This window comes from Silurus meridionalis, chromosome 7, assembly GCF_014805685.1.
Source record: "Silurus meridionalis isolate SWU-2019-XX chromosome 7, ASM1480568v1, whole genome shotgun sequence".
Classification (NCBI taxonomy): Eukaryota; Metazoa; Chordata; class Actinopteri; order Siluriformes; family Siluridae; genus Silurus; species Silurus meridionalis.
Window position 1 is genome coordinate 9,690,622 of NC_060890.1, and position 144,179 is coordinate 9,834,800.

General features: G+C 37.7%; 10 protein-coding genes and 1 non-coding gene across 24 annotated transcripts in view; 3 read left to right on the top strand and 8 right to left on the bottom strand.

Annotated features, from left to right (window-relative positions):
- Window positions 1-4,781: 4,781 nt before the first annotated feature.
- Window positions 4,782-13,262, bottom strand: vps25 (vacuolar protein sorting 25 homolog). Its single transcript, XM_046854418.1, has 6 exons — window positions 13,106-13,262; window positions 10,971-11,116; window positions 9,175-9,228; window positions 8,963-9,051; window positions 7,705-7,780; window positions 4,782-5,768 (listed from the first exon to the last, which is right to left on the bottom strand). The coding sequence occupies exons 1-6, from the start codon at window positions 13,150-13,152 to the stop codon at window positions 5,656-5,658; spliced, it is 525 nt and encodes a 174-aa protein (XP_046710374.1). The 5' UTR covers window positions 13,153-13,262; the 3' UTR covers window positions 4,782-5,655.
- Window positions 13,263-13,815: 553 nt separating this feature from the next.
- Window positions 13,816-18,971, top strand: pagr1 (PAXIP1 associated glutamate-rich protein 1). Of its 7 annotated transcripts, none has more exons than XM_046854411.1 (5): window positions 13,816-14,188; window positions 14,839-15,020; window positions 16,540-16,867; window positions 18,031-18,116; window positions 18,523-18,971. In XM_046854411.1, exons 1-5 carry the CDS (start codon window positions 14,139-14,141, stop codon window positions 18,756-18,758), a joined length of 882 nt encoding a protein of 293 aa, XP_046710367.1. In that variant the 5' UTR covers window positions 13,816-14,138; the 3' UTR covers window positions 18,759-18,971. The 7 variants fall into 7 exon arrangements, with proteins under 7 accessions (XP_046710367.1, XP_046710368.1, XP_046710370.1 ...); XM_046854412.1 differs by having other exon boundaries at window positions 13,819-14,172; window positions 14,865-15,020; XM_046854414.1 differs by having other exon boundaries at window positions 13,820-14,188; window positions 14,865-15,020.
- A 4,495-nt stretch (window positions 18,972-23,466) lies between these two features.
- On the bottom strand, window positions 23,467-35,153 carry tlcd3bb (TLC domain containing 3Bb). Its single transcript, XM_046852910.1, has 7 exons — window positions 34,899-35,153; window positions 29,615-29,814; window positions 29,409-29,492; window positions 28,801-29,023; window positions 28,164-28,259; window positions 25,279-25,388; window positions 23,467-25,085 (listed from the first exon to the last, which is right to left on the bottom strand). Exons 2-7 carry the CDS (start codon window positions 29,737-29,739, stop codon window positions 24,815-24,817), a joined length of 909 nt encoding a protein of 302 aa, XP_046708866.1. The 5' UTR covers window positions 29,740-29,814; window positions 34,899-35,153; the 3' UTR covers window positions 23,467-24,814.
- A 2,058-nt stretch (window positions 35,154-37,211) lies between these two features.
- Window positions 37,212-45,935, bottom strand: mazb (MYC-associated zinc finger protein b (purine-binding transcription factor)). 2 transcript variants are annotated; one of them, XM_046854884.1, is made up of 7 exons: window positions 45,427-45,935; window positions 45,117-45,267; window positions 42,938-43,275; window positions 41,938-42,191; window positions 41,764-41,827; window positions 40,823-40,994; window positions 37,212-40,454 (listed from the first exon to the last, which is right to left on the bottom strand). In XM_046854884.1, exons 1-7 carry the CDS (start codon window positions 45,457-45,459, stop codon window positions 40,120-40,122), a joined length of 1,347 nt encoding a protein of 448 aa, XP_046710840.1. In that variant the 5' UTR covers window positions 45,460-45,935; the 3' UTR covers window positions 37,212-40,119. The 2 variants fall into 2 exon arrangements, with proteins under 2 accessions (XP_046710840.1, XP_046710839.1); XM_046854883.1 differs by having other exon boundaries at window positions 41,938-42,194; window positions 45,427-45,933.
- Window positions 45,638-79,211, bottom strand: taok2b (TAO kinase 2b). 4 transcript variants are annotated; one of them, XM_046854881.1, is made up of 19 exons: window positions 78,741-79,211; window positions 74,059-74,199; window positions 73,899-73,970; window positions 73,469-73,570; window positions 71,668-71,713; window positions 68,522-68,618; window positions 67,587-67,700; window positions 66,657-66,748; window positions 65,793-65,886; window positions 65,514-65,595; window positions 62,972-63,139; window positions 61,904-62,110; window positions 60,268-60,672; window positions 59,933-60,061; window positions 59,121-59,324; window positions 57,143-57,382; window positions 52,845-53,057; window positions 50,932-51,114; window positions 45,638-49,645 (listed from the first exon to the last, which is right to left on the bottom strand). In XM_046854881.1, the coding sequence occupies exons 2-19, from the start codon at window positions 74,188-74,190 to the stop codon at window positions 48,860-48,862; spliced, it is 3,366 nt and encodes a 1,121-aa protein (XP_046710837.1). In that variant the 5' UTR covers window positions 74,191-74,199; window positions 78,741-79,211; the 3' UTR covers window positions 45,638-48,859. The 4 variants fall into 4 exon arrangements, with proteins under 4 accessions (XP_046710837.1, XP_046710836.1, XP_046710835.1 ...); XM_046854880.1 differs by having other exon boundaries at window positions 52,836-53,057; XM_046854879.1 differs by lacking the exons at window positions 45,638-49,645; window positions 50,932-51,114; window positions 52,845-53,057 and having other exon boundaries at window positions 53,442-57,382; window positions 78,741-78,826; window positions 78,948-79,211.
- Window positions 79,212-90,796: 11,585 nt separating this feature from the next.
- On the top strand, window positions 90,797-112,052 carry LOC124389187. 2 transcript variants are annotated; one of them, XR_006926526.1, is made up of 3 exons: window positions 90,797-90,923; window positions 91,062-92,273; window positions 111,928-112,052. XR_006926526.1 is itself a non-coding variant. In XM_046854498.1 (2 exons), the coding sequence occupies exons 1-2, from the start codon at window positions 90,920-90,922 to the stop codon at window positions 91,595-91,597; spliced, it is 540 nt and encodes a 179-aa protein (XP_046710454.1). In that variant the 5' UTR covers window positions 90,797-90,919; the 3' UTR covers window positions 91,598-93,740. The 2 variants fall into 2 exon arrangements, 1 of the variants encoding a protein (XP_046710454.1); XM_046854498.1 differs by lacking the exon at window positions 111,928-112,052 and having other exon boundaries at window positions 91,062-93,740.
- On the bottom strand, window positions 111,043-113,550 carry LOC124389186 (solute carrier family 2, facilitated glucose transporter member 11-like). Its single transcript, XM_046854497.1, has one exon. It carries the CDS (start codon window positions 113,318-113,320, stop codon window positions 111,824-111,826), a length of 1,497 nt encoding a protein of 498 aa, XP_046710453.1. The 5' UTR covers window positions 113,321-113,550; the 3' UTR covers window positions 111,043-111,823.
- Window positions 113,551-113,642: 92 nt separating this feature from the next.
- trnal-aag lies at window positions 113,643-113,724 on the bottom strand. Its single transcript has one exon. It is a non-coding gene; the product is annotated as a tRNA-Leu (tRNA).
- A 1,903-nt stretch (window positions 113,725-115,627) lies between these two features.
- Window positions 115,628-117,208, bottom strand: LOC124389031 (cytochrome c oxidase assembly protein COX19). Its single transcript, XM_046854229.1, has 3 exons — window positions 117,002-117,208; window positions 116,711-116,822; window positions 115,628-115,803 (listed from the first exon to the last, which is right to left on the bottom strand). The coding sequence occupies exons 1-3, from the start codon at window positions 117,081-117,083 to the stop codon at window positions 115,716-115,718; spliced, it is 282 nt and encodes a 93-aa protein (XP_046710185.1). The 5' UTR covers window positions 117,084-117,208; the 3' UTR covers window positions 115,628-115,715.
- A 1,638-nt stretch (window positions 117,209-118,846) lies between these two features.
- On the bottom strand, window positions 118,847-120,118 carry LOC124388830 (dickkopf-related protein 3-like). Its single transcript, XM_046853894.1, has 4 exons — window positions 119,806-120,118; window positions 119,362-119,536; window positions 119,021-119,222; window positions 118,847-118,907 (listed from the first exon to the last, which is right to left on the bottom strand). The coding sequence occupies exons 1-4, from the start codon at window positions 119,980-119,982 to the stop codon at window positions 118,847-118,849; spliced, it is 615 nt and encodes a 204-aa protein (XP_046709850.1). The 5' UTR covers window positions 119,983-120,118.
- Window positions 120,119-129,074: 8,956 nt separating this feature from the next.
- Window positions 129,075-144,179, top strand: part of plxdc1 (plexin domain containing 1) — a 21,395-nt gene continuing 6,290 nt past the window's right edge. The window contains exons 1-7 of one of the 3 annotated variants that reach the window (XM_046854435.1): window positions 129,075-129,569; window positions 138,987-139,132; window positions 142,295-142,438; window positions 142,688-142,757; window positions 143,326-143,448; window positions 143,528-143,646; window positions 144,061-144,160. In XM_046854435.1, the coding sequence (XP_046710391.1) occupies window positions 129,494-129,569; window positions 138,987-139,132; window positions 142,295-142,438; window positions 142,688-142,757; window positions 143,326-143,448; window positions 143,528-143,646; window positions 144,061-144,160 (778 nt within the window). In that variant the 5' untranslated portion in view covers window positions 129,075-129,493. Of the gene's footprint in view, window positions 129,570-130,024; window positions 130,173-138,986; window positions 139,133-142,294; window positions 142,439-142,687; window positions 142,758-143,325; window positions 143,449-143,527; window positions 143,647-144,060; window positions 144,161-144,179 lie in introns of those variants that run through there. The other 2 variants (XM_046854436.1, XM_046854437.1) reach the window with 2 other exon arrangements.

Sequence of the window (144,179 nt, forward strand, 5' to 3'; positions counted from 1 at the left end):
TTTTTTTACCAGCTTCCGGCATCATTTCACAGTACTGTACATATAGCCTACTCTACTTATGACCACATCGTGTTACGACCGGTCTGTCGGTCCCAGTCGTGGTCGTAAGTCGACGACTACCTATATATTGCAGCCATTTGGTAAATTCATTTAAGTTCATTTTTCTTCCTGATTAATGTACACATAGCACCCCATATTGACAGAAAAACACAGAATTGTTGACATTGTTGCAGATTTATTAAAAAAGACAAACTGAAATATCACATGGTCCTAAGTATTCAGACCCTTTGCTCAGTATTTAGTAGAAGCACCCTTTTGATCTAATACAGCCATGAGTCTTTTTGGGAAAGATGCAACAAGTTTTTCACACCTGGATTTGGGGATCCTCTGCCATTCCTACTTGCAGATCCTCTCCAGTTCTGTCAGGTTGGATGGCAAACGTTGGTGGACAGCCATTTTTAGGTCTCTCCAGAGATGCTCAATTGGGTTTAAGTCAGTTCTCTGGCTGGGCCATTCAAGAACAGTCTCGGAGTTATTGTGAAGCCACGCCTTCGTTATTTTAGCTGTGTGCTTAGGGTCATTGTCTTGTTGGAAGGTAAACCTTCGGCGCAGTCTGAGGTCCAGAGCACTCTGGAGAAGGTTTGCGTCCAGGATATTCCTGTACTTGGCCGCATTCATCTTTCCCTTGATTGCAACCAGTCGTCCTGTCCCTGCAGCTGAAAAACACCCCCACAGCATGATGCTGCCACCACCATGCTTCACTGTTGGGACTGTATTGGACAGTTGATGAGCAGTGCCTGGTTTTCTCCACACATACCGCTTAGAATTAAGGCCAAAAAGTTCTATTTTGGTCTCGTCAGACCAGAGAATCTTATTTCTCACCATCTCAGAGTCCTTCAGGTGTTTTTTTAGCAAACTCCATGCAGGCTTTCATGTGTCTTGCACTGAGGAGAGGCTTCCGTCGGGCCACTCTGCCATAAAGCCCAGACTGGTGGAGGGCTGCAATGATGGTTGACTTTCTACAACTTTCTCCCATCTCCCGACTGCATATCTGGAGCTCAGCCACAGTGATCTTTGGGTTCTTCTTTACCTCTCTCACCAAGGCTCTTCTCCCCCGATAGCTCAGTTTGGCCAGACGGCCAGCTCTAGCAAGGCTTCTGGTCGTCTCAAATGTCTTCCATTTAAAGATTATGGAGGCCACTGTGCTCTTAGGAACCTTAAGTGCAGCAGAATTTTTTTTGTAACCTCGGCCAGATCTGTGCCTTGCCACAATTCTGTCTCTAAATTCTTCAGGCAGTTCCTTTGACCTCATGATTCTCATTTGCTCTGATATGCATTGTGATCTGTAAGGTCTTATATAGACAGGTGTGTGGCTTTCAGTTTAATCAAACAAAGTTGGAATCAAATGAAGGTGTAGAACCATCCAGGTGTAGAACCAACCACCATAATCAGAAGAAATGGATAGCACCTGAGTTAAATATATGAGTGTCACAGCAAAGGGTCTGAATACTTAGGACCATGTCATATTTCAGTTTTTCTTTTTTAATAAATCTGCAAAAATGTCAACAATTCTGTGTTTTTCTGTCAATATGGGGTGCTATGTGTACATTAATGAGGAAAAGAAATGAACTTAAATGATTTTAGCAAATGGCTGCAATATAACAAAGAGTGAACAATTAAGGGGGTCTGAATACTTTACGTACCCACTGAATAAAATGTTCTTTGCTGAAACTGAGTCTCTGTTGAAGCCTTTAAGCAAGACCCTTAACTGTCACCTGCTCATAATTCTCTAAAATATTCTGCCTAAAAATAATGTGAAACCACAAAATGTGCTACTATTTGCTAGGTGTAATTTGCTATTCGAAGCCCAAGATTAAAAATATACATTTAAATATGTTTTTGTTTGACCCTAAGATAAAACATTTCTAAAAGCCTTGAGCATTATACACAATGTGGACAAAAGTACAACTGAGGATAGATTTGGATTGTAATTAATATAAACACTTCGATACAATAGCTGAGGACAGCAGTTTGCATGAACAGTTCTTCATTTAAACATCCATTACTGAACAGCACTCCTCAACAAAGATAAAACTATGAATGGACATTCGGTGCCACCCAGACGAGGATGGGTTTCCATCTGAGTCTGGTCTCTCTCATAGGTTCTTCCGCTTACCATCACAGGGAGATTCCTAGATAGATGTTACCACTGGCTTTCTATTTTAAAAAACTTGTAGATGAACTTATATAGATGTGTGCAAAATGAAATACCAAACCTATTGAAGCTAATTTTAAGCTACTGTGTCAAAATCCTTGTCTACTTACCCTGTTATTTAATTTCCTGCTGGATTCCCCATCACTTTTAACCGTTTTAACAGTGTATTTCAGAGCAGCACTGCATTCTGATAAGATTCTTTAAAAATCAGCTTCCTTGGATTAACTTCCTATTCATGCTGCAAGAAACAATTTGTGACATTGTTAATGCAGAAACTACAAAATCAGTAGTCTGTTGCAGCATGAAACTGCATTGCCCTGATGTTTTTACAGCATTAACTGTACTGCTCTACTTCTGCAAATGATTTTTTTGTGGTTTCATTGTATGTTCATTAATAATTACAAACAGTGAAAGAGGGTCTAACACAAATAAAGCACCACGTGATTCTTGTGTTGGACTCAAAAAAGCAGTTGATTTAGACACAGAAACGCCACAACTTGTGCAACGTCATTATAGTTCAAATAATTAATTTACTTAGATTTAAAGTTAGATTAACTTGTTGTTACCATCAGCAACAACAAGCAAATGGCTAATTTGTGAAGTTCCATAGGTTCTTAAATGGTGCCCTAATTTGCTCTAAAATGTCTGTTATAAAAGTATTAAAAATAAATAAAATATGAATAATATTTTAGTTTATGGTGCATCAGTGGTGTTAAGATAGTAGTATATAGGAGTGTTAAGTGCAGGTTTGTGCTGTATTACATCTTAATCTACAACAGAGGGCGCAACCACGTAACGTTTAATCACTCAGAATGCGACACTACAGTTATGTGCAATTTACAGTTGTGTGCAATTTGTTTTTAAATGATCTTGACAACCTTCTTCTTTTTTTGGCTTCATTTATTAATGGTCGCCACAGCGGATCATCCATCTCCATACCCCCCTGTCCTTTACATCTGCCCCTTTCACTACTACCTGCATGTCTACCCTCACCACATCCATGAACCTCTTTGGTCTTCCTCTTTTCCTCCTTCTTGGTGGCTCCATCCTCAACATTCTCCTACCAATATACCCCATGTCCCTCCTCTGCACATGTCCAAACCATCTCCAAAACGTCCCACATGCGCTGTCCCTCTAATAAGCTCATTTCTAATCCTGTCCATCCTCATCACTCCCAACAAAAACCTCAACATCTTCAGCTCTGCTACCTCCAGCTCCACCTCCTGTCTATTGCCACTGTCTCTAAACCATACAACAGGTCTCACCACAGTCCTATAAACTTTCCCTTTCACTCTTGCAGATAATCTTCTATCACAAATCACTCCTATCATTCTTCTCCACCCACTCCACCCTGCCTGCACTCGTTTCTTCACTTATTTAACACACCCTCCATTACTTTCCACTGTTGACCCCAGGTACCTGAACTCCTCCAACTTTTCTTCCTGCAACTGCACCACTCCACTGCCCTCCCTCTCATTTACACACATGTACTCTGTCTAAGTCCTACTGACTTTCATTCCCCTTCTCTCCAGCATGTACCTCCACCTCTCCAGGCTCTTCTCAACCTGCTCCCTACTCTCACCACAAACAATATCATCCACAAACATCATAGTCCATGGAGACTAGTGTCTGACCTTGTCCATCAACCGGTCCATCACCACTGGCACATCACATCACATGATACTGGCACCACCATACTTCTGTTGATGATAATGTCTTGTTTTGAGAATTATATCCCAAGGGATCCCCTGGGTCTCATCACACCATAATATATTTTGCCAAATGATTTGAATAAGGGTTCAGTCTAGCTACCCTACCTCAAGTGTAAAGCATACAAGAGATTGTCATTTTATGTAGGGAGTGCAAGCCTATACAACATTGTTTTTCTGTCTCGCTCAAAACATCTCTTTAAAGTTCTTACTAGAATTTTTGTGGTTGGCTGTTATATCATATTAAAGCTGAAAAAATATCTGACATGATTTACAGTGTATGCTTTTTTTTTAACATTACATATGCTTTAAAAGCGGTTGATTCAAGTGTGCACACGGAAAAGTGCAACTCACTCGCAGCAACGTCTATAATTTACAGCACAGCAAAATCCAGACTCACAAGCTGTTGGTATGCACATTAACCCAATGCTAGACATCAGGAATGATTCGATTTTTAAACAATCTTGTATGACTCAACTTGTCACTTGTTCATTTTTATGCCATTGGAATTGACATCAACCAGCTGTTCTCCCAAATTTTCATTCATTTTTGGTCATTTTTACACAGTTTTTATTTTTCACATTGGGCAGCCCCAAACCTAACCTAGAGAAAACACCAATACAGTGGAACAATAGAAAAAATCTCTCAACCCCAGGAAAAGGAAAATATTTTAGACATAAAAAAAAAAAATAATTCTCTCAGTCTGAGAAACCCAGTAGGGCACTCTTGTAATAATATATAATTTGCAAAAAAATAAAATAAAACCAGAAAAAAAACCCAGTATATTTCATGATTTACAGACTGATCTCATCAAGATTTGTCTTTGCTTTTGATGATCAAACAAAAAAACACACGAGAAAAGAAAACCCCTCTTATTTATTTGTACAGTATAATCATGGTATAAAAGGTGGCTGGAGACACAAACAAGAAGAATAGTGCTACTGGAAAGTTTCAGCAACCAGACTGCCAGAAGTGGCATACGGTCAATTGGTATCCTCATGTGCCTTGGAAGGGAAGCATCAGGTTGACTCCCGGTTAGAATTTCAGGTTTTGTGATATCACACACGAGATATTCAAGTAAGATGAGAATCTGCCAGAATTTACAGCAAAAAATAAGTATGTATAATTATATATATATATATATATATATATATATATATATATATATATATATATATATATATATATATATATATATATATATATATATATAATTTTTTTTTGTGTGTATTTTGAATAGTGTAATTATTTTGTGCTGTAAATTCTGGCAGGCTCTCATTCTACTTGAATTCCTCTCCCAATGCACATACATACATACATACATACATACATACATACATGCGCATTGGCAGAGAAATCCTACATCAAACTCACTGAAGGCATGCAAGTCATCTCTACTTTGTCAGATGTAACAATCACCAATTCAGAATGGGTCCAGCAAAATAATTATGAATGTACTTAAGTTTATCTACACAGTTATGACTTTCAATGCAACAGTTAAGTAATGGAGTGCTATGATGCTTTTGGGCTGCTTTTTTCAGTCACACCTTAAGACTTTTTTTTTTTTCTGTTTTTTTTAAGGATTCTGCATTTGAAAATCCTACTTAATCTGTGTCAGGAAATCCAAACCCTAAAGCCCTTCCACCAGAGCGCCTAGCCCAGTAGATCAAAAAAGTTCAGACAGGGCTTAAAACATCTGAACACTGTCCGGAAAAAATGTGATTTGGTAAATCAGAAGAATTTGACTCCTTTCCCATCATCCATCGTGATGACCTCTGCTTTGCCTTCAGTCTGCAGGGCCTGTAATGCACGCAGCAGCATGCACTCCTCCAGTCCGTGGAACTCTGGGAAACGAAGTGCACCGTTAATCACTTTCATGTCCTACAGTACATGATCTTTAAGCATTATTGATTTTAAAAAAGAGTCCAATTCATATTTATTAGATTTGTATAGCTTCATTGTGCTTTATAAAAGACATGCAAAGGTTTTAGTTATTATCTCAATACAACTGATGAATTCTCAATTCTAATGAGACATATTGTTCAGAATTTTTAAAAACACAAGCTCTGACAAAACTCCCAAATGAAAGGCAAATCACATAGTGAATATTAATGGACACATTCTCATTCTAATGCTTTGGTTATAAAGTAACTTACACAAGAACCAGTATCATCATTGCTCCGAATAAATTAGAAAAAAAAAAAAGGCTCTGCTGCTCCTTGTTAAAATAAGCTTTGTGTAACTTAGTAAGATCAGATGGTTAATGAACAACGCTCACAAGGACCATCCCTATGTACAGTACATTCCATCCTAATCACTACGATCTGTAAAAAACTGTACCTGCTGCAGCCCTGCCCATCCCACCAACTGAACATTCACACATTCCGGTAAGAAATAACACTTACATTGATAAAAAAATCCACACTAACCATCACCCTCTGATTTATTTTTATCCACGTGCTTCCTACTGCCGAGCTGTTACTTTTTTTTTTTTTTTTTTTTTTTTAAGTAATTCATTAAATGATCCTCATAGCTCTGTCTCTGTCACTACTGTGCTGAACTTCCACTCCAGCAAATTCGAATTTGCAAGATTTTATCATTTGTAATGTAAATGCTCTATAACAAGAGTCCTGGGGAAGTCAAGCCCTAAGTACCAACAAATCTTATCTCTTTAAAGTCATTGCAATTGGATGAAATTAGGCTGTACTTCCTGCATTGGGAAAAAAAGCAAGAGAAAAAACCCTGATTTTACTTTAACCCTGTCTCACAGTACTCCGGTGTTTCGTTTTGCCAGGAGCAACAGAAATCAACTGATTAAACATTCAATCAGTATGAATTAATGAATTATTTCATTGCACCAATTCTGATATGAGATTAGTCAAAGTACTGTTGGGTTTATGTATCTAAAGTATGACTGGTGTTTAGTGGATGGTATGCAGGCTTATGGGAAAGAAGTGGGCTGTGAGCCCCCTGCTGGGCAAACAGAAATAAAACAGATCAAAAAAAGGTAGACTCTGACTTACAATGGAGATGCGTACAGATGAGCGCAGAGTAACTTAATAATATTGTATGTTGAGACATGGCCTAGCCTACCCAAGAGTCTTAAAATATGGTGATCAGTATGGGGCAGTATTCTGTAATTGGTTAATAATTTAACAAATACAGTACATAATTTGGCAAAACGGAGCAATTTACACGAAACTATAGTGTATATATGTATGTATCAGCGGACGCCTGGGCAAGTGCCGGTTTCGTGAGTGGGAGGCAGAGGCAGACACACTCTCTTTCAGTGTCCTGGGATGCAAATAATAAAGAGAGAGACAAAAAAATTGGCTTTGAAACATGAAAACACAGAAAAAATACGAGCTCTGACTGAGACAACTGAACTCTGTTGACCGCTGTAAAGCATCTCACAAGATGCGTACATCCAGACAGCATCGGATCGTATCGTACTACACACTGCTACACTGAACATTTTTTTACAATTTTGTCGTTATCACTATAGTCATCGTAAGATCGAAAAAAAGGTCAAACCATCATATCTTGGGGACTACCTGTATTAAAGACCAAGCTTTTTAGATAGTAATGCCACAAGAAAACATCCTACATTTAATCCTAGTCAGCTAGTTACAAAAATATATTCTTGAAATTCTTGAAATAAATTTTTTAAAATCTTAAAATGTGCCCACTTTCATAAAACCTATTCATCACAACTGGCAGGAATTCCATTATTTTGTTAAAAAAATAAATAAAAATAAAAATCACAAACCTCATACATACCTTCAGTTTCTGTGTCATCGCCATTAGAAAGCTCATAAAGTGTAAACACGGAGTTGACCATGCCATTTTTAGACACCTAAAAGCAATAAAAAGGAAGCCCATACAAATTGTCAGTGCGTACATAATAATCATACAACATGGTATCACAGCACATCGCAGAACATCCTCATCTGAATATCATTTTTTTTTAAACCAACAGCACAAAGAGTAAATCAGCGTCTCTATGATTTAAAAAGTAAAGTTGCCTCATTCCAAAATGACTGTGCAGCTTGGAAAAAATGTTTTTTTATATTTTCAAAATACACACACTATTAACAGTTTAATACTAAACTTTCCTCACATATTTTCTTCCATAAAGGAATAATTCTAGATGAAAACTAAAACACATTCTTTTGCCAAAAGTCTTTGGAAACCTGAACATTAGTTTTCTTGCAAACTGTTGCCACATATTTGATTCGTGGAACTTATTTGAATTGTGTACAACATCTTTGGATGCTGTAGATTATGGTTTAAAGTCTTGATTTGCAGAGGTTGTTGAAGAATAAGTGTCCCACACCATGACCTGGACTCCATTAAACAGCTTTGGAATAAACTGGAACAATGGCCAAACTCCAGACCTTCTCACCTGCCCCCACTAATGCTCTTGCAGACGAATGATCACAAATCCCCACAGCCATGCTCCAAAGAATTTATTGGTTAGTGATGATTTAGCAGTTAAGATGTTGGACTTCTGATCAGAACCCTGATCAATTTATATTATATATATATATATATATATATATATATATATATATATATATATATATATATATATATATATATATATATATATATATATAAAAGCTTAGAGATGACTAAATCGTCTGTAATGGTTAGATGTCCACAAGGGAAAGTAGTTATTATACATGAGATTATATATACTATAAAATACTTTAGCATTTCATAAAAATAAAAAAACTTCATATTGTACAGTTTATTGGAACGGTGTATTTAAAACCTGTTACTTTAAAATCCAATGTTAATGTGCAGAGGCACAAACATCAAATTAAAGCAGCAGAGGAAAAAAGAAATGACCATAAAATTCTCACATATGATGGCAGATCGATAAATCCATGCTAATACCTTAAAAAGATCTGCAGTACATTGTCCTCTTATTTTCAGGTGTCTCGCTGTAGTAAGCAGTCAGAATCCTAAAATATCTAAAAGCTAAACCGTGAATGTGATTCTGAATGTTGTGTGTAAACACTGGAAACCTCACCCATTGATAAATCAGCTTCCCCCATTCCTCAGGTCTTCGCCACATGATTAAACTGCGTGCTTTGTTTTTGTCCATCCATTCCAGGTTCCCTGTGGTCAGAAGCAACAGTGACGGTGCTGTTTTTTTTTTTGTTCTTTGGGACGTTGTTGATGTTAGAAAGTGTTTAGAGGAAATATATATCAGGCTGGGGATTACTGGCACATTAGGCTCACCTTTTTTCCTCAGTTCCTCAAAAACGACTTGTATGGCCTCGACGGAAAGTTTTCCTGAACAACTGAAGTCAAAGTGAATATGCAGAAAGGTTTCAGAAAGCATTTATACAGAGAGAATTCATCTCCATTTTCAAATGTTAGGGGGTTCACAATAAACCATTACTTAATCAATTTATGATTAATGTGTCATTGTAAAAGTTTATTTACACAAGTGAAAGATATACAGTGGAACCCGGTTATGTCGATGTCCTAGGGGGTCGCCAAAAACCATCGAGGTAACCGATGATCGAGATAAACGAAAATGAAAATGGCAGCAATATATTAACGTGCTTAAAATTTCTTTATGTACATGATGTGCGTTAATAAATGAGAATGTGCATGCACGTGTTTTTGAAGGGTTTTTTTACACAACAGCGTTGCCGCGATTTGTTTGATGAAGGCATGCTATAAAAATACATACAGTACATGTTTATCTGTCAGGAATCCACCTGCCACGCCCCCTTCGGCCCCCTTCAGCGTGTCAGGTGTTTTCTCGGCCGCTTTCTCTAAAGCGCCCGGCTTCAATCGCGCACATATGGTGCTCGTTTATCATCATCATCACCAGCTCCTATTTAAACTTCCACACTCTCACTGTCCATTATTGTTGGTATATGTTGGTTCACGTCGGTCGTTGTTATCGCTCATGCGTATCCCGGTACGTGCCTTCCCACCGGCACTCTCTCAACGGCTGCGCTTTTCTTCACAAAGCCGCGCCGCGCCGCGCCCCTACTAACAGTACGAACACTAGCACTAACTAACAGCAGAGATTCACCAGTATACAACACCTGTAGCATCTGTAAGGCTTGATTTTCCGCCACTTCCGCGAGTTCTTCTGCGGCTGCACCGAGATAACCGACGTTAAATGGCAAATTTTTCCCCCATTGTGCTCGAGATATTAGGGTTCGGCGACATAAAAAAAGTAGACATAACCGATAAAAAATGCTTAGAAAAAGCGAAAATTTGGCGGTTCCACTTCGAAAACGTCGACTTAATAGGGTTGTCAAGGTAACCGAGGGCGAGATAACCGGGTTCCATTGTAATTTGTTTGTCAGTGCTGACTCCTGGTGTAAGAATGAAAAACCACTACACTGGCATTTTGTATGATTTCTAAAAAAGATTATTGGCTTTGCTAACAGTGACCACAATTTATTAAATTTTTCATTTAATATTAAATGTATCTTCCTCCCTTTAAGAGCCCAGGCTCTCTCACTTACATCACAGTGGCTGGTCATATGATTTGAGTCACATGAGCAGCAATATGCATTTCGGAAGACTTTATTCGTCTCAGTGGAAGAATGCACTTCTCACCCTACACAATTGGTAGCTATCAGGGACTATTTTGCTGGAGGTTTGTGGACACCTGACCAACACTCTCATATGTGATTAGTGAACATTAAAATCAGGATTTATCCCTCTCTTTGCCGGAACAATAACCTCCACTGTTCTGGGAAGGATTAGTGTTCATACAGCCACGAGTGCATTAGTGAGATTAGTTAGATGAATGTCAGCTGAGGAGGTCTGGGGTGCAGTGGGTGTTTCAGTCCATCCTAAAGATCTTCAAAAAGGTTGATGCTGGAACTCTGTGTGGGAAGCACGAGTTCTTGACATTGGCAAACCATGTTTTCGTTTTTGACAAATTGCGATTCTGGAACGTGTTCAGAGCCATAGGTTCCAGCTAATGAAAGGAAATCCATATAATTGTGTGCAAAATGTTTGGGTATATTGCTCAGGGGTTGAGGTTGAGTAAGAAAGGATACTTTCGATCTTCTTGTTGTTGAACATGGGGCTCTCCTGCACCTCCAGCACGTCCACAGTGTAGAGCTTCCGATGGCGGCAGTATGAGAGCACCAGCGAGCACCAGGCCGCAAGCTGCTTCTGCCTGGTTTCAGCATTGGGCTGCAGTCTAAGAAACATCACACAGAAAGTATACATTTATGGTTTGTTTAGTGGATTATACAGCTCTGTTTGAATTACAGATTTGCTGATTCTCCTGTCAGTAATCATCATGTAGTTCTGATTCGCTCTGTACATTTTGAAAATTCTAAATCATCAGTGGGGGGCCATTGGTGTCCTGAATCAATCAACCTCTTAATACCATCATTATGACTCCACGACTATAGAAACCCTCAATATTATACAAAAACACAGTTTAACTGAGTGCTGCATTAGAATCAAGTATCTCATACAGTAAGAAGAAAGGCCATTACTAAAGTAAGAAACCCAATTGACACAATTTAACAAGTTTCCTTTCAGTAGCCACAGCTACTATAAGCCACATACATCATCTCTAGAAGAAGCATCAATATTAATTCATATATATAAATAACTCCGGATTTCAGAGCGTTTTTTTTCTGCGCATTATAGTTTTTTGGGGGATTTTATATTAAGGCAAATAGATTGTTTTTTGTGCAAATTCTACAGGAAAGAACTTTTTCTTTTGTCCATCTTGTAAATGTTCTTGTACATGAACCTGCGACCAAATTTTAAACAATTTCTTCTCTTCTGTCAGCCATTGTGGGATAAAAAAAAAAAAGCTATCAAATCCACACAAATATATTTGCACTTCTGCAGTTTGCTTGAGATGCGGTTTGCAAGCTCTGACTAGTGCGATCCAATCAAAGCACCATTCAATCAAAGGTTGATGCTATTGGACGCCTGCTAGAGGGCCTTGAACTCTGATTGATGAAATGAAATAACGGCTTCAATCTCATGCATTTTACGCTACAAGGTGTCTGCAGTACTGATTTATGAAGGACTTATGGCAGATTTTGACCCCGGCAAAACATCATGCGACAGATGAAATCTGATTGAAAGGAAACTCCACTGTATACAGACACTCCTTGCAGCAGTGCATCTGAGAGAAATGCTAAGAAATGAAGAGAATGTGCAAAATCGCGGTTTTTACGTCAGTCTAGCGATCTGAATTCTTTCTTGTACTATGTACATCTTCAAGAATTTTTCTTGAGAGGAGAAAATCCTGACAATTCCAGATATTGCGGAAGAAAGACATTTGTTCAAGTATTCTGAAATGAAGCAATGGTTCTGATTCTCAAATCCTCAAAGAGTTCTTTGCCATGAGGTGCCATGTTGAACATCCAGTGGTCAGTATGAGAGAATTGTACTCAAAGCACCAAATGTTGTGTGTGGCTTTGCATGGTTACACGACATACAGCTGTTATCACTTAGGGTGCACTCACTTTTGTTTCCAGTTATTTAGACAATAATGGCTGTATGTTGAGTTATTTTCAGAGGACAGTAAATCTGTACTGCTATACAATATGATATACTAAAATGGTTGCTGAAATGTGAGGGTTGTGATACTGTGAAACTGTTTGTGTGTGCGCCAAGAGTCTTTATTTGCACTTGTTAGTTTGCTCTTCTGGTAGATGCTCTACTACATTTCGTTGCTATTGACCTGCACTATGCAGTGAAAGTTCTCCACTATCCACTAATTCACTCAGCCCCTGAAGCTTATCCAATTTGTAATCATACAGGGGTTGAGCCACATCTGGCTACTACACTTCACTTCAAAAGCTCATATATCCACTGAGACACATCTGTAGAACATCCCAGTGTTCTGACAAGTTACACATTATATCATGCTAACGCTCCCTCACTCACTTCCGTAGCCCTGACCAAGCACTCGGGCTCAATCCCAAATAACCCATTCTTACACATGTAGTGCACTACACTTCAGCGTGCCAAGTCTTCAATTCACACTTGTCCGAGTGCACCTACATAGGGCGTAGGCTGCTGATTGACACTCGGCCTGATAAAGAAACTATCAAGTCTCCTCTCTGTTATAACAAATCATTCACTCGTGCTACAAAGCCACGTGTATTTTTGAATCTGCAGCTATTTTCAGGGTTATTCACCGGCTTCGTGTACTTACGTGAAAAACGGGGGGAAATTGTACTGCCAAGGCCACTCAAAACTCATCTCCAATCCAAACTGGGTCCACTTCAAGTCCAACTAAACACCGACAAACTGGTATTATTTCTTACCCACCTGTATTCCTATTAAAAAACGCCCCTAGAAATTAGATTGATTAGACACTGTCCAATCAACAAACTGCTTTTCTGAGCTGTTCCTGTGACTGGATGTTTTCAGCCAATCGCAGCAGACAAAACACTTACTGGGTGGGAAAAAAAGATGGGGTCGGGGTTTAAATACTTCCGGTATGACAAAAAGTGGGAATCGTGTGTCAACGTAAAAGGCCGCGCAGAATTGATTAAAACGCTATATATATATATATATATATATTATTATTTATATAACTATAACAGCTATAACAAAATATATTTTGGACAAATTATGCTGTTTATTTAGCTGTCCATATATATATATATATATATATATATATATATATATATATATATATATATATATATATATATATATATATATATATAATTACACATACTTATTTCGTAAATTTACAGCAATTTGTATTTATTTGTGTTTTCAAACCTTGGTTTTGGAGCATCTTTTGCTCGACACATTTCAGTTTAAACCCTGATTATTGTTTTGTTTTTTGTTTAGTTTTTTTTAGTTAATTGAAAGTACAATTCTGCTGCCATGTCGGTCCTCCCAACAGCAGACGGCGCTGAGGTCACGTGATCGCCTCCTTTGATGACGCAGACGGCGGGAGTTCAGCAGACAAGTAAACATTCAGTCCATCATTAATGAGCAGGAACAATGAGAAGCGGTTCTGATAAAGCTCTTACTCTGTGAACTTTCTGCGCGATCCTGATCACCGGAACACGCAGGGAGATCTGGATGTGAACTCGGTACGGTGATTACACACTGTGCACTTCCACACTGAGGGGTAGGGTTTCTTTCATGTCTCCTGATTCAGCTGTGAAGCGGATGTAGCAAAGTGAATTCTTCACCAGGGATCTTCTGCAAACATCTCCAGTCTGTTAATGGTAGAGGATGATACAGCGTCAGATCACCTGAGTAATTTATTTTCAAAGTATAACGCTTTCTGGTTGTACACAGTAGTAGTGTGTGTGTGTGTGTGTGTGTGTGTGTGTGTGTGTGTGTGTGTGTGTGTGTGTGTGTGTATGTGTGTATGTGAGTGTATGTGAGCCTGTGTGAGCCTGTGTGTGAGCCTGTGTGTAAGAATAACTGAGAGTGTGTATGAGTGTTTATGTGAGTCTGTGAGAGTGTGTTTGAGAGAGACAGATATAAGCATTGCCTGCATTGGGATATGTTGACCCTGTTCCATCCTGCCCTGCCCTGTCCTGTCCTGTCCTGTCCTGTCCCACCTCGTCCCATCCTTTACTGTCCTTTCCTGTCCTGTCTCACCTCGTCCCATCCTGTACTGTCCTTTCCTGACCTGTACCAACTCGTCCCATCCTGTACTGTCCTTTCCTGTCCTGTCCCAACTTGTCCGATCCTGTACTGTCCTTTCCTGTCCTGTCCCAACTTGTCCGATCCTGTACTGTCCTTTCCTGTCCTGTCCCAACTCATCCCATCCTGTACTGTCCTTTCCTGACCTGTCCCAACTTGTCCGATCCTGTACTCTCCTTTCCTGTGTTGTCCTGTCCTGTCCCAACTCGTACCATCCTGTCCTGTCCCAACTCATACTATCCTGTACTGTCCTTTCCTGTCCTGTCCCAGCCCGTCTCATCCTGTCCTGTCCACAGGTGTGATGCAGGCAGTGGAGGAAGCGGAGTCCTCGCTCTCAGACAGAGTGGAGGTGATGGCTGTAAAGGATCAAGAGGACAAATCCACAGAAGGGGACACACACAAAGTTAATGAAGAGGCAGCTAAAACCGAGGACGCGACAGAGGACGTAAAGGGTATGAAAACAACATTTGAATTAATTCTACAGCACAAGGTCCAGTGTGGACACCTGTCCCCAGATGGACACAAACGAATACAGGATTCATGAAATCCTGTAAATTTAAAGAAACATTTTTTTTATTCCATTTGTGCTGACACACACATTCCAATGAAACTTAACCAACGTAAAACCTCGACTTGTCTGACTTCAATTGATATGATGATGCAGTGTTGCACTTAGATTAGATTAGATTAGATTCGATTCGATTCAACGTTCAACGTATCTGTAGGTATTTTAGGAGTGCAAAGGTGCAATATATCTTACAAATAATACAATATAAGGTGCAAATATTAAGATCAACCCAGAAGGGAATTATTTGAAAAGTGACCATAACAGTGCAAAAGGCAACATGAGGAAGAATAAAATAAAACAATAAAAATGTGTGCAACAGTAAAAGGCAGTAACAGTAAGAGGCATGATGGAAAACAAGTATGCAGTATGGAGACATAATGTACAGTGCAATCTTTTTATTTTTTTTATTATTTTTTATTTTTTTGACTGCGTTGGATGTAGAGATCAGTGTTTATTTATAGAGTTCAGTAGGCAGACGGCTGAGGGGAAGAACCCGTCCGTGGGTCTGCTGGTGTGACAGTAAAGGCTCTTACACCGTCTGCCAGATGGGAGGAGCGTAAACAGTTCATGGGCAAATTTAGTGGAAATTTAGAGTGTGGTTGTGGAAATTTGTGCTCATTCATCCACAAGGGTGATAATAAAGTCATGATGTAGGTGAGGTCAGGAGGCCTGGGGGTGCAGTCAGCATTCCAAATGATCCCGAAGGTGTTCAATAGGGATGAGGTCTTTCTGTTTCTAAGACAGGCCACTCGAGAGCTTTTACTCTCTGCTAAGGTGTCCCAATACTTTTGTCCATATAGCGTATATACGTTATTGTACAGTATTGAACTAAAGTAAGTGTGTGACTTGGTGCATCCGGTTGTGTTGCAGCCTCACAGATTCACGATCCTCAGGTTGATCCTGTCCATGTGTCCCTTTGTTTCATGTGGGTTCTTTGATTTCTTCTAACTTTCCAAAAAAACATGCCAGTGTATGGGCTCACTGTGTGAAGGATTGTGTGTGATGGTGAAGGATTCCCTGTGATGGAATCCATCCTATCCAGGATGGTTCTCAATCTCCTTCCCAGTTGTCCCACTGATACGTTTTGACCGATTTTTTTTTTTTTTTTTTACCGATTGACATGAAAGATTTGACGTGCTGTTTGTAGGATTTCAGTTGCCACATGCATGAAAAGTGCATTTAATACTAAAAACAAATTCTGTGTTTTCTTTTATCTCCGCACTCTCAAATGTTTACACCATTCATTTAATACTTAAAGTGCTCGATATTTCCTATAATCCTGTAAGCAACCTGGTGAATTGAGACCTGAATCTCAGACAGGTGACATGTAGATTGTCCTGATTGTCAAAACCAATCATGGCCAAAGGCCTCAGGATTCATTTTATATTCTCCATTTCTCTCAGATGAGGAGAAAGACAAAGAGTTTATGGAAACAGACAACCAGAAAGAGGGAACAAAGGAGGATAAAGACATGACCAATGGAGGCAAGAGCCAGCAGGAGGTAGACGATTGGGAAATCACATACAGCGATGAGGAGCTGCAGGACCCTAAAAACTGGATGCCTCCGCCTGAGGAGATCAAGCGCCTGTATGAGCTGCTGGCTAAAGGAGAAATGCTGGAGCTGAAGTGGATCCCTCTGCCTCGAAGACCTCCAACTCCACCACGCACTCCTTCTCCTGAGAGAGATGGAGAGGACTCGGACTCGGACAAACAGGAGGAGAGTGAGCGCAGGTGGGTGACCGTTTATGATGATGATATTCGGTAATTGTGTGTTTACCAGTCGTAATAGTTAATATTCTGTATCAGTGACCAGAATGTTCTAGAGATATAAATATATATTCCGCAAAAATGTCAGTATAATTTGATTAAGATATGGTTTTACAATTTTACATAAAGTAAGCAAGGTATAATAATGTGAGGCAGAATTGTATTTCTCTTTACTTACATTAGAATTAATAGCACATGATTAGACCTGATTGTAACCTGTGCAAACTTCCACTTTGTTTTCTATTGTTTCTTTTAGTCTCTATATCAATCTAAAATCTTTTTACAATTTAGATGGCTGTCCATTTCATGCATGAAAGCACTCAGAATAGTTTTTTCATACAACTGTAATAATACCATATTAATAAATACCATATCACAACACCAGCAATAAAGCAGTATTACATAATTATTTATTATAAATAATTATTTATTTAAATGTAACAAATTTATTATAAATTGATTTACAAAGATTTGTATTTGAAATAGTCTTTTGTATTAAAAAAATACAAATATTTACACAAAAAAAAAAGATTATGTATATGGTAATAAATGTAAAATTTCTCACAAATGTCATTAATCTATATATTTTGTGTGCATATATTTTTTTTATATTTGTGATTTATATACAATATCAATATTGTATTGTCATATAACCCAGGCCTAAGTGACGTGTGAAAATCTCTTAACATTGGAGTTAATTGCAAGCGGCACTATTGAAACTTAATGCCATAATCTCACGGTTAAACACGGTGTTAAACATTCTTTAGCCAGATTACACCATTTAATACTTTTAGTTTTTAGACTTTTTAGTTTTATCAAGTGCACAAATGCAGCAGGCTGAATAGAGTCATGAGACTCGTGTGACTAATTCTGCATTATTCCAGCACACTGTGTAAATTTAGATTAAAAGACTGTCTGAGTTGTTAAGTCATTGAAAACACCAATAAAAGAAAATAAAGTTGAGTAATAAACAATAGTAAAACACTAAAATAAAGGCATGTTTAAGTACACATTACTCATTATGCTTATAGCTTTTTTTTAGGTGTTTTTTCTACAGTCAATCTGCTTGATAAAGAGATATCAAAATTCATATTAATATAAAGACCGGGGTTGTTTTCTGTTTTTAGGCCTCCTTCACCCACTGAGTTCGATTTTGATGAAGAACAAACAATGACTCCCAAGAACGCTTTCCTTAGCCGGCGCAGAACACCAGGTATGAGTTATACTGCAATATCTAATGTGCACTGTATTGTTGCCGTTGTAAGTAACAGAATAAAGAAAGGAGTATAAAGTCTATATACATAAGCAAAACGTGATCGTTGATTTGGTATATGAGGACTAAAAGCTTCAGGAGTCAATTCGTAGGTGAACAGAACCTCGGGTCGCATTCACACCAGCTACTGTTGAGTATTTTTCTATAACTGTACTCATCAGGAGTTTCTTGCTTGCTCATTACAGCTCTCTAATCCTCCTGTTGTGACAGAATTCACATTGGCTTTGCCAGTTTTCTGCATTTCTACAAGGAAATTATTAGAAGAGTGATTGTAAGTGTGTGGTTAGTGACATTGGATCATTTACTCTCTTCTTTTTTTTATTTATTTATTTTTTATTTTTTTTAGGCTCCTCCACTCGTTCCACAGTGAAGCGAACAGCTCAGCTGGACAAAGTGCTCTCAGATATGAAGCGTCACCAAAAGCTTGAGGAGCAGATCCTCAGGACGGGTCGCGACCTTTTTAAAAGCGAAAAGTCCAAACAGGAGCGCTCGTCTCCCAGCAGTCAGCGGGACAGAGACAAGGAGAGAGAGCGAGACAGCGATCCCAGCACCATCTTCAGCCCCCGACAAAGGAGATACTGAAGGAATGGGGACACGTTTGGGTTACACACCGATTTCGGGCCTATGATCCACTTCATTTTTAAGAACAGATGATAAAATGCTTCTTTGTTTATTTTGAGCATGTTTGAGTTGTTTCTTTTTTACAATCAAGTTTAGACATGTGTGATTTGAGTGACTGTGTTAACGTGACATGTATGCAAGAGTTCTCGGGTTGAATAAATGTATGATGTTGGATGACAGTCTTTTGATTTGTAGAGAAGATGTATGAAGGAATAAATAGCTTTTTGTAAACAACAAAAAAAATCCTGACCCATAGAGGGGACCAGTGCAACTTTCTGCTAAAACTTACACTTTTACAGTGGCAGTAATTATGTTCAAATCATAGATCAGTCTGAAAGCCATGAGCACTGATCATTAATATTATCTCTTCACTAGCAGTCAAATGTCTGGACACACTAGAGATAATAGTTTTTACATAAGGATCTAAATAAATACATAGCAAGGCAGAAAGACAGACCAACAGACAAGACAAATATGTGTCCTGTGATGGATATTTGAACTGGGAATAGGAATGTCTTCATGATGTATCCAATCGTGTTAAAATATTACAGGACGATAATTTTTTTTTTATTTGATTGAATATCCAAATTGAATTTACTCCAGCTCTGATAGAAGGGTTTATAGTAGGGCTGCAACAACTAATCTATTAAATCAATAATAATCGATAATGAAATTTGATGTCAATAAATGTCGTTATCGACTGTTCAGTGTTGGACTGCTCAGGTTTCGGGTTATCAACAGGCAGCAGGAAAAGTGTGCGTCCAAGTCATGGATGAAGACGAAACATCAGCACGGTGAGCAAAAACTGTATACTCCTCATCATGTGCCCATGGTATAGTTTAATGTAGTGCTATTGTGTAAACTGTTTGCTAACTTCGGGACAGTCGTGCTGGATTTGTTCTGGCGTGACCCTCGAGCATCAGGTTTAAGATTAAAGATAGTTAAACTCAATATGTGGCTTTTGCATTTTATAAAGTACACTCATACATAAATACCCAGAATTAAAGGTTTTATTTATTTATAATAAACAAAACATCTAATTAAGAAACGTTTATTTATGAATTTTTATCCAATTGGTCGATTAATCGCTCAACCCGTCGATTATAGTTTTTAATCGTCAGGTTGATCGATTATTGAAATAGCCTTTAGTTGCAGCCCTAGTTTATAGCATCATGTAAACCAATTCGCAGACAGAAGTCAATGCTATTAGCTCTTGTTTGTTTGTTTTGTCTTTGCTATCTACATTCACCGGCCACTTCATTAGGTACACCTGTCCAACTGCTCGTTAACGCAAATTTCTAATCAGCCAGTCACATGGCAGCAACTAAATGCATTTAGGCATGTAGACATGGTCAAGACGATCTGCTGCAGTTCAAACCGAGCGTCAGAATGGGGAAGAAAGGTGATTTAAATGACTTTGAACGTGGCATGGTTGTTGGTGCCAGACGGGCTGGTCTGAGTATTTCAGAAACTGCTGATCTACTGGGATTTTCACGTACAACCATCTCTAGGGTTTACAGAGAATGGTCCGAAAAAGAGAAAATATCCAGTGAGCGGCAGTTCTGTGGGCGCAAATGCCTTGTTGATGCCAGAGGTCAGAGGAGAATGGCCAGACTGGTTCGAGCTGATAGAAAGGCAACAGTAACTCAAATAACCACTCGTTACAACCGAGGTATGCAGAAGAGCATCTCTGAATGCACAACACGTCGAACCTTGAGGCGGATGGGCTACAGCAGCAGAAGACCACACCGGGTGCCACTCCTGACAGCTAAGAACAGGAAACTGAGGCTACAATTCGCACAGGCTCACCAAAATTGGACAATAGAAGATTGGAAAAAAAACGTTGCCTGGTCTGATGAGTCTCGATTTCTGCTTTGACATTTGGATGGTAGGGTCAGAATTTTTGCGTCAACAACATGAAAGCATGGATCCATCCTGCCTTGTATCAACGATTCAGGCTCGTGGTGGTGGTGTAATGGTGTGGGGGAAATTTTCTTGGCACACTTTGGGCCCATTAGTACCAATTGAGCATCGTGTCAACGCCACAGCCTACCTGAGTATTGTTGCTGACCATGTCCATCCCTTTATGACCACAGTGTACCCATATTCTGATGGCTACTTCCAGCAGGATAACACGCCATGTCATAAAGCGCGAATCATCTCAGACTGGTTTCTTGAACATGACAATGAGTTCACTGTACTCAAATGGCCTCCACGGTCATCAGATCTCAATCCAATAGAGCACCTTTGGGATGTGGTGGAACGGGAGATTCGCATCATGGATGTGCAGCCGACAATTCTGCAGCAACTGTGTGATGCTATCATGTCAATATGGACCAAAATCTCTGAGGAATGTTTTCAGTACCTTGTTAAATCTATGCCACAAAGGATTGAGGCAGTTCTGAAGGCAAAAGGGGGTCCAACCCGGTACTAGTAAGGTGTACCTAATAAAGTGGCCGGTGAGTGTATATTAATATATTATACTGTATTAATCGCCATTTGTAGCAACACAGGCACCACATTTCGTTTGTCATGTAAGAACACGGTGTTCTATTAGAAAACCACTCATTTCCTTCCTTAGTGGTTGGTTTTGTTTTCGTTTTATGAAGGAAGTTACAGTGGTTTTCTACTTTTAGCTGCTCCCCGTTAGGGGTCGCCACAGTGGATCATCTGTCTCCAGTGGATCATCTGTCTCCATACTCTGTCCTCTACATCTGCCTCTTTCAAACCAACTACCTGCATGTCTTCCCTTACCACATCCATAAACCTCCTCCTTGGTCTTCCTCTTTTCCTTCTTCCTGGTGGCTCAATCCTCAGCATTCTCCTATCGATATAGCCCATGTCCCTCCTCTGCACATGTCCAAACCATCTCAATCGGGCTTCTCTCACTTTGTCCCCAAAACGTCCTACATGCGCTGTCCCTCTAATAAACTCGTTTCTAATCCTGTCCATCCTCGTCACTCCCAACGAAAAGCTCAACATCTTCAGCTCTGCTACCTCCAGCTCCACCTTCTGTCTTTTACTCAATGCCACTGTCTCTAATCAATACAACATCGCAGGTCTCACCACAGTCCTATAAACTTTCCCTTTCACTCTTGCTGATACTCTCCTATCACAAATCACTTCTGCCACTCTTCTCCACCCACTCCACCCTGCCTGCACTCTTTTCTTCACTTATGTAACACACTCTCCATTACTATGCACTGTTAACCTCAGGTACTTAAACTCATTCACCCTCACCACCTCTTCCCTCAGCCTGGCTTCCACTACTCTTTCCCATAACTTCATTGACTGATCAACTTAATTCCCCTGTAGTTACTGCAGGTCTGCACATCTATCTTGTTCTTAAACACTGCTACCAGCACACTCCTTCTCCATTCCTCAGGCATCCTCTCACCTTCCAAAATCCTGTTAAACAATCTGGTTTAAAACTACACTGCCATCTCTCCTAAACATCTTCATGCTTCTACCGGTCATCTGGTCCAACCGACTTTCCACTTTTCATCCTCTGAATAGCTGTTCTTATGTCCTCCTTACTAATCCTATCTACTTCCTGGTTCACCATCTCCACATCATCCAACCTTCTCTCTCTCATTTTCCTCGTTCATCAGCTGCTCAAAATACTCGCTTCATCTTCTCAACACACTCTCCTCACTAGTCAACACATTTCCATCTCCATCCTTTATTGCTCTAACTTGCAGCACATCCTTCCCAGCTCGGTCCCTCTGCCTGACCAATCTGTACAAATCCTTTTCTCCTTCCTTAGTGTCCAACTTCTCATACAGCTCCTCATATGCCTTTTCCCTTGCTTTTGCCACAACCCTCTTCACTTGCTGCTACATTTTTTTGTACGTTTTGATTTATTTACAAAAATATTTATTACCATATCCTCATTACCAATCACTGTACGACAGCAGTTAGAGATCACGACCTAAGAAACATATACAGGTCAACTGTCTGTAGACAAAAACCTCTCAAATACAGGTTTAAAAAGGCCTCTCACTTCGGTGTGTGCAGGACTCCTTTTAATAATCCCACTTGTGCCCACTTCAGAACTCTGACCACTTATTAGTTTTCCAACATACCTGCAAAATTACCTGCCAAACTGATTGTATTTACCACAGTATAGATGAATAAATAAAACATTTAAACTACTGTTACCCTGACTGGAATAATGCAGTTTATGAATGAATGAATGAATGAATAAATGAATGAATGAATGGATGGATGGATGGATGGATGCATGGATGAACTAATTAATGAATGAATGGGGTAAATGCATTATGTGGAACAAGAACTCGTTATGCTCACATGTTAATAAATGTGGTCTTGCTTTTTTTGTTTGGTCCTGTGGCATCCTAGTCCCAATGCACACCTCTACAATCGTTCTATGTGATAGCTTTTTTATGGGGCAGCTTTTAGAGGCGTTAAATGCTATAGGCTCTCGGTTCCACAATTAAACTATACAGATTTTCAAGAAGTAAATGACAGATATTTGTTTTTAAAAAGTAAGAACACACTATTGACATTATTACACAAGTTCACATAAAAAAAAAAAAAAAAAAAACAGAAGTCTGAAAAATGTATGCTTTCTCAAAAGCGTTCCAACACAGAGCTGATCGTTAACTCATAGCATAAGCGGCATACTGAAAACTCTATCTACCACAAGTGGGTTTCCTGTATGTAGTTTATTCATTCCACAAACTGAAAAGCAAGACAGCAGTTGCAAGCATTTCAGGTTTGCTTTAGGGTCATATGGCAACTTTAATAATTTAGGAATTCAATACAGGCTATGAGTTCCAACATACATTTTCATAACCAGTATGATAAGGAAACATAAATCCCAGACTGGGTGGATAAAACACAAACACATTAAATAAACGTAAAAAATCAATAAATAAATTGGAATTTACAACAAACAAAATGCCACCAAAGACTAAGCATAAATAAAAATGTTAAGAGAATATTTTCCCTTTCGACTTCTCCCCTGTCCCCCCGTACATTTTGTATTACTCTTATAACAAAAATGCAACAATAAACAAAAATGTCTCAAAATACCAGAAAGGATAAGGCAGCAATATATTTGATCATTTCACTTATAAATTCAAGTTGTCTATTTTATCTTTTTATATACAAGTAGTATATAGATAGATAGATAGATTATATAGATAAATACAGTTAATAGTGCTGGTTAAGACCTACCTGAATGTTCTGCCTTAAAGTCAATGTATACACTTCCATTAGGCCTTAGGGCAAAACTTCTGGGCAGCATCTCACCTTTTCTTTTATGCTTTAGTTATTAAGCTTAGCCAGGCTGTCTAAAAACAAGGAACTAGCATGTACAAAATAATACATTCCAGAATTTTCTACAGAGCTTGAAAAAGCTCAATAGTGTTCAATACATTTGCAGATCCATGTTTAATCTTAGTTTTAAATGAGATCTTACTAATGAAACCAATTTAGGTTTTATTGCCAGGTAGATTTCAGACAAACTGAACTTTTCTGAATAAAAAATATTTGCATTCTGATTTGGATTTCTTCCATTAAAATTTCAGTTACATCTATTCATTATTAAATGTATTATTTCTTGCACAATGCCAACACATGCCTATCTAATCAGTTATTATAACCCACTGAGTGTCAGAATAATGCATAATAATGGCACATATTGCCTTAGTTGTTCTAACATGTGCATTTGACATAGGCTTGCCTATTGTGCAAATACAACTGTAAAGTTCATTCCAGTCTTTTTTTTTTGTGAGCACAGCTCTTGTATTTCTACTAAAGCAGTTCTATATGCAGTACGTGAGTCTTGGAGCTAGAAAGAGTGCTGTACTGCTATAGTACAACTATTCTGTTACACTTCCTGTGTATGCAGATTCAACATCACTACTTTTCTTTTTTTTTATCTTTGTCTTCACAGTTAATTCATTCAGGCTCATTAATGTGGCCCATTTAGCCTCAGACTCATACACACGCATACACACGTACATGTATTCTTTAGCTCAGTGTCTTTATTAGTGGATCTTGGTGGGGGACGGATCTAGAGTGGCCACCCGACCGCTGTAGCCATTGACTGGGTGAGAAGAAGATGCGTGTCCAACCGGGAGGTGTTTAGATGAAGATTTGGGGTTTTGGGAACGTGAAGAGCCGCCAGTAAATAAGCGCAGAGCTCCACGACAGATAAGGGAGAACCAGTAAAGCTGCGGTGCCATGAGCAGAGCAGCACCTAAGTTACACTGCCACGGCACAGCAAAAGGGACTTGGTAAAGAGGAATTGATGCGTACCTGAAAAAGGCAAAGATGGAAAGATTTCACATGAACAGAAGTCATTAGTAAATGCAATGCAAAAAAGAGTTTATGTTTTGTGTGGGTTTTTTCTTTTCTTTTCTTTTTTAAATTTGAAGAAGGCAAGATAGTGAGATAACAAGAGAGCGAAGGAGAGAAAAATAGCCAGAACCCCGAAAATAAAGACACATACCTGCCGTAAACATAGTAGAGGTAAGGGAAGAGAAGAACTCGACAGGTGAAGAAAGTGACCAGCATGAGAGCCCCATTCACTTTGTGAAGTAGCGTGTGCTGCTGCTTGTACTGAGAGAAAGAGCAAATGATAGAGAAAAAACACAAGTGTGTAATCTGGGAAGAAGTCTGAATTAAATATATTGGGGGGGGTTAGAGGTGAAAGAGGCAGAGTGTAAGAACAATGATGAATAAGAAGTTTTTCTGGGCCCCAAATGCAATATTCATATACAATGACATATGTACTGTATGGGGTTGGCATTTTGCATTTAGACAAAAATGAAAGGAAAACACGTGATAGTGATTTACATAAAGTAACAGAATGAACAGAATGGTGCGAAAAACTAAAATCATTTCATGAGTAGCAGTTCTGCAGGCACTTACACCGTGTTGAAGAGAAATTCCCGAATTTTTTAAGCTGACAGGAAGGCCACAGCAGCATAAATATCAACTGTTTACAACTATACTGTATTCTATACATAGAATGGACTAGAATAACAGAAGAGGAAATGATTCTAATGCTGCAGTGGGCACAGATCACTAAAACGGGGCAATTGAAAATTGGTAAAATCATTTGGTCTGAACAGCATTAATCCCTGGTTTCAGCCTGTCTGGTGGCAACATTCCAAGCTGATAGAGGTGGTTAAATTGTGTGAGGAATAGGTCTTTTTATACCACAAAGCAGTGTTGGTTCAAACTGGTTCCATGAAATCTATGTTTTAGATCTGAGCAGTGGTCTCCAACCTTTATTGCCCCATGGACTGGCCTTTAAGGTGTGGCGGATAAATTCAACAAAATAAAATGATACGACCGGCAAAAAAACTGGTATATTCTAAATATAATAAAAAACATGAATCCACTGTGTTGTTTTTTGTTCATTTTGCTATCTTTGGGTTTTAATTTAGTGGGTTTAAATTTTTAAATATATTATGTGTTAGCAGCCGGAGCAGCCCTTTTAAGAAGGTAGTGGATGAAGGTAAGACATGTGACCGAGGCAAGAATCTTCACATGCATCAAGAGTGAGTCATAGACAGATGAGGCAGAGAGAATCCGGTAATTTTCCAAAATAAAACATTGTTCAGAATCAGATAAAGAATAAAACGTAAATAATGTAAGTTATGTATTCTTTCTGTGCGGCCGGTACCAATTGACCCACGGACTGGTCCCGGTCTGCGGCCCGGGGGTTGGGGACCACTGATATAGAGCATCCTATGGGATGTAATAAATTCACAGTTTGGAAGTGTAGCTAACTAACCAGCAGCAATTATGTAAGGCAGTTGTGTCAGTATAGCCCATAATCTCAAATAAAGTTTTCTTGTGGAATCTTTGCCATGAAAAATTGAGGCTGTTCTGAGAGTCAAGGTGAGTCCTGCTTTTTATCAATATGAGTTTTTCCAATAAAGTGAATGTTTCTAGTATAAGTCATACATGTAAAAGAATATTTTATAAAAAAAAAATTATTAAAATATTAGGGTTAGGGTTTTCTATGTCTTTATTTCATTCTATTTTATATTTAAAGAAAATGCATCACATAGTACACATAGCCAAACTAGAAATAACTCCAAAAATGATTTATGTAGCATAGAGCTGACCCACCACATTTATTTAATACTGTGTCCTCTGCATGCTCTTGAGAACACATTTAGCCCTGTTACATATAGGCACAGACTGTTAGCCATGTGCCTGCTACATGAAAGGTTAGTGTTAAAGTTTGTCAACTTACAATTATATACTAAGCTGTAAGATGCTTTGAGGCAAAAGCAGTAGACTAGAACATTTTTGCATACTTCCTCAAACAAAAATAGCCAGTCCTACTCAAATTGTACCACAGTACATGTAAATGTGTCCTTTTGCATGCGCCATAGCTCAACGATCTCTAGAGAATACACAAGGTCTTTTAACTCAGGGTTTGGAAACTGACATGTGTTCTATTTTTCTTTTGCCCTGGCATACAAATACCCAGAGATGGCAGGTGTTTTGTAAAATAGGGGAAGCACAGGTGTGTTATTGAAGTGCATATTGCTGCATATTATGTTTTATTTGTTTCATCTGTAAAGGTTCATCTGTGAAGTTCATCTGTTTTATCTGTGTCATTTCTATGCAAAATCCACTCGCCCACACGTTCACTGATTCAGTGTGAAGCCGTGCGTCTGAGTGGGATACAAAATGACGTATCCATGGATTCAGGCTGTTTGTCCAATGACCATTCTAATTTGCTGAAAATGCAAACCTAATGCACTTGAATCTGCCATATGAACCGAATAAAGAGCTGTCAATGGAGTTCTTTAGGCACCATGCAGTTCACTGAAAACAGTTTATGGTAAAACAATTATTTGTAATTCTTTGATTTGTTTCAAAATATTGGATTGTATGAATTAATAATATCAATAGATTAAAAAAAATATATATATAATGTAAACATTTCATTACTGCATTGAAGAAAAAAAAAAAAGATGGAAGCCAGACATCCTGTGTAGTCTTAAACAAATTACGTATTTGTGCAGAAACGTAATACTTCTAGAATCAGATAATTGCCTCATGGCCCACATACCCATGCTATACACTTATACCAATTTCAGTTAGATAGTGCTTTTACACATTGACATTATTATAAAAAAAAGAAATTTTTTAAGATGTATATAAAAATTTAGATTAATGAGTAAAGCAGAGAATAAAAAAATCCCTAAGGGAAAAGGAACTGGTAAGGCATAAATACATATGCATTAATGTACAGTGTGATCACTGCATGCTCAATATTGCATGTATTGTTGTTTAAGACTAAGGGGGATAGTGATGAATAAGGATTAAAAAGGCCAGAGGGATGGACCAGATCAATAATGAATGTACCTGAATAAGGATTTTGCCTAGGCAGACAGAGGGAGTGCTGAGCTCAGCTAAGAACATGACGCCCTGGAAGTAATCACCCTTCCCCTGCCTCCAGAACTGAGAAAGGAAAATCAACATCCCACTGTTAGCACACAGAATGACAACAACTTAATAGTAATTCGTTATATGATAATAATTTCCTTAGATCTAATGCTGCACTTTGTATTGCACTTGTATAAATGACACATACGCCTACATATCTCACAGCTGGAAAACAACTAGACTGCCAAAAAAGGGGGAAAAAACAGCTATTGTCTATATGACTACCTAGCAGTCAGGGCTCTCCCTTTTTATTTCTAACCTAACAAAACATGTTTTTATTAAAAGATGATCAAGACCCCACTTTGAGACCCATGAGCCAACATGTATAGCATACTAAATCAATAATCAGCAGATCATTGGTCTGAATAGGAATCATTTAATGCAAGAAAGATAATGTTTAATAAGCACATGTTTACTTAAAAAAAAATTGTGAAGGGAGAAAACACAGGACTGCTCTATGATCTAACACTGAATTCATCTAGATCAAAAATAAAGACCTAGATTTTTCTTTATCCAGATAACTATACAAACAAAAAACATGCATGACGACGGTTACCACTGAGACGGGGAAGCACACGATGACCATGACGACATGATGCAAGACCATAAGGAACTCTCTGCGGAGGTAGCTACTCAGAGCCACAGACTTGGGTTTGGGCCCGTTATCCACCTCATGACCTTTGACCTGGAACTTGTGCCAGTAGCACAGGAACATGGCGTATATATCGTAAACGAAGTAGGGCACGGCAAACAGGATGTATGAAGTGGTCAGCCAGTGCCTGAAATAAAATTTTCTTTAAACCACATGGTTCTCGCAGTTCAAAAGAGCCACTGCTCTATTAAACAGATGGTACTTTGTCTGAGAAAAAGGCTTCATTTTAATTGTATGATTTAAATGTAAATTAATAGAATTTCTGTCAAAACATATAAAATACATTCAACATGGTGGCTGATCAAAACAATTGATATCGTTCTCTTTTTTTGAACATGCTACGAGCTGGATCACTAATGCTCTTCTCAGGAACTATTTCCTCAGAGTGACCTAATAAAATACATCCGCAAACAAGCGCTAATTGCACTGGGACTTGGGGCCATCAAATCACATGGCTCATCCTCATTATCATCTAACTATATACTTACATAACTAATATACTAAAAACTTACTGATCCTTGATGATGTCATCACAGGAAGTTGAGATGATATAACCAGCGGAGGAGGCCATGACAGCTTGAACGGAAGACACCAACCTGGTGTATGTTTTTGTATGTTAGTGTGTTAAAATGGTTTTATTTTCTAACCTGTACAATCCTGTACAAATCAAAACCCATTCAAATCATTGCCCCTTCTAAAGCAGAACTGCGTACTTTACCTGGCAGACACCAAGACGGCATCCCCCTCGCTCCATCTCAAGCAGGGCAGCCGTTTCAAACACTGCTTGGACAAGAGAAAAAGCCCTGGAAAAAACACAGAGCCTGCAGCCAAGATGGATAACATGATTGTTGGTGGGTGAGGTCAGCGTTCACAATGCTCTCGAATGGTTTTAGAGTGTCTGCTGTCCTTCCCTCCTCTCTGAAAGAAAAGATATCATCAAATTAAATATCGATCCAGCTTTGGATTTTCTACCATGATACTTATATATAAGTATAGAAGGACCCAGACATTTGAGCCCACTGCCAACAGCTGTAGTAGCTTAGCGGTAATAGCATTGAACTTTGGATCCAAAGGTCATGAGGTCAAATCCCGGCCATACAAAGCTGAACCACATAGCTGCTCAGTCGTATGAATGAGATGAATCTAAGTTACTCTGGATGAAGGCGTCTGTCAAAAAAGAATCAATGTAGATGTTTTATCAAAATAAATTGTTGTAAAAAAATGTTCTTATTGACTTGAAGCAATGTCAATAACATGTCTATAAAGCAGTATAAGTGAAGTAAAAGGCATGCAGAATCCTACTGAATCAATATCACATATTGATATGTAATATTACTATGTGATATGTGATTTGACTAGCGGAGATAGGCATTGATTTTATTTAAATATATGGTGTAACGAAAAAGTGTGTGGACAAAATATTACTGCCAAATGCATCACTGAATTACTAAGATAAACATTAAAAAGGGATTTAAAACAAACGATGTATAAACAATTATCCATTTTGGTCAACGCTATTAAACAGCTCCAATGGGCTAAAACTTTTGAACTGATTACTGCATGTAGAAACATCACCATATGAATAGCTGAGTGGCTCATATGGTGCTATCTGTGGCACTTTCACACGTAAGACTGCCACATGTGATTATTATTATTTTTTTTGCCAAGCACTGCATTAATGTTACGTATAATTGATTTGATTAATTGTGATTTTTAGGGTTTATCTAGGCTACTGTTTTCACATGAATAAAAGGCTTTTCATTTGCAGTAGATGAATAAACTAAATAATGAATGCCTAAATGTAACTCTAGTCTTTAGTGCTTACACACATTTTATTTTTACTATAAATGTAAATGTGCTTTTAATTTAGAGGTAATGTCTGTTCAAATTTGTACAGTAAGTGTAAATTGACCCAAACGTTCCTATAAGACCATTTCAAGGGTGTAAACAATAACAAAAGTGTTGACAGGATACTGCGCATGTCTGGTCTTAAAGCATTTCCTGTGGTGCCATTTTTAAAGCATAGCGCTGTCAAAACAAAACGACTGTAACACATATTTTTTTTTAAAGTTTAGCTAAAACAGAACATTTATGATTTTTATAAAAGCGTGAAATTACGTGACTCCTCACATCAGACACTAAGGCAACACCTTTTCACTCAGAACATTAAATGTTTACCTGAAGTACCATATCCAGAGATAATAAAAGTACCATATCCAGAGATGTTTTATAATCTGATTGAGACAGAGGGCGTCTACACGAGAGAAGCAGTCAAGATTAATAGTAGTCTGGATGCCTACAATTACTTCCTTAGCGAAAGGATTTCAAACATTTACCCATACAATGTGGACGATGTTTATCTTGTGTTTGATGAGGTTCACAGGTTGTTAAAAACCTCCTCTGTTTGGTTCTTTGCTTTGATAACCGTTGAGGTTATCAAATTCTGTATTTCTGTATTTCTGTAATTCTGTATGTCTATGCTTATAATAAATCACGGGATTTGGAATCGTGGGATTTGTGTGGGATTTGTGCAGGATTTGTGAGAGTGTAGAGAGGGAGAGGGATTAGACGTTTAATCCTAGGTGGATAATGTATCACCTCCTGATGTCCAATAAACCAAGTGTTGTGATCTCCCGAGCTCCTTGTCAGTGTCTGAACTGCAGTGGTGAGAAACCGATCAGCAGAACAAACCAAGGAACCAGGAACGCGTGCACGCGAGGGGTAAAACGGCAGAGATAGCGTATAACGCCACGTGTGTCACAGCATTAATTTTAGGTTCAGTCATAATGTATTGCATACATATTTATTTCATAAGTTTTTGAAATCTTTGTGGTTAAATTAGGTGACGTGTGTAACCATGTTGCTGTGATCCTTGTTGCAGTGAAACAGTGTATGAGATATGACGCCGTTTTAGTGCCACGTAAAAAAAAATTTAAATCCTAAGATTACGAGAATTAAGTCATAGCAGCACCGGCTGAAGCACTGGCTAGCGATGAGTCGTCATAATGCTACAACTTTATTCTCAAAGAGCTACGACTTTATTCTCATAGAACCACGACTTTATTCTCATAGAGCTACGACTTTATTCTTGTAGAGCTACGCCTTTATTCAGGTGGAGCTATGACTTTATTCTAGTAGAGCTACGACTTTATTCTAGTAGAGCTACGACTTTATTCTTGTAGAGCTACGACTTTATTCTTGTAGAGCTACAACTTTATTCTAGTAGAGCTACGACTTTATTCAGGTAGAGCTATGACTTTATTCTAGTAGAGCTACGACTTTATTCTTGTAGAGCTACAATTTTATTCTTTTAGAGCTATGACTTTATTCTAGCGAGCTACAACTTTATTCAGGTAGAGCTACGACTTTATTCTAGTAGAGCTACGACTTTATTCAGGTAGAGCTACGACTTTATTCAGGTAGAGCTACGACTTTATTCTAGTAGAGCTACGACTTTATTCAGGTAGAGCTATGACTTTATTCTAGTAGAGCTACGACTTAATTCTTGTAGAGCTACGATTTTGTTCTCTTAGAGCTACTACTTTATTCTAGTAGAGCTACGACTTTATTCTTGTAGAGCTACGACTTTATTCTTGTAGAGCTACGACTTTATTCTCATAGAGCTACTACTTTATTCTCGTAGAGCTAAGACTTTATTCTCATAGAGCTACGACTTTATTCTACTAGAGCTACGACCTTATTCTCGTAGAGCTACTACTTTATTCTCGTAGAGCTACTACTTTAGTCTCATAGAGCTACAACTTTATTCCTGTGGAGCTACGACTTTATTCCTGTGGAGCTACGACTTTATTCTGGTAAAGCTACGACTTTATTCTCGTAGTGCTTGTATTATTATTTTTTTTATTCTCATAGTGCTACGAGTTTATTCTGTTAATCTTTTTAGATTTTCTTGCCAATTAAATGCCGTTATATGCCGAATGCACCATCTCTGACATCTGAGCCCTGTGTGTGGTCACTAATAAATAAGAAGTTGCATGCAATACAGTGCTGGCTAAGGTGTCTTTTTTTATCTAATTTATATTAAATTATAATTAATTGTGTTGTTGTAATAAGAGCTGCTAGTTAGTATCCAGTTGTCACTGCTATAATCCAAGCGTCACTTTGTAAACCTAAACACTTTCATTTCCGTCAGCAAGTTAGTTCCTGGTCTGAAAGAACATGAACAACATGGTGCTAGTTTTAATTTTGGCATTTTAGATCGCAAGTATAAATAATCTGTAACAATAATCACTGTGTATAAACTAACCAGAAGCATCCAAGGACCAAAGAGGAAATGGTCTATAAAGGTCTTGTCCAGTGTTGGAACTAGTAAAACATTTCTATAGAAGGATTTATGTAACAATGGTGAAATATTGGCATAAATGTTCACTAGTAATGTTCACCTCCTCCTGTTGTCATGCAAGGACAGAAAACTGGTGGAATCCCAGGAGATCTGCTAACTATTTTATAGAATGGTTTTATTTGATTAAAATCTGTAGATCAAAGACCTAGAGATAATCCAGATTATGGAATGCAGGTAGAAATCATAGTAGAACATTTCTGTTAGGAGGAAATTACAGTCCAAATGATACTACGATGTAAAAAGAAAGTGATGTATGTGTTTTCCCTATTATTTTAAGTGGAAAGGGGGTGTTGGTTTAGTGTAAATAGAAATGCCACTTTTCCACTGAATTTGCACAATTACCATGGCCATAAGAAGTCAAAAAAAGTATATTACAGAAGCAGCATGCATGGAAAACAATATATTTACAAAATGTGGCACTTTGGAAAATCCATAGATCAAGGTTAAACCTGAACAATAGCTGTGACAGTGTTATGTGTAGCAATAAAACAAAAAAGTGCTGCTTGTTTACTAAATGACACAGTGGAGCATTAAGTCGCTTTGCTGCCTCACGGCTCCAATGTCCCAGGTTCAGTCCTGAGCACAGTTAGTGCTTGTGTGCAGTTTCTCTGCATGGTGTCTTCTTTGGTTTTCTAGCACTTGACATGCCAATAGATAAATTAACCCTGTGTATGAGTGTATGTATGATGCCTCATGATGAACTGACATCACAACCAAGAGTGTATTCCTGCCTCATGCTCAGTAAAAGGCTCTGTGTTCTCCATGACCCTGATAAACTGAAGATAATTAGTCCAGATGAACGATTGATTGCTTATTGAAACGCGTACCTTTACAAGGAATGTCTGTTCTTATGGATTACACTTTATTGGTATTAAAAACTGGCACCAGAATCCATTTTAGGATTGTTTCCCATCACCGGTCAGAATGGAGTCGAGCAAGTTTGCTGGGACAGACCATCCCATAACACCACACATCCTGCTCATAAAACCCTGAAACAGCACACTCAGCACTTCTGACCATCAACACGTCTGCATTATAGTATAGGGTTATATGCTTTCACAGTAACGATGCGTATATTGCCAAAACATTCAACTCATACCCTAGTACCGCAACTGCTCTGAAATAATGCGCAGTGCGCTATATGCAGGTCAAAAACAGATTTTAGAGATAAGATTAAAAAAAAAAAAAAGAAAGAAAGAAAGGAGGAAACACGGCTGGTCAGCTCGTCTGCGTGCGTCACTGAGCCGCACCGGAGCTCGTTACAGTATAAAAACGTGAACGGGTGATGATGATAATGATGATATCTGATGATGCTAGTCTCCTCATATGACGCGTTGGTGAGGCTCATTTGTTTACACCTCAAAGTACGGCTTCAGGAATCATTACAGGACCAAAGACAAATGTGAAATGACCTGGATTATAACCGTGTGCACCGGACGCACTGGATGGCTGATGAATGTCACACACGCGCACGCACGCGAACACACACAAATAACAGTGTCGATTCCTAAACAAGAATGACATTCACGTGAAATTAGCCAGACCCCGTATTCCGCACCATTCAGCATGCAGTGGGTTTTTTGTGGATTTAAAGATGAGCAGACAGTAAAAAAAAAAACCAAAAAAAACCACAGCCTACGTTTGCGGTGTTTCAGTCAGCAGTCTGTAGAAATCCGCATCCCGGCAAAACCCAGCGGCGAAGTCCGGCCGAGACACACCGCGCAGTTTACCGACATGGTGTCCTCCCCGTGGGTCCTCCTTGCTGCTTTGTGGACGGTGCGTGAGATGCTGGTGGTGCGAGACGCTTCAGGATGCGAGCTGATGCTGCTCTACTCGCTCTCTCTCTCTCTTTCTCTCTCACACACACACACACACACACACTCTCTCGCTCTCTCTCTCTCACACACACACACACACACACACTCACACTCTCTCTCTCTCTCAAACACACACTCACACTCTCTCTCTCTCACACACACACACACACACACACACACACTTCCTCTCCGGCTCCTGTGGTTTGCCCCATCCGCACTTCAAATCGTGCCCTTTAAATCTGCCCATTTACTCTATCAGACGGTGCTGGCGCTTTTATTTTCTTGGAGCTCTGATACTTTTGGGGTCATGCTCTAAAAGAGTGTTTTTGCTGACTAGACTGGAGCCAGATGGAGCTAAATAAAGACTTAATCCTGCTGTGGTGATGCTGCTACATTATTGATCAGGATGCACAGTGGGACAGGATGAGCTGATCAGTAACCCTAGTGGTGTAGGCCTACTATTCACTATGTACTGATGAAGACTATAGTCTACAGGACATGACGAACCTAGAAAGAGCACTATACAACCCATCCATACAATATAATACTGTAAAAAAAAAAGTAGGAGTTAAGGGCCTTGCTCAAGGGCCCAATAAATGACTGCAGTGCTGTCAGCAATCCAAAAGTGATACATCAGTAATTAAGATTTTGCACTTCTGATCAGAATGTTCAAATCTGAGTACTGCTAACCTGCCCTGGGCCCTTGAGCAAGGCCCTTAACCCTTAACTGCAAAACAGTTGTATAAATAAATAAATAAAAATTATATAATTATTTATAAATTATAAATAATTACAGATAAATGTAAGACGCTTTGGATAAGGGCATCTGCCAAATGCCATGCATGCAAATGGAAATTTTCAAAGGTTTAATTCAGTTTAGAAAGAAGAGTGTTTTAAATCAAGGATGTTTATTTTCATCTGCAAAAGGCTTGGCAGCTGAATTATATCCAATCAAGCAGAAGTCACACCTGTTTCCTCCTGTTTAATTAGATTTATTTTTTACGTAGACTCTCAGGTGTGATTTCCGCTCGGTTGAAATGGAAAACTACCCCCACAACCCCTCTGGACAGGACCGAACAGTTTTTGTTAGAAACAATGCCATTCCTTTCTAATTGCATGCATGTTTTTCACCTGGGTCTTATAATACAGCTTATACTACTAATACTTCTAGTTCATATATCCACTTCAAATCTACACACCAACTAGTTCTCAAAATCTTTTGACAAAAAGTGTCTTCAGAATCTAAATATGGTAAAAATGCAAAATGTATGCAAATATTGTATTAAAAGATATTAAATGTATAGGAAATTAACAAGAGTATATTTAAAATTATAGGTGCTGCAAAAAAAAGTTATGTGCAAAATGCACCTGGTTGGTTGTGAAGTTGAAGGTGAAGAAACTTCTTAAAAGTCTCCAGAACCTACACTATATAGACAAAAGTGTGTGTATGTGGTTCTTTCCCAAACTGTTACCACAAAGTTGGAGGCACACAATCGTATATGATGTCTTTAGATGTTGTAGCATTAACTTTTTCCATCACTTAAACTCGGAGACCCAAACCTGTTCCAGCATGACAATGCCTCTGTGCACAAAGCCATCTCCATCCAGATATGCTTTAAATGGGTTGAAATAGATGTGGCCTGCTGTAGAAGTCTGACCTCATTAAAACCCTATTAAAAACCTTGGAGATGAATTGGAATGCTGTCTGCACACCAGGCTTCCTCACCCTTCATCAGTACCTGAGATGTGGGCATTATACAACAATTGGGGAATACATTTGAAATGTGAAAAAACACAAACAAATATGTAGTATACCTTAAATATCTGAAACATCTCTGGTAAACACAGTAAACAACAAATTTTGCCTTAAATCTTGTACACCATATTGTATAGCTGCAAGCCTTTGGCTATTGCCTGGTAGCCACAAAAACAATTTATTAACAGAGGATTGTAATATTGATCCATATTGTGAGAAACCACAGCCCCCACTAAAGCCAGAACTCAAGTAAAAATGAATCAATTCTCATTATCACTTGTAAGAGAAATCAGTCTAAAGGGTTTTGAAAAACATCACTCATACCCATGCATGAAAAATTCCTAATTAGAACAGAAAAGGGACACGTTCCAGCCAAAGATTTATTACTTGCCTTTCTTTTTAATAGTCAAAATTACAAAATAATAACATGATCTACATAATCTACAAAATAATGACAATATTTATGATCATGGTAAGCATCAACATAATTCTTTTTTTTTTCTTCTTTTTTGCTCTAACAATTGCTAATAGGCATGCATACTGTTGAGAAATATAAAAATATAAATATAAATACATCCCATTAATATTTCGTACTGAATCCAAGCCTACAATTTAAAATACCTTTAGAATCAATGAAAACAGGGTAGAGTGGTACAATAAGGCATTGAGATGCAGTGCCAGAACTCTACTGATTCCTATAGGAGAGGTATTTAGCTTAGTGCTAAATGAAGATTAACCTAAACGTGATTCAGAGCTTAATAAACAATTACTGATAAAAATAAAACAAAATAAAAATCCAATTACAAAAGAAAATTTAAGTTAGTGAATGACCACATAATGTACAGTACCAACATTAGACTGCTCAAACTACTCACCCCAGTACAAAAATCTTTTTTTTTTTGTTTTTGTATTTTTACTTTTCTTTTTTTCAAAATCTCAACAGATGGACTATATACTCATTTCTGGCTAATAAATTCAGTTGTTTGATTAAGCCCTTCCTTTAAACACTTGCTTCACACACTGAAAAAAATGCAGCATGAATAATAATCATGACCAAAATATTATTTTTCTCAGTCCTCTTAGAAACAAAAAGTTGCATTCATTTCATAAGCTTTTTTTTTTTGCTTGCAGGAGAAAAAAAAAATATATCAAGCATCAGTAAGTTCCTCGTTATGCATCTTCTAATTTGCTTGGAATATTATAACGATGTAGTGTCCTCTTTAACTGAGTCAATCAAGCATTCACCATTATTTCTTTTAAATAACAAGGCTGCTTTAGCCAAGATTTCCCTCACTAACCGATCCACATTAACGTTTTAAGGTGCACAATGATCCTGAATACGACTCTTGCTTTTTATTTGACACATTTCACCAAAACATTAATGCTCTAGACAGTTATCACACACACACACACACATTTTCCGAAAGCATTGCCTTTAAGGTTTACTGTGAGGTGCTCCATTTAAGGAGTTAAGAAGACAAGAATTGTCAAACGTCTCCGCGCATTTGTCTTCCCTGCATCGCTTCAGTTTATTTGACCTCTTTCTCTTCTATCAACCCTTTTTTATGGATTAGAGAGTGAGTAAAAAGGTGTGGGAGAAAGAGCAGAATATGAAATACAGTAGAAAGTCACAATCACAGTATCGTTGTATCCTGCAGCAGTAAGAGTGAAATGGACTTTGAGAAGAAAAAGGACAGAGATCCAGCCAGTGCAATCGTACTTGGTGCTGAAATGAAGTGTCTTAATTGCTCTCATGCCACTTTGAGGTCACCATGAACTTCTCAGGCACCGCTGATCATGTTGCAATAATACACTGATGATCTACATCGTGCTGTGGAGACTTGTATAAGTAGTGTTCATGCGTATCGAGTTTCCTTTCTTATTTGCTACAGTGGCTGTGTAATTGTTGAGTATATATATGTGTGTGTGTGTGTGTGTGTGTCTGCTCAGCTAGCGGTGTAATAGCTCTTTTCACAGTATTTGCTCAAAAATGTGGATTGGTATGTTAAAGAGAGATGTGAGAGAGAGTGTTAAAGTATATACCAGGGCTATTCATCATGGAGGGAAAGTCAACAGCCCAATGGTTTTAAAAAAAAGAGTGCTACAATATATATTTTTAATAGTAGGACAATAAAACAACACAAGAGATCTATTTCACTATTATACATTAATCAATAGAACCCTCTTTTTATTTTGTGATGGAACAAATATCTGCAGGATAAAAGCCATACCTTTATGACACAACACATGGGCTATATTTTTTTATTAGTCCATCAGGATTTTAGTTTTTGCCAATGAGACAATGTGACGAAAAGATTGAAAGTCACAATGACAGCACAACATGGTGATTAAAATTGTGGAGGTCACTGTGTTGTAGCTTATGTAGGAAATCTTGAAAAGTTCTTTAGCTTGATGTTTGCCATCGCACTTGCTCTTTCCAAACACCCAACTTCCAAAAAACATGGAAGATGAAAGTGGCAGTGCTTTTATCACTTGGAGGTTCAAAATAAAAAAAAATAAAACAAACATCAGATCAATGCATAATATCTATAGTAGCTAAACAATGCATACAGTCACCGAAATTTGGAGAATCGTGTGTGCGACTTGTCTGGATAAATCAGAATCACCTACACTGGTGCTTTTACCCAAAATAAACACTAATGCACTGTTTTCCCGTCTCAGTAACCAAATCATATACATTAGAGAGGAGTTTATCCTTACAAAAAAAAATGGCCGAGTATAATATTTGCACCAATCAGCAAAGCTCTTCAAATCTACTTCTTCAAGTCACTTCAGCTCTGGAAGACACAAATGTTTACTCAATCCCTTTCGTACACTCTTTTATTGTATGATTTCATTTGAACGCTCCATTTTCTGAACTCTATTAAAATGTGGGACCAGATATTTCGGTCAATTCAGAATCCCTTCTTGTTTATTTAACGCATATATGCCTCTTTGAAGAGGGGCTTCCTCATTGCTTAATATAAGAAAACCAAGATCATTTTTAGTTGCTGGTTTCAGAGCCCAGACACACATTTTCTCCAAAGTTTTATTGATTACTATCAGAATGTAAAGAGAGTTTAGCTTGAAAAAAATCAATTACCATGAGTTCATTAGAGAATCATAAGCAAGCTGGATTCTTTCAAATTAAAACTGAATAGTCCTGGTATATACCAATCTTATAAACATGTCTTATGCAGGTATGTACAGAGGTCCAGTTTGGTATCTGGGCGTGCAGGTGTGTGCGGTGTTATGTGGATGAAGATGTGTGTTACAGGCATGCAGTACTAGCTCTGGGGCTCCTGTGCGATGCAGGAACAGTCGGTGACCAGCAGGTCCACCATGGTGTTGGCGCTCACGTAGACAGCAGGTGCTGGTGCCATGTTGCTACTGCTGCTGCTGCTGCTCAGCACCACCGTGCCATCGGGTGCACCCTCTCCACTGCTGCTGCCTGGAGGATTGTGGGTACCCATGTGGCCCTGCAGCTGCGTGAGGGTCTTGCAGTGCACGCCACACAAATGGCACACTAGAACAGAACCGCTCGAACCAAAGCCGCTTTCCTTCCACTCCTGACCGTGGTGCTTCTGAGCATGTATGCGTAGGTATGTGAGCGTCGTAAAACCTAACAAACAGAGCGTGTTTATGTGTGTGGTAGTTAAACGCCCTAAAAATGTAATCCACATTTGTTAAATTCATATTTAAATAATTGCAAGTACCTTATTTTTTTTTTAACCGCAAACTTCCAAAAATATATATATATATATTTTTTTTTTGCTAGAACCACAGTCCCGGTTTCTCAAATGGTCAAGACAAAACGGGTCCAGCACATGATCTACATTACATATGGTTCTGAAATATTTTCTACTGCTAATTCTTGTTATATCTCGTGTACTTGCGGGAAGGTACGTCAATATCATTTTTTGTGGTCCACCTTTAAAGAATGGCTCGTTGAAAATTACTGTATATTAGAGAAGAGATCATAATACTCACTTCTGTTACACAAGTGGCAGGCATGGTGTTGTGACTGGTTGTGCACCCTCATGTGATCAGTGATGTAAGCGGCTGAGAGCAGTTTGCCGCAGATGTGGCATGGAACCTTCTCCTCATGCCGGATCATGTGAGCACGCAGTCGATCTTTTGTGGCAAAACTCGATTCACATGTCTGGAAAAAAAAAAACGACGAAAAAAAGATTCATTCACACGTGTAAAAATAAACATCAATCCCAAGAGAGCAGCAAAAGGTGAAAATAGTCATCGTCATGAGTGGCAATAACAATCACAATAACAAGCTCCTCATGCAATTAGCTTGCAGTGCAAAGTAAAGAAAGTAAAGAATAAATGATAAAACACTTAAGATGTGCTGCTATAAAAAAAAATCTATTCTGGGTGGTAAAAGGCTGCAAAACACCACCGTAACTTTCATTATTTCCCTCATACAGCATGTCCCAAAGCATTTTATTTCTGTTATACTACACTAATTTGCAACAAATAATACAAATTAATAAAAATAAATAAACACACTGTTTTATTCACCTAGTTGTTTATATTTAACTATAACCTGTTTATTGTTGCTGTTTATTGTTATTGTTGAGACAAATTACTTCCAGCTATCACTTACATTATCAGCCAACACTGGAGACTCCAAAAACACTACATAAAAGTTTCCTTACAGAAGACTTTCCAATCTCAATACACATTTTAATGTTTTATATGGAGCACCTGCTACACATTTCCTGTACAAGTTCTTACTATCGAATACAAAACTAACTAGAACATGCTCACTAATATTACAATATCAATCATAACAATATAAATCAGCACCTTCTTACAAATCAGAATTAAGAAATCAACTTTTTTAAAGCAAAATAAACCCTGGGGTTTCTATTTGATGATTTAAACCAGAGCACTTCGTTAACAAATGTGCACCATACCGGACATTTGAAGGGTCGTTCTGTAGAATGAACTTGTCTGACGTGGCTGTTCAGGTGGTCAGGGCTGCAAAAAAAAAAAGAAGAAAGGGTCAAATTTAAGCTCTAACTGTCATAGAAACAACTTAGAAGCTACAAATCCTGAAGGATTATGTTGCAGAATTGTGCGTTTCATACCGAGAAAAGGCCTTGGCACAGTGCGGGCACACATAGGGCTTTTCGACGCCACCCTGGTGTGAGCGCACATGGTGGCTCATTCGGTCTTTCCTCTTAAATCGCTGCTGGCACACAGGACAGGAGAAGGGCTTCTCATCCGAGTGTGAGAGCCGGTGGCGGTTCAGGTGGTACACATCCCTGAAGGCCTTCCCACAAGTCTCGCAAGCATGGTTCTTACGAACCACGTTAGCATTCGGTGTTGGGTTTACCGGCCTCTGCTTAACACACGAAAATAAAAAGTGCAGACACGTCAAAGACCTTTAGAAGGCGATAATATATTATTTTATTTTTAATTCTACATACATGTATTAATGTTTACGTATCTGTAAACCTGACATTTAACTAGCAGCTGGGCCAAAAGTTATTCAGCACATTCTGACCAATCAGAAGTGAGAGTTCTGCACTTTAACCCAAAGCATAGGGTCACAGGCTTCCTCTCTCCTTCCATTCAACCCAAATTCAATGAGACTCTGCCTCTTAGTCATTAGTGCTCAAAAGAAAGCTAGAGTACCTTCTGAAATATGGCTTCTGCTCCCCAACCCTGAGTCGGACACAGAATATGAACACGGTGCTGAGGAGTGACATATGAAGCTGCAAGGACTGTGAGGAATTACAGAGCAGTATGTTCGTTCTGCAGTATATAAACAATAAGCTCCTTAGTGAAATTCAGTTGAGGGCAAATTGACTTGAGGCAAATTTAAACCTAAGATTTCACTTGAGGATCTGCATTTATGTGTTTGCAGATCTACATCGATGATGCAACCAAAGTTCAAAGGACACCAAAATAAATGTTTTTTACTTTCGAGTAACATTGAAGATTCAAATTTACCAAAATTCAGTAGAATTATTATTTAGAATTCAGTAGAATTTGTATGTAGAATTTCAATTAGTGTGAATTAATTAGATCTTGATAACATCAATGACAGAAAATAATGCCATCCAGCTTAAGCACACAACTCACCTGTACCGGCTCTCCGGTTGGCATGACAATGGCTGTTGGAGGAGGAAGGGGTGTGACGGTGCTGGTCATGGCTAAATCACTGGTGTCGTGAGTGAGCAGCGGCTGCTGTGGAGGTGGAGCAGGAAGCCCTGAAGTGGGTGGGACAATACTAAGGTGTAGGAGGGTCATAGGCTCGGTGGCCTCTTTAGAGGCACCTTCACGGTTCTGGGAGGACCCTCCTTTTAGACGCACACCTGTGTGAACAGACTGGTGTCGCCGCAGGTTGTAGCTATTTTTGAATTGCTTGTTGCAGATGGCACAAATATGAGCAGCACGTCCTGGGCGAGCCGGTGGCTTTTCTGGAAAACGAGAAAGAGCATGTGCGTTTTAAGGTGTTATAATGTGTGTAGCATTGAGTTCATTTAAATCTAATCTTGATGTATTTTAGTCTTCTGTGTGGTTTTTCTATGCAGGTGACATCACAGTAATCACTCCTGAGTGTGAACCAAAATAACCAGTATAAAAGCATCTGAATGAGAAGGTGTTTGTATGCATAAAAGTTCAATCGAGACAGTCACCAAGCATGCAGTGCGTTTCTGATTGTGTGCAGCATTGCAGAGAGCAATCTGGAGCAAAGGAAAAAGGTGTAGAGCTACAGAAATATGGTGTGATGAATATTTCATTCAACAAATGAATCAATAGCATACAGTAAATGCAACACTAAATAATTTGAAAATATGTTTAATCATTTTTAAGTGCCGGCTCTGCGATTTCTCTTCCCAGGTGATTTCTATGCGCACTTAGTAAGAGTATGAATATAATTTTCCAAATAAGAAACAAAAGTATATTTTGAAACCTTCTCCAGAGCTAGTGGTTTTGAGATGTTTAATTATGTACCTATTAATGTTAAACACAATTAAATTGGGTGAAGCTTAGTCAGTGTTGAAAAGAGAGAATAGCTGTTTTTTTTTTTTTTATAAAAAGCAATATAATTATAAGTTTCTCCATGACAGCTTATTTATTTTTATTTTGCTTCTATTCAGAATATAAGAATTTAGTTAAACTTACGATAAGATAAAATAAGATAAACCTTTATTCATCCCACAGTGGGAAAATATCTCTCTTTTATATATATATATATATATATATATATATATATATATATATATATATATATATATATATATATATATTTTTTTTTTACCTCAACTATTCAATAGATTTAGCAGACATTTTGACAGAAATAACAAAGTGAAGATGATGAGAGATCAAACTGACAGCTTTTTAAAACTTACAGCAATTAAAAAGCATAACAACAGGGGGCAAAAGTGAGCATCATGTTCTGTCCCTTTCCGCATGTACTGGATGTCTTAAGTAACGAAGTACACTTTTCTTTTATTACTGCATTTAAGTAGGTTTTTCTACGGTGGCTGAGAAGTGCAAAACACATTAACAAATCCGAAAACAAAACAACAAATGCAAAAACAAAACAACAAATCCGAAAACAAATTAACAAACTAAAAAACAAAAAAACAAATGCAAATTAATTTGTTTTTGAATTTGTTATTTTGTTTTCGGATTTGTTGTTTTGTTTTTGCATTTGTTATCTTGTTTTTGGATTTGTTAATGTGTTTGCACTTCTCGGCCACCGTATTTTTCTGGTAGCAGTACTTTAAATAACTATTTTTTTTTCCGACAACTTTTTCCTTTCACCTTTTACGATTTCAAACCAGACTCGATACTTTAGTGTTAATCTACCTGGTGACATGATCAATATTTTTTTCTTCTCATTGCACACTGTTTTCAGTCCATCAACCTATTTCTTGGCTACGTCTGTGATGCATTATAGCCAGGAAATTATACACCAGTGTTTGAATGAAAAAGCAACACATGACAAGAAATAGGGACACATTCATTAGGTAACAACATTTGAAATTCTTTTGTATTAATATATTAATATGACGTGAGGTCCAGTTATCAGAGTGACACTAAAACAGGTAGCAGTAATGGCTGCTTTGTACTTAAGTACATGTCAGAGCCCAAACTGTACTTTACTGTAACTTGAGTGAAAAAGTGTAGTCAGTACTTCACCTTTTTACCAGAGTCTTTTATAACATGAGTATCTGTACTTCTACTTGAGTGAAGGATGTGTGTACTTTTGCCATCTCTGCTTTCTCCAATCCCTCCCTTCCCCTCTTACCAGGTAAAGGGTCCTCACTGAGGGCGGTGGTGTCCACAGTAGAAGGGGGCGTGGCTATGGACTCATTGGGCGGGCTCTGAGGCGAGCTCGCATGGACCTGCATGAGCTCTGATTGGAGAGAGCCCTCTAGATGGGTTTGGGTGGGCGTGGTCTAAAAAAGACAATATTATCACATTTAAGGTTTTGCATGCAACACTGTGTTTTTATTTCCCGGCATGTGGTTCTGCTCCATTAAAATACTGATGATGATGATAATAAAAAGAAATACATTAAAAAAGGTCCACTAAGACACACAAATCAGAGCTCTCACCTGGAAGAGAAAACTGCTCCATGCAGTATCCATGTTGTTCCGCAGGTAAGAGAGAAATAATTAAAAAACTTTCGGATGGAGCTTCGACTTGCTGAGATCTAACATGAGAAACCTTCCAGCTTGCCTTAATGCTAATAATAATTCGAATAATAAAATGACGACTTTTATTCTCTGATGCACTGAACCAGAAGCGTCAAATGAAGACGCGTGGTTTTTAAAAGCGATCGCGCTGATTTATATGAAATGACCGCTAGTAGTACATTTTTATGGAAACGAACCGAAACGTCAGAAACTTAACACGCAATTCAGCAACTCGACGAACGAAAGCAATCGTTCTTAGTTATACAACCTTACATACAACATGCAGCAAAACACATCGTGATCTGACTCGGTTTTCAACCTTGTTTTAACCCTCACACATGATGGGATTCACGCGTTGGGGGAAAAAAAGGTGTAAAAAAAAAAACCCAAAGAAAAAATCCGATTCATAAATCTGTGTTGTTATTTTTGTCCCCCTCCCCCGGCTTTCCCTCCCCCCGCCCGCCCTGAACAGGCCAATCGGGGGTTTGGTCGAAGCCTCGGTGTTGCGTTCACGCCGTGACCCGGGCAAGCGGTGCCGGAGCCCGGCCTCGGCCTACCGCTCCACCTCGGCGCTTCCCTTCGCACGATGACATCTTTCTTTTTTTTTTTTCTTTTTTTTTTTCAATCGCGGTGCTCGCTCTTACACACACGCTCTCTCTCTCTCCTCCCTCCCTCCTCCCCTGTCTCCTTTCTTCCTTTTCTTTTTTAAATTCCTCTTTCTTCTCCCCCTCCTCTCCTTTTCTCTCTCACCGCTATGTCCCCGGTTGCTCTTAAAGGGATGCAGCAGCCGGAGTTGACCCCCCCCCTCTTTCCTCCCTCCCGCCTCTCTATTTCCGTCCGAGCGTGGCGCGGGAGTGGAGCCGTGTTACACCCCGAGCCGCATGAACCCCGCGCTGAACAGCGTGTCAAATAAACACACACTACACTATACTTTCACATCCTATTTAGCACGCTATCGTGCAATTTCGGACGTAGCCAGCCCTGCGTCAAGAGCGCTCAGGATCTCTGCCGACAAAAATCTATAACGCGGCAGTGCGTTCCGTGCGCTGACGTCATCGGCCCGGATTCACCAAACGGCAAGAATAAGCAACAAATAACGGGCCGTGCGTGTCTTAAAGGGCACGTCCCAGTGACGCCGAGGACCCTGTTTTACTATGGACAGTACAAATGTGACTCTCTAGAGACAAGGTGTTGTATAGAGGAAAAATAAAATGTGTACAATGCTGGTGATGGTTATAAAAATAAATCTATAACCCAATGTCCAAGTAGAACATTGAAACAATACCATAAGCTTTGACCCCACAGATTGACATTTTAGCGGAAGCCCTTATTAATCGTGACTTACATTTATCGAATTCATACAATCACGCACTTGATGGGTTAAGGACCTTGCTCAAGGTCCCAACAGTGGCAGATTGGTGTTACTGGGATTTAAACTCAAGACCCCTGAGCTACTCCTACCCCATAACCTGCATTGTTAAAAGCTCAAAATGATGACAGAGACGCTACATTTTTTTAAATATTAATTTATTACATTTTTAATTACTTTTTTTTTCATTTCGTTTCACACGTTTCCAAAGGACCCCATTTCCTTCAAGCCAGAAACAGCTTAATGTAAATATTTAATAAGTTTAAAGTCTTTACTAAAAATGTCCTCTCAGCAAAACCTGCTCTATCCAGTACTCACTTTTACAATCAGCCTACACTTAAGTGAGATGAAAACACAGATCCTAAACACGAGAGCCTCCTTTACCATCATACATGAACTCGGACGTGTGCCGGCCCCCTGTCCGGGGTCAGCTCAGTCGGCATTAGCCCTTGCTTATACTATTTAGAGCAGGCCATGAAAAGCTGCTCTGAAACCAGTCACTTTTGGGCATTAAAATACATTTCTATGGCACATCATTGGCCCTCCCATCAACTAGATATTCAACAAACACAAGTTGTTCTGCATGCACTGTTTTAAACCAAGCACAAAGGATGTAGATTATACAGAGTCATCTGAGCTGGTGTTTCTGTCTTTTTTTTGTACCGCTGAGGCAAAAACACTGTATTGGTGATTACCCTTTGACTGCAAAATGCATGATTCTTGTGTTTCTGGTACATTCTTGTAATTTTATATACATTTTTTTTTGTTTTTTTTTTTTTAAACAAGAATTTCATGCTTTCTGTAAGGGCAGATTTAATAATGCAAAATAAATAAATAAATAAATAAAATTAAAATCAAATAAAAAAATACAATATAGCCTCAGTGTTCCCAGTGAGTCAGTCATTTCTTTACATTAAAAACATCTAACATTTAATTGAATATTATTTAATGTCAGAAGAGGCATTAAATAATATAACTTAATAAATAATATAACTTCATTATTATCGATTTCCATATTACTGATCGCAATCTAGTGTGACTAGTGTTTGATGTCACATTCTTACTGTTTTCAAATTCATACCAAACATGGTGTTCACGGTTGTTTAAAAAAAAAAAAAAAAAGGCCATTATTATTAATGAATTGTGTACAATTTGGCCAACACGCAGTCATACAAAATATTTATAATCAAATGTTTGTAACCATTAATACCTATAACACACCAAATCTGACACAGTAACATTTTTTTTTTTTTACGTTAAAATGATTCCTTTTACAAGGTAATTGCTCAAAACAGACTTTAGATTTTGGAAGAAAAAAAATGTGTACATAATAAACATGACTCCCCGTTGTAGCTAAATGTTCAGAATATTTAATTCACATATTATATCAAAGTTATGATGATTATCGTTACTATAGAAAACTGTGGACACAATGCTTTAACACTTCAAATATTATATACAATAAAAGATCCAATTGGCGGGAACCTGACTAAATGTCTACAATGGACAAGTACAGTAGCCTTACGTATTCAAATGTAGGTTACAAATACAAATGTATTTTTTTTGTACATTAATCTCATGCACTGGGGCAACGCCCACGGACACAAATGTAATTGTAAAGTCTGACTGACCTTTTTTCAATACACGCATACAAAGCGCTGAAAGTGGTTGACGTAATTGTAACCTTATAAACATTCTGCATTCGCGTCTTGAGTACGTTTGTATTCTCCATCACCGAATAGAAATGTAAGTACCACATCGTTCCTTTAAAACTTCATAAAGGCAGTGGAGATGATTCAAGCCTGTACTGTTTTCAACATAAAAAAAAAGAAACAAACACCTATGATGACCAGCTAAATAAAAACAGCAATTAAATGTGCTCTTTCGATTTCTCTCCATTTTTAACTCCCCTGTTCTTAAAAGCATTAAATAAAAATAAAGCGGAAACACCCAAACAAATCTTGAGACAAATTACATTCTGCTTTAAGAGTAGGAGAGATGGGAGCCATTGGAGATGTGGGAAGTGACAGAGGTGCTGCGGCTCAACACTCCATCGGCACTCTGTCCTCCACCCCCAGATGCCGTTCTGCGTAGTGGCTGAGGGCTGTTTCTCAGAGCCATCAGGCTTGGGCCTCGCACCACTAGCCCCCCTCCACCCCCTCCATATACCCCCTGAGAAGAGGAGGAGGAAGAGGAGGAGGAGGAGGAATGTGAGATGGAGGCTGGTGCTGGAGGAGGAGGAGGAGGGAGAAGAGCCAGTGACTGAGAGGAGGAACGAGAGGGAAGATGATGTGGGAAGGCAAGGTGGTGGACCAGCTCGGCTCTCCCCCCGCCTCCTCCCCACTCCCTCTCTTTTTCCCGATCTCTATCCCTCTCTCGCTCGCGGTACAGCTGTGGTGTGCTTTGATGGTGGTAGTGTTGAGCCAAGTGGTGGCGATGATGGTGAGAAGAAGAGGAGGACGAAGATGAGGAGCGGGAGGAGTGGTGCAATGGGCCCAGCGCATGGGAAGAGGAAGAGGATTCAGAGCGGCTGGGACCTCGCCGTGGGTGAGCGTGTGGGAGGGGTGTTGCACCTCCGTGGCTCCAGTGGCCAGACTGATAACCCTGCTTTGGATAGGCCTCTGAAGGAATGCCAGTCAATGCCAGGTTGCTAAAGCCAAGACGCAGGCTCTCTGAATCGAAGGCCTCAATCTCACCTGCTTGACGCTCGAGCAGTGAACGGATCCTCTCGGAGCGCTCATTCTGCAAGGAAAGCATCTCCTCCTCTATCTGCACAGAGTATGAGAGTTAAGGCCATAAATATCTCATGCATACACGACCATCATTTAGTGTTTTTTGTGAGGAGCACAGACACTCAAATTCAACATAACCTCAGCATTCACATATATACTTTCCACCAACTCTATTAGGTCCACCTACACCTTTCTGCACTTATCTACTCAGCCAATCATGTTGCAGCAGTGCAGTGCAAAAATCACGCCACTACAGGTTAAGAGCTTTAGTTAATGTTCATATCCAACATCAGAATAAATAAAAAAAAGTGATTTGATATCGATATTGGAACTACACTGGCTGGTTTAAATATTTCATAAACTTTTCCTGGTATTTGCCGGGATTTTACACAAAATAGTGCAATACAACCAAAAAGCTCTTGTCAGCAAAAAACAAGGCTCTGAAGCAATCATGAGCACTGGCGCATCCAAACTGGACAGTTGAAGATTAGAATTAAGGGACTCTGTGCTTATAATAGCCTCAGATTAGATTCTGCTGCTTTGGGCAAGGTTGATTTGCATGCTCTGATATGCTGTTTTACTGACTTTCTGTCAGCTCAGACCAGTCAGGTCATTTTCTTTGGTTTCTCTTTTAAACAAGGTGCTTTAACATTAAAACAGTAATCATCCTTCACACACAGGATGCTTTTCAGGTTTTTTTTATTGCACCATTCTGTACAAACTCTAGAGAATGTTTGTGGAAAAACCCAAGAAACCATAATTTTACAAAATAGCAACACATCCGGTGCAATTGTTCATGCTATGATTAAAGTCACAGAGATCATACCCATTCTTCATTCTGATTTTTGTAAGTAAACATTAGCCAAAACTCTCACCCGTCTCTGCACTCTTTTTTGCCCGGACTGCCTTTACATTTATGATATTTGGCAGACGCCCTTATGCAGAGTGACCTACTGTTATTTCAGTTATACAGCTAAGAAATTGAGGGTTTTGGGAATTGCTCAAGGGCCCAGCCATGGCAGCTTGGTGGTGCTGGGATTTGAACCCATGACCTTCTAATCAGTAGGCCAACATCTTATCCAATGAGCTACCACTTCCCAGCTCAGGTGTTCCTAATAAAATGCATGGTGAGTATATATCTAAATAGGTTTAAAGCATTAGCATAAGTTTGGCTCACTTTCTTTGAAACTTGACACATTGATGAATGCAATTTAGTGTGTCTGCACTGTTCAACTTAACATTGACAGCACTTCTAAAGCAAACAATATACAAACTAGGCATCTTTACTGTCATCTATTAATCTTTACGCTAAGGAACTCTTACCCTCTGCTCCAGTAGAGCTCTACGGATGGACACTCTTTGCTCCAAGTCCTTGACCTCTCTCTCATGCTGCGAATCAGTGTGGATCTTGATCTTACTCTGATACGCATTCAGCAGCTCAAGTTCCTGTTGCAGCTGCATCTTCAGTGCCTGATACTCAGCCTCCTGGGTCTCGTCCAATCTCAGCTGAAGAAACAGAATACATAAAGCCAGTGAGGCATGGCCTAAGGGAACGATGAAGGAACATTACTAATCCTTTGTATCCACTCTTGTCATGCCATGGACATAGAGGATTGGCACTGATGTGGCTCCATGTGTGAAATAAACGCAGCTTGTCAAGTTACTGGAAAACCACAACGCATAAAATACTTAGTCCTCTAATGGAGGAAGGAGTTTGTAAATATGCAGACACTGAAGACTCCTTTCATAAATATTAATGCCTCCTTACTGAAAGCTATAAAATATCACTTATGTTGCATTTTATTCACATTACTCCTAGGTTATGTAGAGCACTATATAACATTCTGTGGTTACTATAAAAATCATAACATAGAATGTTATGAACTTAGTAATATCTGTAAGACTTATATCAATGAATGTCAGAGTAATAGAGTAAAACTGACCAACACCTACTGATCAATCAGAATTGAGAATTCAACAATATTTTGGTACAAGTGAACAGCAATATTAAATGTGACTCTGAGGCCTAAACTGTGTAGCAGCTGTAAGTATTTCTTAAAATTTCAGATATTTCACTTTTCACCTGCTTATGCTTTTGTGAGCATCATGTTGAGACCTTCAGCAAAGTCACTTGATATTCAGCACACTCCCTGCATTATTAGGAACAGCTTGAATCAAACATAGTGGCCCAAGTCACTTTTCTCAGAGTCTGTTTGATCACTTAAAGAGCCGCTTGGGACTTCCACAGGGAGTGATGCATCCTCATCAGAATTACATTTAAGATGTTCTGCTCCAGGTGTGGTTCTACACGGTGAACATTGCCTATCCTTACTGTGTGAGTGTGACAATATGCATCCAGTCTGCCACAGAGGAGTCTGTTCCTCATTACATGGGTCACCTGGGTGTTAAAGACTTCACTTGGAGGTTAGAACATTATGTATGTAACTGTAATTTTATTGACTGATAACCACCAGTGTTTTATCATTCAGAACGGCTGTCTACCAGATGAGTAATTTACAAGAGAAGACGTATTTATAGCAAATACTACATCACTGTCACTTTGTGACTTTGCTGAAGGTCTCCGGATGCTGTGCATGCGCAAGAGAACATCCAGGTGTTAAACACCTCCTCTGGCAGTTTTCCAGTGTTCAAAGTTATATCTGTATCTACCATTTTCTTCTGTTTTAGAGTATATCTTTACAACACAACTGCTCTCAACCTAATCTCCTCTGACCTCTTGTATAGAATTGGAGTTGATTTAAAGATGTGCTGACTAATGATCTAACTGAATTTAATTGGGAGTAATTTAGGTCGTATCCAGAGAGGAAAAAAGAAATACTTATGTAGGAATTGACCTCTTGCTGGCCTTAATTGATGGATTACAGTGTACTTTTTTTTTTAGGTCATGGATCAATATTCTTTAAGATATCAAAGAAATGTAGCTTTCTCCTGGTTGGTCCTATTCAGCTGACTGTTATCAGTTTCTAAATGTCAATGGTGACTTCAGTGGTAAATGCAAAAAGAGTTGCAGACTTTGTTTTTTTTTATATTGTTCATCCTAATATCTATTGCACCGAACATACTTGGAAAAATAGAGCATTGACTTTGGTTAATATCCCAGCCTAGATTTTCCTTCCACCAATATATACAGTCCATTAATAATGCATTATGAGGGCCATGGATAGGGTAAACAGGGTGGTTGGAAACTGGGATTGCTATGTCCTTGCCTTACTCACAGCCTGAGTGGACAGCATATCGTTGATTGAGTGGTCATACTGCTCAGCAAGGATTGCCAACTTGCGTGTCTGCTCATCCTTTAGCCTCTTTAGCATGGCTTTATGATCCGATTTGGGAGTATTTTCCAGAAGATGGTTCCTCAGTGCCTTATACTGCCGTGTCTGGATCTTGCATGTGTCCTGGAATTGACGCTTGATCTGCAGCTCCTTGGACTATAAGAACAAAGAATATTGAAGGAGATAATAATGGCATAAAAAAAAAAAGATCATCACTCATGTTGAAGAAAATTTCGACTCAAGTCATTTGAAAATCCATAACCATATGCGCATCATAAAGAAACAATGTATTTTACTTACCCATCAGACACTAGAGTTTTAAACTCTAAACTTGATAAGGTCATTATTTTCTATAAATAGAAGAAAGGCTTGTATATGCATTGCCAAGTTCAACATGTATTCACAAATTTTCTTAAGCTAAATCTCTCTTTTAATAAGCTCCAACCACAAAATAGTGATGGAAGCCATAAACATTCACGTTTCATGTCTCAGAGAGGCATAAAATCATATAATCAATTACAAAAACAAGTGTGTAAACTGAAGAGGAAATGATAAAATCATGGCAAAAATGTAAATCAAAACAAACAGAACATGATTTCAACAGAAAAAAAATTTATTTGACAAAGACATAAGAAAAGAACTGTTTATATTAAAATACAGTGAACATTCATTCATTCACACAGTGAGGATGAAATGCACACAAAATGGCCTTGAAACACAAGGTGCTTAAAAAAATACACAAAAATAGTTAAATAATTGCTGATTTAAAAACACAAAACAGAACGTGTGTAAACATAAAAGATGAAACGTTCACAAACAATTACATTCAAACCTAAATTATGGCTGATCTGCATCTGAACTGCAAAAAAAAAAAATGCTTCACATTTGGTCAAATTTTGCTTTTATGTTGCTCATACGAGCTAAAATTTGCTAAAAATAAAAAGTCAAATCAACCTTCTTGATTTGTATATACTATATGTTGGGTAATTCCACATTTTTTAAATAAATAAAATTTCTTTTTTTTTTTTTTCAAGTTTTAATCCATATTTAGACCATTTAAGTTTAGAACAGTGCAATATATATTTATCCAGTAAAAAAAAAAAAAAGTGTCTCGTTTCTTTTATGGATTTTATGGCTTTGGAGATCTTTGGTGATTTTCGCATCATCGGCACTTTCCACAGAGCTGCCCTAATGGCTTAGCCTTAAAAATAATAATAATAATAATAAAGCAGCCTTTGGAATTACAAAAAAAGGCTAAAAAAACTGAAAATAATTTGATACATGTAGAATAATTGCATTAAAGATTTGCCTTCATATTAACGTATATGACTAAAATGTTTACATGGTAAATAATACATTCAGTCATCTTCAATAACCGTTTATCCTGTTGAGAGGTGCAGTGGATCTGGAGTCTATTCTGGGTGGGAGGTTGGAATACACCCTGGAGGGGACACCAGTCCATCACAATACATTTAAACTTAAACTTTTTACCATAAAGCATTATAACACTATAATTAATATTATTGTCTTCACTAATTGGCCTAGTATTCAAATTAACCAGGAGCCATTTTCTTACATAGGTGCATATAGAGACTTCTCTCAGATCTGTGCTGGTCAGGCTTTAAATTACGCCATCATGTTCTGGAGTGCAACTGCAATTTCCGTACAAGCTGCATTCAAAACACTCATGAACCCCCTTACTGTTGAGTTAGATATCTTGAAAAGGGAGGGCCAAATGGCAAACAAAGCTTTTGTTTCAAAGAAAGGCCTAGAACGTCACTCCAACATCATGGCAGTTATCATTATTACCACAATCAAAATTAATCTTTCAATTAATAAACTGTATCAAAGGTCATAGTGTTTTTCCTGAAGACTGGGGTGGTGCTGGTTAGGGTCGAGTGTTCGAGGGGTGGGGATGGTGCATAGTGTCAAATGTTTAGAAAAAAAGACTACATTTTTCACAGTAGCTGCTTCAGTGACATCCTTATGATAATCATTGTAGCTATGGGTTTAGACCTAGGCTTCTAACAATTCTCTAACTGTTTTTTTTTTTTAAAAAGCTGTAATTCTAACAACTTTACTAGAAAACTTCACGAGCACAGCAACAAAATAAAGGGAAGGGTGAAAAAAATTGCACAAACATGGTCATGAAATAAACCATAAGACATACTTCTTAGTAATTAAGAACAAAAAAATAAAATAAAATAATTCAATGATTAAACTTAAGACAGTAAAACTTTTACAAAAAGCACAATCTTGATTAATACTTTATATTCAACGATTAATGGAATCGTGAATATGGGAGTAGAACAGACAGTATGTGATGGGGTGAATTAAAGCCAGTAAACATAAGAAGCTCAATCTGAGCATGCACAAGTGTGTGGAGAAAATGCATAAGAATGCTCAGCATGAATGATCAGTCTCACACACACACACACACACACACACACACACACACACACACACACACACACACACACACACACACACACACACACACACACACACATTTTGGCAATTCCTTTGTTCACTTCCCTAATAAAGCAGTTGCCAGGTTTTTTGATCTACCTCCAGGGTACAATCTTCCCCCTTGAGCTCCTGCCTGAAGATGTTCTCCTCAGCCCGCACTCCCACCTCCCTTCCTCTCTGTGCATCATCTCCTGCTCCCTTCTTCGTCGCTCCCTTTCTCTCCGCTCCCTCATCTGGCGTTTCTGTTCCCTCACTTCACGTGGTAACAGTCGTGGCAGCCTGCTCTGCTTCTCCTTCCTTAAAAGCCCTAAAACTCTCAATCTGCTCAGGTGATGTTTAGGAAGCTTTTTAAGTATTCGGTTTGCTATTTTCAGCACTAGCGTATTAGCCAGGTCAGCTAAAACTCCCAAGGGACGCCGAGCAAAACGTCTGGCCCAAACATAAACCCGAGACTGATGCTTGGCCTGGAATTCGGCAGGTAGGCTGCGGGCAGGAACAGGTATGCGGGAGTGCCTACCACCACAATTACGTCCTGCTTTGGGGAACATGTCAAAAAGGCTGCGCTCAGCCATGCCACCCGTGAGGGACTGGCACAGAGTGAACAGTGGCTTCGGTAGACGGAAGAGCAGACGCACCCATAATCGGGCGAGTTTTCGAGGCGCGTTCTGGAGGAAGACGCGAGCCGGGCGCACCACCAGCACTAATAGTAAGTAGAGGGAAAGGAAAAGTGAGGGGGAGCTGAGGAAGAAAGCTGAAATCAAGGCCAAGGGAACATAATAGAGTCCCAGACTCAGTGCCAGGCCCATGTTAAACAGGCCAGATGCCCAGAGCACAAGTGAGAAGAATGAAGAAAGTGAGAGTGACCAGAGTGAGCGAAGGAATAAGTAGGAGAAAAAGAGAGCCAGGAAGGTCAACTCGGCTGAAAGAACCAGGGATGCAAGGGATGGAAGAGGAGGGGAGCGGCGAAGGGAGAGAAGGAAGATAGATAAAAAGAGCAGTGTTGGGAAGGACGGTTTGGCAGCTGCAGAGAGGGAGAGAACAAGACATATGATGTGAGAAAAGAGTGAAGGGATGGATTGTTGAGAAATAGATGTGCTGGGAGGAGGGCAGATAGGAGAAGGTTCCAGTTCCTCTAGATTATCAGGGAAGTAGAATTCAGAAAGCTCATCTCTTTTAGAAATTTCCAGAGAAGGGGAACGGGTAATGTCAGATGGACAGCCATCAGCCACGCCTCTACCCTCTTCTCCTTCTTCCTCAGTCTCTATCTCCGTCTCACTGCTAGCATCGTCCTCTTTATCCCACTGCAGCCCTTCTACTAATCTTTGGTCCTCTAAATCTTTGTCCTCTATTCTTCCCTCTAACTGCCATTCTTTGTTTTCCCGCCCCAAATCATCGTATGGCTCTTCCTGCTCATTTCGGTTTTCTTCTTTGTCATGTTCAAATAGCAAAATCTCCTTTTCTGTCTCTCCATCAGCCTCTCTGCCCTGCTCATCTAGAGGCTGCAAATATTTCCCTTCATCACCCCTTCTTTCATGCAAATTCTCCCTCCCTTCCTCAGTTTCCTCAAACCTTACACTCTTCACCTCCTGTGCATTCTTTTCCACAGGTGGAGTTCGCTCTCCACAGAGCAGGCTCTCATCCTCGTCCTTCTCTACCGACTCATAAACCTCTTTCTCCATGTCTTCTACCAGCACACTGCATGAATTTGCTGTCCCCTCCCCACGTCTGTCAGGACCCTCCCCACCGCTCTCGGTGCCGTCACTCTCACTCACTCTGAGGCTCTTTGGCTGCTGGCGGACTTCGACAGCGTGTTTCTGGCGCAACTCCTGTTCACGCCGCTTGTTATATTCCAGCTGGTTGGTGAGTTCACTCTGGTGCTGCGTGCGAATCAGCTCTGCCCGTGTTCTCTGCACCAGACCCAGCTGACGCAGCTCCAACTCCTGTGTGGACTCGTGATGCCGTAGCAGCATTGCACACTCCAGGTCCTTCAGTGTCTGTTTCTTATTCAGTTCCTATAAGGATAAAAAAAAGCAAGGTTGACAAGCATATAATTGAGGGCTTTGGGACATTTCTACAATTTCTAAATGTGTTATTACAGGGGGCCATGTTTGTTTGTTTTTGAATATTATTACAAAGTGAAAGATGTGTATTTTGTTAAATTCCACAGCTCAAATACTCAAATGACAACTTTGGCAAGTGCTTTAATTCTTGGGACATGATCATGACTTTATGAAGCAAATAAATCACTGTATTTGCTCCCTTATAAAAGTTCAATATTTTTTCAATATAGTCCCCTCACAAATCACTTGTACAAGATAAAAACTCAACATTTTCTCCAGATGTTAAGTGAAAAACAAGTAACTGAGAACAGCGAGTCGAAACGCTTGCCTTGCACATTATGCAAAAAACATGGGTCTATTCAAGGAATTCTATATTCTTGGTTAAGGATTTTTAAATTTTTTTGTTAAATGTTCGATGCTCAAAAGCCAAATTATACAATTTCCAGGTTTTGTATGGCATTTCGAAAAAGTTAATCTATAGAATAAAAAACTCAAAGAATTCAGAAATCATGATTTATGACCATGTTTAAAGGAACTTTTTAAAAGTTATGCATAATCTATGAAGATATGACTATGAGCGTTACCCCTTTACATCCCCCTTTAAAGGTACAAGGCTAACTGAACAAACGGAGTTCAGGAGACTTGTTCAATCTATGCAATAAACACACTGAATCTGTTCTAATGTCAGATTGGACACCATCCAATGACACCTTTTGCCAGTGAATTTGTTATTCATTGTATATTTAAGATTTAAGATGATCAGAGGCGGACATGATTTACTGTAGTTCAACTACTATTCTGGTATTAATGTGAAATGTATGTAGCACCAAGTAGGTCAAAATGTAGGTTTTGCTTAGTCACATTTGACTATTACTTTCCTGAAAAATATTTTTCAATCTAACATATTTTCATGTCAACAGGCTCATGTGGCTCATCTTGCATGGACCTGATTGAGGTCTAACTGATCATTCCAGTCAGGAAAACATTACTTTCTATAAAATTTAAGCAGTCTCTCGGTCCTCTCTTTTTTTTTAGTCAGTCTGTCTGTCAGTCTATAGACATATGGATACAGGTAATCCCAGAGTTACAATGGTTAGATTATTTATCTGATATTTATGACGATGAGTGTTAAGAGAAAATTGTAAAAATATTGTAATTGTGTTTAGCAGTGCATATGCGGTATAATATGTTGGGACGCTGCCAGGATGTACGCATCCCCCGCTTTGTGAGATGCATTGCTCTCACCAGCGGTTAGCGAGTTCAGTTGTCTCAGTGTGAGAGCGTGTACTTTTTTCTGTGTTTTTGGTGTTTCAAAGCCGTATTTTAGCGCTCTCACAAATTTGTCGCTCTCCTTTTTTTTATCATTGTTTCTGGACACTGGAACAGAGCGTGGTTCGGGCTCCGCCCTCCGCTCGCGAACAGGCGCTTGTCCACGCGTCCAATGCCACATGCATATATACTTGAAAGTTTATCTATTACGGTAGTGTAAATAGTTTTGCGAAATAATGTATGACAATTTGCTGACTTATTAAATTACAGTATACTACCCCATACTGATCACCATACTTCTGAGTAGGCTAGGCCATGTCTCAACTTATATACACATATGCAGCTTAGCTACAATTTGAAAGTCTAGTTGTTTATACTTAATACCCAGAGATATTAGGATGTGCGTGTGTCCACATGTTACCTCTCTGAGCAGGTCTTGCTCCAAGTTGTGTCGTGCCAACAGCATCTTCCTTTTGTACTGGCGGCACTGTAGATCATAATACTGTCTCTGGCGTCGCAGCAAGCCTGCCTCTTCCTCAGCCTGGTGCTGCTGTAGACACTCCTTTTGCTGCACCAGCCACTCCTGCTTCTCCCTCTTTGGTGTGGATTGGTTCTCATTCAACTCCTGGGCCAAGGAAGTGATTTTTGTATTATATAAGAGTATAATACAAACAGTAATGCAGAGCGAACCTGATATACAGGTGGGAAAAAGTCTCCAATTTCTCAACTTGTATCACAACCTGTACCAGTAACAATATTAGCGTATTTCACTAACAAATCCATTTACATAGTACACATTCACATCCATGCACATAGTGATAATACAAAAATAATGGGATGCCAGCAGGCTTTTAGATACCACCTCTTGAACAGATATGAGACTGTATCCTCGTGAAGGCACATATGTCATGCATATATAATCATTATAGATAATAATAATTTTAAAAAATTAAACTTAGTTCATGCTTTTTGCATTGAATGCGGCACAAATGTGTCCAAAACGATGAACGACTGTTAAACAAATTAAGAAAAATCACTATTTCATAGAACTGATGTGTTCCACAAACTGTGTGTTTGCAACATTTCCAGGCAAACTGCAGGCCATGTCATACATGATTATAGTCCAAAAATCAGAACATCTTGTGCTACTCAACATATTAGCTTTAGCATTTACTCATGTATGCACATATCATTTAAATTAGCTTAAAAGTCCTGCATTCAGGAGCCATTTACCTCCTTGAGCTGCTCTTTGCGTTGTCTATACTGGCGTTTCTGAGACTCAAGCAGAGTAGTAAGCTCTTTCTTCTGCTGAGTTGAGATGTGCTGTTGGAACTTCTTTTCCTCTGTTGAAGTATTCTTACTCTACAAAAAAAATTATAAAGAATGCAAAGAAGCCGTAGATTTATTTTCCTGATATGGACAAAAAAAAAATTGTTTTGAGATCACACATAATTGTCATAATGATGCTTTGATCATTCCTAATTAAAATATTTATTTTTTAATATTGGGTGATCCAACACAGTGTTCTCCTTCCATATCAAAAAAGTGTGATGATTTTTCTCTTTCACCTCTTTTTCCAGTATGGCTTGATGCTTCTTGCCGAACTTGTCGCTCTCGCTGCTGAAGTTGTTCCTCTGTGTCTCGAGTTCTTTATCAAGCCGCAGCTGGTGCTCATCCATCTCAGCCTTCAGCTTGTTCTCAAGGGCCATTAGCTGCTTCTGGTGCTGGCGGCGCATACGCTTGTAGCCAGTCATTTGCTCTCTCAGCGCTGAACCCTGCTCATGCTCCTGGATCTGACGTGTCACCAGTGAAGCCGTGCGGATCGTAGCAAAGTGATCGCGGCCTCGACGACGCCGCCCTCCGCCTCCGCCTCCTCCTCCACCACCACCACCACCACCTCCTCCTCCAGATGGTCCCTGCTGCTGAGAGTCCACCTCGGGCTGGTAGGGCTCATCATAGATGTTATCATGGCTCTAAGGAACAGAATACATGTGTAAATGTTTAAAATGTTCACCACAATTGGGAACACACACAACATATATACATATCTATATCTATACACGCACACTAATCAGGCATAACATTATGACCATCTGCCTAATATCGAGTTGGTCCTCCTTTTGCTGCTAAAACAGTCCTGACTCGTACAGCATTAGTAGCAGTAACTTCTTCAGCAATTTGCGCTATAATAGGCCGTCTGTTGGATCGGACCACATGGGCCGGCTTTCGATCCCCATGTGCATCAATGAGCATTGCCCACCCATGACCCTGCCACTAATTCACCACTGTTGCTTCTTTGGAACACTTTTGATAGAAGTTGATCACTGCAGACCAGGAGCACTCCACAAGAGCTGTAGTTTTGGAGATGCTCTCACCCAGTCGTCTAGCCATCACAATTTGGCCTTCGTCAAACTCCCTCAAATCCTCACACTTGCCCATTTCTGTTGCTTTTAACACATCTACTTTGAGGAAAAAAATGCTCATTTGTTGCCTAATATATCCCACCCACTAACCGGTGTCATGAATGTTACTCCCCAGTAATTCTAATGTTATGCCTGATTGGTGTGTGTGTGTGTGTGTGTGTGTGTGTGTGTGTATACATAGTCTATTTGTCTATACATAGTCTATTTGTCTATACATACATATATATCCGTCTATTTCTCTCGAGCCAATCTAGGATAATACAGCTACACCTGATTAAAAAGAATTGCCTAAACTTTATTATTATTAATATATAATTATTATAATTATTACTATAATTATTATTCTTTTTGATTTTACATTAGATGAGTATCTTCAGTCTTTAAAGTAGCACATTGGAGCCCTCTACTGGTGTAGTCTTGTAAATTGAGACTATATATGAAGCTGTGACTCATTGAAATTACACAACTCTGCCAGGTCTGTATAAAACCTCTGTAGAGAAGTATTTATTGCTTTGCTTTGTTTTTTTCTGAAGACCCAATACACTAGTTAATGCTGGAACATTTTGAATGAATATGGAGATTAAAAACATGGCTAAAAATACATTTATTATAGTTTTACAAACTGTAGCAAATGTGTTTGTGTGTGTGTATTTATATATGCACACACACACACCTCATCACTTATCTATTCTCATGTATAAACTGAGGTTTGTGGAGTATGAAGGTGTTTGTGTTTACTGACTGAATTAGTTTGATGCAAATATACTCAAGAGATACCAACCAGTGGTTTGTGCAATACGGAGCTGTTAGAGGTCACTGTGTGCTCTCCTTCTTGCATCATGGCCATCTCACCACTGTCATCTGAGCCATCAGCCAGGCTGTTCACTGAAGAACTCTGTGAGCTAGCGCTGATTGACATGGAGGGCAGGGAGTGCGAGCTCTCCATGCTGTTTACTGTTCCTGTGCGCAGCATGTACTGCTCTACATCCTGGTGGTCAGGCAGCAAACGGAGAGAAAACAATCATCAACCTCTTCATCAAGTTTTTAAAATAAATAAATATGCTGTCATATAGTTTACACCACACTTCTACTGACAACTCGTACAAAAATATAACATTTCTTACAGTGGGTTTGGAAAATGTTTATAGCTGTATAATTTGGATTAACCCTCATTAAACTTTCTTTCGGCTTCTCCCATTAGGGGTCGCCACACATGTTTGATTTGGCACGTTTTTACGCTGGATGCCCTTCTAACGCAACCCATTTATCCGGGCTTGGGACCAGCACTAAGGCTTCTGCAACCCTAATGGCTGGGGTTGGTTCCCTGACCGGGGATCGGATTAATTCTTATTAATCTATGCATTTCCTAATGGCTAAGTATAAAAATGTTCTCAGACTTTTTTTAATTATTTCCAATTTAAAAAAAAAAGTTTTTATTTAAATTTCTTGATGACATAAAGGACCGGTTTCTTATGTCAGGAAAGCAAAAATAATAAGACTAAGAGGACTTGTGTTTTACTTTTTTTCCCTCACATATTAACGAAAGCTGTGAATTCTATCAATTGCCATTTATAGCTTTTGCAAATGTTCTGAAACACACATTTGTTCAATGTTACTGACCTGAATAAATAAAATGTGTGTCTAAAAAGCTGTTACTGGTTGCTGGATGTTATCAAGCAGTATTCAGTTACATTTCTAGCTTTTGGCAATGTACTGTATGAAAGTGTGAATTTGGATCTGCACTAAAATGTGTGTGACAAATAAAAAATGTAATACAATTTGAATTAGAATTTGACAGGGATAAATCATGAAGTGTTGATATGCTTGACATTATTCAGTGCATAAATACCTCCTCCTCCTCAGTCCCCTCTGCAGCAGGACCATTGTGCGTTTCCTGGAAGAGTATCTTCTTCATTTTGCGGTACTGTAGGTTGTCCAGTTCTCGCACGGCATCTTTAGAGCGTGCAATTAGATCCATCACCACAGTTAGAGGACGCTCACGACACAGGAAATGATGCTTAGAGACAAAACAGAAAAAGGGCAAGCATTTTCAGGACAGAACGAAACACTACTGAGGATCTCTGCAGGAGAATCAAATGTATTCATTCATCTTTAATATCCAGGTCAGGGTTCTGGAACTGGTGGCTCATTCAAGATGTTGAAAAATTGCGCTGAAAATCTTTCAAAACCAAACGAGTTTAAAAAATTTACCATGCACACACATTTACATCTGGGAGTATTTAGTGTAGTCAGTCCAGCAAGTTTTTGGAGGATAGTTAGAAAGAGGAAAAAACACCCAAAAGCCAACTGGAGACTGTGTAGCTGTGAGGTAGCAGTGGCAACTTTTTTTTAAATGTAATAATAAACGTGAATCCACTGTGTTGTTTTTGTTCATTTTGCTAGCTTAGGGGTTTTAATTTAGCGGTAATGTATTGTGTGTTAGCGGCTGGAGCAGCCCCTTTAAGAAGGTAGCGGATGTAGGTAAGACATGTGACCTAGGCATCATGATGGGCATCAAGAGAGAGTCGTAGACAGATGTGGCGGAGAGAATCAGGTAATTTTCCAAAATAAAACCGTTCAGAATCAGATAATAAATAACACGGAAATAATGTAAGTAATGTATTCTTTTTGTGTGGCCTGGTAACAACTGACCCCGGGGGTTGGGGACCACTGTTCTATAGTACTTTTTATCCACATTTTATATGCTGCCATGTGTGGACGTAATGCTACATGAACCACAGATAACGTTTATCTCAAGTTAGTATATTGTTACAGGCTGATTTATCAAGAAAGGATTGAGAATCAATATTTTGTAGCAAATTTCTGTTTGGAAAAATCTTTGCCTAAATGAAAACTTCAAAAAAAAGTTAAAATAATACATGCTGGAGTCTCTGGGGGAAATTGCCAATAGCATCATTTACATCCCCAGAGCATCTTCTGTGCCTTTACACAGAATATGGTATATTGTCAGCACATAAATATGCCATTTTTTAATGGAGTGCTAAAGATTATAGAACATCGGACAAAAGAGATTAGTAAATAATACAGAAAAATAGTGGAACAATGTAGCCTTGACAAGCTGTACAATTATGCAATGATTATGGAGAATTGTTATTAATAATAATATAATAATTTCTAAACGTATTGGAGTGGCAATGCCAAAAATGATTTTTCCATTAATTAGCATTCATTTCCTGATATTATATCTAAAGGTCTTAAACAACTTGAAAAACAGCTGGGGTCAAACCAAAGGTCCCCTGCAATTTTTTAAAGTTATCAAAAATATTGGAACATATGACTGACTAGGTTTTTTGTTGTTCAAACAAATAGCCCTGAATGTTTCATGTGAGCCCTGGTTCTGCCTGTGAAGAGTGTTGTTTAATGGTGGAGCATCGTGGCTTGAGGGCCATCGCTCTGAACCAGTCTCATTAATCTTTAATGATAATGTAACTCATGATAGTAGAAGTAGAATTAATTCTGAAGTTTAGTGAATCGTTCTGTCTGCAGATTACCAGAGGAATGCATCCAATCTAACTGAGAACACCACCATCATGCAGCGTGGCAGTGACACAAAACACACTGGCAACACAACAAAGCCTTTCATCAGAACAACAAAATGGAAGGTTTTACACTGGCCATGTCAATCACCAGACCATACCCCTATTTATCTCCCCAAAAATACAAACAACAGAAAGCTGCAGTACAAGTCTTTAAAAGCATAAAAAAAAACAGTATGCAACAGTTTGGATCACTGGCAGTGATTTATTAATTACAGGCAAGGAATATGCAACCAAATACGCAGTGTTGTTTAGGTTAAAGCTGTCTGTTCCAATATTTTTGCTTACCTAAAAATTAGGTGGTCTGCTACAAAAGGTGTCAATTGTTAATCTAGAAGTAAATATCAGGAAATGAAAGCTGCTTTTTTCTTCTCAGCATGATGTAGACACAAATATGTACAGGTACCTAAATTAGCACTTCATTCCTAAAAAAAATCCTTTTCTATTATCACCTACCAGACAGAATTTATTTACTGAGAGACTTTAAAACACCTTTGTAAGCCATTCTTGCTAAAAATGAAGAACACTAAACTGTCTAAATTTCTCCTTCGTGTAAATTAGAAAGGTGCACTTATTTTTGCAAGTTTTGGTTGGTTCCACTAATCAGCTTGTTATTTAGTGCCAAAAAAACAAAACATTCCAAGCATTTTACTCTAAGTTTTGTGAAAACAAACTACTATAATTGGGATCACACAATTGGTGATGAAGCATGCAGTGTCAAAAACTATATTTTTATTTTCAAGAGGAACCTGTGAAGATCTCATTGCTGTTCTCACTGAGTGGATTAGTCAATGTGAATGAATATGAGGGTGGAGATACAGTAATAATGTTCACCTTGAGAAGCACGTCAGAGGTAGGTCTGTCCTGGGCAATCTTCTGTAGACAGGAGTCCACAAAATTTCGAAAATAATCTGACCTTTAAAAAAAAAATACAAAGCAAATCGAGAGTTAGATGAGGAGGAAGGTGTTAAAATAAGAATGCTTTAAAAAACATCATATGGAAACATCACTGAATCTGGTATCTGGAATCTGGTCTCCTGAGATAGGTATTAAACACAAAAAGATAAATACAACAAATATACATTTTTTTTTATTTAGGAAATTATTTCTCACCAGTGATTAGACTGCAGGACTGGGCTTTCATTCTGAGCGATGTGGTATAAGGCACTCATAGCATTCATATTAAATAAGGGAGGCTTTCTCTCCGCTGTGGAAGAGACATAAACACTAGATTTGTTGAGCAGCACAGATGTCTTGTTCTTTTTATATTAGAACAGTTCCCAGCAGTTATTCTTTTTTCATGTTAATCCATAAAGTTCAAAAGAGTCATTCCCCAGCATGATATACTTACATCTACGCCAAATATGGAAATCTAGTCTAATCTCCTTTTTAACACCTACTTGTAAATGTGCATAATGCATGCATAAGTCCGACATCATTCTATAAAGCTACAGACCCTGCATACATGTGCTGATGAAGTGCCCACGTAAAAAAACAAAAACCCCAAAACATTTCAACAATAGTATTGCAAAAGAGACAGAACACAAAACTGTAAACTGTTCACTTCATTATCTACTTTAAAAGGATTTTATACACTCTCGGTCTTCTGATTGAAAGGTTACAAACTCAAATCCTAGCTCTCCAACGCTGCCACTACTAACCCACTGAGCAAGAATTTTTACCTGGTCAGCTGTATAAATGGGATTATTGTTTTATTGAGTATTATTTTGAGTAAGGGGCATCTCCCAAATGCTATAAACCTAAATGTATACAGATCATCCTATAATGCAGTTATGGAATAGATCAACAATCCACTAAAAGTCTAACTATACTGAAAAGTTGCAATTAATTTCCAGATTGTTCTAAATTAGAGGACCAATCTGTTGATAAACTGATACAACAACCAATAACACTTTCCATATCTTTTACCTTTACATCACAATTATTAATAAGCTTTATATTTGGTCAGTTACTTACCCAGCTCAATGCATGTGATGCCAAGTGACCATACATCTACTTTCCCATCATACTGACCCTCATCCATGGCCAGGATCACTTCAGGAGCCATCCTACATCAAACACATTCACTATTAAAAGGGCATTTTCCCTTAAGTTGCCAAAACATTACAAAATTACATACATCTATTAGTAATAACATTTAAGGTGAAGTGAATAAAACTGATAATCTCATTACAAGGGCACATGTCATGCATTAGGCATTTAACTGGGATATATTGGGCAGAAAGTGAACAATAAGATCACAAAATTGATGTGTTGGGAGCAGGAAAATGAGCAAGCATGAGGATCTGAGTGATTTTTGACAAAGGCTAAATTGTGATGACTTGAAAATTGGGCCAAATCCTTTTCAAAGGTGCTCCAAGCAGGACAACCAGTGAACCAGGGTCATGGGTGCACAAAACTCACCGAGTTTGCACATGGGGAGTGAATGCTATTCTGTCTAGTCCCTCAAAAGAACTACTGTGGCACAATTTGGTGAAAATATTATGCTGGCTGTGGTATAAAAGTGTCAACACAAGATGTATCACAACTTGTTGTGTATGGGTCACCAAAAGTGCCTACAATGGATGTGTGCTTTTAAGGTGTTGACCCCCCACCCAATTTCAATTCAATCATCTATGACCTGGAAACCAAGCTCAATCCATGAAGGTCCGAATATATAATATATAGGACTTAAAGATTTGCTACTAGATACCACAGCACACCTTCAGCTGTCTTCTGGAGTCAGCACTGTTTTGGCAGCACTACTGGGAATCTACCTTTTTATTTTCTTTCAAAGCAGGTGGTTTTAACGTTATGACTTAAGGAGTTAAGCCTTTATCAAGCATTTGTTATACAACCATTTATAAAATTTAATAAAGCAATTTCTAGAAAAGTTTCATGGCTCACCAGTAGGGCGTGCCCACAAAGGAATTGGCAGGCGCCATGATGGACGCAGAGCCAAAATCTCCCAATTTCACCTGCCCTGGCTCAGTCAGCAAGATATTTCCCGCCTTCACATCTCTGAGAGAAAACATACAAAAATGTAATCAGTAAAAGATGCAAAATTTAGGCATCATATACATAGTGAATATTCATGATGGAAGGGTTTTGACCAATTCAGCAAGAATAATTCATGCCAGCATCAGTATAAATCATGCAGCACTGAATGGTGCACTTTGTTCTCCATTTATTTATTAAAAGCATAGCTGGCTGAAAGGTCCTCTACAACTCATTTCTTGAATTATGTAACAAAAACAGTATTATGTCATTATTTCTTATCTCAAACAATTGTAATGTTCATTTACCATCACATTTCACAAAGAAATGTGATGTGAAAAATACTTAAGAGTATTGTTAGACTAAGAATGATGCACTATATGAGTGAGGTAAAATGATATGTACCGGGGTCCTGGGCATATTTTAGTCCAACATTGTCAGAGAAGTTCACAGTTCTTGTGTATATGCCACAAAACACAAATGTCAATCAGAAACTTGCAAGAGAACAACAACAAAACAGACCTTGTAGTTTAGATTTTAAGGCCAGGTAGTGTTGGGAGGTTTGTCAGTAGGCAATAAATTAGAAACTGGAGAAAACAGTAAAGAAGGTAAGATGCAGATGCAGAAGATAAGGTTATAGCAGAAATAAAAGAATACAGAAACAACAGATGCATCGGTCAAAAGTTGTCTTCTTGAAAAGTTCTTTTCAAACCTCACAGCAACGACATAAAACAAACCAAGCCCAAGGCAGACCTGTGTTAAGTGATTCAGCTCAGTGAGCCAAAAAAAGAGAACCGATAAGTATTAAAAGGAGAAAACAGGAGCAGGGGGAACTGACTCTCTACCTGTGAATCATGTTGTGGGAGTGAAGGTACACCAGGCCCTGCAGAGCACCATGAATGATCGCTGCAATCTCTACTTCCTGCAATGGCTTCTTGTGCACTGAGAGAAAACAGGAAGAGATACAAAACAGCAGTTCCCAGGTTGATTAGTGCAATTTTTGGCTTTTGCAGTACTGGCTTACAACACAATGTGCAACATTGTAAGCTATTGTTTAATGCTGACCTTAAAGTCGAAATTTGAAAATTAAAAACAGCTTTAAAATTTCATGGAAATAACACAGCAACTGTGTAACATCATGGACCAGCAATTTCAGAAGAAAACTTTCATTTCAACTAAGAAACAGCAAAGTCTAAAGGTCTAAGTTTTTGTCATTTCCACTGGATGTCAAAATGACTTCGATACAGAAATGCAAGTCTCAGGTGAATTGTTCCACCCACATAACACACAATATACAGGGTGAGTGAAAAGTAACTAAGCATCAAAAATTTTATTTCTAAAACAAATTTATTGAAACAAATTGTGCATGTTAAACATAAGCAAATCTTTAAACTTCAACGTAATTAACGCCATCAAACACTGTAACTTGTATCCAGAAGGTACACAGATGAATGTTGGTGAAGATCCTAGGGGCTTTTTGAGCTTCTACAAACTCTTGATCATGTAGGACCAGGAACCCTAAACACAGATACATCTGAAACTGGTAACTATTCCTACTATGCCTCTGTTGATGTTAGAGTCTAGTCAACTGTAATCACCTTCATCTTGCTAATGCTGAGAGAGCGCTGTTATTGAAATATTCTGACAAAGATCAGATCTTTTTTTATAAGGCCCAGGGAAGTTGTACCCTTATCTAACATATAAATGACATTAGTGCTGTATTTGGCAATAGAGTTGTCCATGAAATGGAAGTTCAAGTCCACAAGACCTTTGTGGTGAAGTAATGAAGGAGGCACTGCAGTGATGTTACTAATTCATATCAAGTAGCCATCGATATCTAAGCTTTGCGTTGCTGATAGCAGGGATGATGGAGTTAATGGCAAGCTGTCGTCAACAGAAAGCATTTCCATATAAGTTTAGAAGAAATTCTATAAATCTGGCAGGTCTAAACTCTCCACCCACTTCCTCAGTGATTGGCCAGTAGGAAAGTGTGAATGAATGGGAGGTGAAAACTCCGACACCTCCTTACAGCTCGATTATCACATACAGTGTGGGGTCATAATACATTTATCAATTTCACTGCTTTTCACATAATGACATGGAATAAATTTTTTAATAAATTACCTTGTGGACTGTAATATTGTCAAATAAGATAAAGATCAGAAGCAATTATCATCATGTATTCAACTTTGTTTAGGACTGATGGATGGTTATTACTTTTACTTTTTATTTATAGTAATTATCAGATTATTAAATCGTTTAAGAAATCTAAAGCTGCGTCTCTCCTTCAAATATGCACAACAGAGCTACAGCTTTATCGGTTATGGCCTACTTATTTAAGTTGAGATGAAAATGTCAGGCCTTAAAAATGCAGTAGCAGCTATTCTTTATATAAAAAATAAATGCCTATTAAAAATAAAATAAATATATATTTTATTGTGTAACATAAACTGTGTTTCGTCTCACTATAGGCCTCACACTCATGGGAACAAATACACATTCAACAAGAATTTAGTGTTGTGCATTAAACCGCATGCTATGCACTAAACAGGACTGATAAATGACTGACACCTTTAGAGGAACAACGTACAATTACGTTTGTTTGCCCAAACCACAGTGTTAGAACGAGCGTCTAAAAATACTGAAGACTAAGCTTTAACAATAATAATAAAAAAAGTTCCCCTGAACACAAATGACGCACAAGCCATCCACATGAAATAAAAGAAAGCATGATTCATCAGACCAGGCCAGCAACTATCACTGTGCCATGATCAAGTTCTGATGCCTACATTGTAGGTGCTTTTGGTAATGTTCTGGGGTCAGCGGCCATGCAGCCCCACACATACACACTTCGATGCACGGTGTGTTCCTTTTTATAATAACCTTTTCAGCAATGCGTGCTACAGTAGCTCTTCTGCGTGACTGGACCAAGCAGACTGGCCTTCGCTCACTATTAAGATCATTAAACCCTGGTCTCCCATGACCCTGTTGCATGTTAGGTGGCTGTCTTTCGATGGGCCACTATTGATAAATAGTAGCTACACCATATTGGGAACACATCACAAAACCTTCTATTTGAGATATGATTTGACCTAGTTATCTAGCTCTCCTAATCAAGCTTTTGTCAAAAACAGCTCAGATCCTGCCGATTATTCCTGCTTGCAACACATCAACTTTAAGAACTCGATTTTTACTTGATCTCTAATAACCCCCTCCGGTGACAGGTGCCACTGAAACATTATAAAGATCTAATGCAAAAACTCATTAGACACTAGACTGGCAATGTAATGCATAGTACAAGTAGACCCAGTCAATCTACAAAGATTTAGCACACAAAAAGTGAAGAGAAATACTGATCAACTCTCGAATAATTTCACAGAGTCTGAAATGGAAATGCAACATACACAAACAGACCCTGTGCATACTGATTTCTCTAGAAAAACCATCATGAGAAGAATGGCACCCTATAAATGATCACTGACTAGCTTTCATTAGCTTCTCTCCAAATAAAAATAAAAAATAAAAACAAATGAATCCCTAACCTGTACAGTTCTAAAATTGCATTAAACCTTGGTTTTTTTTTTTTAATGTAGGAGTCTTTTACACTTTCAGACTCATTTCTTTCATTTACTCTCTCAGGCTCTCTTCTATGTTTGAATGCCTGCTCTTATCTGTCATCATGCAGTCAGACTTCTTTCAAGACTTAAGTTGGCATGTGATGAGGTTTGATGTTGATTTTAAACAGTTGCCTCCTTTCAATTACAACACAGCTGTTTACTAACAAACACCACAAACAAAAGGAATTAACGGCTATTCCTCCTTGCTATACAGCAGTCCTCGTTTTATAAAGAACAGTTAAGATCCTTTTGCTGTTGTGCGAATTAATATGGCAAAACATTTGCACTTTACGCAATGAATATTTCCTGATAATGGAGAAAAAGACTTAATTCAAGACTTGTATGGGGTTAAATATAGTTGCTCATTCACTTACCTTCAATTAGGTCAGAGGCTGAACCTAAACAATACTCCATCACCAGCTGAAGAAAAGAGAAAATTCATGAGTAGAGAGCATGATAGTGACTGAACATTCAGTAATATTTTCCCTTTATGTGCTGTTCCTCTAAGCCTGGTGACCTTGACTGGTGACATGCTGACCCTTGATTTGCCCCCACGTCATAATGCGATTAGGGGAAAATGCCATTTGAAAAAACTTTTGAAAAATAAGGACAAGCTTTTATTGTCTTTAATTGGAGGTCACTGAAAAGATGTATTAGACTCTGAACTTTATTGTGCAATAAATTTGACTACTTCTCCTTGTACTAAAAGTTTCACTGAACTAGAACTTTGAAAATAAAACTGCATTAATTACATAGTTTACAGAGTCATGTTTTCTATCTATTTTTAAATATATATATAAAAAAGGAGGAACCGTGACAACCCTTATCCAGAGCAACTTACAGCTGAGCATGCTGAAGGTTAAGGGCCATGCTCAAGGGCCCAGCAGTGGCAACTTATTGGTCCTGTGATTTGAGCATGTGACCATCCCATTGAAAAGGCCAATGTCTTAATCACTGAGCTACTGCCTCCCTTACTCCTGGGACTGACAATACTAACAACGGTTCTATATTGCAACTGTACAAAAGTTAACTACAAATGTAATATTGAAGACAAGAACACAAACTTCTTCAAAGTATGGTATGCCACTGCTTGGCGCAGCGTGAGCAGAATGAAAACGTGGTTTGGCTGTCTTAATGTAAAGCACGAGAGCCCTCACCCTCCCAGGTCTGTAGCTGTCAAATAACAGGGGGGGTCCTAACAACGTGGGTTAAAAATGGGCCAAGAATAAACTCTGAGATCTGAATTGTTTATAAATAGTTTTATATTAATAATGATAACAGTTATAATAGTAATTACGATAACAACAATAATATTACAAAAATATCAGCTAGCCAAGGCACGCGTTTGACCATAATTCTTTAGATAGGCAGATTTAATTGTATATTCAGTATATCAGAACAGGAAAAGGATTTCTGTATAAAACTTAATTATGTGTACACTCATAATAAAAATCATAATACCTTTGCAAATAATACTTATACACAAGATTTTCCTATATGCTTCCATTTTGTCAGAAGCACCAAGTGCAACTTGGCCAGACAACAACAAAATTTTAATCACAGAAACCTAGTCATTGGCACTGTCTCATCGCAACTCTATTTCTGTGCACTCACTGGCATTACACAATAATGACGGTATTCAACAGCATTCGTTTTTTGGTTCCCGTTTTGCCAGAAAAACCCAGAATCAACATGCTGAAACGAGAACTAAAACGCTGTGTATGTCTGTGTCTATGGCGGCTGTGTGTGATTTGGCAGAGCTCTTTAAGTAAATCCTTAGTTGGAAACATTCCATAATACTGCTGCAGACACTGTTTCTTCAGTATTACTCTTATGATATTTTCGGATATAAACTGCAGCTGCAGTCATTAGATGCACACAAATAAACCTTTAACTTGACAGAGCACGTTATAGTTCTTTGTGCAACAGTTTGCCATTTTTTCTCTGAAACTCATAACCCTCAGAGATAAGAAAATGTAAAGTGCGATCAGGAAAAACAAGAATGATTAAAATCAGCGCAAGCTTAGAACAATGGTGGGAAATACTTGGTCAGTCTAAGCAAGCACAGGACAAATTCGAAACAGCTTCTGCAGTCAAAGGAAATGGCGCTACTGCGTCATTATACTCTTTATTCTGGAAAACACAACTCCCTATACCTCCCTCCCACACACTCACCCATGCTGTGTGCTCTCGCAAGTAGCAGCCTTTGTACTCCACCGTGTTTGGGTGCCGCAGCTTCTGAAGGAACTTCACTTCTTTGATGATATCCTGCCACTTCTGGAACATGAATGAGAGAACAGAGTGTTCGGGTCATGTATCGAGTTTGCTGTTAAGTTCTTCACAAGTAATCCGCCTGAAGACACTGCTTAAAGTTGCATCTAGTTAGTCCTATATAGTTTGTTCTTACACATGTAGCAATGGTCATGCTAACAAATCAAATATTACTACTACAGAGAACCTGTATGTATATATGTATATATATATATATATATATATATATATATATATATATATATATATATATATATATATATATATATAAAATCAATATTTCATCCTACTGAAAACTCATACGTAAAAGTTTGAATGCATTTTAAGTTTTTACCTCGTTCGACTGCTTGCCGCTGTAGGACATCTTCTTAATGGCCACCACTTCATTGGTGCGGATGTCATGGGCCTGTAAACATGCAAAGGAAAGCATTCGTTTTTGTCACTGGTGATGGGCCATTAATTTCCCAACAGAAATCTCGATCAACCATACTTACAAAGTAGACGGCCCCGAAGCTGCCATGGCCAATCTCACGGAGGTCTGTAAAAAGTTTCTCTGGATCTTCCCTGAAGAAGAGCTCGGCCACCTCCGGGTCCTTCAGACTCCCGGCCCGCACACTCGATGGCATGGCCAGCGCCTTCACAGAGTCATATATGATCATATGATGAGTAACGGTTTAATTACTATTGTTAACGCATACACTACAGGATACCACTGTACCAACTCTGCAATACCTTTTTAGTAAAATTATAAAAATAAAAAGGACAGACTCTAAAATCTTAGATACGTTAAGCTTCTTATATTCGCTGTCTTGACTAAGACTTGATTTCCACAATCAAAACCAGAAACTCCACTTGGCCTCAACAAACAAGACTCAAAATAAAGATTTCATTTAGAGGTAAATAAATTATACACAGTGCCCTCTGAAAAGCATGACATTTATCTGGTTATAACTTGTAGTGCTGTGATTTTGTTTTATGAACATGTTAGACAAAACGATAATATCAGACTAAACCTAAAATCAGAAAAATGCAAAACAAACATGACACACCATATGGTCATTATTTCATACATTACATCCATATGGAGTTCTTCCCCAGACTGTTGTCACAAATTTGGAAACACAATATTGTATATTGTATTGTTGCATAACAATTTCTCTTCAATTGAAATAAAAGGTCCAAACCAGTTCCAGCAGGACAAAGCCCGTGTACAAAGCGAGCTCCATGATGACATGGTCTGCTAAGGTTGATGTTGAACTTGAGTGTCTTGCACAGAGCCCTCACCTCAACCCAACTGAACACCTTTTGAAAGTCACTAATGCTGACTGCAATTCAGATCTCTTTGAGGACTGAGCTCACTGACTGTCTCCTGACTGAATGCACAAATCTCCACAGCCACAATCCAATATCCAGGATTATACCTCCAACTTTGGGGACACAACTTGGGGAAGAACCATAAACATACTTTATAACACCATAAAACTTTATGATAATTATCTTCGCTTGAACACTTCATGTCGCTATGGACAATTCTGTAAAAAGACTGTCTGTGGAGGCAGGATATAAGAGGGACGATCAAACAGTCTGAATGGATGCTTAGGCAATGACAGAATTAATCAAAGCTATAATCATAAATTATTATTGATTATAAATCAAATATTCGCAATTATAAATCAATTATAATAAAAGTCAGTCAAAAAGTGTGCAGAAAAAAAAGAACATTTATTAAAGTATATGCAAACAGGATTAGAAGCAAGTTTATTAGAGGGACAGTGCATGTAGGATGTTTTGGAGACAAGGTGAGGGAGGCGAGATTGAGATGGTTTGGACATGTGCAGAGGAGGGACATGGGGTATTTTAGTAAGAGAATGCTGAGGATGGAGCCACCAGGAAGGAGGAAGAGAGGAAGACCAAGGAGGAGGTTTATGGATGTGATGAGGGAAGACATGAAGATAGTTTAGTTGAAAGAGGCAGATGTAGAGGACAAGGGGGTATGGAGACGGATGATCCGCTGTGGCGACTCCTAATGGGAACAGCCGAAAGAAGATTTGCAAACAGTCCTAATACTGATTCTGAAAAAACTCCTTTTCTACATCACCGTCATTTGAAAATGAACAAGTCTCCAGATTCTGAACAAAATCAGTCACACTGATTACATCTAATAAATTAAATTATAAAATATTGATTAATTTAAATTAATAAGGAAATTATTGATATTAATTGTTAGTCAAAAATGTAACCATTTCCCTATGTATAAATATTGCATCGTAACTGTACTGTAAGAGAAGATTTATTGGCCAAAATCGGGTAGATGCTTTACAAATCTAAATCGTGTAAAGACGAGAGTTTTGCACACCTAGTAGACAGAAACTGTAAACTGACCGGTGGAAAAAAAATGATTGAATTAGTTGTTGAAGTCTAGACTATAATTATTTTGACAGAGTGTAAAGTGTACATTTTTACATAATCATAATTCATGTTTTTAAATAAACATTGTAAACATTTGTTAAATGCTACATTTTCATATCCCGTAGTGATAATTATGTAACAGGCACCAAAAGCAGTACTTAATGGTAAACTCTGCTTAAACAACTAGGAAATCAATATCATCGATGTGTCCTCTCTAATGGATGATAATTGTGATGATCTAATTTTACTTCAGTTCACACTTTCCTACAGTACATTCCCCCTTAACAGCTTTCAATTGGCCACTGATAGTGATGGAAGTGAATATTCGTCACTTCCCAAGGAGCGCTGCGGCAGCATGTCACTTTTATGCTAATACTTTCATCACTACACAAATTTAAAAAATTGTTTTCCCAAATCTTTATCTAAATGACATTCATTCAGGTATTTTACAAGTCTGTTCCAATCCCTGATTAGAAGGATAATCTAAAAGACTCTCTCATGATGTTTATTTTCTCATTTTGTTTACATTTTTGCTACTGTTCATTTTGTCTCTTTACAACAGGTTTACTGGCAGGGCTATTTTGTGTTTTGTGTATTGTCTTGCACTGTTTGCACCAGGTTGCACACATGCACTTTATGTGGTGAGGACACTTACTAGTCCTTAGCCCTGTGTTTTCTGTTTCTGTGATTGTGGTTGTATGTAGCATCAGGGTTCTGGAGGAACACTGTTTCATTTCACTGTGTACTGCGTCAGCTATATATGGTTAAAATGACAATAAAAGCTTTTTGACTTGACTTCTTGTATGATGTGTAAAATTTTATGCATAATTATGCATTTAAGAAAACATAATTTGGAGAGATTATGTCTCTTTTTAAGGAGAACAATTCCCTCAGTGGTCACAGATGCATGTCAGTTAATGAGGTAGCTTTGAGTTGTGTAGTATCACGAGAGACAATAAGAATGAATTCTGGAAAAAAAAACTCACATATGGACTCATAAGATACAATTAAGCCTAACAGTTGATACATTATAATGCATTAGGGGCTTGATTATTTACTGTATTGATTACACTAGATTTCCATCTGTAATTCTGCAAATATAACCATCAACAGCCTTGAGGGCAAACACTGTCTACAATTTCTCATTCAATAAAATTGCTTGTAAATACATGCAATTTCTTGTACAATTATTTCAAAGTCCTAATATCGGTAATAAATTTAATATGCCTTTATTTGAAAAGTATTTTTTCTTTTGCAGGTCGACTGCTTTGCTACACGAATAGCTACTAGAGTAGAGCGCGGTTTAATATTTGGATCTAAATGCTTGTGTGGCTCATTGTTTATTTTGCACTTCTGGTTCTGGTCTCGTACTTTAGATACTTGTTTTCCGAAACATTAAATGCAACTAGAAAAAAATAAAAAGCCTGACATGTGTCATGACAAGTGTATTATATGCTGTTAATTCTTTATTATCCTAGGGAATGTACTGAGGTGAACCTGGACAGAATAAAATTGTACATCTTGTTTTGTCTCTCTTGTCAGTTTCAGATGATGCTTCAACACCCATTTTCATTCTAAGAAGAAAACAACTCCTCCTTTTATGGATTTTTGTGGAAAAGCAGCAAATCCACACCCGAGCTTTGGTCAATGCATTTGTCTTATAAACATTGAAGAAAGTCTACAGGAGGGCAGCTTTTCAGACCGTTTGATGGGGAAAGAGCTCTGTTCTCTGTAATTGCAACATACTCTAAAGCTCTTTATGAAAAAAAAATTTAAGACAATGTATGTTTCTGGGATTTATTCTTTTTTTTCTTACCTAGGGACATTTAGGCTTATTTTTATACCAAACTGTACTTGTAGGCTGTGGTGTAAAAGGAATAAAGCACTTGAAGGGCTTTGATAGGACAGTAATTAACTTCAGGGTGGTAAATGTAACTCCACATCCCAACTGTTGCCATTACATCCCAACCATCCCATTACATTACATCCCATCCTATTATATCCCAAACCATCTAATTCCCAGCCTAAATAGAATAGCCTTTATTTGTCACATATACATTACAGCACAGTGAAATTCGTTCTTCGCATATCCCAGCTTGCTCAGAAGCTGGGGTCAGAGCGCAGGGTCAGCCATGATACGCCACCCCTGGAGCACAGAGTGTTAAGGGCCTTGCTCAAGGGCCCAAGAGTGACAGCTTGGCGATATCGGGGCTTGAACCCCCGACCTTCCGATCAGTAACCCAGCACCTTAACCACTGAGCTCCCACTCCTGATCCATCATTTCTTTATGCTTTACTTCCCAAGACAAGATCTGCAGCAGAACGTCCTGATCCATCACCCCCTACACCACTCTCCCATTCGCACATGTCCCGCCCCCGCACTTGCACTGGTTTATTGGTGTCCCGCCTCCTGCACTGCTGCTTGATCGCTTCTCGTTCATATCCACACCCAATACTAATCTGCATCAACTATTAGTCAATCTTCCACCACAATCTACATCAGTCTCACTACAGGAAACGTGATTTATCCGAAAACAGTTAGGAGGAGGAGACATAAGCGCTGACAAACCAAAAGCTGTGAACAGCCTCATGAATTAAAATGTCAAGTCAAAGCACAATATGTGCATCTAAAAGTACACACTGTACCTGAGAACCGCAGACATGGTCATGTAGTTAAACACCAGAAACCAGACTGGGTTCTCTGCAATGCAAATAATTACACCAGAGATGTGATGCATATTTTTAGGGAGGTAGAAGAGGGTCCTTACCGTGATGTCTCCGCTGTAGCTAGCTAAAGCTAAAGCTAAAGCTAGCTGAGTGTCCGGCCTGATGAGGAAAAAATGCTGCTCCTTTTCTTCAGTCAACAAAAACAATCTTCATTTCAACATCAAACCAGATATATGTATATATACAAACACATATTTAGCGCTCAATGTCCAAAAAAAATATGTCGGATTTTTTTTAGGACTCCCAACCTGGAGACACGCGAGTCTTCTGTCCCTCAGAGGCTCCTGAACATCATCAGCTGATTGTCAATGAAAAAAAGGCTGTACCGCTGATCAGCCGAGCCCGAACCTCCTCCACTCTCATTTCCCATCATATTTAATCATTCTCTACAGTCTCAATGGGTTAGTTAGAGGCTGCTGTCAGACCCCCGCGGTCCCATAACTGTTTTTCTTGGTTTTATTTTAATCCCCTTTATTGTTCAGGACTGGGTGATGGCGGAGTGGGGCGGGAGCCGAGCGGAAAACGGAAGTTCAAGATTCTTGCTTTCCTCTACGACTCTTTAAAATAAATCCCGGTTACGTCGCAGCAGCTGTCGCCCCCAACAGGTCACATGCCGCAAACACACTTGAAACAAAAAAAGATTCTACAGTGCAGCAGTGATCCAGATACTTTTTTCATCGCAGACCAAAAAAAAAATTATACTATATATAAAATTCAATTATTATTTAATGATTCAATTTATTAATTTCATTATTGCAAATGTAAGTCTACTCATCATGATGCAGAATCTGTGTGAGCTTCATCGATGCCTAGAAAACAACTGTGCCTGAAATAAGTTCAAGAAATTGGCATAAGCAAAAACGTTTTTTTTATGTATTTGTTTTTAATAAAACATCGTACAGTCTACAAAAATAAATAGAATGGAAATAAAATACAAATTTAAAAGTTTAATGATCTACGGTCTGGTACAGGTTTGTGGCAGTAGAGGCAGAATTTGTTCAAAATAATAATAATAATAATAATAATAATAATAATAATCTTATTACTGATTTTTATTTACATTTGTATATTATATCCAGTTATCATTTCAAAACAATTATTTTGATTTTGCACAACCACTAATATCCCTGATGTTACCAGTATTTAAAATGTAATTATTTTTTGTTCTAAATACTGTACACATACAGACACATTGTAAATGTACTCTAAATATTTTCAGCTGCAGTAAATATTTCCAAATGTATGCTTTTGTAAAAAATACATTAATAAATAAATAATAAGGTGGTAAATAAGGTAAAAAAAATACTCTGGACTGTAGCATTACCAAGTAAGGAAGTAACACCAAAGACAAAGGAGCGTGAGTAATCCCAAAACAATGATGAGGTGGAAAAACTGCCATGTTCTGTGCACGACGTAAGAGAACTGCTGTGTGAATCATATTAGACATGTGATGAGATAATAAAGGTGTGGAAAAAAAAGACCTGCATGTCATATAGCTGGTTTATTTTTGTTTGATTATGGCAAATCAATAAAAAGTTTTACTTAATGATAGCTGTAATGACTTAAGTCTGTGCAACTTTGTAAAAAAAAAAAATTTAGTACTTAGTTTTTTTCCTGGTACTTATGTTCATTTTTAAATCAATAATTAATTAATAATAGGTTTCTCTTCAAACACATGGAAATATGTGTATAAAAGTAAATAATCCTAATGTCCTTGGTCGAGCCTTGAAACAACCGAACAAGCACCTGGGCAGCCTGTGTGTACAAGGTAGCGTTTTAATAATGTTCAAATGCACCACTTTTTTAAAAGGCAAATCTACAAAATTTGCAAGCTGAGTGAAAACAGTAAACATGCATCAGTTTAGTTGATCAACAAAAACAGTGTATTAGAGGGGATCAAGACAAGAATTCTGAAACTCAAGTAAAGCAGGCCAAGAGCAAAGAGTCTAAAGTGGTAAAGGCAAATATATAATTCTGTTATCCTCAATTAGGTTTTTTTTTTTTTTTTTTTGTCAAGAAGTGCTTTTGCTGCCTGGAAATTTCTTTGTTGGAGTTGGGAGGTGGGTTTACACCAGTGGTGTTGTCCAGACCATAAACAGAATTATAGTATATATTTACTTTTTTCAAGGCTGTTTACATATAACAGGTTCTAAATATAAAATTTTGTACTCTCGGTATGGCAAGCATACTTTCTGGGAAGATATTTAGAGTGTGAAGCAAAGATAGAAGGTCTCAATGAAATGAGTTGAGTGAGTCATCCAATATACTAATATATACTAGTTTTGATAGTGTGAATCTTTAATTAAACAGTGAGCTTTCAGTGCAAGTGAAAGATTAAAATATCTAGAGCATCTTACATTATTAAATCAATTTGTGTCTCTTTAGAGTGGGTTGGAACAAACCAGATTACATTCTAGGAGACCCACACAGGAAAGAGATAACCCTGAGGCACTGTATACAAAAAGCTTGTCCCTGACACACTTTACATCAGTCAGACTCATGACTCATCTGACCATGCTGCTCGGAGCATCAGAACAGCCTCAGTTAATTTCACTAATGCACTTCAGTAATCAAAGCTAATTACATACATTCACAATTCCTTTATGTTAAAACATGTCAATTATTTTCCCTGTGTCAGAAAAGTCCCAGTACATCGCACAAATAATCCAAACTCCAGAACATGATCTCTATAAGTTTTTGATAAGGCAATTGATGAAAGATTTAGAGCATCTGGGCAGTGTTAAAGGTGTGAATAACTCAGTCACTACTCTACAGTTAACACTCAGCTGAGCTCTTGGGCTTCCTCAAGAATGTTCAATGTAGGGCCTGTATTATAAAAGGATAATTATAACAAATAATTAAATTCTTTAGTAACCTGATATGTTCTTTGTTGCTTCACAGCCATAGAAACACACGTCATTAGTCATTTTAGGAGGAGCTATTTGATTTTAACTTAAGCTCAAGTTTTATATCATGCAGTTGCAAAATCATTGAAATGCTATGGATGGAGCACAGCATTACAACATGTTTCTAATTTCCAACAAATCTTTTAAAAAATTTGTGACACTGTAATTTAAATAATTGACTTAGATATATTTAACTGTAACTAACAAGAACAAACAACTCAGTTGAAAACTAAGTTGATGTAATTGGTGCCAAATTAAACTTAAAGTACCTTTTAACACCACGTCTACAAAAGAATAGTGTTGGGTGCTGCCCCTTTAAGCAGGATGATTCTGGGGGACATGTGATAGTTTAGAAAAAAAGTTGAAACTAAAATTTAAAACTATATTCCTAACGTGGGAGTAATTCACATGTTTAAGTGTATTGATTACAGATTGAATTCTGATATGTTGATATGTAGATCGCTATTTGCAATTAGCGCCATAGCGCACACGGCTAATGTTATACACTTGTGGTTTAATGTCTTTGTAGACATTTACTGTTTTTTTATATTGCTTGCTAAAACATTTACGTTATACGTAATTCTTCATGAAAATTTGTGGTATTAGCATTATAGGAATTATTATGTTTTCATTTATAAGCATAGAATTTTATATAGAAGTTTTATTGGTGGTGTGAACAATACTGGATAGTAATTGTGAATTGTTTTGTTTTTACAGTTTGACCACACATATATACACATAAATGTGCTCAAAATACTTTACGAAAATTAAAACTACAACAACAACGACCAAATGTGTACATTGTGAATTCAGCACGAGAGGAATAAAAGACAAGATCTAATTTAATGTTATCATTTCATAGTTAACAAATAGATGGTCTATTTGCCATCAATTGCACTTAGCTGATACATTACGAACACTATAATTTACATAGCTAACTCTGGTGTTAAAAATGCTATTTACAACACATCTTAAGCTTGTTTTTTGCATGGACGTTATGGGGGTGAAAACGGAGTCCAATATTTTTCTCATGCTGGACTTTAGCACCTACTAGTGTTGTTAAACTGCCAGTGCAGAATAGAGCATATCTAGGCATATACAGGTAGTCGTCGACTTACGACCACGATTGGGACCGACAGACCGGTCGTACTTTGGTCGTAAGTAGAGTAGGCTATATGTACAGTACTGTGAAATTATGCCGGAAGCTGGTACGCACTGTCGTAAGACGCGGCTAGCGATTGTGGTCGTAATGTCGAAGGGTCGTAAGTTGCACAGGTCGTAAGTCGACGACTACCTGTAGAGCATACAGACACTATCTGTATCTGGCCAGCAACAGGTAGTCACATGCTTATTACAAGTCAAATCCCACATCACACTGGCTGTTTGAAGATGAAGATGATAAAATGAAAAAGATAATGATGAAATATATAAATATATGTAAAGAAAATAGAGAAAGTAAGTTTCTCAAGTAAGAAAATCAAAGAGTTCATTTCAAGTGACCGTTCAGTAGTGACCTCAACAGCATATTATCAGATGTTGAGCTTTCATTTACTGTTTAAAATAATTGTTATTAAATTATATACAGATAATTAAAAACCAACAGCCATAAAAGAGAGATTTTCTACTAAACTTTTAATGATCATTTGATATGAGGCTTTCAGATCTTCTGGGCTGACAACAATCCTGAAATTGCTCAGTGATGTCTGTAAAACCCTGTCAGTCATGGAGGTTTCTCTTCATTATGACTGGAGATGATGATCACAAAAGGAAATGAGATTGCTCCTCATATCCTTACGGTAATCAGTGGTTATAGAGATAACAATCAAGACATGAAATTGAATTTAATACTTCGTTAAAACGTGTAATAAGAAATCCATGTCTTTAATCAGTCCAGTGTTTTATCTGATATGCTGTGATTCTTTTCCATTAAAATGTGTGAAGACTCTGGCCATATGTTGTCTGAAGCACTGTGTGGCTATATGGCAACTCCTGACTTCACTCAAGTCTGAGCATATGCTTCGCCTTAAGAATGCAATTTATCATATTTTTCTTCTTTCCATAATATAATATAATACAATATCACCATTATCTTCTCATTCATTTTCTCTTTTTTATATGTACTATCCATTCTGAGGAATCTCAACAGAATATTTAACATCGTTTATCTCTAATAAATGGACATTCAGTGTCACCCAGATGAGGATGAGGTTTCCTCTTGAGTCTGGTTCCTCTCATGGTTTCTTCCTTATGCCATCTCGGGGAGTTTTTCCTTGCCACAGTCGCCACCAACCTGCTCATCAGGGACAAACTTACACTTGTAAAGATCATCTTATTCATTTTTATCAGCACATTATTTGTATAAAGCTGCTTTGAGACAATGTTCATTTTTAAAAGTGCTATACAAATAAAAATAAATGGAATTGAATTGTATTATTGGTAGGCATTAGTAAAAAAAAGAAAAATCTCCTAAACAATTTCTTGTCAAAGAGCACTGTGAATGTCTGGCTACCTGAAATGTTTCTGTCACTGAAAAGCCTGAGAGTAGCTAACACCTTCACACCCTTCTGGAGGTGAGAACATGTGCTGATTAACTACTAGATTAACTGCTTTGCTGTTTTGAATGGTTGCCAAACTGATTCTTTTTTCTTCATCAGTCAGGCCTCCTACATGGAGCACAAAAATCCTTCTCAAAAGCTTTCCCAGGCAAGATCCGGTTGGAGCCGTCTTGAAAGTTCACCGTGACCTACAAACAACAAAGTTGTTTACTGTATTAGTCAATTAGGACAACCTTTTATATAAGGGCAACCTTTTACATTGTGGTTTTTATTTTATATTCAGAGCACAAATTAATTTTCATTTTGTTAAAATAGTTAAATAGTAGCCATTTTTTATCCGCACCATCAGTCGCCATCAGTTAACATCTGTTAGACACCTCCACTTATGCCATGAAAAATATATTTTCAAAATATAATTTAATTTAATAAATGTAAATTAAATAGGATTTACATATCAGTTCACTAGACATACTGTAATCCACACTTTTATTTTTATTTTTAAGTATTTTTATCTTTTACAGGTACTGAAGTAGTGAAGGCATATAATGATTTGTTTGTTTGTTTGTTTGTTTTTCTGAGCATGAATGTTTCTTGAATGTGTTTCAGGCTTCATTTTTTCTATAATATAAGAAAAATATCTAATTTAACATTTGATCAGACTTATTGTTAATCAGAATTATAGCTACAAGGAGAAATCCTCAGTAACAAAGACATTGTAACCTTTTTTCTTGATGTGCTTATACCACTGGATGGAGCTGTGAGCCATGTTACTTTTCCAAAACCAGTTTCCGAAGTGCGCCATTCCAAATTTTCAGCTCCTTTTACTATTCTTTATTGTCACAAAACCAATTTTTCTTATGGATAGCCCCTGAGTTTTGCAATGAACTATATTTGCTATATTCAGTGAGTATAAGTGATAGCAAACAAATTCATGTATATTTAAATCTTAATGTCTTTAAATGAGTGATTTATTGTATCTACAAGTAACTGAAAGATTTTAACCCTCCTGCTGCAGCCAAAAAAAGCAGAATATCAGTTGCTCTAAGGACATGAAGCCACTTAAACCCTATGCTGTACACCATCTGTTTTTCCAGGGTCTTTTAGTGAGCCTGATGAGTCACTACAAAATCTCCAAAAAAAAGCCTGTGATTTTTTTCACCTTCATTACTGGGACTGTTGTCCAGCAGCTGTGCATGAGTCTCCCACATATCTCTGTGGACTATCTCCACTATTAACTCTGATAAAACCTTATTATAATTTACTATGCCTGCTTTTTATGTTACGGTTCTGTCTTCATGAACACCACTTTCAGATACAAGACTTAGTGTCAATTGCCAGGTCATCTATCAAATATCTCTATTTATCTATTAATAATTATATTTGTAGAAATGACAGCATAATGTATTATGAGTGCTACAAAATTACACACAGTTTTTCAGTTCGGTGAATTCTGGTACAATGACTCGGAATGAATTGCTGTTTCTAATGCAGTGATGAGGGCATAGACTTTCTTGAAACACATCTGGAATAATGATGTGATCATTTCAATCATGTGCAATTAGTCAACCCTGGCATGATTAAAGATTTGTGATTTCCTTTTTAACAAACATCAAATTATCCCCAGTTGCAGTTCCTTTTGCCAGTCAAATTTTAAAAAGCCAATTTAGCTCTTATTTTTGGATTTTAAATTCTGCCCCATCAAAAAAATGAGCTAATTATTAGTGTTCATATGGATGAAGCAAGTTTATTAAGTTAAGCATGATTTAAATACCTTTGACTTCCTCATTCATGCACCAGAGATTTACAAATACAATATTTATTTACGTCAACAGATTGCTGCAGCAACGCTTTAATTTTCAGTAATTACCAGTTATTCCTAAAACACATTACATACAAATACAATAACGAAAATAAAATGAATACACCTCCTCCTGTGACTAATGGTACACAGATAATATTAGTGAAAGTCACACTGCCATCTGTTCGGATTACTGAACATTAGATGTGTCAGGGTTTGATTTTATATTTACCATGCCAGTGATAATATGGGCAGTGATATTCACTTTAAAGGGCATCCATGATCATTTATTTAGAATCTCTGTAGGAATGGCATGGAGCCACTGTATAATAGATAGTGATCATTCTTTGACGTGTATGTGAAGCAAAAAATAGGAATGTGAGGGAGAATGTTGACGCAAATGTAAGTAATGACTCTGTCTGAACACTTTACCTTTGGCATCCATAGTGATCAAAATTTTTATTCAGACTGATATATTTCTTCTGAAACCTACATGCTTTAATCCATTGTGAGGCATTGGAAAATGGCAAGACACTGCCTTTGATAGCATCACTTTGATATTCCATTACTCTGCAGAATTGGACAACGAGGGAAAACATGGGGCAAAGAAGAATAAGTCAGTAATAATAAATCATTTCTTCCTTTTGGATCTGAATAGGTGTAATTAGAACATGCACATTTATGTTTATTCATTAGCTAGATGTTTTAAATGAAACAGATAACACTTCATACGATCTAAGCATACTGCTGAGCAAAATGTTGAAGAGCTTTTTTTAGGGCACTGTTATTCACAAGATGGTGGTAATATATAACATACAATAAACACTTCTCTGACAGTTTAGACAACCATGACCGGAAGACAATTCCTTATATTAATCTTAAATTATTCACTTCAGAACTGCTAGTACAATGGTAACCTAGAAAACAGTGACCACAATGGCTATTTTAGGGCTTTTTCCAATGAAAGTTACCTATAAGATTGATATAGAAAATGAATTTTGTGCAGCCTGCTAGTCCATATAAGAGAGCTTATTCAACCATGTATTTTCAGTGACTCGTGGAAAAATTTTTCAAAATAAATATACAATTGAAAGCAACATATAATGAAAACAAGAATCCTTTCTTTTTGTATCAGATAACATCATAAGTTCAACATATCGCGAGGAGTTGCATTCTGATTTTCCCGGTCTCCCTTGTGAATAGCACGATAGACCAAAAAACATATAGAGAATTTAAAAAAATATATTTTTAAAGAGAGTTTTATGTTGAAATTATGAAATTTATGAATAAAAATATAATTATTTGCGAGCAATAACGTAACCACTGCAACAAACAGGTGATAAATGTACATGTAAAATAGCATAATAGTATATATTTTTGGGGAATTTTAACTATCACTTTTTAAACTGGTTAAAATGCAAAAGTGCAACACCTATTTTTTTATTGTACACAAAAGTAAACCGAAATAAATTCTGAACTATGCCACTAGACAAAAAAACAAATACAACTAATTATCTATTCAATCTAAAGTTATCAACATAGGTCAAGTTTTAGCTAAAACTAATTATTTTAAGTAATATTGAAACTGTATATGGTAGAAATATGCTAGAATAATTGCATTTTTGTGCATGTAATCAGGACAGAATGCTTTGTGGCATAAATCAGCCATTATCTTGTCTTAATTAGCTATTAAATAAGCTTGTGTTTATATAGACACCTGAGTGCTGAGGGCAGGTAGCTGTGATGAGATAAATACAGAAATGTGTACAAAAACCTTTTAAAAACAAAAGTCACAATAGACTCGTTGCCTTCTTTTTTAAAGTGAATGATTATCCTTTTTATGATTATTTACAAAATCTAACAGAAAAATAACATGTTCTGCTTCTATGTACTTTGTACTGCTAAATGTACAATACAAACAATAAACCCACATTGTCCCATAATAATTTTAAGGTCTAAGTATTGATCTTTAGATCAATGCCATATCAGAAATTGAGATTTTCAGCTCTTTTTCGGAAATGGGCAGACAACCTCAATAAAAGTAGTGTTCATTATGGTTGACTAGCTACAACTTGCTGGTCTTGCTCGTGTAACTAACATGCTGTTGATGGTTTTGTTGTTTGTTTGTTTTTTCCTTAGTCCAGCAAGGTCTTTTTACAGTGGACAGGGCAATTACCCAGAATAGGGCTGTGTGGGATGATCTTTTGCATTCCAATAAAAGTTTTTTAATAACTAGAACTGTGGGGGAAGAGAATTTTAAAATGTAAAGTAAACAGAAAAAATATTTCTTTTAAACCCTCCTCAATCATCTTTGTTTTTTTTTTTTTTACAGTATGTCCACAGCTATCGAATCCTAGAGCACCAGAGTTTTTATCTCTGTTTTAGTCTCTTTCCCTGGGGTTTATTTTTCATATGTTGTACCACTACTGGTTTATATTTGTGGTTTATTTTTGGTTAAACTGGTCACCAATACTTCTTGTAAGCAAAACAATTGGAAACATATATATATATATATGTGTGTGTGTGTGTGTGTGTGTGTGTGTGTGTGTGTGTGTGTGTGTGTGTGTGTGTGTGTGTGTGAGATAGAATGGGAGATGCTGTATGACTTTCTAATGCTAGAAGCAATGCTGTTAAACAGGGGAATAAAAATGACAGCTATTAATGAGTCCCAGAACAAGAAGCTGGTGCTGGAATAATGATCAAAAAGTGCCAGGCTGGAGCTGGAGGCTATATAAGACTCCTTGAAATATTTGTTTTTACTTGAAAGCATGGGTTTGACCAATAAATTAGGATGCTGTATTCCATATAATACTAATGTCAGGCTGTGTCCTGTGAATCAAATAGTGCCTTAGTGCACAGCTGTGATGGTGCTGCCCCTATGATACATAGCCCTCTCAGACCATTGTTCAGTTCTCCTTGAAGTGATAATATTACTGATTACCATTGAAATGACCATAACCATTGAAATGGTAATCAGTCAAATAACCAAGCATGGGTACATGCTGCAGCATTTACATTCATGCTGCTGCAAATGGACACTGTACGAAGATAAATAAATAAAATTTTAAGACAGATAAGACTCCTTGTCATTCTACCTCATGTGTTAGTCTTTCTCTGTCTATCCTTCACTCCACAAAGATTGATAGGAGTAAAAGAAACCCACATACTGCAGGTGACTAAAGGCAATTAGGTACCTCTGTTAAACTGAGCTTAGACCATTCATCTTGGACTGAAAAATAATAATGTGTGTGTATACCTATGTAATCCTTTTGAAGTGCCGTGTACAGGTGCATTCTCCCAGCTTCATTCACCCAAAACTTAACAACAATGTATTTGTAACTATGGGTTTTGGTGTCCTGTGGGCGGCTGGTAAACTGGCATAGCCAATACCAGACGGGGTGACAGGTGGAGCTGGGCGCCTACTGAGGTCTGTGGGCGAGGTTCTGATAGATGCTAAAGCCTGTTCCTCTGTGCCCAGCCTGCCACTGGCATCACTGAGTCACTGGGGAAAAAGAGAATCACAGCAAGCAGAGACATATGGCATCTGTTCTCTGGTGAGCACTCCTGTCCCTTCTTCTCGCTTCTTGTCCTTCATATGTTATGTTAGTGACGGTTAATCCAATTAAGCCACTAACAAGAGGCAGCCTAGGATCACTTCAGAGAATCAAAATATGCACTAATTAACAATGAACCCAGAAAATGCACTAATTAATTTAAGACATAATCATATAAAACCATAAAAAGCAAAACCAGAACCATATAGCTATGCATATTCATAGCAAGAGAAACCCTGGAAACTCTAAAAGAACTAACCATCATTAAATCCCATAATTATTGTAGATGTCAAGTCTGCTCTTGTTTTCTTTTTTTATCTTTCTCTCTTCTATTGTTCACACCCTATCTCTCCCTGATACACAGAATATCCGTTATACGTATTATTTAAATTTCATCTTATCACACTTTCCCTCCTCTGCCTCCTACTCCATTGACTTCAGATTACACCAGAGAGGACCAGAAAGGACGGAAACAAGCAAGATAGCAAGATATTAAAGTATTGATGATATTGACAAATATGTATGTAGACGGTTGTGCATACACAGTGGAATTACAAAACAATCTAAATCATATACGCTTCTACACTGTTTAAATACATGTTATGTAAGATGCATTATTAGAAAAAAGGGGAATACACATTTTTTCCCATGTAAGTTAAAGAATCAATATTCATGACTCATTGTGATTTACATTCATCATTTTTAAAATACCTAACTCTCTAACGTCAATAAGGTCAAAGAATGCACAAGTGATAAAATAAAGGAATAAAAATGATTGAGGTAGTTTTGCAAAATTACATTTTATTATTTTTCATGAAGTGTTAAGGGCACAATATGCCACAGTCTACCTATTTAAGACTCACATACACACATGCTCCTATCATCATACTCAGTTTCAATTACATATTAAATAGGGACATAAAAATTCAAATTTTATTGTGAAAAGTGTTAAAATAAAATGTAATTTAATTGAATTGAATTAAATGCCAGACAGAGAGAAAGAGAAAGTAGACAGATCATAATACACAGAGACAGATAACATAGTATGGATGAAAGGTTGATGATATGATGAAATGCAGTGCTGGCTGAATCAGTTTTTTTGTAGAAAGAAAGAACAGACGGAGGAGAGTACTAAGAGAGAGAAAGAGAGGAAGAGAGATTATGGGATTGTAGGTGGTAAATATAAGCATCACATCTCAGTATTATGTTTAGCCGTCTCTCTGCCACATATGATGTCATAGCAGCAAATCAACCAATCAGGAATCTAAGACCTCTCTGCTCTCATTGGCCCCACCCTCCTCTTGGCTCATTATACTCCACTCGGCTCAACTAGAAAACATACAATGTGCTGTCAGATGAGCGGAGCAGACACACACTATTACCACAAACACAGCCACACAGGAGTGCATGCGTGAGTCCTCTTTCCCTTGGGCATGACGGTAGTACTTACCCCCTCTCCCTCCTTCTTCTCTGTACTCTGTGTGATTCTGTCTCTTCTTTTTCTCACTCTTTCTAAATCCCTGTCTTCTGAATCTTTTTATACTCCTAGGCAAATTCGTCCTGCCGACAAAGATAGTACAGGAAGGCAAGAGCTCCAGCAGAGGAATCGTCACCACAAGTAGCGGTTGTGGTCCTTCACTGTTCACGTCTCACCTGGATCACAGCTCAGAGATGGGCTGCTCATCCGGGCGTCTGCCTTGCCAGCCTCCAGCCAGTGTACAGCTGCCCACACTGGACCCCGACACAAACCTGCTACAGGATGGAAGAGTACCCCCAACTACCCTTAAAACCCCAGAGAACCTCTCCACCCTGGAACGGCTGACGCAAGCTACAGGAGGCACAGAAAAGTCCTGGTACCGCTGTGTGTTTCCCTTCGGAGTCATCTCCCTGGTCATAGGCATGGCAGGCACAGGTGTCACTTTTACCTTCAACACTCTGCTTCAAACTAAAGTGGTGTCCTTAGTGCTGCTGGTAGTTGGCTTTATTATGCTGCTGGTGGCAGCAGCCTGTTGGAGGGTCCATAGGGCAAAAAGGAAGGAGAAGAAGGATGGAGTTTTCTTCAGTGCTGAGCAAGGCACACTTTAAAACACTCTTATGCCAACCTTGACTAACAGGAAACATTTAGGTGTACAGAGGAAAGACAGTATATTTCATTTTATGAGACATTCTTCATCAACTGGCTATGCTGGAGGCCCATGGACCATCAGGAACTAACTGCACTGTGTATGAGCACAAATGGTTTGGCTCAAATAAAGTTTGAGAGAAGACCTTTGGCAAAATCTGTAATACTTCTCTTTGCACTGTATCTCTGAGGAACAATGCAGCAAGAATGTAGTTAGCTCTATGTCCACTTATTACTGGACCTCATTCTGATACCAAGGTCCCTTACAGTGCTGCAAGTCTCATTTATACATACTGTAGGCAAAAGTGTCAAGAAAGAAAGATAGAGGCAAAATTCACGAAGAAGAAGGAAAGTGTGTGGCATGCTTTTCAAAAAGCAGATCTTACAAAAATATTTAAGAGGAGAACTTTCTTAGAAACTGACAGATGGCACCTGTATGTGGAGGAACCATGAGGAAGTCCGAGGTCAGTAGATTCAGATCTGAGAAAGAAAAAGGAAGCAATTTCTTCAATGATTATAAAATCCTGGAAAGTTCTCTTGGAAGACAAGGAATTAGAAACACACTGGTCCTTAATACTTCATAATCTTCTCTTCATGGCTCCCAAGAGGAATGCTTTATATCTCTTGACAGTGATGAAGGTATATGTTTAATGTTAGATACCTTTTGAAAAAGATATATTTTTGGTGGTGTTGTTGAAAAGTAAAAAGTGTGTGTGCATGAGTGTCCTCTCATGTGCTTGCATGTGTTTCTGCACAGTGTTTGTAAAAGCCCTCAGGTATTTGAGCAGGTTCCTAGTTTGTGTAAGATTAATGGAAGAAAGTGCTTTATCATGACAGTCATTAGCAGGTCTTTGACTCCTGAAGAAATTAAAGACCTCTAGAGAACTGCCAAGAATAGTCCTAAGATTTGCAGTGTGTTGCTCTTGCATCTGCGGTTCGTCATGCTGTTGTGCTATTAAATACTGAACTATTTAACTTTCTGTCAACAGATGAATGTATAATCAGCTTGATAGATTATTAAACAAGTTGTGATAAATGGTCAGTACAATATAAAAGAGAATGAACTAAGGGAGAATGAACACAAGTGTCATAGTTCTTTAAGCACTGTAATCTAGCTTTGATTTATATTTTAAAAAATTCTCTTTTTGTATCTCTGTGAACAGAATAGCAGACTGTTTTGTATTTTGTGTCTATTTTTTCAGTGCCTGTCTATTTACAATTAGTATTTTCTTATCAGTTTTTCTGATCCAGAGTTGCTACAGTAGCAAAAGGATTATTCAGTGCTCTTTTATAACAGCTCATCGATCCCATATCTATTAATAGCATTACCCCTAAAAATGACGAGAGTAGTGATAGGGACACCTGAGCTTCACAGAAATTGCCTGGGTTTGACATAGGAGAGAAGGAAGACAAACAACATTTCTACCATGTGCCCTAAGCTGTGAATTGACATCGTAGTGCCTGTCTACATCTGCAGATATTGAGATATACTGAGAGAAAAATGGAGGGGAATAGGAAGCGAGAATGGGAGAAGGAGGGAGGGGGAGCTTCTATGAGAGTTCATTGATAAAAAAGCAGCCGGAAATGGTCCAGCGTGCTTGGAATATAAATCAGCAAAAAGCTAAGCACCGGTCTTGCTCTATGTGACATTATGACTTACATACCTATCCATGTCCCTACATTCCATAACATGAAATCTGTATTAATGAGCTTATAATAAGCCTACATGACTAAAATGTCTTACTCATTTAAACCTTAAATATAAAAAAAAATCTAAATGCAGTTTAACTCAACAAGTGTCATTCAAGCTAGAAATTCCACACATTTCCACATACCACATGCAACATCCTTTTTATTTGAAAAAAAAAAAAAATCAGATTGCTGTGGTTCTGGTGACTTTGAAAGGTGCCAGTTGCAGAGGGATTATTATAGTGTATGTAGCTTTTTGGACAAAACTATCAAATAGAGGCTTCCTGTCTCCAACAGTATATTGTGTATGTGTGTGAGTGTGTGTGTTAATTTTTAGAATGTTGTATGTGAATAGATACATTTTTAGCCTTTGGTCTATTTAAAAATGTATTAAATACTAACATGCAACATGCATGATGCATCCTTGTCTTTATTAAGGCTGTAAATGACTTTCAGAAAGCGTGAATGCTTTATTGATTGATTAACAGGCAATTCTTCAAGACGGCGTTAATGCACATCCTCCAGACAAAAAGAGCACTCTACCTTTTTTGCATAGTCATTAATATTCACACAGACATCTCCACCCCTAACCCACTCACCAGCCTCTCCCCTCCCCCATAGAGAACCACGAAGACTGTTTTCAGTGCCTGCCACGATCTGCTAGCTAAAAATAACTCTGCGTGACATAGTACGAGACACAGAGAGAGCGAGTAAGAGAGAGAGAGAGAGAGAGAGAGAGAGAGAGAGAGAGAGAGAGAGAGAGAGAGAGAGAGAGAAAGAGAGAGAAAGCAAATGCATGGCTGTATTGCATGTCCGAACAAATAGGGACTCTCCGTTTGTAACATTTCAAACAGAGCTTGATATCCAACCATCTGGAGAATGATGAAAGCAAGAAAATAATTTCCACCCAGATGTTCTGCTCTTGGAGGATGATAAATGCATGCAGGAATAATACCACCTGGAAAAAAACACAATCACATAATGGAAAATCATCGCTATAAATTGACACCTCTCAGAGTCTCCGCTGCATCGAAATTGCTATTGATTAGTAGGCATTCATTAGCTTAGTAAAATGGCACTGGGATTGGTGAAAGCCTTTTTATTTAAAAGAAAATTAATTATTTATCGTTATGCTTCTTTCATAATTTAGAATGAAGGTGGTTTGCTGTGAGGTTATTCAACTAGACAAAGGAAGTATAACAAGATGTTGTCACAAATATTTAGGATATCTTGACTTGATCTTGATAAACTGACAACGAATTAAAAGCTCTTTCTTGTAATATCCATTTAACTCAAGTTTTAGATCACTAGCTCTAAATGTGACCAACTTTTTCTATTGACCTAAGACAAACAAACATAGGCAGTGTTTTTATTTTTTATTTTCACATCAATCTGACAATCAATATTTAATATTTAATAATAACATCCCAAAAAGAACACAGAAAATTCTAGAAAAATATCCAATTAAAAAGAATAGCCAAATAAAATATGTAAAAAATGGCAAAATCTCACAAATTGGAGTTTTACATAAAATTCTGCCTGAGTTAAAGATAAGGTTTAGAGGAATACTGTACGAACACCTGCTGCACCAGGGTCAAGATGACATTTTAGAACAAGCCTTGTAAAGAATATAATATATATAAAATATGTTAAACATTCAATGTACTTTCCTGGCAAACTTTTTTTTCTTATAGCCTCATCTTCTATTAAACTTAAACATAGCAACCATAAATTCGAATATTATATTATGTCAAATTGCATTACAAGGCAAAAAAAAATAAAATGAAACTAATGTTACTTTTGGCAATACACACAAATTTACTTTCTGTGCTATTTGTAAAGCTGACACATTATGGTATTTGGAAATTCTTTAAAAAAGTATACAATGTAGGTAATGTGCATGTTTGTGTTGTGTTCTGTGTTTGTGTGTGTGTGTGTGTGTGTGTGTGTGTGTGTGTGTGTGTGAGAGAGAGAGAGAGAGAGAGAGAGAGAGAGAGAGAGAATTACTTTGGTTGCTTTGTTACCATGGAACATTCCTTAAGTACAGAATAACTGTTGCAGTCCTTAAAGAAATTCTGCAAAGGACTATTTTTAGGGTTTGTTGCAGAGCTAAATCAGCAGTAAATTATCAAAACAATAAAACAGCTGTGACTAATCACCCATAAACTCTAAGCCATTAGCTCTATCAAGACATGTTGGCCAACAGTGCAGCACAGTTTGTGTTAAAACTGGAATAACTGCATTACATTCCCAAAAGCATTTCTGTATAACTGCATTACAAAAATGACAGTATTCTCAGTTTCTCAGGTTCACCTCTCATAGTGTTAAAAGTGGTATGTTATTTAAGGAATCATACATTAAAAAGGGTGTGCCCTAATAGGAAACAAAATTAATGATGGATGAAGCATATTACAGGGTGTTTTAGCAAATTGGCAAATTAGCAATTATAATGTTTTATGTATTGGAGAACAGCACAATGACTGTTTTGTCCATTTAAATTCCATTTATGTTGTTAAATTTATGTTGACTGCACCACAGGCTTCCTCAGCCTACATCAGTACTTCAATTTTCTAACACCGTTTAACCTGAATGAGCAAAAATTTCCATAACCACACTCCAAAATCTAGTGAAACATCTCCCCAGAATAGTGGAGGTTATTATAACAGCAAATGGGGGACTAGATGTGGTATGGAATGTTCATAAAGTACATGTGCATATTATGGCCAAGTATCCACAAACGTTTGCGTAATTAAGTGTACTATATTTTGTAAATGCTATAGGAGTAATACATTTGTGGCACTTGGTCCCTTATTGTCAGTTAAGGATAAACATAATAAGTACATAATACAGCAGCACAGACACTATGTCCTCTTGTCATCAAATTACATTAAATTGCAGTTGTTTGTCAGCATCGGCTCTGCAATATGGAGTCTGCATGTGAAAAAGGAACCTTTTATTTAGCCTGGTGACTGTCACTCTCCTCCCTCACACAGTGAGGGGCAACTGGGCTCTGATTCTCCTCTAATCAGAGGTTCAGCAGCTGTGTGGCCTTTTAAAAATGTCTTACACCATTCCATTAACCAGAACAGTTGCCTTTAATAGGGCAGAGACACACCAGAACACTCATATGCACACATGGACATGGAACATACTATTTACACCCACTACAACACACAAAAAACGTATTGCATTCCCTCCTAAAACTGTTCATTAACACATAGAAATGACATACGCTAAGCACACATACATGTGCACACACAGATACATACAAAAAGCAAACAGTCTAGAATTTTTATTGTAGGTTTATTTTAACAGTGAAAGACAGAATGTTTAAAAAATCCAGAAAATTAATTAGTATTTGTTTAAGTAAAATAAGTATTTGATCCCTTACCAAACAGCAAGAACTCCCACACACCCAAATTAGTCGTGTCCCTTTAAGAAAGAACTCCTAATATCAACTTGTGACGTGTATTAAAGACACCCGTCACAGAATCAATGTCTTCCATATAAACCTTTCCACCACCATGGGCAGACCAAAGAGCTGTCAAAGGACATCAGGGACACGACTGTAGACCTGCACAAGGCTGGAATAAGCTACAAGACTATCAGCAAGAAGCTTGGTGAGAAAGAGAGCACTGTTGGTGCAATAATTTGAGAATGAAAAAAATCCAAGATAAGTCAATCACCCTCGCTCTGGAGCTCCATGCAAAATCTCACCTCATGGCGTAAGGATGATTCGGAGAAATGTCCGGGATCAGCCCACAATTACATGGAAAGGGCTTGTTAATGATCTCAAGGTAGCTGGGAGCACAGACACCAAGTCAACCATTGTTAACCCACCAAGGTTTCTATTCTCAAGAATCCACATAAACAGGCCCCTCCAAGTTTACCAATGAACACCTGAAAGTTTCAGAGAAGGCTTGGGAGAACCACTTGTGATGTGGTTATATAAGACTAAAATTGAGTTTTTTGGCATCGGCTCAACTCGCCGTGTTTCGAGGCAGAGAAATGCTCAATATGACCCCAAGAACACCATCCCCTCTGTCAAAAATGGAGGAGAAAACATTCTGCTTTGGGGCTGTTTCTCTGTTAAGGGTACATGAAAACTTCATCACATGAACGGGGTCATGCAATGTAGAATTTTGGATGAGAACACTGAAGATGTGGTGGTGGATGAGCCTTTCAGCATGACAATGACCAAAAACATATGGCCAAAGCAACAATCTGATTGTCTTGGAGCCCGTTTCAGCCTTGTGCCGGTCTACAATCTTGTCCCTGACGTCCTTTGACAGTTCTATGGTCTTGCCCATGGTGATGGAGATGTTTGAATGGAAGAGGTTGATTCTGTGATTGTTGTATCTTATACACGTCACAAGTTGATATTAGGAGTTCTTTTCTATAAATACAGGACTAATTTGATTGTGTGGGAGTCGGAATTTTTTATGGATTTTTTTAAGATTATGAATCTCTGTTAAAATAAAAAGTATAGACTCTTCATTTCTTTGGAAGGGGTAAACTCACAAAATCATTTTTGAATTTGTTTTGATTGCTGACTGGTGGTATCTAGTATCTACTTAGCACCAACATACAGTTCAGCACCAGTTCAACAGCAATTAGCACATTTTGAGAGAAATAAATGATGAAAGAAACTCCCAACTCAAACTTGCCACAGCACCAGTGGCCTTATTTGCACAATTTTTTGACATAGTTGAAAAGAAGGTTTTGGGTTTATGATAAATGTAATGGATATGAATCAGTGTTTGACTCATTATTATCATTTTATTTTTAGATCGGTGTGCTAAGAGTAACATTAGAGTTTCCACATAAACTGAGTTCTACTTTAACTCCAGTACATGGTTTGTGTATTTGGTCCACCACTGGTATATCCTGAAAGAGTTAACACTTGATTTCTTTTACTTATTTAAACCATGCTGCAACCCACTTTACTTACTAATGCTATGCACAGAAAAGTGTGTGCTGTTTTTGTGAACAATAATACATAGATTGGTTGTTTAACAGATTATGTATGTATGTACTGGGACATACTATCATGTCATAAAAAGGAGGAAAATGTTGTCTAATTACACACTGTGCACTGTAACTACCTGCTGCATTTCATTTACATCTCATTTACCTCTCCTTAAAATGCATTTTCCCATGTTTGCGGGTTAAATTTGAATGATAAAACCCCTTCACCATGCAAGAAGCTATGGAAAAATATGGGAAAAAGCGACTGAAAAACTAAAACTTGACTGAAAGTAGTATCTGGGTACCTTTTGGATAATTATTTAAAGCATAGTATGATTTGAGACACACTAATTCTAGTTTTGGAAACTATTTAGGATAGACAATAGACACATTATGCACAGTTTAAAGTTTTGCATTTCCTTATGTTTCTGCATGTGTATTATTTTTACCCACATTGTTTCTGCTTTTCACTGTGCATTTAAATGCCTTAGATTTTTGCCTAGATTTTGTCTGCTGTCATTAAACTATCACTAAACATTCCATTATAAAGCATTTTTATACTATTGTTAAACTGGTTTTAGTTACACTGTTTACACTGTTACACTGTAAACCCCAATCAGCCTCCTGCTTATTATTTCAATATATTTCATTAGGCTGACAGCAGTGACATGCATGTTCTATTTTCTTTTTATTGCATGTTAATGTGAAATGTTCCCCACTGAAAGATCTCGTCAAATCTGCGTGCTTTATTGCATTCCTCCCAAAATGTGTTTTTTTTTCCCAAAAACATTCCTGTTTTGACATGGGAGTTATTCAAGATTTTGAGAGAGAACAGACTCTATGACCTGAGAGCAAGGGAAATGGAAATGTGTGTTGTGATAAGACTTTATGAAACTAATAAAGGTAACAAAGTGGTTTTGCGTGTGTGTGTGTGTGTGTGTGTGTGTGTGTGTGTGTGTGTGTGTGTGTGTGTGTGTGTGTGTGTGTTTGTGTGTGTGTGTGTGTGTGTGTGTGTGTGTGTGTTTGTGTGTGTGCTTATAGGAGAGAAATAGAATGAAATAGATTTGTCAGAATACACAAAGTGCTTCTTGACCTTTATTCTTTCCTGCTTCATGTCTTTGTCTCCAGTGTGACAATGTGTACCTCAGCCACAAGGTCATGGAACCTGAGAGTTTACTTGCATTCTGAATACTAATGTCTGACTGCATAATTAATTTTTAAAATACAAAATAAATTATCTAGGTAAACAAAAATATTCAGAGAGAAACATAATCTCTTTCCTAGAATCTACATAAGAGGCCACATGTATATAGCTGCATTTATTAGTGATATTGTGACATCTACAATCATGCAGTCTTTGATCATCATTACAAAAAAGAACTTTCTTTAAGTCAAAATCAACTTTTTTTTGTTTAATGTCTACTTAGGTAATAAAGTCAGACGAGTCTGTTTGGTTTTAAAGGAGCTGTCAAATATATGTCCAATCAACATGAAAGCAAGAATATATTTATCTAATCTGATAATAATGATAATAATTAATAACTAATGATAATTAATGTAATTGCATCTAATCTAGTTATATTAATAATTAAATGTTTGGCTGTAAAAGAATAAGGATTTTGCTACACCTCATTTGTGTTAGGAATCAATCGATTCAAAACTTTTCTTTTGTTATAGGAAAATAATGGCATTAATGACATTATTTTTGTATATTCTACATGAAAGCTGGTGATCACATGACCATTATGCTGTACAATATTCAGTTTTTTTCTTATACCTTCAATGATGTTGTGTGACTAACTGTTTCAAAAGATCCAGCTGAAGGCTTTATACACATGCCACAAAAGACCTCATACATATCAGAAAGGGCATATGACTAAAACTGGAAAAATACTGTAGGCATCTTGAATCATAGATAATTACAAAGATTATAGATGCAACCACAAATCTGCATCCTAGCATCTGCTTTCTTTCTCAGTGTCGTTAAAATTAACATACATTGACTATATAAAAGTTTGAATTACCAAAATGCATTGTTAATAAAAAATTACAGCTTGTTGAGCTGGATTATTCTTGTTAATGGTGACTTGCTGATTATTTCCATAAGATCACACAGTTCTGGTAAAGTGTTTAACATTTTATATAAAGGTCTAATGAGTTTTTCTTTGTTTTTACAACCTTGCTGGAGTATCATGTAAAGCTCCTGCAATGCAATATTAGAAATTGAAACACTTGAGTGAGGGACTGAGAAAGGGAAAGCTATAAAAAGAAATCAAAGGGGGTTGCAGGCACTACACCCAGGAAGCACATACATACAATTAGTTATAGTGCTTTTAAGATTTTCAGGCCAATCTAGTTAGAATGTATAAAAGAAAATCTGAAAAAAATAAAGCAAGTGGAAGAAAGCAATTAGTGTTTCTTCATTTTTTCCCTACAGTTTGTATTTTCTCTCTCAGTAACAGTTATTCTGATTTACACTGCTCACTTTACAACATTGATTATGCTTCCTTTTTAAAATTACTTGTTCTGTTTTTCAGCCAATAAACACAAGGTTTAGAGGTCCAACAAAGATGGGAAAAGGACAGGGCAAAAGCTTAGTATCTTAAATAAATTTGTCTTCACATTTACTTCATGGTAAGACCGTTAAACTTGTTTCATTGCATCCTGTTGAGTGAAATTGGAATAATCAATGTATCATGGATTATACATTGTTCTAATTACAATTTAATTGTTTTTCCTCTTTTACTCCCACACTCTAAATTGCTAAGTTGATATTATTTTGTGTGTGCCTGGCTGGGTGGGGAGGGCATTCGGCAAAATTGTCACCAGGGAGAAGGATAGGCATGCCAATAGATATCTTATCCATTATAGATCTTCTTCAAAGAGATAATTATAAAATATTATCTTTGTTTGTACATTACATTAAAGACTTTGGTAATAAAACATTAAGAGGCCCATATCTTGGAAACGAATCTTGGAAATTAAACTATGCCTGAGGAGTGATGTATCATCTCTGCTTGTCCCTCCTTTTGAGTCATACCATCATCTTATCAGATGGTAGGGAAGGAAGGTGGACTAGGAAGGTTATGTTTTGCATTAATAAAAATATGTACCTCTGCCACTGCTATTTAAATTAAATGTGATCTATAAAATATTATTTTATATATTATTTACCCAATCAGCATTTTATTTAAAACTGTTTTAAAAATACAAACTGTTCAAATGTCGATGATCACAACTGTTAATAATAATTCTTCTTCTTCTTCCGGCTTCTCCCATTAGGGGTCTCCATCTCAACCATCTTAATCTCACTTACCTCATCTTGTCTCCAAAACGTCCTACATGCACAGTCCTTTTAATAAACTTGTTTCTTATCCTGTCTATCCTCCCAACGAAAACCTCAACATCTTCAGCTCTGCTACCTCCAGCTCCACCACCTGTCTTTTACTCGATGCCACTGTCTCTAAACCATACAACATCTCAGGTCTCACCACAGTCCTATAAACTTTCTCTTTCACTCTTGCAGATATCCTTTAATCACAAATCACTTGTGCCAATCTTCTCCACCCACTCCACCCTGCCTGCACTCTTTTCTTCTCTTCTCTAACACACTCTCCATTACTTTGCACTGTTGACACCAGGTACCTAAACTCCTCCACCTTCTCCACCTCTTCTCCCTGCAACCACACCACTCCACTGCCCTCCATCTCATTCACACACATGTACTCTGTCTTACTCCTACTGACTTTCATTGCCCTTCTCTCCAGCACGTATCTCCACCTCTCCAGGCTGTTCTCAACCTGCTCCCTACTCTCACCACAAATCACAATATCATCCATAAACATCATAGTCAATGGAGACTCCTGTCTGACCTCGTCTGTCAACCTGTTCATCACTACTGCAAACAGGAAAGGGCTCAGAGCCGATCCTTGGTGCAATTCAACCTCCACCTTGAACCAGTCTGTTGTTCGTACTGCACACTTCACTGCTGTCACACTGTCCTTATACATGTCCTGCACCACCCTTACATACTTCTCTGACACACCTGACTTCCTCACATAATACCACAACTCCTCTCTCGACACCCTGTCGTACGCTTTCTCTAAATCCACAAACACACAATGTACTCCTTCTGACCTTCTCTATACTTCTCCATCAACATTCTCAATGGTAATAATGTGGCTGTGGTGCTCTTGCTTGGCATGAAACCATAATGTTGCTCACAGATGGCCACCACTTCTCTCAGCCTGGCTTCCATTTCTCTTTCCCATAACTTCATTGATCAACTTAATTCCCCTGTAGTTACTGCAGGTCTACACATCTCCCTTATAAATATATACCCTGTTAAAAATTGGTATCAGCACACTCCTTCTCCATTTCTCAGGCATCCTCTCACCTTCTAAAATCTTGTTAAACAATCTTGTTAAAAACTCCACTGCCATCTCTCCTAAACATCTCCACGCTTCTACCCATATGTCATCTGGTCCAACCCACTTTCCACTCTTCATCCTCTTAAGTTGTTAACTCCGTCCAAAAAAACTCCCCCTGAAAAACTCTAGTTATACAGATAATGCAATAAACTTTAGCATATTTATTTTATATATTGTTCAGTTTGTATGTGCTATAACATTCCTTTACATCTTATGTGGTTATACCTGCTTTTGTGGAAATTGCCATATTACTCATATTCTCTAGGCAGCCATCGCATATGCAATTTATACATATTTAATGATCTTTCCCCATTCTAGATTTATTTTGATACTTTCTTTCATCTAAACTAGATACTCTGAATCAGAAAATCTATTTCTGTGACTATCTAATGCTCACTCTGCTTTCGGCTTCATAATGTTGCAGTGAGCCCTGTTCTTTAAACCAGACTGTCAAAAAGTTTTTTGGATGTGTGCTTTTAAAATGTCATCATAATTTAAATACTGTTGTGTTTTCCACTAATATATGCACAATTAAAACTATTTAAACCTAGTAGCTATAAAAAGGGCATGTATTTTACTTTAGCTAATCATTTGCATTCTGTATACCGAGTGGCAAAATCAATGAAAGTTCAACTAGAGAAGAGCATCCGCTTCTGTAACCATTATGCCAGAGGTGCTACATCATTTCCACATCCACACAGTCGATATTGAACAATACCACTGAGCAAAATGAATACAGGAGAAGAAATGTGGAAACCCAGAAATCAAGACACAAATGTCTCCAATGCACCCACTTAATGATCAGCATTCTTATTATTGTGTATTGTAATAAGTAAAAAAAAATTGCAATTTGCAATCATTAACTTTTGTGGCTGTTTTAATTATGTTTCCTCGCTCTAAAATGATTAATTACAGTTGTCAAAATTTGATGGCTGAGTAGTTCTCAACAAAAAACCCTCTCTGAGAGGCACTAAAAACAGCTCGTCACTTTTCTTTTTATTTCATTTATGCTCTTTCCCTTGCTACATATTCAGTTTAATAGAAAATGCTTCCAGGCTTTGGCATTTCACTCCTCACTGTTCAGTTCCATTGCTTGCTTTAAACTGCCTTTATATAGAAATGTCCCACTTTTTATATTTTCTTTGTATGCCTTTAACCAATTGTCCAAGTACATATAAACTGTGGAGTAGTCACAATTTAATAGAATCTTTAAAGTGTAATTTGGCTCTCAGTTACTTCCGTTCTATTAGTACATGTATTATTTAATGTGTAAAATAAAACGCATTTCTTGGCCATGACTCATAATCCACATTTTCCACCCTGACAGATCATCGAAAGTCCATGTGCTTCCTGCAGCAGAGGTTTAACAAGGCAGCTAGGAGAACGCAGAAGCCAGGGTGACAGCAGTGTTACTTACTGAGAAAAAATTCATAAATTAATAATTTTCCTAATAAATACTTTGCAGTCTGTGCAAATGCCTCACAGTCTGTCCACAGTCTGTGAATTCAAGACCCTGCTAATAGCCAATGTTCAACAGAACACCAGATTTAAAGTGACAGTATCTTGTGAAAATTCAGGTTATGGAATAAATGTCATCTCCATCTACATCCACATTATACAAAGCTCATTTACCTGACACTTAAGCAGCATGACACGCCATAATGCATGCTGATGGTTAGCAAGCAACAAGCAGGTTTAGAGATGAGTCCACAGATATTCTATTAAAAGACCAGCACCAGACAATGTAAACCTCTTTAAGTAAAATACAAAAGACAATTACTCAAATATGTCAAATATCAGGGACATATTGCAATCACTAGGCTGCAAATCAACACTTCCTTCTCTTTTCATATACCTGTTAGGTGTCCTCCAAATAGATTTACCTTTTAAAGGAAATAGAGAATATTCTTTCTTCACAGAAGTGCAGATTCTCTTAAGCATCCCTGGGCAACTATTCAATAGAGACTAATTAATGAGTCGTGGGTGGAGAGTGTGCACACTAGACTCCATTGTACTGTTAATCTTAAAGATTTAGCCACAACTACATTGCTGATGAGAGAGGGATGCATCACGAAATTTATCTCAATGAACTAAAGCAAAAGTGCCAAATGAAAAGGATCTTCTTTATTTCTTTATTTAAGCAAGGCTGTCCATATATTTTTCACAAGAAACATTTTTTATCTACCAAGTATATTTTCTTCACAAGAAATACTTTTTACCGAACATTTTTTTCCTTAAATATTCTTCTTTTCTTTACTTATACACCAACGAAATAATATTCACTAATATTAGCAAATTTTTTTGCTTGCCATTAGAAATAATTGGTTGTGCACTGCTCTAAATGAGAAAAAAATATAACATTATTTTAATAAAATGTTATTGTTGGATAATGTAAATGACAGTAAAGTAGGCCACATAATTTATTTCATTGTGTAATGTGACATTTTGCAAATGCAGTACATATAAAAGTGATTTAAAATGCATTGCTGTTATAATTTTTAGTGTGCGACAATTTCACCCGTTTTGCATATTAAGTGCAAATTCTACATTACATAATTCTACAAAACATAATAAATGCTTCCAAAGGCATTTAGGGCTTAATAATTATTGATCCTGTCTTGTATCATTTCAGTGGTTTAGAACATGAAGCTTCCATGACTTTTTCATGACCTTCAAACACAATTCCACAATTCCACCAGATCTAATCAATCCCAGAAACCCTATGGTTACAGCCTCAATGCACTCAGGTACACAACACAATTACACTATTATCTTTAGGCTTTAAAGAAATCACTATATTATTCTTGAGTCTTGTATCTGCTTTAGTTCTATCGCAGAATGATGATAGAAACAACATTTTAAACTTTAGATGATTTGTCTTGCAAATGTATTCATTCCTCGTGGTTGTAAAATGTCAACCGTAACATTCCTCACAGGTATTTGGATAGAAAAACAAAATGCTGCAGATATCACTGACTGCAGATGCCACGTTGCTATACCAACACAAACCATGTATCTGTTGCAATATGTCATATTTGGTGTGATTCACAAACAACCTACCTGCCAATTGCCTTCTGAATCACACGTCACAAGGGACAATGCGGTTTGGTGGTTAAAAATCCTGACTCTGCAAATAGGAAAATGCAAAAATAGAGTATACTTTTTACTCACTCGCTCTCTCTCTCTCTCTCTCTCTCTCTCTCTCTTTCTCTCTATCTATCTATCTATCTATCTATCTATCTATCTATCTATCTATCTATCTATCTATCTATCTATGTGTGTGTGTGTGTGTGTGTGTGTGTGTAGATAGATAGATAGATAGATAGATAGATAGATAGATAGATAGATAGATAGATAGATAGATAGATAGATAGATAGATAGATAGATAGATAGATTCAGTCTTCAATTTCACCAGTTTGTCTTTGTTTCCCACCTGTAGATCATGATTGTTCTCTGCTTTTTGCAGACACACGCTAATGTGCTCCTATTTTCCAAACAACACAAAATGACCAGGTCAAGGCAGGAAATGTAGAGAGGCATAAAAAAAAAAAAAATAAATTTAAGCCTGGTTTCTGGGAAAAAAAGTATTCATTGCCCCCTCACTAACAGTGAATCTGAAACAACACTGCTAGATACTTGAGAATCTAATTAGGCAGAGAAGCTGTCTGCACATTTCCAATTTATGTAAATAAAGAGAGTGCTATGTGTAGAGCTAGGACTTTAAAGTGAATAGCATATTAGGTTCAAAGTGAGAGCTTATGCCTTTAATAAGAGAAAGTTGCTTTTAAACCGAAACATAAAAAAGACGTATTATCGGGGATGCTAACTCTATTATCTTCTTTACAGGGCTTTTTAAGACATCTTTACTTGATATTTAAATGGAAGTAGATATATTTCAAATGGGATGATTAGCTTTGTTTAAATTATGTATTGCTTTATTGATAAAATAATAGAATACAATTATTTTATACCACTATACTTTTTTTTATGAACAGATAAACAAATGAATCTTCTAACTTATCCTGTATAACATATAACCTCCATAATTTCAGAGCACATGTCTATAAGCAGTGTCATAGTGACCTGATGATCGGACTTTGTGCCCGCATGGAGTGTTCGGAGTGCTGCTGATATTCTGATTCAGTGAGAGCATTACAATGGCTTCTTACAATTGCACTCCTTGTGACACACCTCACACATTTTCAAAAGTGAAAAAGGAAATGAAACAGGGTTCACAGAGTAATCTAATAAAGCAGATGGAATGATGACAGGAAACATTATATGTGTCTGTGTTGGCAGGTGTGCTTGTAAGCTCCATTCAAATGATAAGTAACATCCTATTGCATGCTTATTTGTGTGTTTTTTGTGCTAATTAATCATAGCATGTGCTAGATTTCATATACACTCACCATCCTCTTTATTTATTTATGTGGTTATCTAATCAGTTTATAATGTGGCAGCAGCACGATGCAACAAATCCTGTAGATACTGTAGTTTTAGATATTTTTCATATCAAACATCTGAGGCTATCATGAGCCAAGGCTTACCCAAACTAGACAATGGAAAACAGGAGAAGACACTGTAATCTTTATTTCTAATCTTCAACTGCTCAGTTTCTGTGAGCCTGTGCCATGAACTAGGGAACTCCATCTCTCTCTTATTATCTGAAGTTTTTAACATGTAGCTACATCTTATGCATTGTCCTGCTAAAATGACAGCATAACAGCATAAATGAGCAGGTGTACATGTATGTATACATTTACAATAACTTTACATTTGTGCATTTTATAACTGTATTACATGTGCTTTCATTTTTTCACCTTTAAGATAAAATAGTTGTTGAAAATATAATGAATATGCTTGGTGTACTTGGGAGTAACAATTCATCTGATTATATTAAGCCTGATATTTAAAAGTTTGCATTCAAACCTATAGCTTTGCACAATGTGTTGTGAATATTGTAGAATATTGTCCATGTCCACCTTTTACCTTTACAACTGAATCCAGATCTATTTTTAAAATCCCCTGAGCTGCACTGTGATCTTCAATTCAGAGTAGTTTCCTGTTAATGTTGCTTAATGTTTTGGATCAGTGTCATAGGTTACTCCTGCATTCCATTTTTAAGGGCTTACATTTCAATCTTTGTGGATGAATTTTAAAAGAGTTTTACCTTCATTCCAAAAGCGCAGGAGATTCTATCTTTTGCCCTTGGCGGTCTTTGTCTCCCCTTTCGCAACCTTCAAAAAGAAAATCTATAACACATTTTTAATAGAGATCTTGTTCTTGAAAATAATGATGTCAAAATAATGAGTAATGCATGAGGTATTTCAAAGATAGGACTACATACATATTACATTTTAATTGATGACAGATTCAAATCTTACATCAGGAAGGATTTGTACTGAATCTAGTTCCTGAGTCTAGTTGTGTCTGTGGTGCTTCTTTAATAAACATTAGCATTTGAATATGTGAAGAAGGGCATTAGGTTGCAAAGCGCTCTAATTGTTTGCTGCCCACAGAATGCAATATATATATATATATATATATATATATATATATATATATATATATATATATATATATATATATATATATATATATATATTTTTTTTTTTTTTTTAAATTTTATTTATTTATTTATTTTTTTTTGATACATACTCATTTTGGTTTATTGTGTTCTTTTTTCTAGACTACAATTATGTGCTTTTTAATGAGACCATTAACACAAAACGCATTTTCCCCTTATCTTTATCTCTATGGAGGATTCTTATAAGTAACTGCTGATCTTATATTCACAGTTTCGTAATTAAATTTAACTGTTGTGATAGTTACATATATTTCTAGACTCACAACAAGTAACAAGAGTCAGTACTACAACCAAAACCAATTGGGAGCTACTGCATTATTATGCCCTGTGTAGTGAATTTTAAATTCTGTCACAGCTCTAACTCAATGTGTTACAGAGCCTTTTAACATAGTATTGAATTAGCATTTGATTATTATTTGTAATAATCTTCTTTTTAGTAAATTAAAAATGATTGGTGTCTTTTCTGTAATGTTACACTGCTGTGACTGTTTAATTATTGTGTTATAATAAGATAATAAGAAAGGATTAGGATTATTGTGAAATTTACATCTCCTATTCATTTCATTTCTGAGAAAATATTTATTTTCAAGGCACATCTTTTAAATGCATTCATGTTTGATGCCATCAATATTCTCCTCCTAAATGCATTCCTAATTGAAATCCCACCAACTCTGCTGATGGAGCACTGGTTCTTACTGTCACTTCTTTTAGAGTTTTTTTTGGGGAAAAAAAATCTTAAAAGCTGGCTTGTGGTACAGCGAGTTCTCCTTGATAGAACACTGAGTAATGTCTATCATTATCACACCTAAAATATTCTTACTGACACCTTCAGAGTTACATTATGACACTGAAACAAGTTTGCAAGAGGCCGACTTCAGTTCTGTCCAGACTTGCACTCTTAATGCAAAATGGACATATGCACACACAAGTGACTTTATTAGAAAACCCTTTACAGCTGCATTGTTAATGCTATTATAAGTATTCAAAATATTGCATTTAGACACAGAAATCACGTTTTTCTTTCATTCTGATGTTTGATGTGAACATTAACTGAAGCTCTTGACTTGTATTTGCATGATTTTATACATTGTGCGACTGCCTCATGATTGGCTGATGTATTCAAACATCAACCCTATTGTTTCCCTGCAAAACAATGCCTTCAAAATGACTGTGAATCATATTTGCCAAAGCTTATTTTTTAGAGAATAGCACTAAGCCTCTTCTTGTAATGCTTAACAAGAATGGGGGGATTTTTGCATAATATTTTCTTTATAGAATGTTTCAGGCATTAATCTTTCTAAAACTCCTGATACTTTGTTAAATTCATTGTGCCATCAGTGTTGCCACATCCTGCACAATAAACCCAAATCATCATATTTTAGAGAATATCTTTTTTTTTTTTTTTATGTTGTTAGAACATTACTGCTGTAAAGTACTGGAAGCAGGAATGATGAAGTGAGAAAAGAAAATCTGTGTTTTCAGTCATTTATCAAAAGATTAATTTCCATTAACAATTTATTACCTCCATACTGAATTTACTGAATGATTAATTTGTAATACAGATTGTGTTGGAAACCTTATTTGGGAATCTGGTCCTAATTTAATTGCATCACATAATTGTTGCACATTCACTAATTGCTGTGAATCGACCACATCTCAAAGGTGGATTTAGAGCTAGTGACTGGAAAGTGCATTAAGCACTGTCATGTACATGGAGTCATTTTGAGATTCATTGTTCTTTCTGACATAGTGTCCATTTGTCTTGGGGTTATTTTATTATTATGGAATCCACTACTGATATCTCAAGGCAACAGCAAATCGATTTTTTTTTCTTTTTTTGTGATAGTTTGTTAATAGTGAAAGGAAATGCTCATGCCTCATCCTTTTTATCTGTGTTCTGCCACCCTCCAGACAGATTTCTCAATTATGGCATGAAGCTTTCTCGATACTATTATGTTGTTGCACTGACAATGCATTATACCTCTGTGTTAGACTGAGGTGTCATATCTGTTAGACATGAACCAGGATGATGTGATCAGCAAATAGAAAGTGTATATCTGGCATGGAGTCTGCAAGTTTTGGGATTCATGTTTGTTTACTGTGTAATTGTATAGCTTAAAAATATTTAAATTAATGAAATCAAGTATCCTGAGTTTGATCAATATTTCTGAATATAAAAAAGAGAGACTTCAATGCAATATTCTTATGACCCTTAAAAGAAATTCAACAGTTACACCATCGTGTACCATGTAAGGCTTTATTTGCATCTTTATTGATCGGAGTATAAATATTTTTGTATACAGAAAGTAGGAGGTAAACAGTTGGTCTGTTTTAAAATCAGAGGAAAAACAGCAGATTGAACTCTTTCCATCTGCTATTACGTCATTTGTTGGCCATGAATTGGCATGCTGAGAGTGACCTTGTTCACATGAGACAAAAATCAGTATGCAGTGATAAAAGTGTCAACCCAGTAGAGACGAAAGTGCCTTTGGGATACAGTGCCACCTATCGGAGGAAAATATAGCACACCTGAGGCAGTATGTTTGTCAAGCTGCAGTTTAAAACGATTGTTTCGATCTTCAAGACATAGAGACAAATAAATGTTTAAATTAATTTGGTACCAGCAGTAGTTATACAGCAATTTGATTTGGAAATAAATAATTTATGTATTGAAAATACATTGCAGTGTTTATACTACGAAATAGATCAAACTACTTATTAAATGATTACAAGTGCAATTTGCTTAAAGGCATCACAGTTATGTGTAGTGTATTTATCAGCATGCTTTAACAAAAATTTTTGTTTTTTCAAAGCATTCCTAATAAAGGAGGCACCGTTTATGTATGGAGTACCTTTATATCTAACGCAGCAGCATTTAAATATTGGAAGAAAATCTTAGAGTTTGAAATTACATACTGCATATAGTTCCTTCCCTTTATACAACAGCAAAAATAAAACATTTTATATTTTAAATCTTCAGTTAGATTATAAATAACTTGTCCTGCACAATGCTTTAATCAGTGCATATACAGTCATAAATAAGTCATGGACTAATAAAATATTTATATGTATACATACACAGACAGCATGCATAGTTTGTTTTTGGTACAATCACACGAATTAAGGGAAAATAAAGCTATATTTGGAAATGACACATTTTGACAGTTAATAAAATCAGACTACCCTCTGACTGTCACTGGCGGTAAAGGTTATTGTTCCCAGACAGACACTGAGTATTCTTTTATCAGTCACAAATTGGCAGCAATAAAATGATCAAACTTTAACATGACTAAAGTCCAAAATTCAGACTTGTTCAGACACTAACAGTGAGGCTACAATCAACCAGCAAATTAAATGAAGCTCGTTTAATTAAGCTTCTAAAAGCACGTGACTGTACCTTCAACAAAAAGGATGCATCACAGACGTCTTATTTAATTTGATATGATATTTTAAAGCAACGTAGGACAAGAACGTAAAATACATGGTATAATTGAACTTCAGTGATCATCAGAATTCAGAGAATTTGCTGAGATTCCTGCAGCTGTAAGTGAATCTGTGTTGAATTAGAGAAAGCCTTTGGATTGAGTTTCTCAAACTCCGCTGTGATTTCTGCTGTAGTCTTCCCCTTTGTCTCAGGTAGGACGAGACCAAGGAATATGGATGAGACAACACACACAGCACAGAATGGAATAAAACAAAACTGGCCCAGACTGTTGACTATGAAAGGAAATGACATTCCCACCAGGAACAGGTTGATCCACATCATGGAACCGGCGATCATGTAAGCTGCAGGTCGATCCATGTGGTTGAAGAGCTCAGTGGGCAGTACCCCAGTTACCCCTGCAGGACCCATGCCAAAGCTCAGGATGTAAGCAAAGACACAGGCCATGCTCAGGTAGGGCATGCCACTCACTTTACCTTGCAAAGACAGAGCCAAAGTGAACACCACTGCCCAGCCAGCCATTAGCACATACCCACCAACGAGGAGCAGGCGGCGACCGAGTCTTTCAATCAGTAAGTTACACATTACAGCTGCGATGAATTCACAAGCACCTGTGCCAATGGTAACATACTGAATCTTATCATTCGGTATCCCTGCCTCCTGAAATATGTATGAAGCATAGAAGTAGATTGAGTCGTTCCCACAAAGCATCATTGAGCTGCTGGCTACCATGACAATGCACAACTGACGTCGAAGGCTACGATCACACAGTAGTTCCCACAGTGATTTGGCTCGAGATTCACCGACCGCTTTCTGCTCCTCCAGGATCTCCTCCATCTCAGCATCAGACACATTGCAACCCCTTAGACGGGTAAGAGCACGGCTGCAGGCCTCTCTGTCCCCCCTGTCAATGAGCAGGTAGCGAGGGCTTTCTGGGAAAAAGGGCAGAGTGAGCAGCTGGAGCAGACCAGGCACAGCGTTGCTGGCTAGAAGATACGGCCAGAGAGCCTCACTCCCCAACAGTTCAGTCAAACCAATCACCTGCCCCAGGAGGATTCCCAATGCTGTGAAAACAGCAGAGGAAAAGGCAACTGCACCCCTCACGGCCTTAGGAGCACTCTCCCCGAAGTACATCGGCTGAACATTCATGCTCACACCTGCATTAACACCTACAAGCAAACGAGCAACAATGATCATTTCGAAGGATCTGGCTGAGCGACTGCTCAGGGCCATGACTGTACTAACCAAAAGGAAGGAGTTATTTAGCAGCAGGGTTTGTCTGCGTCCAAAGCGGATGGCCATTGGACCAGCAAGCAGGGACCCAAACAGTCCCCCAAGGGAAAAGGCAGAAACGATGATGGTCCAGATCAGGACCACCTGATTGGAGTCCAGAGCTGTGTTCCACCTCTCCATACACGTGTCATTGATAAAAGCCTGGATGTAGGTAGTAGGTGCATTGACCATGGCCAGGTTGTAGCCATACTGAAGGGTTCCTCCAACAGCAGCTGAGCACACAGTCAATGTCAGGGTTAAAGAACAACCCTTATTATTCTTCGCTGAGCTATTCATTTTTTAACAATGATCAACATAAGGTCTTCCAAGCAGAAGTCTTAATCTGACACATAATGAACTCATTCAAGGACCCGAAATGAAAAGCAACTGACATCTAACCGGCTTCTCTGGAGTGCTGTGAAGGAAGGCACAAAACACTTCTCGGATGGTTTTCAAAATAAGAGAACAGTCACGACGGCCACCTTTTTTTATAATATTTCACCGTTTTAGTAGAGACATGATATAATAGTGGTATGATAACGCTACATTTTATTTAATGTACTTTAATTTAACTATATTATTTTGTTTATGGTTAAAAAAATACATTTTTAAAAGTTAGTGGCAGCGGTGGGATTCGAACCCACGCCCCCGAAGAGACTGGAGCCTTAATCCAGCGCCTTAGACCGCTCGGCCACGCTACCGTGCTGCGTTACTGACACTACTGTGATACTATGTTACTATGATTAAAGATATTGGAGAATTCCAAACTTCCATTCGTGGTACCACAATAGTGGCACTGAATAGCAGATTTTCAGGTGGAATATGTGAATATGACGCCGGAATATTTATCGACACACATTATTCAGCATTAATAATAAAAAAAAATTATATAATTGCCATTTTTAGGGGACAATTGGCTTCCTTTATAATTATATGATCGAATCTTCAGTCTACCCCATGTGATTTATTTTTTGCTCTGTCACATTTTATGTCATCAGAATTAAAATACTTAAAAATTATAATAAGCAAACATAAATAAATATACATCTTATTGTATATATTAAATTAGATTAAATGTGTGTTAGATTTTTGATCATACCCAAACAAAATACATCTTAATACTAACAATGTGTAACAGCGTAAAATGGAAACAAATATTTTTTGTTAGCTTATGTTGTCTTATGTATGACATTGGTCCTGGGGAACACCGTTTAGTTTCTCTGTGTTTTCTACTGTATAATGTAGGAATGAAAATAAAAGCCTACTTTATTTGACTTGAATTACCGTTGCCTTGTGCCTGTATGGACTCTGATGGCCTACAGTCACTGTATACACGCATTATGTACTCCCAGAGAGTCAGAGCAAAATGTGTACACATTAAACTGGCAACTCTCTGTGGAAAAACCTATAAAAACTTAACTTTTCATCATTTATCTGCTGTAGCAGCTTAATGTCTGTTCAGGGTCACACCGCATCTGTAGATGAACAATATTCGGTGTTAAAGATTTCATTTTCACTAGAAATGTTTTCATTGTGTCACGTATCTCTGCTACAGCTGAGCTACAGAAAAGTCAGAAAGTGTCAGCAACACAGATTTTGTGAAATAAACTAATTAAATCTATTCAGTATGACACCATTAAATATTTACTCTGTGAATAAATGACACCCCATACATATATGTTTTATGTGACAAAAAGTTCAGCCACTGCAACAAAGCTACAAATTGTGATTTACTTAATTTCTTGCACAATTAGCTAAAACAAAGTGAAGCAGAAAATCCATTTTTTCTTAAATGATTTCTTAGCCCAGTCCCATAGTACATACAGATTTTTCTCAGTTCTCTACCCACAACTTGAAATTTTACCTGCAATTAGTTCATATTTACTAACAGTCATATAATCTAAACAGACATTTTCCAAAAATATCACTAGATATGAAGAAACATTGCTTGTTTATACAGTACCTCTGGTTTGTGTCATGTAGCAAGAACATTCAATGAGAGATTGATGATGGGGTCATTTGGGCCACTGTTCAATTGCCTTTAAGTCCAAATGAACTCAAGCAGTTGGCACATCAAAAAATGACGTAAACACAGAATAGGGGACTGCAAAGTTCGGGAAGCAACTAACAAAAATGTGTTACTGTAGACTGAAAGCGTGATTGCTACCAATACCAAGCATTACCATTGATGTTAATTTAGCTAACGAAATGTAGATGGTCATGACTATCAACAGACTCTACCCTGGATCCTGAACTGGTGTTTTGTTGCTTCGCTTCTGGAAAACATCTTGTTTTACATAACCCACAGCGTGTGTTCAGAATACCGACTGTTGCTTCATCTTGCAATGTTGTCATCAGAGCTAAAAAAGTGTATTTTATGCCACACACATGCACTTTATTTCGTACCCTAGTTAGTTTTGTGTAGTTCTGTGTTTTTGATCATTTTTGTTCATTTATGTTGTCTTATGTAGCACGTTGGTCATGGGAGACTTTTCTTACGTTTCGCTACTGTATATGGCTGGAATGCCAATAAAAAATTACTTGGCGTGACGAAGTGATGCAGGGTGAAATGTACAACCAAAAACAACACGTAGATCTCTAAAGTATATCAAACACTTTTATACATCAGATTAATTTACACACTGGGGACAAAATACAATTAGATAAATAATAACACAATTCATCATTGTCATCAGGGTTTCTCCTGGTTTTCCTCTTCCACTTGGTCCATCATGTCTTTGAAACCGAGCTTCTCTAAAGGCTCCTTCGCCATCAACTGCCTGAAGAGAAACATACACACGTGAAAATAAATATTCGAAGTATTGTAGTCATTTTTTTTAGCTAACCAGCCATCTTTCTTGTCCATTCAACACTCCAGTTATTTTTTGGACTGTAGTCACACATAGTAACTGTATTTACTGTATTTCATAGTGAGAGTTATTGAACAGCATGGTTTGTCTGCATCCAAAATAAAAAGCCATTATGCCAGCACCGGTGGGCTTTTTTCACTATATAGGCTATGTTGTCTGATGTTTATTAAATCAGACTACAATTTAGCCCCATAAAGGCCCACGTACATCAGCATTTTCGAATCATTTGATTGGATGGCCAGAGCACATGCTATTCAGACTCATAATCTGCATCTGCTGCAAAGCTCAATCATATTTTTGGATTTTATTTGCTGGTTTTTTTTTTTTATTCCATGATGACGGACATAAGAAAGAATTGATTTCCCATTGAATTTGGCCAAAAAAACATATCAAATCACCAGGAAAAAATGCAAAATGCACAAACAATGCACAGAAAACAAGTGGTCATTTTATGAAGTCAGTATTGATGCTTCTGCTAGAGATGATGTATGTAAGCAGTGCCGCTGTGGCTGCACTGAAAGGAGACTGTGTTCATTGAGATTCTTGCTTTAGCAATGACATTTATTCTCACTGTATGGGACATCTGTGATGTCTGTGATGCAGCAATCTGTTATACTGTGTTTCTGTATAATAATAATGCTTAAATAGCCATGGAGTCATAATGATGATATTAAGAGGTGGACTGAGTCAAGGCAGGACAACACTAAAGGCTTGGGTATGAAACAACAGACAAACTACAAGTGTCTTTTATATCAGAGACGTGCACTTTAAGTCATGCCCTAGTTAGTTTTGTGTTGTGTCTTGTGTAGCAGCTTACCTGTCCATTCTACACTCTAGGTACTCTTTGGACTGTAGTCGACACATAGTGTTGTCAAAGTTTTTGTCTCTGAGACAGCGCATAAACTTCTCTTTAAACGCTTTACATTCACCTGCAAAACACACACACACACACACACACACACACACACACACACACACAAAGAGAGAGAGAGAGAGAGAGAGAGAGAGAGAGAGATGCCGCAGTAAGCAACGCTGATGACGCACACTGATCGCACGTCATTAACGTAAATGACGTAACTTCCTTAATCTCGTGCTTCACCTATCTTACCGAAATGGTCTAAAGGGAACGATCCTTTCTCAGGAGGTCGAGGCTGAAACGCTTTCGTGCCGAAATTCATGGCGGTCGACATTCTGCATCTGTTTGGTTTTATTTATTTCCTACGGAAACTGCATTCGATCGAAAAGTTGAGCACGTTGCTTCCAGAGGATTTATCTGCCTCCACCAAAACATTCGCTTCCACTTCCGCCTTTTACACTGCAAAATAAAAGTCAACCTGATTAAAAAAAAAAAAAAAAAAAAATACAATACAAGTTCATGCTTCACCTTGTCCATGTTGTAGTGTCTAGAGATTGAACTTCCATGATTCCACTTCATGGAAACAAAATCAAGTTGCTTTGTATAGTAAATTAAATTAAGGTTACACATTTTTTTTTATAGATTTTTGAGAAATAGATTACGTCTATAGGTTTTCTAACATATAATAACCTCTATTTGAAACTCAAATATTGAAGCCACATTTGATATCCACTTTCTATAACCTCTGACTTTGCAGCAGTACAAAATGTTGGTCAATTATGCTGATTATACTGTATTTAATCTATAGCTTGTTTGATTTACCAAATTTTGCCAGGATGCATTATATATTGCAGAGGTCTTCGTTTTTATTCACAAAAGGCCAGTGTAGCTGCAGGCTTTTGTTCCAACCAAGCAGGAGCTACACATTTTTTCCATAAGTGCATCTTGGTCCCCAGTCAACTATCAAGTCTGCTTCCAATTTGTCCGGAATAAAAGACTATAGTCACATTGTTTCTTTGCAGATAAGATCAAAAGACCTCTAATATAAAGAATAAAACACTACAGGGCATTCTGTTATTGAAACATAATCAACGATGAGATGGGGTGATGCACTACTTCTCTAAGTAGAGATACCTATAACCACCCCAGGTTAATAAGAAAACATCATTTATGTCTTACTGTGAAATGAGAAAGCACAAAACCCTGTCCAGGAGAATTTGTATTGTCAGAAAACTAACATGCTCATGTAAAAAAAAATATTACCAGTATCAGAAGAATTTGTCTGTTTCTGTCCACACTAACTACTAAGGTGTTCAGTCCCTTGTTATATTAAGACTGGACTCTATCCTGTCATGTCTGCATCTAAAAGATATTCCAACTCTGCAACTGATCCAGAATGCAGCTGTGTGACTTTTCAAACTTCCTTGGGGTTCTCCCATTTGTTCTCCCATTTGCTTCTCTCCCTCTACTGGTTTCATGTAGCTGCTCACATCTGATTTAAAACATTGACGCTAGCTTACAAGGCCAAAAACAGAGCCGCACCCCTCTACCGTTATAGCACCTTTCTCACCTTACACTGCTCCATGTCCGCTCAGATTCTCAACCACTGTTCTACTCGTCAAACAATCTCTCAGGGTAAGGAAGGAAGACATGCTTCAAGACTCTTATCTTTTATTAGGATGAGTAAATGTATGTTAACCCATGAAAAAAATTGTTGCATGCCATAATACCTGTTTTAAAATGGCAACTAATATCTGTAATCATATGCCATGCGGAAGTTTTTTACTGTTTCCCCACACTTTTTATAATGACTGAAAATGTGAGGTGATAAATACTATAGTGTTCTATTTATCACCATGACAATTAAATACATTTTTACATAATTATTTTGTGCTTCCACACCCTGTTTTGTGCTGAAATATTGCTTCTAAAATCACATGGCTTAAAAGTGTATTAAAAAGAAGAATAGCTTATTGTGTACTTATAACCATTTGCATTTCAGAAGACAGCTTGAAACAATAAACCCTTTATTTATATGTACAATTTGAAAGCAGTATATACAAAAGTTCAATAAATTAGATTTACAGTAGTAGGTTCTCAATGTTTTGGAACCTGGCAGGTCCAGCTGGTTGAATCAGGATTGTACACAAATTCCATCCTGTAGAGCAATAAAAAACAGATGTTAACTCTGACACACATTACCATTTTTATACACATTATAACTGAAGTGGTAAAAATACAGGAATTCTTTAAAAACAAAAGGAAACTTACTCTCTGTTTTGTGGCTGACCATTTCCACGACACAGTAGGCCCTCATCACATGGACAGATCTGGTTGATGCTAAATGCCAGTCCTCCATCAGGCACGAAGCAATTCTCGCCTAGGACCAGTCGACGCTTACACACCCTCTCACCATGATGACGAGCACAACACATTGAAGCTCCACAGTCCTTGTCTACTTTACACCGGGCACCTGAAGTGATCATGATGATGATGAGAATGGTAGGCAGCCCACATTAAGCTACTGATGGACAGGCTTAATTCTTACTCCTCATGCTCTAACATACAGTTGTGCTTTAAATCAACTTTGCTTAGAATTATATAGATCTAACCTTCCTGTCCTTCTGGAATGCTCCGGATGCATTTGCCGAACATGCAGCTGAGTCCTCGCACACACTGGGCATCACGCCGGCAATATTTTCCCTCTTGTCTTAGCGGAACACACAAGCCAAAGTGTCGATCGCAGGAAAACCCCTTTCCACATGCACGATCATGGTTGCAGGCCACCTATAACCAGATTCACACATTCAGAACCAAATGCAGGCAACCACATGCAAATTCAGTAGATTAATTAAAATTTGAGTTCACTATGGTTGAATAGAGAATCCAATGGAGTTTTATAGTAAATGAAAACCAATTTCTCTGCAGAAACTTTTACATGCACCTACTTCTAAAAAATTCCAATAGCTTGTTGAAGTCTGTTGTTAAGGTATGATTTGCATATCAAATATATATATATTTTTTTTATCAAAACACACATAGAAACAGTAACTCACCATATCACTCTTTTGGCTGTTAGGAGATGTTTCGGTCTCTCTTTCTCTCAGCCCCATAGGTCCTTCATCAGGTGGACTATATGGCATCGATAGCATCCAGGCCCAGATCCGTGCTTGGACAGCTGGCACAAACATGCACACAAGCAGGATTTGCAAGAATCTTCCTTTGGTGTTCATGATCAGTGCTCAAACAAGTTCAAAACAGCCTGAATAATGTGGCAGCAACAAAATAGCAAGAAATGCTTGGTTGTTCTTAGTGTCACAAAAATGGCAGTCGGTCCTGTCTGAGAAGCTCTCTCTGCATGCCATCAGTAGTAGCACATGTCCTGCACCTTATATACCCAGATGCAGTGACTCTGTCTCTTGTGCTTGTGTTTGTTAAAGCCATAGGATAGGAGGAGACAATTAGTAGTTACAGGATTAGCAAAATTGCTTGCACCGCCCCTCGACACCCCATGCTTAGGTGACCGTAGTGAATTTATCAGCTGCAGAGGTGAAAGGAGGGGGCAGGGATGAGGTCATCTGGGCTAATGGACAGATAACCAGCTCTGACAAAGGGGCAAAGCAAGCAGCTCACTTCCATTCACAGGCATACACAGGGTGAGGCTCTGAATGGCAGACAAACAGCTCACAGGGACCTGGAGTGTGTAGAGGTATGCAGAGGGTTTCTTGCTGTTGACCTCAGCCCCTGCTTCTGGACAAACAGCCCCCCTTGGGCTAATACAGACCCCCTATAGACCCCTTCAGCCCCATGCTGAGAGTAATTTGCAGAAGCGCTTTGCACTGACGACCCTGGCGATCTTAGTAAACATAATTATCAGCAGCGATCAACGGTCTGCAGCAGAAGCACTGACTGGCAAATTGACAGCAAGGTTCTGTTTTTTTGTTTACTGATTTTAGTTTAGATTTACGATCTCTGTATTACTGTACTATTTTTGGACTCATATAATCAAATCTAATCAGATTTAGAAGATGTGCCAAGTGTCATACACTTGTCAATGTATGTCATTTAACTGTTCATATTAATGTTGTTAGAATACATCAGCTGTAGCATATGTTCTTGCTCTCTTTCCTTCTATCTATTACATTTCTGTAAATAAATGCTGAATTCCGAAGTGGTGGCAAAAGCCAAAACATCTTATTTACTCCCTCTTTATATCTCCCAGATTACTATGTAAGGCCTTGCACATGATCTTTGCTGTTATTGGCACTTTAACCTACATTTTAGTCCAGTCAAAATAAATCTTGAAAATGTTAAGAAAACATGCTGCTAAGAGCCAACGATATTGCCTTTTTCAGGTTTTAAATTACTGATTTGTCTTCCTTTTGCATAGTCCTGGGCCAAGCAACCCTAAACTAACATTTCTAAATTACCCAATTAAATATCTATAAAAAGCAGTTACACTAACAAGAAACATTTAGCAGAAAAGCAGTGGACATGTCTTTGCTTCAGTGACAGGCCTTAATGATAATGTTAAGAATTAGTGAGTGGATAAGATCTAATTCCCCAGTTTGGCTGGATCATTGTATTGGAGAGCAGACGCATTGTTTCCCATGTACGCAGTTCTTGTCTGCTGTCTGATTGTCTGCCACTCTGTCGTCTCATTAGGAGCCAATTAAGCATTTTTTATCAATTAATGATGGCTAAACTGATAATTAGGGTGCGACAATGGTCAGGGGAGGAATTGATGGAGGAATTGACTGCTGTAACATGTACAGCATTTATTTATTTATTTATTTATTTATTTATTTATTTATTTATTTATTTATTATTCTAATTTATTAGAATAATTCATTCATTCATTTATTTGGTATATTTATTTATCATTATCATTGAAAGAATATATATTTTAACTTGGAAAATCCCTGTTCCAACCTATTTATCTATTGCCACTTTTACTATGTATGTACTCTCTCCTGCACTTGAAGCTCCTGTCGCTAAGTCAAATTCCTTGTGTGTGTTAACATACTTGGTAATAAAGCTATTTCTGATTCTGATTCTGGTTTATCTGGAATGGGGGTGCTGCAAACAACCTTATCAGTGCTTTAATGTTCATGTAATATGTCTTGTGAAACAACATTTGCTGGATTATTCATGCTGCCAACAATTTTGTCAACAATCTTTCAAGACAAATTTATCCAAGTGTCTAAACAGACATTATAACCGCTTATCCCGCTGTGTATCTTGAAGCTGAGCATGAATTTGAGATACTTTCTCAACAGATGTGAGCTATAGGGAGCAATCTAATCCAACACAGACTGTTTATTTGGATGCACCAACAATATATTGGTGTTTAGTGCGTTTGGGACTGAAACCAAAGATATGTCTGTGCTAGCCAATTTACCTTATCTGCCAGAAAGCTATTTGTGCCAAATCACTCATACACACAATTCAGTTTCTGAATCTGATTCAGAAATTGAAGAGGAAAGAACAGGAAATTAATGATATGTCAGAATGAAGTGAAAATGAAAATTGTGAAGAACAGAGGTTTGTTACTAATGATAGTATTTACAGCTGCAAATTTTACTAACATTAACACACAGCTTACAGGCAAATAATATTTGTCACAGATAGACACAAATAATTTGAATCTGAATCGTCTTCAATTGTATAGTCATGTCTTAATAAAACAGTGGTAAAACCTGTTGGTGGTAAAAATATATCAGTACACTCGAGCTCAATATCACTAAACTAAATATCACACATTCTTTAGTTGCAAATGTCATCGTAGTGTATACCAAAATATTCACTTAAAAACTGCATTTTCTTTAGCAGTGTATCTTAACACTTTTTCTCAAACATCTTTAATTTCATGTTGATCATCACCACAGGGGTGGATCACTCAGATAACAACATAATTAGCGTCACATTAGCTATCTCTAAAAACCTCATAGATTTAGCCATTGTAAAACAATTGGAATCCATTGTAATGAGCAGACTGTGTGTATTGTATGTTTTTTCTGCATGGGTTCATGGACAAATGTGATTACATTTAATGGGATTTCGCTGGCACCAAAATTTTTAAATGACGGGAAAAAAAGTAAAAAAAATCATAAAATGGCAAACTTATAGAATAGTGTTGTAATTGTTGCATATTATGTAATTACTTGTTGTTTTGAAGGCACTGTTCACCTCTTCATGTAGGCACAAGTCTGCTCATTTAGTCTTAGTGAGTGTCATTAGGAGCCAATTAAATGCCCTTATCAGTGAATGATGACTGAACTGATAATGAGGGTGAGACATTGAAATCAGGCTAGAAAAGTGTGTTGTGTGTGTGACAAAGCATGGGTGTGGGGGTGACTGGGGTGGTCAGGATTGTGGGTGTATTTGTGTCAGTCTGCATGGCTGCTTTGAATCAATACTAGCCAATCAACGATAAATATATATATATATATATATATATACACCTCATTCAAATCATGTTAAGAAAAATATTTCTATATCCAGCATCCACACAAGAGAAATCTTAAACTAGAGAAGATCTAAAATCGAAATCTAAAAAAATATGCTTTAACTTATTCATGTTAATGCAAAAATTACCAGTTATAAAATCTGCCTCTTGGTTTTAAGCAGGTTATTGGGTTTAACCATGTTATTCTCCACATATTTTTGTCTAAACACCATATTGACTAAGAAAATACTTAAATACGGAATGTCCAAAATGTACAAACAAATAAACAGACAAGAAGTCAGTAATAATAGACACACTATGACAAAGATCAAGACTTAGTTTTGATTACTGAGACAAAAGGAAAGTCCTGAAAAGAAAAAGGAACTCGATCAGAGTTTTAAACACATGCTGTGCATGGACATGAGACACATGTGGTCTTAACTGAACCGGCACATGGGAACTGAGCACAAATTTCAGATGGGACATTCACTTACTAATAGTGCAGATGTGTGAGAAGGTTGTGAGACATAGGAAGCATGGTCCCATCCAGCATGGTCTGCATAATATAAGACAATCTTTTTTGCAGTCACTACTGTTAAATTCTCAATTCTAATGGTGTTGACTGGTTTTCTATAACAGCAGCTGTGACAGCAATGTGACTGTAATTCAAATAACAGTGTTTAATGGATATTAATGTGTTCTTTATTATTCATTATCCTTTCTATAGTAACAATTAATTTACAGGGAGTAGCATGGCATGATTTACATAATCTAAGGTTAACAATGAATCGATTCAAAATATGCTTTTTATTGAACAAAGAAACTCAAGTCAACTGGCAAGTCACTGTGCAATAAAAAGAAAAAAAAAAAGGTGGGATGTATTGTTATAGGAATATAATCTACTATACTTCAGGGTGGTCACAGTGCATCTAGGTCTGTTTTATTCTTTACATAGAGCATAAACAATAACTTACTAAAGAAGCAAACAAGATTAGAGGTAGAGTCCTTGAACATACCAATGTGAACAACAGGCCACATTCTCTACTCACAGCATAATCCAACGCAGACTCTTTACTTGGAGAAGGCCAATACAGATGTCTGTGTTGTGCACTAACAAACTGGTGTGATGTGTAGGCCTACCCTGACCAATTTCTCTTTTCTGCCTTTCTAAAGTACTTACACTCTCATATACGCATAGCACTTAATTAGGCGCCGGTCTTCATTGCAGGGGGTGAATCACTTGGATAACCATGCAGTTTGCACTATGTTAGCCATTTACAAATATCTGGATGATTTAGCTATTGTAAAACAGGTGGCATCCATTATGTTGATGCAGCGAGTGTGTATTGCATGTTTATTTTTGCGTGTGTTGACTGTGAATTCATTTAATGGAAATAGCCTCATACATGATCTTTGCTGTCACACCGAAATGAATTTAACAACAAAAATGCATCATTTTCAAGTTCTAAACTTTTTTAGAAGAAGAAGTTGTTTCTATAATTTATGGATGACAGTTTTGACAAATGCCCAATCACACCCACAGCATCACACTCACAGGTGTTTGTTGAACATCTAATTACAGATTTAGTCATACTTTTGCTATTATAATAACCTTCACTCTTCTGGGAAGGATTTCCAAAAGGCTTTGGCACATGGCTGTGGGACATTTCCTGTTGGGCCACAAAAGAATTAGTGAGGTCAAGCACTGATGTCAGACGAAGAAACCTGGCATATAGTCTCCGTTCCATTCAATCCCAAAGGTGTTTAGTGGGGATGACGTCAGGGCTCTATGCAGTACACAAGTTCTTCCAGATCAATTTGGCAACCCTTTTCTTCATTGACCTCTGTGCACAAGATCATTATCGTGTTGGAACTGGTTTGGGCCCTCTAGATTCAATGAAGGGTAAATCTGATGCTACAGTATATATTCTATACAATGGTATACCATACAACTTACTGCCAACAGTTTGGGGAAGATCCACATATTGGTGTGATTGCCAGGTTTTTTGACCATACAGTGTAGTAATACAAAATAATAATTTTTTTTTTGTCAGTTCTCATACTGTATTAAGCATAAGCATGCTTTTGACTGTATCAAGCATGAGAACTTGCTGGCAGGTTATGAGGGTTGATCTCATTGTGACATTAACACACAAACACTGAGACAAAACATTATTTCAGACCCTTCCACTAATATTATTTCTATCTCATTTCCTTAATCCTTGTTACCACTGGCCAAAATCTCCTCAAACGAGCATTTTTTATTCTACTGATATGATGGCCAATGAACTGTGACTTATTTAGGCTCTCACATTTTTTGCTAACCCTAAAGTACACATGCAAAAATGTTATTAACATTCTTTGTTAGTACTCAAGTTGCTTTGTCACAGGTTTCTATAGCAGATTATATGCTTTGTGCAGGGAACTAAGTGTTTTATAAAACTACCATTATTAATTTTCATATTATGGGGTACTACAGTGACCAGCAACAACAAATTGTTAATGAAAAAAGAGTAAAAACTGAAAGGATTCACCTCTTTAGCCTTCTTGAAACCTTTGCAGGGTACATTGCAAATGGAATTACAAGCACATTCCTCAATAGCAGTAAAACCTGCAGACAGAAACATTAATAACCAAACATCTGGCTCTGCCCAACCTGTTTTACATCTGATGTGAGTTGTTTTAATTATGTTCTTTCAAACAGATGATGTAATAATTTGGTCTTCACTTGCTCATTCTCATTTGGATTTTTATTAAATTTAGGATTTCATTTTGTTCTGTGTTAAATGACAGTGTAGATATCCCTCACTGTGTTCTTGTAATTTCTTTATGTGCATGTTCTATTCCTCCACACAATCAAATACATACTGTATATGAACACTATCTGAACTGAATTTTATGCATTTATTATCTGATGCATTTGCTATTAGCAGCCTCTCTAATCAAACACATGCATCTATGTGAATTTATAAATAATTTGCAAAAAGATAGTAACTGATGCCAATGTCCATGGGTTTTGTGTTGGTGAATTAAATGTACACAAAATGATGCCTACAATGATATAAGATGTTAAATGACAGAAGTGTTAACACTTTAGTCAAAATCCTTGTGTAAGGATTTATTTGTTAATTATGCTAGCCTGTAAGTCATTTTTAAACATTTATGAAACCATAAATGTTCATATTGAATTAACAAGATGGTCCTGGTTCATAAAGGATTCACAATAGATTATGATGGAGCTAACATTAGTATGTGTCCCTTTTTATCATTGACTAAATCAGCTGACTGTCTAAAACACACACACACACACACACACACACACACACACACACACACACACATACACACACACACACACAACCAAATGTGGCACTAGGTGAAGGCATGGTTACGATCAGCACTAACTCAATAATCTCATTGTAATCATTTCAAGATTTACACAGCCCTTGACAACACATGCATACCCTGTTTAGTTCTTTTTTGCTTGACTGCTCCGTTTCCATTCCCCCCCCCCATACACATACACACACACACACACACACACACACCACCACCACCACCTGTTTCTAATAACAGCAATGCAAGCAGGATATCTGCTCTAATCAGAAACATGCAACTGTTTAGTGCCAGATAGATGGAGAGAATGAGACAGAGGAGGATAAAAAAAAGCAGACCAAAGAGATCTGGAGCAGGGGTTATCTAGGATTCTCAAAACAACTATGTCATCGTTTTTTTGATACAGCAGCCATTCCTCATCCTGCCAATGCATGCCTACCACAGGTGGTTTTTTTTCCATAAATCAGTGTGTAAGTTTGCTCAGATAATGAAGTGATTGTTTCCAATGTTGCCATTCTCTCAGTAAATTCATTGGGCTTTTACCTTACTAAAACAAGCACACTTGAACTCTCCAAAACCTTTTCTTGACATTTCATTGAACTTGACAGATACCAGATAGAAGAACTGGTGCCTCCTTTAATATGTCTGTTTAGTTCACAGTTCAGGATTACATTACATTATGGGCAATCCATCTGAGCTCCATTTCAGTTGCCAGGATGTGGTTGCTCTCGAACAAATACTTACAAAAATAAGTTCAGATGTTAGTCTACCATGTGCAGAAATGCTTGTTTTGTCTTAAGAGAAATATCATGATTCAAAGTAAAGTTCAAGTGCTTTACATCTACTGGTCAAATATGCATGTTTGCTGTTTGGACATGTTCTGGTTGAAGGTTATAGATTTAAAACAGAAGTGTTCAAACTGTTTAATTGTTTTATTTACACTTATAAATGCCCTTATAACTGATCCCACATGTTACATCTGGGCTATATAACTGGAAGTACAAACCACCAACATTGCATAACTTTAGGATAGAACATGCCAGTTCTGAGTAACAATAGCAATAGAGTCTAGATCAGCATAAAAGGAGTTTCTTCGAAGGAGTGTCAAAGTGAGAATATGACTTGATATGTGTGCCATCATGGCAATCCTCACTGCAAATTGAGTGGAAAACAGGGATGACTTCCACTCCATCACTGATCAATATACTGTATGTTCAGTCTGCTCAACAGATTCATCACACTGCACTGAAAATAGCACAAGAATTCCTGTGTGGCCTTCGCAGATAAAATGCATCATTTGGGCTTTTCATTCGTTTAGGACCTGTTTAAGTGGTTGTATTTATTTTTAATGGATGCTTCGGCATTCGCTGTGAATTGGATTTGCAGTGCACACTGAGGTTTCCTTGACAGGAAATCACCTTTTTTATTTTGCCTTGTTCAGTCACTGAGTCAAGAATGTTATGAACACAAGCTGTGAGAGTGTGTGCTTCTGAAAGAGACGGCGTTTGTTTGTGCATGCATGTATGTGTTTTGTGTGTTGTGTTTTTGTGTGTATGTGTGTGTGTCTTGTGTCTGTGTACGATGTGTGTGTCCTCATGGGTTTGATTTTGGAAAGCTAATCTCTCTGTGGGAGTATTGGCACTTTATGGTACTAGGCAGCTGTGTGGGATCCTTTTGAGTTGTTCCACTTGATCCTCTTGCTTTTTCAGATACATTCTGCAGAATTGTTGTACTGTTCTCACCATAGTGACATGCTAGGGGTCAGTAAAAGGGTGTAAAAATATTACCGTTGGCCATTTTTTACTGTCAAACATGTATGCTCAGGGGAAGAGTTTATTTAAATGTTGGCTAGGATGCTTAATGTTTTTACTATTGCTTTTTTTTTTATTTCAAAGGAACACACACAGTGTTAGACAGATTATAAGTGTGATAAACTGCAATAATTATCAATGCTATAAACTGTGTGTGTTTGTGTTCAGAGGGATATGTTTTAATATCTTGGCAAGGACTATGTGTCCCCAAATGTATAGGAATATCTGACAATCTGGGCAGTTTCCAGCTTGGCATTGTGGGGACATTGGTTTGTTTGTTTGTTTGTTTGTAGCAATTTATTTTTAAATATACAGAAAGTATGTGTGTATATGTGTGTGGTGTAAATTGTCAGAACATTTCCTGACTTTATAGCCTTGTAAAGCGTTTTTAATCAACCTATATGCTACCTAATGTTTTTTAAACTAAAAAATCTTAGTCGTTATTGAGGTCAAGGTTAGGGTTAGGTTTAGGATTAGGTGTAAAAAAAAAAAAATAATAATATTTCAGAAATATAAAAATATATATATATTACCCATTTGGAGTCATGTCTTGAAAAGCCACAAAAAAGACATTGTGTCCACCTATAGGATGTTGTTTCCACTAGGTGGCACTAGATACAACTCCACCCTCACAGAGTCTTGTTTTGACAGAAAGAGTAAAGCAGAAATATATAAATATTTGTAAGTGGGGTAGTCTCTGCCTGCCCTCAAAAGCGGGCAGAGAGAGACATCAAGAGGGAAAGAACAGGGAGGTGGAGAACTATTTCTCAGTTGGTCTGCCCGTCTATCCCGCCTTGAACTCTCGCATTACCATGACTACAGCATCCGAGAATTCAGTGAAAGAAATCACAGAGGCAGAGTGAAATTGGAAGGCAATAATCTGTTTCTTTTTTTCTAAGTGGAAAAAAGTAAGAGAGGGACAGAGAGGGAGAGAGAGAGAGAGAGAGGGGGAGAGAGAGAGAGAAGGGGGAGAGCAGAGGGAGGGAAGAGACAGAAAAACAAACTAGAGTAAGAAAAAGAGCTTGTCAAAGTGTATACGGAAAAGAGGAGCAAGGTGACACGGGAGGAGCCCGAGGAGGGAGAAGAGAGGAGAGGAGAGGAGGAGGAAGAAGAGGAGAGGAGTGAGTAAAGGTCTGAGAGAAAGCTGCCATGGGTCTGTGTGCTGTGTTGCTCATCTGTCTGTCCCAGGCAGAGCTTGCCAGAGTCTGGAGTCAAGAACTATCAGGTAAGATCTTCTCCATAAACTCTTTATCATACACACACACACACACACACACACACACACACGCACACACAGGTGACAGACTTGTTGTGTTGAAGTAGTGAGGAGTATATAATCACATGTTGCATAAGCTTCAGGAGGTCTGGGTGTTCACATTTTTAAGAATCTTATTAATTGTAATAAATGTCTCTGTGAATATTAATGATGTAAGAAAATGTTATTCAGGGAACAGATACAGATAAGGTAATGCTGTGCTGACAGGATTTTTTGTTTTGTTTTGGGTTTGTGCACTCTTGATCTGAGAGTTCTGTTTGCCGAATGCGTATCTGTTTCATTTTACTGCAAGACTCGGTGCTGATGCTTGTGTAAACTTGTGTGTTTCGCCCCGATGATCCTTATGACTCAGAGGAGACGGTCAACACAAAGGCTGAAAGTTGGGCTACATCTGTTTGTGTCAAATTCTTCTCTCCGTACTGGCCTGGTTCCTCACTTTGGCACACAGAAAGCCAAGCATGTGTGTGGGTGTGTGTGTGTGCGTGAAACTACACATCCTCTAATCTTTGCCTACACATCAATGACAAACCTGATGATGGAGGTTCCATAATAGTAAGTCAAATCAGCTGTGTTATAAAATGTCTTGCTCATTTGGAGTGTTATAAACACATTGCTATTAGGATGAGAGAAATGCAACACTGTTTATGTAACTATTAGCACATAATTATTTTAATGCATACTTACTGTCCTCCTAATGACTTTGTGACCTTTGTGGTTTTGCTGATGTAATCTTCCCCTGAAACAGTCTTTTAATTAGTTTAAGCATCATCACTATTTCCCTTAATCTTTAGATTTCACCTTGAAGCAAACCAGTTACCAAACTGTATTTCTCTTACTGGTGCTCATTAACCAACAGAAATATATGAGTGTGGACATATTATGCATAATTTTTGTTCTCATTTCAGTGGCACCCTGTGCGTGTTTGTCTGCGTGTGGGTGTGTGTGGGTGTGTGTATTTTTGTCCTCCTTGGAGATGCTGTATTTTTAGCAGTCCTGATTCTTCTCCTCTCTGCTCACTGCTCCACTTTCTCTGGCCCCTGTCCCTCCTGTGCCTCTCTCTTCTAATGCTGCACCCTTACAAAGCCCAAAAGGCACAGAGCGTTTGTGTGTGTGTGTGTGTGTGTGTGTGTGTGTGTGTGTGTGCGTGTGTGCACGCATCTTCAATCTTGTGTGCTCATTGAGAGAACCGTCAGTCAAACCAAGGCAGAGTTATTCATCTATATGACCCATTTCTACACCTGGACCTATATGTCCTTCCTGTCCCATATGACCCACTTCCTCAACATGTTCTGCACACTTGTAAAATGCAACATGCTACCATACTGTATTACAGCCTACATCATATTCTATCTTAATCCTCAGTTCTGCCTCAGTTCTTGGGGTCCGTTGGATTCTCAGGATTTTATTTCTTTGTCTGAAGTTTCAATTCTATAAACAATTCTCAGTTCTCTTCAAATTCTGTCTCAACTTTCAGCACTGTCCTATTTGTCTTAATTCTTTCTCTCAGTTATCAATTCTGTCTCAAGTCTCATTACTTTCTTTTAGTCATAGTGTATTAAGAGCTCTTAAAGCTATTACTTCTTAATGGTTTTGCTTGTAATTGGACAGGACATCAACATGGCATCTCTTCAGCTGCTGATTCAGTGAGACATAGAAGTGAATTTGGGATCATGTTGCTTGATTCACTTTCAGTGGAATGCGAATTTAATCTTGTGTTACAGAAATTAATTAAACGCTGACACTGAGCATGTGTTTCCACTTTAGCATTTTCATTTACATTTTTATTTGTGCGATTTAGCAGACGCCCTTTTCCAGAGCGATGTACAAAAGAGCACATTGTAGCACATTCTTTACATTTGACAGGTTTCGGTGACTTTAGCTCATCTACTTCAAATTCAAAGCACTGTCTAAGTGCACTGCTCACACTCCCAGGCCATGAGCTCTCTCAATACTTCTTCTTCTACGTCTTTTCTGTTTTTCTCTTATCAGCACAGCTGAATGTGTTAGGGATTGGGTACTATGGTTACAGTCTGCAACACTTTATGCCAAATTGTAATCTATCCTAGTGGATGCAGAGGAGGCCCTCTTTCTTGCATGCTACAAATCACAAATGTGAAGCTTATAACTCAAACTACTGGCTCAGATATGTGTTCACTGATTTAACAAAACTTAAGGGAACAGCCAGACTAATTTATCAATTCAAAGCAGCTTATTAATGAAGGATTTACATTTCTAATATAGAAGTTGAAATCTCCAGGCATCTCATAATTTGATGCAATTTAGATTCTGGGTCCAAGATACAATTTTAAAGCATGTTTGTGCATCATTGCGTGTGTCCTTTTGCCCCTTTATCCTACTTTATTGGTATTTGATGATAACTTACTGCTTTTATTTTTTTTTATATTCACTTTCATCCATTGTGGATAACATTAGATTTGATTTTACTTGGGATGTCAATTTCACATTGAAAACACATTCAAATCTTTTATAACAATTATACTAAAAATGCAGGACATTTGACAGCTCTAACCATAACATTTCATGTTTTGATTGTTTGTTTTTGTATTGTTACTAAGTCGGCAGACAAACTGCCTCCTTCAGGGAATGATTCGCTTCGCTACAATTCAATTCTTTTCTTTATTCTCTTTCTCATACCCTGGAGTACAGTTATGCACTACGAATTGTCACTGCATGTATCATTCATCAAGACTAAAAAACCCCTTTTGAACTGATTTTTAGATGTAATTGCCAATAAGTTCTCTCTTTCTTTTGACCTCTCTCTTCCCTGTCAAGAGTTCTGTTGCAAATACAATAACCAGTGATCTGCTAAAAGTGAGTTAAGAATAAGGAGATGAAAGAAAAGCTGCCCGTGGGCAGCCACAGCGACATTTAAGCATAGCAGAAAGGCCAGACCAGACACTGCAAAATAACAGGGAGAGAGCAAGGGCTGAAAACATCCCAAAGTCCCCAGAGGAAGTTTGTGATGATTACTTTTTTGTGAAAGAAGGGCTTTTGGCAAGAGAATAAAGTGCAGTAATCCTTGCTGATTTGATTAAATTGGGATTGATGAAATTGAAATTGCAGGGATTTTGTGTGTGTGTGTGATTGAGTGAGTGAGTGAGTGAGTGAGTGAGAGAGAGAGAGAGAGAGAGAGAGAGAGTAAAAGATTATGTGTCTGTTTATGAGTCTGTTTAGTAACATGTTCTATTTTCTTTTCTTCTCCTGTGTGTACTTTATCATTTAGCTAATATTTGTGGCTCGGCACCGCTCTAAAGCTGTTATTCTTGTTGATATGCTCAGCAGGTTACACAGCAATGCACATGTCATCTATCAACATTTTATATCTAGTAGTTATGTTGGGTTCTGTTGAGAAATACGTCATGGTTAGTGTATTTACCCCGTTTGAGAAGTAAAGTGAATAAGCAGGCCGACAAGAGAGAAACTGCTGTCTGGGGAATTACTCTGATGGCCATTTTGCCTGAATTTATTGAGTAGCTTGGGGTCTGCTCCATCAGTTTCCTGTCCTTCCGTGTTCTATTCCTTCCTTTTCTGTCTTTTTACTGATCTTGCATTTAAAACCCTTTACAACTTTTTTTTTTCAGTTTTATATTCCTATTCAGCTCAGTAACATCCCACATTCTCTCCCAGTTTGTCTCATTTAGGTATGTTAGTCTCACAGCAATGTGGTCTGAATGACCTAATTAGATGGCTTTCATTGTGTGGCAGCAGAAATAGCCAAGCTTTTCCGGCTATGAAATCAAACAAGGCTCATCATTAAAACCAGCTCCCGAGTGACACACCATCCCAACTCTCCCTCTTCATATGTCTAATGCCTGGGACACACCACAAGATTAATCCAATGCTACATTGGTTGCGAAAACGTATACACACCCCTTCAGGTTTTGCACACATTATTGAGATATAGATTTAAATGAAAATGGATTTTCAGCAGTTTCTCCCATCGTTCTTGGCACACCCTCTCTAACTCAATCAGATCGGATGGGGAGCACTTGAAAACTTCCATATTTCGATCTCTAAGACTGGTCTTTGAATCAGAATCTTGTTCCTAAGCCATTCAACTGTCTTGGCTGAATATTTTGGGGTCATCCTGCTGAAGTGTGAAACTTTTGTTTTTTGTTACATGAGTTAATGTACACTGTGTAAAAGGTTTTCTTCAAGGATCTCTATTTATTCATCAGTATTTTTTCCCATAATTCTAAATAGCTACCAATCCCTTCTTCAAGGTGCACCCCATAGCATGATACTGCTGCCACCTCTATGCTTTACATATAGAGGTATTTTCCAGTAGATGAGATACATCTGGCTTTTTTCAGTTAAAGTTCAATCCAAACAATTACTTTTTTTGACTCACCAAATCAGAGAATATTTTTCCCCATGCTCATGGAGTTATTTAAATACTGTTTGGCAACCTCGAAGCAGCTTCAGGCAGTATTTTACTCAGGAGTGGCTTCCTTCTAGACACTACCATAAAGGCCTGATAAAGCATTTCTAAGATTGTTGTCATTCTGGCAGGTTCTCTCCCTCTGCAAAGGATGTCTGAAGCTCTTTTAAAACTGGCTCATGGTCCAAGGCCCTTCTAGCTTGGTTACTGAGTTGGCTGTGCTGCAAAGTCTAGGAAGGTTTTCTCAGTTAAACACTTCAGTGTGCTTATGGGAACATTTAAAGCTAGGAATGTTTAAAAACCCAAGCTCTATGTCTCAACAAAATTTGATTGCAGGGGTCTAAAGAAAGTTCTCAGTTTTAGGTCTCACAAGTGAATTGTGGGAGCTTTAACACATAGTGCCTTTCTAAATCATGTCCATTCACAAGAGTTTGCTGCAGGTGGATCCCATCAAGTTATAGAGATGTTTCAAGGCAAACAGGATATAACTGAGTTCAATGTGCACTATGTTTACAAGGGGTTTATGTCAATGACTTTAGTTTTTAAATAAGTGAGCAAAAAAAATGAATTGAATAAATTGGGCAAAAGAGAAGGGGTAATTCTGTGGTAATACTATTTTTAAATTTTATTGATTTTGCACATGAATGTTCATCAGCAAGTACTGATCAATAAGAACAGAACCTGGGATTTTGCAGTATTTCTTATGTTAAAATTTTATTTCAGATCAACCCTAGAGGATGACAGTTTAGCTTGTTAATGATGCCAAGGTTGTGTTTTTACACAGTTGCATGGACTCAAATTGCAGGATGTTGTTAATATAATTTAAATCAGAGAGCCTATTGAGTGGACTATGAGTGAATTGGATTGGATTTTACAAACTACATACCACTTTTTAATTGCTGTGATAAGCATCATCAATTCCTTTACCACTTATTCAGTGTGTTATTTGTTCATAATGCATATCCCTATACAAAAGAGAAGGAGATTTTCATTCGCATCTTGTCAACAACTTGACCATTAGAGAATATATATCTATGACCTATTTGAGAAAAAGAAATCCCTGTGGTTTGGCCAAGTCATTCACTACTGCATGCCAAATAAACAATATTGTTATCTCCCTCTCTCTCTCTCTCTCTCTCTCTCTCTCTCTCTCTCTCTCTCTCTCTCACTTTCTCTCATTTTTTATTTATGATACAGAAAATCCTTCCCATGGGCTTTTACTTCATATTTGCTATTTTAGTTTTTTCTTTATAAGGTAGGAATAACTGTTTTTGTATACATGGGGATAAAGAGTTGGGAAGCAGAGAATTAAGTCAAAATCTCTATTCTTTATTTCTCCTTTAATGTTTCTGTTTTGATTTCCCACCTACAAAGTAAGGCTTTTTTCATTGTCCTGCTCTGGACATAAGATGAGAGTTGTGCTTGCTGTTTTATGCAGCAGTTGTAAAAGAGCTATGCATTTAATGCAGCTCTGGAAATCCAAGCCACATGTGCTATATAAAAAAATATATCTATGCAGTATCTTACAAAAGTGAGTACACCCCTCACATTTTAGCAACTACTGGGAGAGAAATGCAACAGCTTATATAGCAACATAACTCAACATACAGCCATTATTGTCAAAATAAAGTGAGTACACCCTTAATGAATAATGTCAAAACTGTGTCCAAAGTGTCAATATTTTGTGTGAGCACTATTGTTATCTGGCACTGCCTTAATTCTCCTGGGCATGGAATTCACCAAAGCTGCACAGGTTGTTGCTGGGATCCTCTTCCACTCCTCCACAATGACATCATAGAGCTGCTGGATGTTAGACACATGTCGCTTCTCCACCTTCTGTTTGAGGATGCCCACAGGTGCCCAATATGGTTTAGGTCTGGAGACATACTTGGCCACTCAATCACCTTCAGCAAGGCAGTTTCATGTTGGCGCTATGTTTGGGGTTGTTTACATGTTGGAAAACTGCAGTTCGGCCCAGTTTCGTAAGGGAGGCTATCATGATCTGCTTCAGAATGTGACAGTACATGTTGTAATCCATGTTTCCCTCAAATAAACAGCAACTCTCCAGAAACAGCAGCACTCATATGGCCCAGACCATGATGCTACCACCACATTGCTTGACTGTAGTCAAGATACAATTTTCTTTAAACAAGTTTATCTTAGTCTCATCAGACCACATGACATGATTCTAGTAATGCATGCTTTTGGACAGGTTGTCTTCTGCTAACTGTTTGTGGGCTTTCTTGTAAACCAGCTTCAGAAGAGGCTTTCTTCTGGGACGACAGCCCTGCCAACCGACTTGTTGCATTGTTGCCGGCGTATGGTCTAAAAACTGACAAGCGGACCTTCTGCTTCTGCAACCTTTAAAGCAATGCTGGCAGCACTCATGTATCTGTTTTTTGAAGCCAGTTTCTGCAAACGGCACAAAGCAGACAGAAGACTTCTTTGATCGACCCTTGTGTGGCCTGTTTCGAGTGGAAACTGTCTTGGAAAACCTCTGTATGACCCTGGCCACTGTACTATAACTTAGTTTCAGGGTGTTATTGGACTTCTTATAATCTTGGCCATCTTTGTGGAGAGCAACAATTTTAATTCTCAAATCCTCAGAGAGTTCTTTGCCATGAGGTGCCATGTTGAACATCCAGTGGTCAGTATGAGAAAATTGTACTCAAAGCACCAAATTTGAACTGCTCTAATACAAGATACACAAATGTGTATGGTCCTGTCAAGCAGACAAAAACATGAACATAATGAATAGGACATGTGGCTTTGCATGGTAACATGACAAATAGCTGTTATCACTTAAGGTGTACTCACTTTTGTTTCCAGTTATTTAGACAATAATTACTGTATGTTGAGTTATTTTCAGAGGACAGTAAATATGTACTGCTATACAAGCTGCACAATGACTAAAATATATCAAAGTTTCATTTCTATAGTATTGTTTCTTGAGAAGATGTGAGGACAGTACTCACTTTTGTGAGATACTGTATGCGTGTAGGTGTGTGTGCATGTGTGGGAATATGTGTACAAGTGCATTGAATTGGAAATCCATACTTGTAATTACACCAAACATAGCATTAAGATTTTATGCAATTTGAGAAACCAATGGATTCTTGGTAAGAGGCTTGACCATCTCTTAACATAACTGTATATTATATTTCAATTTCTCTGGTCTTTAATTCAAGCAAGAGTGGTCTGTTTTTACAGCACTAGCATTTTAGCTCGCAGCTGGGTAGATCAATGTCACCCTCAGTCCCGCCTGCATTTTTGTTCAGCTTAATGGTTTCTGCAGTGTCTTCCAATTGAGCAAAGACATTTAAAAAGATGGTGAAAAAAGCATCAATGCCAGACATTAATGTGACATCTAGAGGCCAGAGTGAAAGTTTTCAAGATGTCTTTTTGAGAACACAACATTTTTTGGGTATTTTATAGAACCATGATGAGTGGCCCAGCAAAATAATGCCAGAGCTCATCATTTTTTCTGGCTATGGCTAACTGGGTCACTTTAACGAACCTGGCCTGATCCGCTTACATATGCACAATTGGTACTTCTACACACCTGTGATGGCATTGCAATAGGTAAAAGTATTGTTATCTTCAAAGTATAGTGGTGTTTGATAATCATCATACATAAAAGGGAAGGAAGAAAAGAGCATGATAGGCTGCACAGCAGCACTTGTTTACAGATGTGTCACGAGAATAAGGTCTGGAAATTGTTCCAGTGAAGCCCTGCGATATCTTTCATGTTCCTGGAAAGAATGACTTGGCAGCACAACTTTTCAAGGTCCTGCTTCTCAGTTCACTTTTGGATAGACTTCTTTGATAGACATGGATTCACCTGCCAGAAAAACTGCAGAGCTGGAGACATGTAGGTACCGCATGGTTATGTGTACATGGGAGACCGCATGGTTAAGTGTACATGGGAGATTTATACCCTCTAACGATGGTTGATGTGATTTGATTACTACTAGATTATCTATTACAAGACAAAAGACACATATGTTAAAGATACATGGATACGATTTTTTTAGACAGGTAAAGTTCATGCTTGTCTGTTCAGAACAAATTTACTTTAAATGTAAACTGGATATGTATATATGTGATAAGTGACTGGGAAATCAAAATGAGTCTGTCAGATCAGAAATATATTTTCTTTTAAACATTATTTATCACTACTGGCTTGTCTCTGACACCTACACACACTCTGAATTACAAAGTTGCCACAACAGTAAAAGCTTTGCATCTGGTGTTCTTTGGCCTTCTCATCTTAATCATGTTACAGATGATGAGCTGCAGTCACCCTTCAGAACAGATCATTTTTTCAATGAAGTCTTGTGCTGCTAGTTTGTTCACTTCATTACAGTGATTGACTATCTCCCAAATGTCACAGTTTTTGTTGTTCTTGGCACATGTTAGTCATGCACAGTATTGATTTGGAAATTGTGTGCAAGCTGGGGTCTATACAACAGTAATGACAGATGCAGAAACATTGGATCTGAGCCAAAACAAAATTTAGTCTTAGGATGTAATGTGAGCATAACCTACTTCTGATTCAACTACACTAAACTGGTGCCATTAAAGATGTTTTGGAAGAGACTGATTTGTTATTTCCATGTTTTTTTCCCTTTTCTCTCTCCAATCTGTGACATACACAAACACATCGAACTTTCCTTAATTCACAACATGCACACAGGAAAAAAAAAATCACTCAGCAGTGAGGATGGCTCGGCAAAAACAAAGTACTTCCAGTTCCAATTCAGGCATTCAAGTTTACTGCCAGAGATTGTAAACATGTAAACTGAGAAACTGAGCGTTGTTTTCAGAGGTTTAAACCTGATCTAAAAGCACTCTGATACTAAATTTGATACTTCTATGCATATGATCTTAAATGTTCATTGATACAGACTGTGAGCTGTGTGGATTTATTCTGTGTGGATTAAAACGGTGTGTGTTATTCTCAGGTTCACTGCATGGACAATCAGATGAACAGAGAGTCAAAAGAGATCAGCAGGTGTCAAGCAGGAGTACACAGAACAGAACAGTGCAGGAGGCAAATGGAGGCACCCTCGCTATCGACACTCTGTCCGACAACATGACCAAAATAGTGGTGAGTTCTTTTTCTCCTTCTCTTCTCTTCTCTTCTCTTCTCTTCTCTTCTCTTCTCTTCTCTTCTCTTCTCTTCTCTTCCCTGAGAGTTACAGATTAGTTCCAATTTGCATTAAACAGTTGTAGGAGATTTCCACAATGTATATGCGCATCATTATGGATAAAAAGCTTTTATCCTCTTTTCTATGTCACTAAATAGAATTGAAGAGAAAACATGTTTTGATGATCTTTAAATATCCTAGTGGGCAGATAATAAAGAGACCTCACAGCAACTAAAATGTGGGTTTTATTTCAGTGCTTCTCTGAGCTTTTTTTTTTTTACCAATGATTTCCATAAACTGCATTATGCTTCCCACTCTTCAAACCAAATTCAAACCAGATTTGCCAATAATTCTGCCAGCAGAGTTTTGTAAGCATGCTGGAGTTGTACTAGATGTTTTAATGTGTGTGGGTGTGGATGTGACTTAGCACCTTTTTAGAAAAAACCCACATATGAAACCCTGTGATTAACATGTCTGCAATTTTCCTGGGTGCTTTATAGGTTTGTTTTGAAGTCAGGGTCAGCCCTTTAACCATAATGGGTATTCTAGGTGACAATTACACAAAGAAATTGTAACTTTGTGCAGGAGGCAGGGCAGGGAATGGCACCTGCTGGAGTTAAAGGCTTCCCCCAGAAACAGATACCATTCTGGGGCGAGTGTATCAGGAAATCTGGGTCGTAAGCATTTATCTGGAGCACTGCTGCAGTTGCGTGTGTGTGAGCGTGATAGAGGCTGCTTTTAACTGCTCCAGTTTCGATGATACCCACACCTCTTCACTGTACTGTTGCCATCCTTCTCTGTCACCTTCACCCAGAGAATACATTAATAACACAGTGGAGAGCTGGACTGGAAACACTTAACGCATGCAGTGTGTTAAGTCCAGATCCATACACAAACTTTTCTCACTCTCTTTCTTTAAAGTAAATCAAAGAGAATAATATTATCTATTGAAAGTCTAACTTCCAGCATCCTGTCATTGCATGTCTTTAATGGCTTTCTGGTATATCTCTGATTGAAACCGTTTGTTTCATTAGAAACTGTGTAATCATGACTTGTGGGTTTATTAATCCCCACAGCAGAATTCTCAGTGGTGTCTTATATAAGATACTCAGAGTTGTGGGCTGAATTTGTTCCAGACACATTAATGAGTAAATTGTGTTATGGTCTATTAACTTTGCTGTTTTGCCATTTTTTTGTTTAGCCATTTCTGGCTAAGTCTGTAGTCGGTAAGTCTTTAACTTTTTTTACTTGCCAAAAGGATTTCTTAAGAACTTGGTCACAGAGTTAATATCTTCATTACAATAAAAACAATAACAAATAACGCATAAAAAAAATCATTTTGGATGAAAGGCAAAGTCAAACTAAACTTCAAATATCCAAAATATCACCATATGTACAGTACAGAGTGCTGGTACCATAGTGCTAATGAAAATGCAGTATGGCACTATATGGACACCTGACCATATGTATGTGCTTTTTGAAAATTCTATTACAGGGGTCTTCAACTAAAATAGGTTGAGGTCCAGTAAATGAATCCTCCTCACCGGCTGGGGTCCGGACAATTATATACCTAAAAACATGAATTGATGCTTTTTGCCAGACTAAAGAATTGAGTGTAGACAACATCTTTATTGGGCACATAAATAAATAAATAAATAAATAAATAAATAAATAAATAAATAAATAAATAAATAAAAGATAACTAAAAGAAAGAGCTAAAGTGCTCTTGTTTATGCTGAACTGATATTACAGATCATAAGTAATGAACGCATACCTCTCTGGTTAAAAAAAAAAATAAACGGAAATCTTATATCACATATTAACTTCACACTTATTGTCTCTACCTAACTAAATGTATCTAATGTTTTACATTGCTCTCTTGTCTGTATGTTTGAAGTTGCATTGGTCAAATATCATCAGGCAATTTAATTCAGAAACATGCACAGGCGGAAATAAAGTGCCAGTGTTGGAAAAAATGTAAATGTGCAAGAAAAAATGTATCTGATCATTTGTACAGTTCCTTTAAGTCCATAAAAAAGAAAAATTAAAATGGCTTAAAAAATTAAATCTTCAGTTAGGCTGAACTGAGTTGGATTTAAAGATAAAGCATCTCGAAAAACTCGGTTTTCAGCATCACCTTTCCTTGTTTTTGAGAATTGCATTGTTTTTCACTCACTAAAAGTTTAATCTGTTTGCGCATTGCTCTCTGCTGCCTTTACTGCACGCGCAACTGCGTGTCTGATCATAGCAACAGTGAGCATAGTAATTGTAGTAGCGACCCGTGTCGCTGTAGAACCCAAACGGCTCTACTGAGCTGACCTTGATTTGCCTGATATAAATTAGATTTTATTGGAAAACAGCGTTTGGCCAATATTTATTTTATTATGTGAAAAGGCTTCACGGCCCAGCTGGACACATCTTGCAGTCCGACCCATGTTTTATTACATATTTAGTCCCCATTTGCTGTTATAATAACTTCCACTCTTCTGGATGGAGGTTTCACTATATTTTGGAGTGTGCTTGTGATATTTATGCTCATTTAGCCACAGGGCATTAGTGAGGCCAGGTACTGATGTCGGTTGAAGAACCCTGGGGTGCAGACAGCGTTTTAAAGGTAGTTCGATAAGGGTGAGGTCAGAGCTCTATAGCAGGCCTCTCAAGGTGTTTACTTCCACCCATGTAAACTATATCTTCAGGGAGCTTGCTTTGTGTTTTTTTATGCTGGAACAGGTTTGGGTCTTAAAGTACCATATCTGAAGAGTACAGATACTGAAGTGTCCAACTTTCTTGTAACAGTTTTGGGGAAAAACCACAAATGGTGTGAAAAGTCGGGTGTCCCAATACATTTGTCCATAAAATGTATGTACTGCACTTTTGGTGTTGCTTTAAAAGCGTTTTAAATACAAATAGAGTCTTAATTCATAGCTTTTAGATGCAGCTGTAAAGATTATCCAAAATGAGTAAAACTTTCTCTCTCAGCCATCATAACTGAAACATTTATTGTTGTGGCTAATCAAACTGTTCAGTGTCACATCAGGCCAAAAAAACAACTTTTCAGGCTGTCATATTTCATTTACTGTTATCTTCTTTTTGCCTCTTCTTATGTTTCTTCTCTCTCTCAGGAGGACGCTCAAAAATATTACTCATGGCGTAGCTTTGGTCCTGGCGACAGACAAACTCAAGAGCTTTGGGTGGACCTGAATTCAGTCCAGGAGGGTCAAGTCAGAGTGCATGGAATTCTGTCGAACACACATCGACAGGCAGCGGTAAAAATCGTGCAACAAACAAGCGCACACACACACAGACACACACTCACACACACACCTACACACACACATCTGCATAAAAATTTTTTTTAAGTGATTGTCAAATACATGGGTGTGTTTAAAAGCACAAGCAAGCAGTGTTTTTCCCCATATAATTATGTCTTTATTGAGTATTTTAACATCTATTCCTTCTTTTCCTGTTTTTCTTCCTCCCCCACATGCGCTCTCTCTCTTTCTCTCTCTCTTCAGCGAGTGGCTCTTTCCTTTGACTTCCCCTTCTATGGACATCAAGTGAGGCAAATCACCATAGCAACTGGAGGTAGGACACACGCGGTCACTTGTAGCTTCTCTTCACTCTCATTTTTTCAGGTCACTGTCCTATTGGTTTGTCCCAGAACAATGTACCAAATCGGAACACATTATTCTGGAAGTCCATAGGCTGTGTATGTGCATGAGTCAAATCACCTTTTTGTATAGACAGATTAGGTATGGGTTTTTTTTGCCATTTAACAGCTGTACTTTATCTAAGAAAATGTTCTAATGGTCTGCTGCTTCTTAAATTAGCATCAGGAAAATGGAGCACCAATGAGGAAGGCTTTGTTAATTAAAGATGTGGTCTCTTGTATCTTTCACTGATTAGAAAAGTGACCAGAATTCTGCCTGGCTGCAGCCTCATGCATCCTAGATCTGCTCGACTAATTAACTTTCATGATTATTTTCACATCACTGAGGAAATGGAATTTTACCTCAGTGGGATATAATAGGAGAACCTTCAGTAGGATTTACAAGATGTAAAAGTGATTCTAACCTGTTTAGCTGCTTTCAATGATTATTACACTGAGCCAATTTTTGAAACTACATCTTTTGACCTCTTTGACCTTTTTTAGGGTTCATTTTCACTGGAGAGATTACACATCGCATGCTGACGGCAACCCAGTACATTGCGCCTCTCATGGCCAACTTTGACCCCAGTTTTTCCAGGAACTCTACAGTATGCTACCTGGATAATGGTGAGTGCATGCAATCTAGACATCATGTGAGTCTCAAAGGTTTAACCTATTACCTGACTTTTGACTCCTACATTGACAGGAAAGGTGTTTGTTGTACAATGGGACAAGGTGAGGCTACAGGGCAGGGAAGCAGAGGGAGCCTTCACCTTCCAGGCTGCTCTTCATCGTAACGGGACCATTGTTTTTGGCTACAGAGATGTGAGTTCTGAGGGACATGGTCAGAATGCCTGAAGCCAAATAATTAGCAAGCAGCCAAAAAACATTATAAGAACTTTTGGCCAAAAATGTCTGGACTCTGCTTCAGAAACTTAAACATGAACATTAAGCTGGAATTTTCCAGGTTCAATCCAAGACTAGAAAACTGGTCTGGGTCTTCCCCTGACCCTGATCTTGTTAAGATGTTGCTCCACTTATTCCTCATACTCCAATTCTAGTGGCTTAGCATTGCCAGAAAGACGTGATTGCACAATTGTTTCTGCCATATTTATAGCAAATATGTCAAGTGATGAACGCTTCAGTTACTAGCTGCAAATTTACGTCTAAATCCTTAACACACGATTCTGCACATACAGTTCCATCTGAAAGACCCTCTGGGATGTTGTCTGTCATTAGGTGCCTTTATCAGTGGAAAGGATCAACTCTACTGAACACCCAGTGAAGGTTGGTCTGTCTGATGCCTTCATGGCCTTTATTTCTTCCCCACAATCCCCAGGTAAGTTCTTTTTAAATCT

What these genes read in the sequence shown, in the direction of transcription:
- vps25 (XM_046854418.1), bottom strand. Translation starts at nt 13,152, where the DNA reads ATGAGTTTTGAGTGGCCTTGGCAGTACAATTTCCCCCCGTTTTTCAC. An exon ending in AATTTCCCCCCGTTTTTCAC is followed by an intron (nt 11,117 to 13,105) that starts GTAAGTACACGA and finishes GATGTTTCTTAG; the next exon opens with ACTGCAGCCCAATGCTGAAA. An exon ending in TGAGGAACTGAGGAAAAAAG is followed by an intron (nt 9,052 to 9,174) that starts GTGAGCCTAATG and finishes TTCTGACCACAG; the next exon opens with GGAACCTGGAATGGATGGAC.
- pagr1 (XM_046854411.1), top strand. Translation starts at nt 14,139, where the DNA reads ATGGTAGAGGATGATACAGCGTCAGATCACCTGAGTAATTTATTTTCA. An exon ending in CTGAGTAATTTATTTTCAAA is followed by an intron (nt 14,189 to 14,838) that starts GTATAACGCTTT and finishes GTCCTGTCCCAG; the next exon opens with CCCGTCTCATCCTGTCCTGT. An exon ending in CGCGACAGAGGACGTAAAGG is followed by an intron (nt 15,021 to 16,539) that starts GTATGAAAACAA and finishes CATTTCTCTCAG; the next exon opens with ATGAGGAGAAAGACAAAGAG.
- tlcd3bb (XM_046852910.1), bottom strand. Translation starts at nt 29,739, where the DNA reads ATGTTATCCATCTTGGCTGCAGGCTCTGTGTTTTTTCCAGGGCTTTTT. An exon ending in TAGGCAAAATCCTTATTCAG is followed by an intron (nt 25,389 to 28,163) that starts GTACATTCATTA and finishes TCTTTCTCTCAG; the next exon opens with TACAAGCAGCAGCACACGCT. An exon ending in CTCTACTATGTTTACGGCAG is followed by an intron (nt 25,086 to 25,278) that starts GTATGTGTCTTT and finishes TGCCTTTTTCAG; the next exon opens with GTACGCATCAATTCCTCTTT.
- mazb (XM_046854883.1), bottom strand. Translation starts at nt 45,459, where the DNA reads ATGGATACTGCATGGAGCAGTTTTCTCTTCCAG. An exon ending in AACGACCCTTCAAATGTCCG is followed by an intron (nt 40,995 to 41,763) that starts GTATGGTGCACA and finishes TTTTTTTTCCAG; the next exon opens with ACATGTGAATCGAGTTTTGC. An exon ending in CTGCCACTTGTGTAACAGAA is followed by an intron (nt 40,455 to 40,822) that starts GTGAGTATTATG and finishes TCTGTTTGTTAG; the next exon opens with GTTTTACGACGCTCACATAC.
- taok2b (XM_046854879.1), bottom strand. Translation starts at nt 74,190, where the DNA reads ATGCCATCGAGTGTGCGGGCCGGGAGTCTGAAGGACCCGGAGGTGGCC. An exon ending in GCGGCAAGCAGTCGAACGAG is followed by an intron (nt 73,571 to 73,898) that starts GTAAAAACTTAA and finishes TTCATGTTCCAG; the next exon opens with AAGTGGCAGGATATCATCAA. An exon ending in GCAAAGAGCAGCTCAAGGAG is followed by an intron (nt 59,325 to 59,932) that starts GTAAATGGCTCC and finishes TCCTTGGCCCAG; the next exon opens with GAGTTGAATGAGAACCAATC.
- LOC124389186 (XM_046854497.1), bottom strand. Translation starts at nt 113,320, where the DNA reads ATGAATAGCTCAGCGAAGAATAATAAGGGTTGTTCTTTAACCCTGACA.
- LOC124389031 (XM_046854229.1), bottom strand. Translation starts at nt 117,083, where the DNA reads ATGTCGACCGCCATGAATTTCGGCACGAAAGCGTTTCAGCCTCGACCT. An exon ending in GTTCCCTTTAGACCATTTCG is followed by an intron (nt 116,823 to 117,001) that starts GTAAGATAGGTG and finishes TGTGTTTTGCAG; the next exon opens with GTGAATGTAAAGCGTTTAAA. An exon ending in CTAGAGTGTAGAATGGACAG is followed by an intron (nt 115,804 to 116,710) that starts GTAAGCTGCTAC and finishes GTTTCTCTTCAG; the next exon opens with GCAGTTGATGGCGAAGGAGC.
- LOC124388830 (XM_046853894.1), bottom strand. Translation starts at nt 119,982, where the DNA reads ATGAACACCAAAGGAAGATTCTTGCAAATCCTGCTTGTGTGCATGTTT. An exon ending in ACAGCCAAAAGAGTGATATG is followed by an intron (nt 119,537 to 119,805) that starts GTGAGTTACTGT and finishes ATCTGGTTATAG; the next exon opens with GTGGCCTGCAACCATGATCG. An exon ending in GGTCAGCCACAAAACAGAGA is followed by an intron (nt 118,908 to 119,020) that starts GTAAGTTTCCTT and finishes ATTGCTCTACAG; the next exon opens with GATGGAATTTGTGTACAATC.